This window comes from Haliotis cracherodii, unplaced genomic scaffold (genome assembly GCF_022045235.1).
Source record: "Haliotis cracherodii isolate W230 unplaced genomic scaffold, xgHalCrac1.p SCAF_14, whole genome shotgun sequence".
NCBI classification, from domain to species: domain Eukaryota; kingdom Metazoa; phylum Mollusca; class Gastropoda; order Lepetellida; family Haliotidae; genus Haliotis; species Haliotis cracherodii.
In genome coordinates, this window is record NW_027266269.1 from 25,449,400 (window position 1) to 25,593,578 (window position 144,179).

The 144,179-nt window shown below is 41.0% G+C and overlaps 8 protein-coding genes across 8 annotated transcripts in view; all 8 read left to right on the plus strand.

The window, feature by feature from the left end:
• Positions 1–46,448: 46,448 nt before the first annotated feature.
• On the plus strand, positions 46,449–62,243 carry LOC139460648 (carbohydrate sulfotransferase 15-like). Its single transcript, XM_071242118.1, has 8 exons — positions 46,449–46,497; positions 56,616–57,047; positions 59,318–59,522; positions 59,886–59,999; positions 60,418–60,574; positions 60,933–61,077; positions 61,575–61,716; positions 62,046–62,243. Exons 1-8 carry the CDS (start codon positions 46,480–46,482, stop codon positions 62,207–62,209), a joined length of 1,377 nt encoding a protein of 458 aa, XP_071098219.1. The 5' UTR covers positions 46,449–46,479; the 3' UTR covers positions 62,210–62,243.
• A 4,340-nt stretch (positions 62,244–66,583) lies between these two features.
• On the plus strand, positions 66,584–94,051 carry LOC139461144 (uncharacterized). The gene is made up of 15 exons (XM_071242690.1): positions 66,584–66,739; positions 72,235–72,351; positions 75,646–75,792; positions 76,593–76,644; positions 78,189–78,341; positions 82,722–83,015; positions 83,786–84,049; positions 85,631–85,912; positions 87,778–87,899; positions 88,453–88,594; positions 89,997–90,266; positions 90,809–90,875; positions 92,064–92,130; positions 92,971–93,104; positions 93,957–94,051. The coding sequence occupies exons 1-15, from the start codon at positions 66,584–66,586 to the stop codon at positions 94,012–94,014; spliced, it is 2,325 nt and encodes a 774-aa protein (XP_071098791.1). The 3' UTR covers positions 94,015–94,051.
• Positions 94,052–98,716: 4,665 nt separating this feature from the next.
• Positions 98,717–110,677, plus strand: LOC139460649 (trypsin-1-like). Its single transcript, XM_071242119.1, has 9 exons — positions 98,717–98,918; positions 100,631–100,774; positions 101,292–101,339; positions 102,033–102,124; positions 103,836–103,924; positions 104,800–104,914; positions 106,438–106,579; positions 108,878–109,020; positions 110,494–110,677. The coding sequence occupies exons 1-9, from the start codon at positions 98,849–98,851 to the stop codon at positions 110,647–110,649; spliced, it is 999 nt and encodes a 332-aa protein (XP_071098220.1). The 5' UTR covers positions 98,717–98,848; the 3' UTR covers positions 110,650–110,677.
• Positions 110,678–111,186: 509 nt separating this feature from the next.
• Positions 111,187–120,343, plus strand: LOC139460327 (mast cell tryptase-like). Its single transcript, XM_071241818.1, has 8 exons — positions 111,187–111,265; positions 112,628–112,837; positions 113,431–113,685; positions 114,507–114,589; positions 116,811–116,899; positions 117,935–118,197; positions 119,135–119,274; positions 120,158–120,343. The coding sequence occupies exons 1-8, from the start codon at positions 111,187–111,189 to the stop codon at positions 120,320–120,322; spliced, it is 1,284 nt and encodes a 427-aa protein (XP_071097919.1). The 3' UTR covers positions 120,323–120,343.
• A 2,486-nt stretch (positions 120,344–122,829) lies between these two features.
• Positions 122,830–132,741, plus strand: LOC139460650 (transmembrane protease serine 3-like). Its single transcript, XM_071242121.1, has 7 exons — positions 122,830–122,893; positions 123,774–123,941; positions 126,092–126,165; positions 127,916–128,004; positions 129,955–130,217; positions 131,218–131,357; positions 132,580–132,741. The coding sequence occupies exons 1-7, from the start codon at positions 122,830–122,832 to the stop codon at positions 132,739–132,741; spliced, it is 960 nt and encodes a 319-aa protein (XP_071098222.1).
• A 4,891-nt stretch (positions 132,742–137,632) lies between these two features.
• LOC139460328 (pre-mRNA cleavage complex 2 protein Pcf11-like) lies at positions 137,633–137,992 on the plus strand. Its single transcript, XM_071241820.1, has one exon. It carries the CDS (start codon positions 137,633–137,635, stop codon positions 137,990–137,992), a length of 360 nt encoding a protein of 119 aa, XP_071097921.1.
• A 168-nt stretch (positions 137,993–138,160) lies between these two features.
• Positions 138,161–138,520, plus strand: LOC139460329 (pre-mRNA cleavage complex 2 protein Pcf11-like). The gene has a single exon (XM_071241821.1). The coding sequence runs from the start codon at positions 138,161–138,163 to the stop codon at positions 138,518–138,520; it is 360 nt and encodes a 119-aa protein (XP_071097922.1).
• A 4,978-nt stretch (positions 138,521–143,498) lies between these two features.
• Positions 143,499–144,179, plus strand: part of LOC139461145 (chymotrypsinogen A-like) — a 9,211-nt gene continuing 8,530 nt past the window's right edge. The window contains exon 1 of the mRNA XM_071242691.1: positions 143,499–143,614. Within this exon, the coding sequence (XP_071098792.1) occupies positions 143,551–143,614 (64 nt within the window). The 5' untranslated portion in view covers positions 143,499–143,550. The remainder of the gene's footprint in view (positions 143,615–144,179) is intronic.

Below are 144,179 nucleotides of genomic sequence, written 5' to 3' on the forward strand. Positions count from 1 at the left end.
ACTTCCGGGTCGCCGACACAACCAAGGCCCTACCTTTAACATCGAATATGTATCCCTCGCAAAAATTGCCATAGGCTCTTTTTAAGACTTTTCCGGGGACTTTTGCAATTTGTTTTACCCAATTTTCATCAAAACCGGGTCCTATGACCGGGACAGAGTTTAAATTTTTGGTCCACACAGTCTTCGCGCTGAAATTGGTGGAAGCCATTTCGATACTGTTTCCTTGACACAGAAGCACTCAATGCTCCCCAAGCCTCGTTTTCGATCCAAGATGGCGAAAGTGTGAAAAAGGTTGATAGAAAGTGTTTTTCATGTTATGCGTATGCTTCCATATATTCAGATGTACCACCTGTGTAATGCATTATGAAGCCGTGAACAGAGGTGCCAAGTATTACCATATTCGACGTAATAAGCGCCCAGGGCGCTCTCTAAATTAGAAATACGTCTTATTAGAATATTATTTTGGGGAAAAAAACAGAGTTGAAAGATAAATTTCGTGGTTTATGCTGACAGTCTGAATTATCTATATACGACAGATATATTTTTTTTCAGAATTTAATAGCCCATACTTAAGGGTGCATATAACACACGAGTGCGTATTATACACGAATAAATAGGTCTTGTGTACATTGATCAATCGGAAGGGGTGCTAATTGGGATTGTTCACTAGCCACTGTATTAACAAATATCACCATGGGCGCTTATTAGAGCGGGGCGCTTATTACGTCGAATACGGTCCGTGCATTCACACACGGAAGCAATATGATTCTTGTGTGTATGCCTTTTCCTCTGAAAAATGTTACACTAAAGTAAAATGACGGCGGTCCGTAAATTAATCGTGTCTGGACCAGACAATCCAGTCATTGACACCATGAGCATCGATCCAACCAAGTCACAACCAAGTCTGCGAGCCTGACCACCCGATCCCGTTAATCGCCTCTTACGACAAGCATAGTCGCCTTTTTTTAGCATGGGTGGCTGAAGGCCTATTATACCACAGATCTCCAGGAGTCCAATTGTCATATAATAACACTGTTTAAAAAATCTGGCTGTTGTTTTGTATCAGGTATTATTATATGATTTGTCCAATCATACATTTTACGTTTCCTACCAGATCGAATGATTGGAACCACACATTCCAGCAGAGAGCTATTTTATTTTATTTTATTATATACGTGTATTGTTAATTGTAGTAGATACTTACATCACTGTATCTCAGAAAAAAGAACTGATAACATCCAAACACGAAATTAGTAGTATTGTTACATATCGTTTACTGTATACTCCTGCTTGAATTAATCAGGGGAGGCATGATATAACAAGACACATCTCTGTTCCCATTACCTTCTTGAAATAGGGTGAGATATAGTTCAATTTGGTTTGCATAAGTTCTGAAAGTTGTCCTCAGTAATAGGTAATAATGCGGTTCAGTTCAGCAATCGGGAAGATCAACCCACGTTTGATATCACGATACAGCAATTTGATACACCTTGACTCTCCCTATGGAGGGGCTACGTTGATCAACGAAAAGGCCTTGATAATGACAGTGATATAATTAAATGACAACGTCCCAGAATCATTCTACCTATTTATAGTAAACATGCTGCTGACGACCCTCTTACGACCCCCTGTCCTCCCAGCAACTCTACAGAAAATCGGCAATGCTCTTACTGAAGAGGAGCAGTCATCCCGACACTTATTGGGACCATGAGACGACGCGTACGGTGCCAGGCTATGTTCGGATAACGTGGATCGCACACGCGCAACTGAAAGCGTTTTGTTTAATACTGAATTTGTTTTCATTATTTTCTTACGTTTCAGTTTTGGTCAGATACTCTTAGTTTGACTGGAATTATTGGTCACATGTTGTTCGGGCAAATGACATCAGATCTTTTTTCATTATACGTAATATTGTCTTTGGCAATTTGAACAGATATATAATGAAGCAATTTGACGTGTTGATCTTTAACAAACTTTGAGTAGTTAATATAAATTGTTAATATTGTGATCTGTTTAAATTAATTGCATTTGTGTTTATAATAAATAATTGTTTGTATCGTGATTTGTTTAAATTAATTGTATTTTTGTTTTATGCATTTTATGTATTTGCACTATTTCTGAATAACTCGGTTAAACCATAAAATTATATGCATTCACAGTTCTTCGCATTCACAGCTAATCCATCGATTTGGTGCTCGATGTCCCAACAGCAGAATCCGTCGAATTATGAGTTCAACTTTCCCGGAACTATCTGATCTTCAAACTTGACGTCCCCGGTCCATAACTGGAGTTTACTTTTTTCCCGTTGGTATATATTTGTCTAAGGCATGTCAAAACTATTACCAAAATCAAACTGTGCGTTGGGCCTGCACAAAGTAAAAGTTTGGTCATAGATGTGACAAAGCCCGGTCTCAGCTCCTGACCAACCTTTGCTATTCCGACATAATCACGATGCTTGATTTTTCACAATTTCAGAAAGAAACCAAGTTCAATTATGTCAAAATAATTGATTTTTAAAATTTTGCACACCATTAGCCCACACGACAAACTTAAAGAAATACTTTATTCCTTGATCCATGGGCCATTTGTCACTGAGCGTGGTGAACATAGATATAGTGACACCTCTGTTCTGACCAATTTGTCGACAAAATATAAGCTAATGTTGCCTGAAGTTTACATAGAAAGCAACATCGGATAGATTTTCAAGAGAAAAAAAATTGCAGAACATCTGAAATCTGTACTACTCACCCTAATCTTTCTCGACATTATCATACTTCCAGGTTCCCCTATTCTGATGGTTTTGATTCACCCAATGAAGTAAGAGGACGGGACTATACAGGCTTCTGCTTCGTGTGAAGTTCAAGCAGCTGGAAACTTGGCTGTAGGTAGCTGCAACAGATTTCGTCTATTGATTTGTTTTCGTGAAATACGAACATCAGTTTGCAGGTGTCGTGACTGGTCAATATTGTCTTCTATTTACAAATTTTATAATTTTTTATTTTTTACGTTTCCATGGCAACAAGATGGACTGAGGTTCTGTGAGGGTAGGGTTCGTTTCCGGAGCATAACTCATAAACCATTCATTATCTTTTCATGAAACTTTGCAGGTCTGTCAGGTACATGCTGAACTGGTGCCTTTTGCTATTTAAATTTTTTAGACATTTTTATTTTTTACGCTTCCATGGCAACAAGATGGACTTAGGTTCTGTGAGTGTAGGGTTCGTTTCCGGAGCATAACTCATAAACCGTTCAATATCTTTTCATGAAACTTTGCAAGTTGTCAGTTTGTGCCTCAATAATGGTTGAGGGTAACTTTCGTTTAATGACTTCATTATCAAATCCATCATCCCTACTTCTGCATTGATTATGACAGAGATGAATGTGCGATAAGATGGCATACCTCTCTATGAAACCTTTTACAGTTTTCAGCATATGTTGATATGAAGACTTTTGTGCTGTAGAGTTTTAACATTCACATTTAATATGTTATAAAATGTGTGTGGCAGCCTACTTCCTCGCAGTGAGTGCCGGTAACATGACTTGTAATGTTTTTTTCTTTCTCCCACCCTAATGAATTCAGTAACTGGTTTTGTCAGTTTATACTTCCATCATGTTTTTTTGTGGAGAAGGTTTCATTATTTTTCTTGAACTTCATAGAAATAGTGTTTTGCAGCATTTTATTTTTATTTCATCAGGATATTTTGCATTTACATCAAGTAGATGCTCCCCTGCTGCCTTTTACACCATACAAAATTTTGAATATGTTCAAATGTATGTGCCTGTGTGATCAAATTTCACTATTGTTGACATAATATACACTTCATTTTCTTTGCAGGAGACATGGCCACGTAAGAAGCAAACTTGTCTTTTTTTCACAATTTCCATGACAACAAGTTCCACCTCGGTTAAAAAAAGGTTAGGGTTTGTGTATATTTAATTATGTCTTAAATTCTGCAACAGGGGTTAGTGGCAAACTCTTGTTCATTGTTGTATCTCAGTTATTATGTATTCTTTAGCCCAATCATCTTGTGTGTATACAGGTATATACATTATTTTAATAGTATTTGATATTTTCATGTAAATTTGTATGTACGACCTATGAGACTGGACTTTGCTACTTTTACCTATGTTACTATCATGATTGTTACGTGTCAATTCCCAAATTGAAACAATATGTCAACCCAGAAATCTGTACCTAAAGTGAAAGTCAATTCTTATATTTTTCGTATGTTACTATTTGATACATTGAAGGATGTTGCGCTAGACTTCATGTGACTTCATGTTTTCTGTGAGTGAGTGAGTGAGTGAGTGAGTGAGTGAGTGAGTGAACATTGTTTTACGCCGATTTTAGCAGTATTCAAGTAATATATCGGCGGGAGACACCAGAAATTAACTTCACACACAGTACCCATGTGGGTAATCGAACCGGATCTTTGGCTTCACAAGCGAACACTTTAACCACTAGGCTACCCCTCTGCCCGATCGGTTAAAACTACCCCAGTAAGTCAGTCACAATGACAGTACAAGTTAGTCCTCTGCCTCCAGATTAAGAAATGCCAAATGGGAACCTGTCAGATAATCTGAGTGGTTCTACCACTAATTATACCTGCAATAAATTCATTAACTGAGCATCAAGCGAATGACGACAAATACACAGGTGTAGGGTTATACCAGGATACATTGATGACAACAAGGGAGTAGCCATTGTATTATTCATGCAATCCAAAATCCGAAAAAGGCTTTCACTGCAGGGATAAAACCATCAAGGTTATTTCCACATAACGACATCTGTTGAGCCTCCATCATTCTTTTTGTAGATTTGTTAAGGTTGAAGAATTAATTAATATGCGCCCTTTGTAATATAAGAATCTTCATTGAGCACATGTAATGTAGACTAGCAGGCAGTGTTAGACAGCCTGGAAGAAGCCAGAGATGAGAGCCCCTATGATGCTTATTGTTTGCATTTTTGCTTTGAATGAAATGTGAAACTACCCCTGAATTTACGAAAGAGAGGAATGTAGGGAAATCCCAATTTGAACAAAATCACAGTTTTCTAGGCCTACAAAATCGTATATCCCCACGTGGAGATAAGAATCCAAGTTGGCCTATTGGCCTATCAATAACATGTTTAGGTGTGTCTGCAAACATAACGTCTGTCTTACATGGTCTATGAAAACATCATGCAATATTTGCCTGCTTTAAGTCTGTAGAATTAAATAATAAATATTCACATTTCTAACTCAGAACAAGATAACTAGGGCATGATGGGTAACTCGGGCACTCGGGTGGGTGGGTCATGAGTAGGACCCGGGTACCCACAGTACTAGATCTACCCAGACCTTTGTTTAGTGACGCGATATTTTATTTAATGACAATAACAATCCAATTCCATGGTTACACAACAAGTCCCTAAATGGTCACATATCTTTCAGTCTATGCATACATTCCTTCTGATTTTATGTGTTTGAGTAAATATTAAATAACACGTCCCATTTTAATTCTGGAAACCCAATAGTTCAGAAACTCTACGGTCTTTGCCCAGTCTCGGTCAAAGTTATTTACAAAATTAAACATGCTGTTTTCATTGGAACACACTAAGGAAGAAAAAATGAAAACAAAATTGTTCAGAAACCCAGTCTTTACACTATGTGTGGCCCATGGGCGAAAATATTTTCCTTTGCTCAAAACTCATGTTTTTGTTTCGCAAATACATACAGGTGTTCTTACAAGTTTCATGACACATAATTTAACTCATTTTAACCTAATTCAACGATTTTATAGAGATATTGAAATATTTCGCCGATGGGCGAGAAAATATTCCTTTGCTCAAAACTCATGTTTTTGTTTCCCAAATACATACATGTGTTCTTACAAGTTTCATGACATATAATTTAACTCATTTTAACCTAATTCAACGATTTTATAGCGATATTGAAATATTTCGCCCATGGGCGAGAATATTTCCCTTTGCTCAAAACTCATGTTTTTGTTTCGCAAATACATACAGGTGTTCTGTGATTAATTCTGTTTTTTCAATACATCTTAGACTGGTGAGTCGTCTGCTAGCCCAGCTAGAGTTCGAGAGTAACCAGCCTGCTCATATTTAGCATTGTTGGAAAGTGTGTCGTCTACTACCCCAGCTAGAGCTATCTGGTAACAATCAATCACAAACCGTCGATCACCCACTGGCCCATAGCCCCGACAGTTGAATGTCCTCCTATGTTTCACCAACTAAACTACCAGCGGGGGTACAGGAGCATATGTCCAATGTCATAAAATACAGAACAATACATCAAGATGGCAGTTTCCATGTAAAGATTAAGTATTTCTATGGTACTTAAAGTTATGTACAATAAATCTTGCTAACTGTTTTTAATCTGTAATCTTTTGGGAAGATAACAGTAGAACATTCTGGAAATGGCAGAGTCCGAGTAAACCTGACGTATTTTACGTGTTACACTAAATATGACAGGGACGTGAATTACATCATTAACAGATAAAATATTCTACACACTGATACAATGAAAAACAGGCGTATATTCCACGAAGTCATCTATATCCCCCGCCCATTTTAACGCCCCGTCCCAAACCAGGTAACTGACCCAACATTTCTCTTAGCCCATGTCAAAATAGCTGCAATTGAAATTCTAAAATATGAGATACACCAGCAGTTGACTTCCCTTGATGTTCCGTTACACACTAACATGTATTGAAACCATGCGGTGAACAATTGTATAACTGAATGTAGTTTGTTTGTTGTTTTACGCTGCACTCGTGAATGTTACAGCTATATTCGAGTATTGCCAAAGACACATCAGTGTTTAGGATTTACGTCGTCGGAATACGATGAACGCTATACAACGCTAATATTCCCACTTAAAAGCAGTGTTGGTTTAAGGCTTAATCAGCTATGACTTCCCCGTTGCTCAACATGGCCTACTCCGGGAGAGCTCATGGATTAGTGATCACACAGATTAGGCAATCTGGGCTCACCAGTAATTAGACAATGTGGGTATTAATTGGTTTAGGAAATAAGACGATCTGGGTATACTCTGTGTAACGGTTTAGGGGGTGGATATTGGGGTACAGCTCTGGTAGCGAATTGTGGATCACTCCCAATACCACCAACCCCTTAATCTGGGGAAATTATTCAATCGAAATCAAGGTTTGAAGTGGGGTGAAATGTATGTTATGTAATATGCACGCCCGGTACAGCGAAGCAAGGGAGGAACGATCCGCTGAGTTAAAAAAACACCCATCAAAGGATTAACCGAGTAAAGTGTTTACATGTGTAGGTTTACCAAATCAGGAGGAATACACCCATATCTGTGCATGATGTGCCAAAGTAAAAACAACATATTTTGTTCAAAGGATTAGTCGATAATACGTTGATTGATTGCAAATTGTTATCTGACTCAAGAACTTCAGCTCACCAATTACACTTAACACCTATGTTCAACAACTGAAACACATTTAAGTGATCAGTTAACACGAGTTATGGTATCCAGAAGTCAATATACATTTGATTTTTTGTTTGTTTGTTGTTTGACGCTTCACTCAGCAATATTCCAGCTATATGACTACGGTCTGCGAATAATCGAGTCTGGACCAGACAATCCAGTGATTGATATCATGAGTATCGATCCACCCAATTGGCATACGATGACATGCATCAACCCAAGTCAGCGAGCCTGACCACCCGATCCCGTTAGTCACCTCTTACGACAAGCAAAGTCGCCTTTTACGGCAAGCATGGGTTACTGAAGACCTATTCTACCCTGGATCTTACTCAATAACGACTCAGATTATATGATCAGAAAGACAGATAAGATGGAAATTCTCTCATCAAGTTGGACTTAAGTAAAAGACAGATTTTTCTTTCGAATTTGTCGGGGTTTGGGGGATTTGTCATCTTCTGACAACTCTTGTTTATTAATGTAGCAAGAGGCATGGGACTTCAGCTGTTCAGTATTTTCCCAAACTTGAAGTAATATCAATCACCCGGAAGTTGTCATAACTTTGATATTAAGGTTGCTATAGGACATAGGACTTTCTGTTTCAAAGTTGTACGACGTTCAGCATGCATTTTCCAAGCCAGAAGTACGTCATTAAACTGGAAGTGCTTATATCTGTGCTTTTATTGGGTATAACTGGAGGCAGAGGACTAACTTGTACTGTCATTGTGACTGACTTACTGGGGTAGTTTTAACCGATCGGGCAGAGGGGTAGTCTAGTGGTTAAAGTGTTCGCTTGTGAAGCCAAAGATTTGGTTCGATTCCCCACATGGGTACAATGTGTGAAGTCCATTTCTGGTGTCCCCCGCCGAGATATTGCTTGAATATTGCTAAAATCGGCGTAAAACAATGCTCACTCACTCACTCACTCACAGAAAACATGAAGTTACATGAAGTCTAGCGCAACATCCCTCAAGGTATCAAATAGTGACATACTAAAAATATAAGAACTGACTTTCACTTTAGGTACAGATTTCTGGGTTGACATATTGTTTCAATTTGGGAATTGACACGTAACAATCAAGATAGTAACATAGGTAAAAGTAGCAAAGTCCAGTCTCATAGGTCGTACATACAAATTTACATGAAAATATCAAATACTATTAAAATAATGTATATACCTGTATACACACAAGATGATTGGGCTAAAGAATACATAATAACTGAGATACAACAATGAACAAGAGTTTGCCACTAACCCCTGTTGCAGAATTTAAGACATAATTAAATATACACAAACCCTAACCTTTTTTTAACCGAGGTGGAACTTGTTGTCATGGAAATTGTGAAAAAAAGGAAAAGTTTGCTTCTTACGTGGCCATGTCTCCTGCCCAGCAAATGAAGTGTTTGTATGTCAACAATAGTGAAATTTGATCATACAAACACATACATTTGAACATATTCAAAATTTTGTATGGTGTAAAAGGCAGCAGGGGAACATCTACTTGATGTAAATGCAAAATATCCTGATGAAACAAAATAAAATGCTGCAAAACACTATTTCTATGAAGTTCAAGAAAAATAATGAAACCTTCTCCACAAAAAACATGATGGAAGTATAAACTGACAAAACCAGTTACTACATTTACTACTGAACTCATTAGGGTGGGAGAGAGAAAAAACCATTACAAGTCATGTTACCGGCACTCACTGCGAGGAAGTAGGCTGCCACACACATTTTATAACATATTATAAATGTGAATGTTAAAACTCTACAGCACAAAAGTCTTCATATCAACATATGCTGAAAACTGTAAAAGGTTTCATAGAGAGGTATGCCATCTTATCGCACACTCATCTCTGTCATAATCAATGCAGAAGTAGGGATGATGGATTTGATAATGAAGTCATTATACGAAAGTTACCCTCAACCATTATTGAGGCACAAACTGACAACTTGCAAAGTTTCATGAAAAGATATTGAACGGTTTATGAGTTATGCTCCGGAAACGAACCCTACCCTCACAGAACCTAAGTCCATCTTGTTGCCATGGAAGCGTAAAAAATAAAAATGTCTAAAAAAATTAAATAGCAAAAGGCACCAGTTCAGCATGTACCTGACAGACCTGCAAAGTTTCATGAAAAGATAATGAATGGTTTATGAGTTATGCTCCGGAAACGAACCCTACCCTCACAGAACCTAAGTCTATCTTGTTGCCATGGAAACGTAAAAAATAAAAAATTATAAAATTTGTAAATAGAAGACAATATTGACCCCTGTCGTTAACCAGTCACGACACCTGCAAACTGATGTTCGTATTTCACGAGAACAAATCAATAGACGAAATCTGTTGCAGCTACCTACAGCCAAGTTTCCAGCTGCTTGAACTTCACACGAAGCAGAACCCTGCATAGTCCCGTCCTCTTACTTTATTGGGTGAATCAAAAGCAGATGTTGAACTCATAATTCGACGGATTCTGCTGTTGGGACAACGAGCACCAAATCGATGGATTAGGTTTGAATGCGAAGAACTGTGAATGCATATAATTTTATGGTATAACCGAGTTATTCAGAAATAGTGCAAATACATAAAATGCATAAAACAAAATACAATTAATTTAAACAAATCACGATACAAACAATTATTTATTATAGAAACAAATACAATTAATTTAAACAGATCACAATATTAACAATTTATGTTAACTACTCAAAGTTTGTTAAAGATCAACACGTCAAATTGCTTCATTATATATCTGTTGAAATTGCCAAAGACAATATTACGTATAATGAAAAAAGATCTGATGTCATTTGCCCGAACAACATGTGACCAATAATTCCAGTCAAACTAAGAGTATCTGACCAAAACTGAAACGTAAGAAAATAATGAAAACAAATTCAGTATTAAACAAAACGCTTTCAGTTGCGCGTGTGCGATCCACGTTATCCGAACATAGCCTAGCACCGTACGCGTCGTCTCATGCTCCCAAAAAGTGTCGGGATGACTGTCTTCTTCAGTAAGAGCATTGCCGATTTTCTGTAGAGTTGCTGGGAGGACAGGGGGTCGTAAGAGGGTCGTCAGCAGCATGTTTACTATAAATAGGTAGAATGATTCTGGGACGTTGTCATTTAATTATATCACTGTCATTATCAAGGCCTTTTCGTTGATCAACGTAGCCCCTCCATTGAGAGAATCAAGGTGTATCAAATTGCTGTATCGTGGTATCAAACGTGGGTTGATCTTCCCGATTGCTGAACTGAACCTCATTATTACCTATTACTGAGGACAACTTTCAGAACTTATGGAAACCAAATTGAACTATATCTCACCCTATTTCAAGAAGGTAATGGGAACAGAGATGTGTCTTGTTATATCATGCCTCCCCTGATTAATTCAAGCAGGAGTATACAGTAAACGATATGTAACAATACTACTAATTTCGTGTTTGGATGTTATCAGTTCTTTGTTCTGAGATACAGTGATGTAAGTTTCTACTACAATTAACAATACACGTATATAATAAAATAAAATAAAATATCTCTCTGCTGGAATGTGTGGTTCCAATCATTCGATCTGGTAGGAATCGTAAAATGTATGATTGGACAAATCATAAAATAATACCTGATACAAAACAACAGCCAGATTTTTTAAACAGTGTTATTAAATGACAATTGGACCCCTGAAGATCTGTGGTATAATAGGCTTTCAGCCACCCATGCTTAAAAGGCGACTATGCTTGTCGTAAGAGGCGATTAACGGGATCGGGTGGTCAGGCTCGCAGACTTGGTTGTGACTTGGTTGGATCGATACTCATGATGTCAATGACTGGATTGTCTGGTCCAGACATGATTAATTTACGGACCGCCGTCATTTTGCTGAATGCGGCGTTAAACAATAAACAAACATAACAATTGAAAATTCTAATTATCCGATAAATTAGAGAAGGTGACTACATGGACGTAATCCCTATTAATCAAAGCCGTCAATAAACTGAAAATCATATCTGTCGGAGACACTTCAAGTAACGTTAAGTTTCCAAGTTTTATTCATTACTATATTTTCTACAATTCAAAATACTTTAGTGTAACATTTTTCAGAGGAAAGGGCATACACACAAGAATTATATTGCTTCCGTGTGTGAATGCACGTAATACTTGGCACTTCAGTTCACGGCTTCATAATGCATTACACAGGTGGTACATCTGAATATATGGAAGCATACGCATAACATGAAAAACACTTTCTATTCACCCTTTTCACACTTTTCGCCATCTTGGATCGAAAACGAGGCTTGGAGAGCATTGAGTGCTTCTGTGTCAAGGAAACAGTATCGAAATGGCTTCCAAAACTTTAAACTGTGTCCCGGTCATAGGAGGCGGTTTTGTTGAAAATTGGGTAAAACAAATTGCAAAAGTCCCCGGAAAAGTCTTAAAAAGAGCCTATGGCAATTTTTGCAAGGGATACATATTCGATGTTGAAGGTAGGGCCTTGGTTGTGTCGGCGACCCGGAAGTGATTTTCCCATTAAATATAATCTTATCAAAGTTCTCCAAAAACACACAATTCGCGGTTTTCATAATACATGTGACACCTAGTATTGTTGATTGGATAATCATTACATCACAATGTTTAGTAAACAATAAACAACACTTTAATTTGGCTGTGATGTTGTTTCGATTTGTTTACTTATTGATATAAGTCTAAATAAGAACAGCTTTTAGTAATTACTATCGTGTTTGAAATGAATAATCGGATTTTGTTCATTGTTTACATTCCACCAGAAGTAGAAATATTTTCCAAAACAAAAAAAACCGTGGTGAATAGCTTTGTACTGTAGTAGCAATGAAAAATCATTAAAAAATATTGGGTGTTGTTTTGAAAATTAAATGAGTAATAACAATATGTGTAAAATTGAAATTTAAAAGATAAAAAATATATGTTGCTGGGTTGATCTACCATATTTTATGGTCTCTGGCAGAAATAATACTTTCTTATGTTATGTGCATGCACCTATCTAAACATAAATTCCTACTCACATTTGTTGTAACCTCAAACAAAACGTGTTGAACTTGTGAAAAAGTCCCTTCATCATCAAATGCCTAAGAACCAGCAGCAAGTCACCTTAAGTAATGATTCGTTTCTCAGGTTTCCATCAATTTTGTTTTTCACTGTACAGAGTGTACCATTCATGTTCAGTGTTAAACATTACCAGGGAGCTCAGATAATGTTCTATTACCCTCCACATTTGAGTAATATGTGCGACCAATAAACGTTCACATAAATCCAAATAAGTATATGTGTAATAACTCAACATTTTATGGTAACATGAGTCAAATTGAAAGTAAAGATATACAGACAAATTAAATACGACAAAGAATGATATAAATTGTATAAAAGGGTATATTTTATAAACCTGTTGCAAATCAATTATATACCTTGATATTATCATGATTATAACAGGCAGGATATTCGATTACTTTTATGATTATAGTATCTTCTCAAACTGATGGATCAGTTTGCAGAGCTCGAAGCTTAAAGTCAATAAAAAAGAATGAAACCCCTTATCACAGGAAGGTGAATAAAACCAAAAGGAAAATGTGTTTTTGTTCTCAATAAATTGTTTCTTATTTTCTGGTTAAGAGACATTTAAAACAATTGTGGCTTGGAAAATTCTATACCGTGGCCAAGAAAAAAGTACTTTTTGATGGAAAGATAATTAAAATTCTCATTTATTGAAAACCCACACCTTTGAATCAATCAATTTAGTGAAGAAACCCTTAATATGCTCAAGGCTTAGAAAAGGAAATTGGGTGCCCTGCATAATTATTTTCAAGTCATGGTTATAATTGGACAAGGCCAATTAATCATCATAAGAAAAAAGTGCTATTACACTGAGTTGACATTACCACATACACAAATAATAAAAATAAACTACCAATGATATTTTTCAGATCTGGATCAATACAACCAAGTCTCATTGAGCAGACTTCATGTAATTGTGAATCTGGCAAGGGCAAATGTAATCACTTGATTGGTTTACTGTATTTGTTACAACACTATCAATCCCTTGACTTAAAAAGAGTGCCACCTGCATTGTCAAAAACATTGCTGCAAAAGACATGGCGTGTTCCACAAAGAAGTAAAGGCCTTTTCGCCCAAAAGGTAGACCAAATCACTGTTCAACAAATATAATCACCTGCCAGTGGATCTGTTTCATCTTAGTCATCGGCTGTCTCTACTACATCAGATGCCTTTACTCCATCTGCTGGCGCTACTAACACTTCCTTTGCTTCTCTTACACTTACTCACTCATCATCTTCCAATGCGAAAACTGTCCCTTTAAAATAGAGACGCCATGATGGTTTGAGGTCTATTCTATACAATCCCTTGCCCAAAGACATCAACCATAATAAATTTTCTTCCACTCTAAAAATATTTGTGGACAAAATCCTAAGGCTAATCAGTTCTCATCAATCATTCCGAATATGAATGATATAGTTTGTACCATCTGCTTTTGGTTAAGTTTCCAAAGGTTCAACCATTTCACTTCAACAACCTCCTATATCAAAACATAAACAAAGGTCATATCAAAACCTATTCATACCTCATATCTTCAAGTAACTTTAAATTTGTGCATACCAGACAAGATAATTTTTTGAACATTTGTGTGACTCTCCACTGAAATCCAAAAGACAAAGTGAGGCTATGAAGTATGGCATGGAGAATGAGGACTATGAGGCGTATTCAAGGCTGCAGAAGCTTAATGCTCATGCTTGTGGAATTGTCATTAACCATACATGTCCATATCTGGCCACTTCACCAGACAGGTGGGTATATGACCCGTCTGAGAGTGACTCTTGGGGTTTGCTAGAAATCAAATGTTCCACTGCACAATCCATATCAAATATCAACTACCTTAAGTTAACATCTCAAGGTACATACAAGTTCAAAGAAACATTCCAGTATCAACAAGTAATGGGTCAAATGTTACTCACTGGGTCAAGGTTGGTCGATTTCTTTGTTTGGTGCAAAGATGATTACCACTTGGAGAGAATATATATTTGAATGAGGAATTTTGCAATGAAATGAAAACCAGGTTGGATCTTATTTACTTCAACTATTTCATAAATTACATCCTTGGTAAAATGTAAACAATATTGTCCGTCTATAAGACTGCAAGGGGCAAGTTGACTGATGTAATGAATGGAAAGTAATTTGACATGTAGCTTGTGCAGCTGGAAACCAGACAGGTGAGGTGAGGTGAAATGGGGTTTAACGTTGATTATTGCACTTATATAGCGACGTGCATGCACGTGTGTGTGTTTGTGTGGCTGCTTGTACTAGTAGGGACTGATGCCGATTTATAGTGCTAGCTCACTGAGATACCATGCCGCAGTTTAACATGAATACCCCACTCAGACACAGTATAATGACTCCGAGCCGACCAGTCCTTTTTTTAGCCCCTTAGGGCCAGATAGTGTAACAACAAGTCCCATCTTTAAACGTCTTTTGGTATGACGCGGTCGGGGATCGAACCCTGGACCTTCCGCTTTCCGGGCGGACGCTCTACCACTACACCACGGAGGCGGTCGGAAACCAGACAGATTCCAGTGGCATAAATACTGACACATATCAACCCGTAAATGTCTTTTTTATGGGTAATTAAGTTTTACATTAGTAATCGGGTTCTGATGTGATTCATACATCAGCCAAGTGACATTGTGATTGATGTGTTTCATGAAGAATGAATTTCGTTACTTCTCTGACATTAGATATTGACGATTAATGTGTTATACATGTAACCATGGTAAGATATGTACATACATATTCATGAATGATCCCACTGTTATGGTATTGACATACCTCAGTTTTGAACTGTTTCGGCATGAATGCATTAGCAATACCAGGAAATAAAGATGTTTCCACTCTCCCATTACCATGCCATTCAACTATGACACAAGAACTTGCAAAACTGATTGCATAACATACCATAGTGAAGTAATTTAGCAGTAAACAATAATCACATTTCTGTTTAATGATTATTTATCTATTTAGCTGTTCAAATAATGGTCCAAAGTCACAAGACTGTCGGTACAGAGGCATTAAGCACTTTAAGGATTTCTGTGGTTTCTATTATTCAAATTCCTTCCACACTGACACCGCATCAAGGTAAATTGTGTACCGATTACATAACCTTTACTGACAGAAACCATTATACAATGGTCAACATCAGGAATGCGGAGAAAAACACGATTCATTCTTCTTAACCTTTTGTGTCAATGTGCCTAATATATGCACAATTAACGAAAATATGTAATACATGTGTCTACAAAAGAATATATACAGACTAGGTATTTGCCCACACGCGTCGTGTGGCAGATTGTAATTGAACGGGAGCAGGTATTGTGGACTCACCTGTAAATTAGGCCGACTCTCGAATTTAGATACCACTTTCTCTTAGGCGAGTGACATTGTGTATTCAAGAGTAAATTGACCAAATTATAGGAAGAAGAGATTTTTACTGAAGGTATTAATCAATCCCCATATACAGAGAGACAGTTACAATGAATTACGATTACTAATATCATGTACGTGTATGCGTGAACAAATTTAAAAAATCGTGAAATAATTAAAAAACTATATACACTATCTACTCTTAAGGATCTCACTTACAGACATTATACACCGTACTCGTAGGAATATGGGAATTATCATAAGAAGGCTGTTATTTTCTTCTGAAATCGTTCCCAATTTCAAATCAAAAGTGGCAAAGCATTTAAAAGTTAATATCACATCACCAATTTTCGAGCATCCCCGGACCAAAATAATGCCGATGTAGATGATATATACCTTCAATGCAAAGTACTACCTTAGAAAACTCAAACCCCAGTGTACTTGTTGGAGTTTGTTATCATGTGTGTGACAACATCTCCAGGACAATGAACATGGATGGAAATGGAATGTTCATATGAGGGAGGTGATGAAAACCGCATCACAAAAGAGTGTAATAACTAGGTGTATATCATGTATACACAATACGTAAATACAAAACGTCAGAACAATTAAACCTGGTAATTTATTACCATAAACTGACAATATTTACACACACATTTAACTGTAGTCATCATAGTTATTTTCGCATGAGAGTTGTACACACTATACATGTACATTGTTCTGCCACACTGCCTCATCTACAACACTGAACTGATCATTCTGAACATAATACAGTAAACTACGGTTATAGCGAACACGCTTATAACGAACTGACGGATATAACGAACTAAAATTAGTAGTCCCTTTGAGTTCGTTATAACCGTACTTTACCGACTATTTGCTGTAGTTATGCTGTATATATGCTTATAACGAACTACGGTTATAACGAGCTAAAATTAGTAGTCCCTTTGAGTTCGTTGTAACCGTACTTTACTGTATGTATTTACACCGGTTATTAAATAATCCAGCAATATATTGACATGATACGTATACGTGTAAAAGCAGCAGATTACAGGGTTCACATTGCACTCATATGGGGCATCAAACCGAATTTTAGCGTTACAAAATAACGATTCAACTACCACCCCACAATTCAGAAGAGCTGCTTAACATCAGGAGAGAAAAATAAAGGTGCACTGACGAAAATCGATGTACATACAGTAAACTAAAAAAGGGATCACTACTTTTATATTTATATATCCAGCACATATGCAACACATGGCCGGGACTATAAAATAAGTTCTTTACAAGGTAAGTTCTTTATAAGCGTGTTCGTTATAAACGTAGTTTACTATAACACATCAATTACAAACTAATACAAGATAATTAGCTGTCTAAATGACCGTCTGTCTGATTATAATACCTTGTACAGCACGTGTAAAACGTGTTTGAATGTGCACGTTCTACTGTTATATCACAATGACACTGAACATATGATCCATATGATATAGTGGCTTTTTATTAACATAAGATGGGAACGTGTCTAATGCATATGCGTACTAGTATATAATAATCAATGTTGTAGAAGTACATGTAATGCACTTAATATTGTTGTCAACATTAACTGTGTGGCCACAATAATCAGGACGCACCACCATACATGTACACTCTTCAAAAAAGAAATGCATAGGTGTTTTGAGAATTCCAAATAGATTTTGTTTCCCCAGCAATCGTCATAAAGACAATTTTTATGTTTGATTCCCGTTAATCATATCATGTTTGTTGTGCATTGCGCGCAAACACCCCAAAATGTTGTTTTTTAAACGTTTATCAGCAAAAATGCAAAGGATGCACGGAAATTGCTTTCAGAAAACCTTTTTCTGCACAATGCATGTCAGAGTGTTGGAAACAAGAGAAGAGACACTGACTATAAAAGACCGTACAAAATTCATCAGTTCATTATGAATTTTCTGACGTGAACGGAGATCGAAAAATGCCAAGATTAACAAACACGTCCCATTTTAATTCTGGAAACCCAAAAGTCCAGAAACTCTACGGTCTTTGCCCAGTCTCGGTTAACGGTATTTACAAAATTAAACATGCCGTTTTCATGGGAACATACCAAGGAAGAAAAAATGAAAAAACAATTGTTCAAAAACCCAATATTTACACTATGTCGCCCATGTTCCTTTACTCAAAACTCATGTTTTTGTTTCGCAAATACATTAAATGTAATTATTCAAGTATCATGACACAAAATTTAACTCATTTTAACTTAATTCAACTATTTTATAGCAATATTGAAATATTTCGCCCATGGGCGAGAATATGTTTCTTTACTCAAAACTCATGTTTTTGTTTCGCAAATACATGCGGGTGTTCTTACCATTTTCATGGCACATAATGTAACTCAATTTTACTTAATTCAGCTATTTTATAGCGTTATTGAAATATATTTAGCCCATGGGCGAGAAAAGGTTTGGCCCATGGGCAGGCCCACTGACCGGTGGCGAACTGACCAGTGGGAATTTTGTTTCAATGCGATTGAGGAAAACGTGAGTGAATATTGTGACAAAATCGACTTTAAACCGCACAGATGTATCTTCAAATGTGTTATATCTACATATTAGTATTATATCTACCTATTTACCACTTTATAATGCCATTTGAAGATACATCTGTGTGTTTAAAGTAGATTTTGACAGCCCGGTCCAAGTCGGACCAAACACAAGCCAAACACATCTGATCGAGACTATGTTGAGAATGTAGAGGGGAAAGGGCTTCACTTTGAGCCCCTTTTTTTCTTTAAATACGATGTACCGTGACATTATAAAGTGGTATATAGGTAGATATAATACTTAGCTATAGATGTGAATCCATTTGATGATACATCTGTGAGGTTTAAGTTGATTTTGACATTTTGTATTAAGAAAATACAGTAAAAGTGCTTGACTTTAACGGCTCAGATTTCTTTAAATGCGACACACTGGGACATTATAAAGTGGTGTATAGGTAGATTTAATACTAATCTATAGATGTAAACACATTTGAAGATACATCTGTGTGTTTAAAGTTGATTTTGACAGCCCGGGCCAAGTCGGACCCAACACAAGCCAAACACTTCTGATAGAGACTATGTTGAGAATGTAGAGGGAAAAGGGCTTCACTTTGAGCCCCTTGTTTTCTTTAAATATCGCGATCTGAGACACTATAACGTGGTATTTAGGTAGATATAATACTAATCTATAGATGTGAATCCATTTGATGATACATCTGTGAGGTTTAAGTTGATTTTGACAGCCCGGGCCAAGTCGGACCGAACACTTGTGTGACTGTTGAGAGTATCTACTTTAACTGACTGACTGATATAAAAGATTTAACGTGCGCTTTCCGACTGTAGCGTATTTCGCACACGGGCCTGGCCAGACCATTTAGTGTATTCCGAAAAGGGTGAAAGTGGTTTGTGCAGTCCAAGAGGGGGCTTTTAGGGGTTACTTAATTATATTGAATTTTTGGAATTTTTAAATTTGGAATAAATGCCGAGGTGGGTGGAGGAGGTAACTAAGGGAGCCGGGTGAGGTGGGTGTTTGTATGTTTATTGGATTTTGGATTTGTAGATTAATTAGTTTTTAGATGCGCTTAATTAGGTCTGTTTTGATTAGGAATACGCCTAGGGCCTTGAAGTTTTCTAGTTTATTTTGAGGGTTTGTATTTCATCTAGAGTAGGAACCTTATTTAGATTGAGGGTGGTTTGTAGTGTGGTTCTGTGTGTTTTGTAGTGGGTGCAGTGGATGAGTGCGTGTTCTGTGGTTTCGGGTTGTTTGCAGTGGGGGCAGTTGCCTGTGGTGTGCCTTTTAAGTTTTTTTAGGTGGTTATTTAGGTTAGTGTGTCCTGTTTGGAGTTTTGTAATTGATCTGTCAATTTTTTTGAGGGGTGTAGGATTTTAGGTTTGGCTAGTGGTTTTCTGAGCACTTTTTTGATTTGGCTATTTGTGTTTTGATATTGATTATGCCATTTTTTGGTTATTTTTTGTTTGCCGTAAATTCCTACGTGGGCGGGGATCCACAAGAAGGTTATTTGTTTGCCTGCTTTTGTTAGGTCGTTGGAGCTTTTAAGTATTTGGTTTATTAATTTAGGTCGTTTTTTGGTATTTTTGTTTTGGAGGGCTTGTAGTCCACTAAGGGAGTCGGTGAGAATTAGGATTTTATTGTTGTTTTTAGATTGTTGGTTATGCAGGGCTGAGGCCATGCCCATAAGTTCGGCCATGAATATAGATTGGTTGTTAGGGAGTCGGTAAGATTGTGTGGATATAACTGGTTGTGTTGCATGGACTCCGAAGCCTGTGTGGTTGGAGATCGGGTCTGAAGATCCGTCAGTGTATATGTGACACCAATTTGGCCAATTTTCGTGTATGTAGGCGAGTGTGGTGGTTTTAGCTATGTTTGGGTCGGTTTGTTTATTTATTTGGTTTGCTAGCGTTGTGTCTATTTTGGGTATTTTTAGTATAGGGGTGAAGATATTTGATTTTTTGCAGTTTTGTTTAAGATTTTGAGTTTGGTGTTTAACCAACGTGTCTGCTTTAAATACGACGAACAGTGACATTATAAAGTGGTATTTATTGAGATATAGTACGTTCCTATAAATATAAACGCTATGCCGACAGATGGAAATTTGTATCACGATAGCTAGAAGTATTTGATACGTTTTAAATCTTATTTCGGTTAACGATTGCTCTTTTACATGTTACCTAGATCAGCGACGCTTACACACAGCTCCACTTTCTGGTTTTCAAGCGATTTACTCCGAATTACTGGGATTGCCTAAAAGTCGGGCCAAGAAAAGTCGGGCCAGCGGGTAATACTAAAAATGGATTGCAGAATAATAAAACGAAACGCGCATATGTAGGCAGATCTCAAATGTCCTCAAACGTATAGTTTTGCTCATTTAATTGAGTTTGAATAAAAATGAACCTTCAACAATGTAATAAACTGATGATTATGACTACATACCGCGAGTCTCGTAGAAAAGTCAGTGTCTTGACTGCGTGTATTCTTTGATTAGAATGCTTTTCACCGACCTTGGCGTGTAGGGATGTGATGTCCTGGGCAGGAAACGACAGTGTTTTGACTACTCTTCTTTCATTAATCAACGTGTTGAGCATCCCTAATTAACCTTTACTAATTTGTGTTAAACCAACACAGGATCTTTTCTGGAAGTGGATATTCGCGAATGTCAAAGGACTGACACGACACGTGTTAATAACTGTCCAAGCACTTCTAAAGTTCCTAAAATTCTTTATATCTAAAGATTAGTATTATATCTAATTATATACCACTTTATTGTCTCAAATTTCAGTAGTTAAAGAAAACACAGAGCTCAAAGTGAAGCCTTTTACACTCTACATTCTCAACATAGTCTCTATCAGAAGGGTTTGGCTTGTGTTGGGTCCGACTTGGCCCGGGCTGTCAAAATGCACTTTAAACACACAAATGTATCATCAAATGTCTTTAAATCTATAGACTAGCACTATACCTACCTATATACAACTTTATTGTGTCTCAGTTCGCTGTATTTAAAGAAAACAAGGTGCTCAAAGTGAAGCCCTTTTCCCTCTACATTCCCAACATTGTCTCTATAAAAAGTGTTTGGCTTGTGTTCGGTCCGACTTCGCCCGGGCTGTCAAAATCAACTTTAAACATATAGAAGTAAAATCAAATGTGTTTACATCTATCGATCAGTGTTATATCTACCTATATACCACTTTATAATGTATCAGTACATCGTCTTTAAAGAAAACAAGGTGCTCAAAGTGAAGCCCTTTTCCCTCTACATCCTAGACATAGTCTCTATCAGAAGTGTTTGGCTTGTCAAATTCTTCTATAAACACAAAAATCTATCTTCAAATGTGTTTACGTCTATAGATTGATATTAAATCTACCTATATACCACTTAATAATGTCACAGTACATCGTATTAAAAGAAAACAAGGGGCTCAAAGTGAAGCATTTTTACTGTATTTTCTTAAGAAAATCCCTGTTAGAAGTGTTCGGTCCGATTTGGCCCGGGCTGTCAAAATCAACTTAAACCTCACAGATGTATCATCAAATGGATTCACATCTATAGATTACTATTATATCTACCTAAATACCACTTTATAGTTTCTCAGATGGCTGTACTTAAAGAAAACAAGGTGCTCAAAGTGAAGCCCTTTTCCCTCTACATTCTCAACATAGTCTCCATCAAAAGTGTTTGGCTTGTGCTCGGTCCGACTTGGCCCGGGCTGTCAAAATCAACTTAAACCTCACAGATGGATAATCAAATGTGTTTACATTTATAGATTAGTGTTATATCTACCTATACACTACTTTATAATGTCACAGATCGCAGTATTTATAGAAAACAAGGTGCTCAAAGAGAAGCCCTTTCCCCTCTACATTCTCAACATAGTCTCTATCAAAAGTGTTTGGCTTGTGGTGGGTCCGACTTGGTCCGGGCTGTCAAAATCAACTTTAAACACATAGATGTATCATCAAATGTGTTTACATCTAGAAATTAGCATTTTATCTACCTATATACCACTTTATAATGTAACAGTTCATCGTATTTAAAGAAAACTGGTCCGTTAAAGTAAAACACTTTTCCTGTATTTTCTTAAGAAAATCTCTGTCTGAAGTGTTGGGTCCGACTTGGCCCGGGCTGTCAAAATCAACTTAAACCTCACAGATGTATATTCAAATGTATTCACATCTATAAACGAGTTTAATATCTACCTATATACCTCTTTATAGTGTCTCAGTACCTGTGAAGATCAGGGTTAGAACAGATCTTCAGCAACCAATGCTTGTATTAAAAGGTGACTACGGTTGTCGTTAGAGGCGACTAACGGGATCGGGTTGGTTGTCAGGCTCGCTGACTTGGTTGATTGGATGCATGTCATCTTATTCCAGTTGTGTGGATTGATGCTCGTGATGTCAATCACTGGAATGTCAGGGCCAGACTTGATTATTTGCATGACCTCCGTCATATAGCTGGCATATTGCTTAGTGTGGCGTTAAACAAAAAAACAAACAAACAAAACATATAAATTTAACCGCTTATTTCAAATTCGAGATAAAAATACAGAGCGCCATCTCGAACTCCCAATCTGACTTTACAATAGAACTGTGTACCATGATATCGAAGTTTGAATTTGCCACCGTGACAGCTTTAAGAAATCTTAATTCGAATTTTACTTAACTGTAGACAATTCTCCTCGATACAGGTTGAGGAATCCGTAATGAAGTCAAAGAAAGTGATCATTTGCAACATTGTCAAACTTAGTTTCATCCACAGAAACCGCGGACCTTTTTCGCAAAACTAAAATTCAACTCAATCCTTCACTTGTTTTTCTGTCACAATGTTTATTGATTATTAGCTGCGAAATACATTTCAATAAGTCATCGATATACATTTCAATTAGCCACACCTTACACCTGTTGTATTCTGAATTGATCGTCTATGCAATCGTATTTCTATGGATCTGTAATACACAGTCTGTTACTCAGTTTTATTTCGCTTATTGACTTTCTACATAGGTGAACAGGGACATTTATTTTACATGCAAACAACATGTTATTCAGGAAAATAAAATTACATGATAGGGGTTTGTGAACACACAAATAATTATTTATTCAAACACCTCTTCCTTTAAAAAACATATATATTAACACACACAGATGGTTTTTACAAACAATAGTTAATTTTATGCTTCCAAACAAACCACACGCAAGCTATTGTTGAATTTTAAAATATAGCCAAGGTAAATGTATCCACAATCATATTTAATCACAAATATCGTTCTGTTCTATATAAATGTAACAAGTGAACTAACCATTTCAGTGGATCTCAACATGGACAAGACTGTTGGAGATGTTCAATGAGCGAATGTTTATTTAATGAAGTAAAAACGTAGATTCTTTCTTTTGGTAAATACATGTAGCTGTACATCTTATAGATGTTCCAAGAGAAAATGACATAATATCTGCCTATATACCACTTTATAGTGTCTCAGATCGCTGTATGTAAAGAAAACTTGGTGCTCAAAGTGAAGCCCTTTTCCCTCTACATTGATGATACATCTGTGTGTTTAAAGTTGATTTTGACAGCCCGGGCCAAGTCGGACCCACCACAAGCCAAACACTTTTGATAGAGACTATGTTGAGAATGTAGAGGGGAAAGGGCTTCACTTTGAGCACCTTGTTTTCTTTAAATACGATGTACTGTGACATTATAAAGTGTTTTATAGGTAAATACAACACTAAGCTACATATATTAACACATTTGATGATACACCTGTGTCTATAATTGATTTTGACAGCCCGGGCCAAGTCGGACCGAGCACAAGCCAAACACTTCTGATAGAGACTATGTTGAGAATGTAGAGGGAAAAGGGCTTTACTTTGAGCACCTTGTTTTCTTTAAAAACCGCGATCTGAGACACTATAAAGATATATTTAGGTAGATATAATACTAATCTATAGGTGGGAATCCATTTCATGTTACATCTGTGAGGTTTAAGTTGATTTTGACAGCCCGGGCCAAGTCGGACCGAACACTTGTGAGACTGTTGATAGTATGGGGAGAAGAGGTCTACTTTAACCAACGTGTCGGCTTTATACACGATGAACAGTGACATTATTAAGTGGTATTTACATAGATATAGTACTATCCTATAAATATAAACGTCCGACAGATGGAAATTTGTATCGCGATAGCTAGAAGTATTTGATACGTTTCAAATCTTATTTCGTTTAACGATTGCTCTTTTACATGTTACCTAGATCAGCGACGCTTACACACAGCTCCTCTTTCTGGATTGCAAACGATTTACTCCGAAATACCTAATTATGTTTCACGTTTTTGGTTGGTGAATGTTCATTAATGTCATGTGTGTATGTTGCATCAACAATATGTAGGTATGATCGCCGATAATGAAGTAATTAGCCAATAACACTTTGGCCCGTCTTGGCCCGGCCCGGCGCGGCCCGACTTTTAGGCAATGCCGAATTACTTATTTATGGTGCACGTTTTTGTTTGGTGATTGTTCATTCATGTCATGTGTTTATATTGCATCAATTATATGAAGATATGATCGCCGATAATGAAGTAAGTAGCCAATAACACTTTGGCCCGTCTTGGCACGGCCCGACGTTTAGGCAATGCCCTGTACATGTATATTATTTGTGGATACATGAATTACATATTTTCGTTGATATGTGGATATATTAAGCACAAAGACACAAAAAGTTTATGAAAGATGAATTGGTGCCTTGATATATATATTCAACGAGAACGAATCTTGTATTTTCTCCGCGATCCTGATGTATATCATCGTTTAATGGGTCATTCATTAAAAGTGTGTTGTGAGGCGATATTAAAGGAGCCGCTCAATTTACACAGTGTCGTCCAGTGAACTACCACCCTACCCTGTCAGTAACAGTTATGTAATCGGTACACAACTATATTTGTGCGATGTCAGTGTGGAAGGAGTTTGAATTACGTCCGCCACTGGCCACAGAAATCCTCAAAGTAGAGTAACAATCAACAAGGCCAATGCCGTACTAATAACCTAGTGACTCACGTAACAACGGCTGTCAATCTGTCTGCTACAGCTACCATACCATCTTCCCTGTCACAACTGGCGTATTAACGGCTTATTCAAAATGTTAATTGTAGAAACGTCGTTACCAGACTAAGGTACGTCGTATTCAGTCCTCAACTGGATGTTACCTTCCTTATATAATCTAACAGCCCTGTTTGTGAAAATATGTACTAGACATAAGATTTAAAGACTAATGAAATCAATTGTAAGACCGCATAGACCATCAAACCGAATAAAATATGTCTTGGTATCATCTCTTGTGTATTAGATGATGGTAATGACCTGAAATGTCATAACGTTAGATTAAGAAGGCGAAACACTGTGTTTTACAATACTTGGAAACATGGGCAATAAGATGTAGCAGCATAAACATGCATGGAAAAGGGAAAATGGTGCAAACAAGTTGAAAAGGATTTTAATACAAAATTATTGAACTAAATAACTTGCCTGAACAGAAGGGGTACCCAAACTTGTTTGACAGTTATTCGTGTGTTGTAGACAGTCGAATGGGACTCATGTGTGTACGTAGGGTAAGCATATCTATTGCCAGTTTTAGTACTCATACACTTTCTCTTTTTGTGTTTTGTTTGTTTGTTAGTTGTATAACGCCTCACTTAGCAATATTTCAGCTGTATGACGGCGGTCTGTAAATAATCAAGTCTGGACCAGACAATCCAGTGATTGACATCATGTGCATCGATCCACGAAATTGGGAGACGATGACATGCATCAACCAAGTCAGCGAGCCTGACCACCCGATCCCGGTAGTCGCTCTTACGACAAGCGCTGCCGCCCTTTTACGCCAAGAATGGGTTGTTGAAGATCTTCACGGGTCCATTGACGCAGGGATTTGTGTAAAGTCATTCAGACAGCATACAATGCCAACTCAAAAATTATACTCAGTGTCTCCGCAAAGTAATATAGTACGGTACTTAGGGTACATGTGAGATTATACTCAGGTTAAGGAGATGTTTAATCCATATAACGTGTTATCATTCTACCTAACAATGTATTTGATGAAATGAATGCAAAACAAACTCAACGGCTAAAAGGTTTAATTGAAAAAAACCACCCCTGGTCTTGCCTAATAAAACAACTGCAACCCGACAGAGATTAAACGCAACTTACAAACACAATCATAATCTGGTTAAACTGTATCACTCAACAAGTTGGAGCCGCTTACTCTGCCGACAGTATGACAGTATTGGGCAGCTCGGTAATTAGGAGGTAAAACCAGGCAGGTACACTGGTCACACTTGACTGGTCTGACTGATGATTAGGTCGTGTGTCAATTGGGAGTGAACCATAGCAAGTAATATCTGCGAAACTGCTCCTTTTATGGGACCGATTAGTTTTATGACCATGGGCCTCGGCACAAGCGTGGTGTTGGAAGACAAGTTATACAGACAGACAGACAGACAGACAGACAGACAGACAGACAGATAATTTATTTAAGTCTCACCTCACAAGTACAGGGTAAAAATATGCTATACAAAATACAATAAAAAGTGAGCCACCCTCTAAGGGTTACGAGAGACTATATATGAACTACAACTGCACAAAACATAAAACTATATACACATGAAAGGTTATCACTACAGAACTAAGAACATGGAGAATATACAATTGAAATGTCATAAAATATACACAAAATAAAACCTTTACCGATTACTGTATAAAACTTGTTTCCGCTTCTGTATTAAAAGTTTGCAGGTTTTGGCGGAATAAAAAACAACATCCGGGTGGGCTAAGATGAAACTAACTTTCTGTACATCTGTAAAATCATTAAAAGTACAACATTCATAGAGGGTAGAATGTATATCATTATAAAGGGGACAGTGTAATAAAACATGGATTTCATCCTCAACTTCATCCTTACAGTAAAAACACGTTCTCTCCTCCACCGGTGTATTTGTGTATCGCCCAGTCTCTATGTTTATTGGGGCTACTCCACTTCTGAATGTGGCTAAGGCACTTCTATTTCTCCTGGAAATCGAGTTCAAAATATATGTTTCAACACAAATACCACTCTTAAAATGTCTGTACAGTCTCAACTTGTTTCCTCCCACACTTCTCCTGTTGTGAATTCTCTGTACATCAGTTTGCCAACTGGCTCTAAAACTCTCCTGGATTTTGGCACATATTTCAGATGTGATAAAACAGGTGTGGAAATTGTTGCTAAGAGAGATAAAATGTTCTAGGTTCATACTCCTCAACTTATCATGTACTCGTTTGTTCCAGTTTCGCTTGCGACCTTCTGCTTGGGTGTTGCTCCAGATAAAAACTTTAGATAAGGACCGTTCAGTGTGTATGGAACATAAACGTTTATACAACTTTGTAACGCTTTTCCATTGTCTCACACATGGTGGAGTCCATCCCATATCACCAACCAGAGCTGCATTTGGCGCGTATTTGTTGAGTCCCATATAGAACCGCATGGCTCGATTATGTAAGGCATTGACAGCTGGCACGTTGTACTGACCCCAGATTGCAGCTCCATACTCAACTATAGACCAGACCATAGAGTCGTAGAGTTTAGTGTACGTCTGGTATCTCATTCCTCCCATCACTTTGTACTTAGATATGAGGAGTCCAAGTGCTCGGCTTGCTGAACTTGCTGCCACCTTGCCCATCCGTCTATAGTCTAAAAATTCAGTTAGAAAGAGTCCAAGATAGGTGTAACTGTCTGATACTTCCAGCTCAATATCCCCACATAGAAAAGTAGCTTCTGTCTTAGGAGTTGCAGGATTCCGGAAGTGGATAACCTTGGATTTGGCTTGATTCACGGTCATCTTGTTCTCTAAACACCACGAGTTTAAACAGTCCAACATCAAGTTCAGGTTGTTCTCATTCTCGGCTAGAAGGACGACGTCATCTGCGTAGGCAAGAACATTTACATATTCTTCATTGATTTGGACACCAAGTGAAAGCTGATTGATACGGGTGATGAAGTCGTTGATGAAAATGTTAAAAAGGAGGGGTGATAGCAAACAACCTTGACGAAGCCCACATTTCACTTCAAACCACTCCGTACAAACTCCATTCAATCTAACACAGCTGCGTACAGAGTCATACAAAGATACAATAGCATGAAACATATTGCCTTCAACTTTGCTCTGTATCAATTTTCCCCATAAAATAGCTCTATCGACACAGTCATATGCTTTTCTAAAATCCACAAAAGCTACCAAAGTTTGTTTCTTCATACTCTTTCTGGATTCAATCAGTGAGGTTAAAGCGTATATGTGTTCCGTTGTGGACCTTTTCTTCCTGAAACCATTTTGTTGGTCTGCCAGCAAGTTACGCGTCTCCACGTGGTCAGTTAGTCTGGTGTTGAGGATGTTGCAGTAGAGTTTATAGCAGGCACTTGTCAGAGTTATACCTCGATATGATAGCGGGTCTCTGGGATAAGCTGTCGATGTCTTAGGAATTGGATTGATAATGCCTTTCCCCCACTCTGTTGGAATCCTCCCTGAGCTAAAACACATGTTAAAAAGTGTATATAACAATTGCATGCTAGCTGCATTTTTAAGGACCCCTGTTGGAATATCATCAAAGCCACACGCTTTCCCTGTCTTTGCTTGAACTAGAGCACTGTGAACTTCCTCCACGGATATCTCCGCGTTAAGTCCAGATGCATGGGTGGAGTTCGATGTTGATAGGTCACCGATGACGTCATGATGACGTACGTCACTCGTGTCACTTACATTACTGTTCAACAGTGTCGAGAATGCCTTACACCATGTATCCATAACAGTGGGTTGATGACTTGTGATAGTACCATCTTCCAGTAATACCTCCATAGGGATTACCTTCTTTCTCTCGTTCCCAATACCTATATTTCCAATCTTTTTCCAGAAGTCAGCTCTACCAGAATCACAGAGTGACTCCAACTCGTCCAGAGTATCACGAATATGTTGTCGCTTCCGTAGCTTTACGGTTTTATCAAACAGTTCTCTTTTTTCCACATACACAGTCTTTAGGCGTCTTCTATCTTTACCCGTACTTTTACACCAAGCTTTCTCAGATTTACACATGTCATTCCACTTTGTAGTTAGGTCGTCGTTCCACCAAGCTTTCTTCACTTTCCGTTTCTTGTTTCCATTCCGTATACTTGAAAAAACACGTCTGGAAGGAAGCTTTTCATTCATTTCTTTTTTCACCTTTTTGACGAAATTGTTAAAACCACTATCAATATCACGCTGTTGATTCTCCGACGTTTCCAAAGACAAAATGGTAGCTTGTATACCTCTAAGGCATTCTTCAGACGAAAGGAAGTTTTCAGGGACACACGAGACATCATGTTTAACTACGTCCCCTGCCTCTACATAAGTCTGACCAGTGTCCGTCATGTCTGTGTGAGCTGTGTCTTCATGAAACACAACCTCCCATGTCAGAAAGGAATGATCTAACTTCGCAGCTGCCTCAGCGTCCACCACTCCCGTCAAACCTGCACTGTCAACTACGGCGTTTGGACGGTGTACACTGAACTGCTTAATATTTCCAACATTCTCATAACAGCATATACAGTAGTCAACAACAGAAACACCCCGAGGAGAAACATACGTAAAATCATTTTTTTGTGGTATCACCACGCCCATTAACAATACACATATTTGAACTGACAAGAAAGTCAATAAAAAATCTACCATGATTATTGAAAACATTGTCTAAAACAGCTCGATCGGGTAGAAAGTCAACTCCTTCAATGAAATCTAGTTCGCTGCCACATCTACTGTTGAAATCACCACATATATACACGATGTTTTCATTCTGATATTTATAAATTAGGGTTAAGAGGTTATCGTAAAAGTCAGCTGCGTCTACGTGTCTAGATGAGTGTTCAGGTGGCAAGTAACATTCTTCAGACGAAAGGAAGTTTTCAGGGACACACGAGACATCATGTTTAACTACGTCCCCTGCCTCTACATAAGTCTGACCAGTGTCCGTCATGTCTGTGTGAGCTGTGTCTTCATGAAACACAACCTCCCATGTCAGAAAGGAATGATCTAACTTCGCAGCTGCCTCAGCGTCCACCACTCCCGTCAAACCTGCACTGTCAACTACGGCGTTTGGACGGTGTACACTGAACTGCTTAATATTTCCAACATTCACATAACAGCATATACAGTAGTCAACAACAGAAACACCCCGAGGAGAAACATACGTAAAATCATTTTTTGTGGTATCACCACGCCCATTAACAATACACATATTTGAACTGACAAGAAAGTCAATAAAAAATCTACCATGATTATTGAAAACATTGTCTAAAACAGCTCGATCGGGTAGAAAGTCAACTCCTTCAATGAAATCTAGTTCGCTGCCACATCTACTGTTGAAATCACCACATATATACACGATGTTTTCATTCTGATATTTATAAATTAGGGTTAAGAGGTTATCGTAAAAGTCAGCTGCGTCTACGTGTCTAGATGAGTGTTCAGGTGGCAAGTAACACACACACATTGTGGAAACACAGTTTCTAATATACTTATGTACCAATTGTATCCAAAGTATCCCTTCATAGGAATTGTCAAGAATATGCACAGCATATTTATTGAGAATGTCAGTCTTTATGAGGAAGCCGACTCCTCCGGACCCTCTCTTTGCATTCTTATGAATATTAGTTCGGTTTTGACCAAACCATGAAAAGCCGTCAATATTCAAACTGTATACATGTACATCCGATATGGTGACTGTTTTTCGCTATTCATATTCTAAATACATTCATAATACCACAACATTTTAGTTCTCCTTGAAACTTTACAATCACTTCAATATGTACAATAGATTAAACGAGAACAAATGATATATTGCAGATTATTAAATCATTGTCTCTATTATCAGCCGCTACGTTTGTACCGTTTGCATTTTACAAAGAAATATTTTGTCTGTCCTTTTGCAGATTTAGCCTTAGGATGTGCTCATTCGAAGTAGGAACGAAAATAATTGCTTATCATGATCCATGAGTATATATGATACAGTTAAAAGTTACTTGTACTCTGTAGACGTATTCACTTTAAAGTCGTATACGACCTTCGCGAGCGAGTTGAATGATCCAGGTTAATTGGAACGAAGTCTAGAAAGGGTTATAAAGTTTTGTATTTGGTAATGTGTAGGTTTGTTAAATATGATTTTTTGTAATTCCTTTTATTTCAATATGTAAAAACATAATTATGCGCTTAAAAACAGAGCTGACTTGATGGGAGATATGGCGTTAGCCACCTGAGATTGTCTGTTGGACACGGTTTAACCTTACTGTGTCCTCACCCTGGATGTTGGTACCGTTGTTATAAGGGATTAGGAGCTACGGCTCATTGCATTTTTGGTTACAGTCTGTATCACTAAAGTGGACATGTGCAGGTGAACTCTGTTCAATTAGTATAAGAAATGCCCAAAAATGTGAACTCCAGACAATAATAACCTGAGAGTAAATCCACGTGTGTCTACCTTTCCCCTCGTTCACCTTTGAAATCCTTGATTATTATATCACGCCAGAGTTCTGAAATTCAGTGACAATGTTGCTGAACGGTAGAATCTGATGGACGTATTGTGCAGAACCTGTTTGACACTGTGGGTTCCAGGATCACTAACACTCTGAGCTGAAAAAAAATTGGTCCTAACCGCCCCAACATCTACAAGTTTGTAAGCTTGTAGACATCATTAAGAAGAAAATAACAGTCCCATGCTGAGACCTTTCTCAAAGTTCAGGCCGGTGGCAGGCTCCCAACAAAGAGAAGAACATATCGCAACACCGACACAAGCGTGCTCAGTCAAACAAAGAACTTACGACCGGAAGAAAAAAACTTCAGTTGAGTATGCCGATGCTATATCTCAACCGTGTTGGCCTGAAAATTTAAACATGCTAATTAAATCTATAATCGAAATTTGTTTTTTTAATAGAAACCGTATCTTAGTTTGTTCTTGCACTGTATCATATCGTGTATTTCATTTGTAAATGTGTAATGTGTATATGTATAAATGACTACACTTATACCGCATATTCTGCAACAAACTATAATTAATCACCTTATTATTGTCTCTCCATTTACCATGACCGACTGCACTAATACCCATCTAACAGTGGACATCGATTTCAGTATACATGTAGGCTTTTTGTTCAAAAAGGAATATGCAGGAAATTATATGTAACAATTAACTGTGTACTAATTACATGTTTGAATGTTATCAGATTTGCGTTCTGAGATACAGTGATGTAAGCATCTTCTACAATTAACAATACATGTATATAATAAAATACAAAACTCTATGCCAGAATTTTTTGTGGAAATCAATCGATCAAGTAAAAATGACTGTGTGACAAGACGAATCAACTATTTATACCCGATAAAAGAAACTGCCTTATTTTAGGAACAGTGCTATAACAGGACATTTGAAATTTTTAACAAGCAGATACATTAGAGACAGTGACTAGACTACATGTACGTAATCCGTATCAATCAAAGGTGTAAAAAAATGAAAATCATATCTGTCGGAGATCTACCAAATTACCAAGTTTTATCATTACTATATTTATTACAATACAAATACTTTAGTGATACATTTTTCAGAGGAGAGGGCAAACAAACAAGTATATTGCTTCCATGTGTGAATGCAGGTTGTACTTGTCATCTCAGTTCTCAGCTTCATACCGGTTGTATATCTGAATTTGTATATGGAACCATGCGTACAGCATGACAATTACTTGCTAGTCGTCAGTCTACAACACACATAACACGGTCAAACAATTTTGGGCACCGCTTTTGCAAGTTATTTAGTACAATAATGTTTTATTAAAATCTATTTCAATTTGTTTTCACCATTTTCCCTATTGGCAGTCGCTGTTACGTGCGTCACTAGGTAATTAGTACAGCATTGACCTTGCTGATTGTTACTATACTTTGAGGATTTCTGTGGCCAGTGGCGGACGTAATTCAAACTCCTTCCACACTGACATCGCATCAAATATATTTGTGTACCGATTCCATAACTCTTATGGACAGGGTAGGGTGGTAGTTCACCGGACGACACTGTGTATGTTGGGCGGATCCTTTGATATCTCCTCCAAACATACGTTTATTGAATGACCCCATTAAACGATGATACACATCAAGGCACTAATTCATCTTTCATAAACATTTGTTTGTCTTTGTGCTTAATATATCCACATATCAACGAACATTTGTAAAACATGTATCCACAAAAAATAAACATTTTCAGGCTAGGTGTTTGCCCACAGCAACACCTGCATAACTGTTTATTCACGCGTGGTGTGGTAGATCGTAATTGACCGACAGCAGGTATTGTAGAATCACTTGTAAACAACGCCGACACTGTAATTAGAAACAACGTCCTAATGAGAATATGAGAATCATCATAAGAAGGCTTTTTTTTCTGAACTGTTATCATTTTCATACTCAAAGTGACAATGCAGTTAAAAGGTGCTTTAGTGTCACAATATTCACTCACGTTTTCCTCAATCGCATTGAAACATAATTCCCACTGGTCAGTTCGACACCGCATGTAATTAAATAATTATTTCGAGATTTCGTTAGAATGTAAGATATTCAGCCAAATGTTATGCAATAAAAGACGAATAGTTTTTTTCATTAAAATACGCGCACGCGTACCTGTACATACCTAGTGTCACGTAATTGCCCAGTGTGATGTATCAACGGGGCATAAAATGATAAATGAAATAGAAACTAACTAAACTTTAATGTTGTGGAAAATAACTCCAATGAATTGGAGTACAAGCACATGGATTCGTATGATAAACTGTCAAAACGTTTTGAGAGGTAAGGCCGGGTTCATTAAAGATCGCTACAAAATGTAAAACAGGTGAAATTTGTAGAACTTCTATAAAGGAAACATCCGATCAAATGCCCTTTTTAAATAGTAATGTAATGATATAATATAAAGTATATTTAACACGATACAATTTACTTTGCACGCGGTTAGTTGATGCTTTAAAGGGACTGACGAAAACATGGGCGAAATATTTTAATAACGCCGTAAAATAGTTGAATCATGTGTCATGCTTGTAGACACACCTTTATGTATTTGCGAAACTAAAACTGTTGAGCAAAGGTAAATATTCTCGCCCATGGGACAATCTTTCTCGTCCAGAGCGAAATATTTCAATAACGCCGTAAAATAGTTGAATTAAGTTAAAATTTGTTAAATTGTGTGACATGAAACTTCTAAGAACACCTTTATGTATATGCGACACTCAAACATGAGTTTTGAGCAAAGGGAAATATTCTCGCCCATGGGCCAAACCTTTTCTCGCCCATGGGCTAAATATTTCAATAACGCTATGAAATAGCTGAATTAAGTAAAATTTAGTTACATTATGTGCCATGAAATGGTAAGAACACCCGCATGTATTTGCGAAACAAAAACATAAGTTTTGAGTAAAGGAAAATATTCTCGCCCATGGGCCAAACCTTTTTCTCGCCAATGGGCGAAATATTTCAATATCGCTATAAAATCGTTGAATTAAGTTAAAATGAGTTTAATTTTGTTACATTTTGTGTCATGATACTTGAATAAATACATCTAATGTATAATTTGCGAAACAAAAACATGAGTTTTGAGTAAAGGAACATGTTCTCGCCCGTGGGCCAAACCTTTTTCTCGCCCATGGGCGAAATATTTCAATATCGCTTTAAAATAGTTGAATTAAGTTAAAATGAGTTATATTTTGTGTCATGATACTTGAATGAATACATTTAATGTATTTGCGAAACAAAAACATGAGTTTTAAGTAAAAGAAAACATTCTCGCCCATGGGCCTGCCCCTGGGCCAAACTTCGCCAATGGGCAGGCCCATGGGCGACATAGTGTAAATATTATGATTTTAAACCTTTTTTTTTTCATTTTTTCTTCCTTGGTATGTTCCCATGAAAACAGCATGTTTAATTTTGTAAATAACTTTGAGCGATACTGGGCAAAGACCGTAGAGTTTCTGGACTTTTGGATTTCCAGAATTAAAATGGGACGTGTTAACTGCAGCTGACCAAAATATCGCCATTGGATGTTTGGAAGCAGGGGAGTCCCAGTCTGCCGTTGCAAGACACTTCAACGTTCACCAAAGCACCATATCTCGACTATGGGATCGATATACCCGCACTAATTCGACTCAAGATCATCCCAGAAGTGGAAGACCATGAGTGACCACCCCTGTTCAGGATCGGTACATCCGGTTGCATCACCCTCAGAATCGATTTGCTACAGCAACGGACAATGCAGGACAAGTGTCTGGTATGCGAAGAATTTCAGATCAAACCATCAGAAATCGTCTGAGAGAAGTGGGAATTCGAGCGGGACGACCAAAAGTTGGACCCGTCTTGCGACGTCTACACCGTCAATGACGTGTCCGGTGGTGCAACAGAGAACAGGCATGGGGTCTCAGGAACTGGCGACGCGTTTTGTTCAGCGATGAGTCACGTTTTCGTCTTCAACGACGGGATGAAAGACAACGTGTATACCGACGTTGACATGATCGTTTTGCGCTGAACGGCGTTCGACAGGTGGACCGATTTGGTGGAGGGAGTGTTATGGTGTGGGGAGCCATATCCTACACGGGTAGATCACAGTTAGTGGTTGTCCAGGGCAATCTTACAGCAAACCGATACATAGACCAAATTCTGCGTCCTCACCTCATCCCAACTTTGGACCGCCAGAGGGAGCTGTTCCAACGAGACAACGCTCGGCCCCACACAGCACGTGCAACAGTTAATTTCCTTGTTAATGAGAACATCAATGTCCTTCCATGGCCGTCCAAATCGCCTGATCTCAACCCGATTGAACATTTGTGGGACGCACTTGATCGACGCGTCCGTCAACGTCACCAGCGTCCCCACACACTGGCACAACTCGCCAACGCCTTGCAGGAGGAATGGCGAAGAATTCCCCACGAAAAAATCCGGCGACTTGTGCAATCTGTGCCAAGGAGGTGTCGACCAGTGACGGCTGCAAGAGGTGGTATGACCAGGTACTGACCATGACGCCCCCTTGTGGCTACACATGTGCAATGACTGAACTGATTTAATGCTGACAATGACGACAATGCTTGTGTCGATCACTGTGTCTAATTTCATTTGATTGTGTTCACGCATATTATGTGTAGATACTTTTACATCCGCGTAGTAAATATCCTTATTTTCTAACTATGCGTTTCTTTTTTTTTTGAAGAGTGTACATGGTATGGGTCTTTTGCCCAAGTACGTGTACATATATCAACTGTGATATAGCCACTGTCAAAGTGGTATTCATCAAACCACCACATAAGTATATGCTAGTACATAAATATATATATGTAGATTTGTACAAGACGAGACAGGATGCAAGTGGATCATAAATCGAATATTCATGTCAATAGACCTTAATGTTCGATGCTTAAGTGTGAGCAAACACATTGATGATTGCGGAAACGGGAAATTTAGTATTTTTCCGTTTTATAAATTGTATACCAATAACAAGCAGCAGAGACTGGAAAAAGAACAAATGTTTATCCAATGGATGAAAACCAAATTGAACTCTAGTATTAATACATTTGTCATTTCAATCATAAATGTTACACTGCTACTTTACAAATGCTGTATATTTTAATTCAAATGTCTCCCTACATTTGTTAAAATACTTGGTGTCGTCGCTGGGTTATGTAAATACATTCTGACGTCGCAGTTGTAATTCATGACGTCATCATAAGTACGACGTCATTCATATGTCATTGTCAGTTACACTTAAGAGCTGTCATGAGACAGTGAAAGTACTATGTCTGAAACTGATGTAAAGAAGATGTTGGACAAACGTGGACTTAATTATTTTATTATATACTCAACAACAAAAGTTCCAGTGACACCAATATTTTAGTGTATTTTTCAAACAATTTAAGTTTGGTTTTCCATATTGTAGTACATGTATGGAATCAAGTCACAAAAACGCAACTGCTACAGACAAGCATGCATTCCATGCAAAAGTTGACTTTTATTCAAGCCCCATGCATTTCACTACCCAAGAATGGATATAAAAACATGTGCGTTAACGGGATTCCATATGCATTGTTTAGCATCGTGCTGACAACAACCACTCAGAAAAACAACAAAATTACGCAATTATTCAACATTACGAAATGCCACGCCTGTCCGAAAATGAGCGTCTGCGAGCCATTGGTATGCTTAAAGCAGGATCGAGTCAACGAATATCTTCACATCGCCGCCTCAGATTTGTGCAGGGATTGTCGCCAGAAGACCCGCCAGACGTTCCATTTTGACAGGAAACCACCGTCAAGCACGTCTACAGTGGGGCAGACAGCGTCTAGGCTAGACGGCCATGCAGTGGGGACAAGTTCTATTCACTGACGAGTCTCGTTTTCACCTCAGCCCCAGCAATGGACGGATTCGAGTGTACCGACGTCGAGGTGAACGTTACGTCAATCATTGTGTCATGGAAGAAGATCGGTTCGGGGGCGGCAGCGTTATGGTATGTGGCGGGATTAAGCAAGACAGAGGACCCATTTGATAGTGGTAAAGGGAAATCTCAATGGACAGCGCTACCGCGACGAGATCATCGGCCCTGTTGTTCTACCGTTATTGCGTAGGCCCAGGCATTACCTTTCAACATGACAACGCCCGGCCTCATATTGCTCGACTTGTTCAGGATTCTCTTCAACAAAACAACGTGAATGTCATCCCCTAGCCGGCTCGCTCCCCTGATCTCTCACCAATCGAGCACATGTGGGATGAGATGGATCGGCGCCTTCGACGTCAACCATGTGTCCCACAGACACTCCAGGAACTTCGAAACATGCTCCAGCAGATATGGACAGATATGCCACAGGACATTGTGCGACGCCTGGTCAATTCCATGAGACGAAGATGTTTTGCTTGCATCGCAACCAGACGTGGACACACACGCTATGTACTGAACAACAAAAGTTCCTGTGACATTGAATAAGATTTAATGCAAAGTTATGTTTTTCACCATATATATATATATATATATATCAAACCCCTCCGTATTAAATCTTATTCATTATGCATTAAATCTTTTTCAATGTCACAGGAACTTTTGTTATATATACTTTTCATATATATATTATTTGTGTAAGAATCACTTGATCATGTTCACTTGTTTCTTTTCTAATCTGTTCTAGCTGCTTGTCAGATACTGGTAGGTTGCTTGTTACCATATGCACACATGTCTGAATATCTTCATCAAGAGATTGTTTGATTAAGATTCTACGAAATGTTTTTCACTTTGAAGTTTCTTCTAAACAGATAGAAGTTAACGTTTCACAATCAAATAGTATGACAAGCATCTCCTATTCTATTTGGGCATAATATCTCTGCGAATTGCCTTAGAGGCAAAAGCTTCTGTTCATTCATCTTGGAATCGGACCACACCAGAATCATTTTTCTGTGCACCTGGCTTCTTTGGGTGAACATACTGTAACATTGGCCCTGGTGACTTAGTGATCTAAGTGATTCTAGCCCCAGATTCTTCAGAAAGACTTTGAGAAAGCCGTCGTTAATGCAGCATTAGCCGTGTTTGATCACATTCAGATACGTGGCTCTGTGGAGGAGAGTTCAACACCTTGGACTTGTCTTTCGTTACAAGGATGATGCCGACTTTCGGAAGCTATCTGAGAGAGCTAAGGCTCTTCCTCTTGTGCCCCTTCATCAGGTCGACAATGTCTGGTTGGACGTGGACGCTATTGCTGATGCACCAGGTGATGATGCCGCCATCAAGTTCAATGGACTATGTCACAACAACATGGGTGGAGGAGCAGCACTGGTCAGCACAATTTTGGAACCAATTTACCAATGATGGACATCGGACTAATAACCACTTAGAAGGCTGACACTTTAAGCTTAACTCTCTTACAACATGCCACCCAAATGTGTACGACTCTGTGAAACTGATCAAGAGAGAACCGTCTGTGACAGAGGTGAAGTTGGCACAGCAAATTGGACATCAGCGTGAGCCATGAAGGAAAAGAAAGTATATCACCATTGACCAACGGTTAAGAAGGGCTAAAGACAGTTTGAATGCTGGTACCATTTCAATCATGGACTATGTTGACCTGGTTGCTCACAATCTTGGTGAATGGAACTAACTGGTGTGCATCTGGAACTCACATTAATCAATCAGGGACATTGAGAGACACATAGTTGTTAATAGAGGCTACTTGTTATGATATGTTGTTGATTAAAATATGTATGATTATCTCTGGCTGTCTTGTCATCCCTTCATTCAGTAAAATGGACTGATCCAACTACCCACATTACCTAATTACATTATTAATTATAAAACTCATCCAGGCATGGCCAACCCACATCACCTAATTGTATTTTGGTACCTTGTGGGGAGAAATTAGGTGATCTGGGAGGACACCAGGTATGCAATATACAGGTACACGTGCGCGTATTTTAATGGAAAAAACCCTATTCGTCTTTCATTGCATAACGTCTGGCTGAATATCTCACATTCTAATGAAATCTCGAAATAATTATTTAATTATATGCGGTGTCGAACTGACCAATTGGAATTATGTTAAATGCGATTGAGGAAAACTTTAGTGAATATTATGTCCCGAAGGCAACTTTTAAACGCTTTGCCACTTTTGGTATGAAAATGGGAACAGTTCAGAAAAAACACATCTTTAAAGCTTCTTATAATAATTCTCATAATCTCATTAGTACGTTGTATCTAATTACAGTGTCGGCCTTATTTACAGGTGATTCTACAATACCTGCTCTCGCTCATTTACAATATACAACACCACGCGTGAATAAAAAGTTATGCAGGTGATGCTGTGGGCAAATACCCAGTCTGTATATATATTTTTGTTGATACATGTATTTCATATTTTCGTTAATATATGGATATATTAAGCACAAACACACAACAAGTTTATGAAAGATATATTCAACGAGATGTGTATCATCGTTTAATGGGTCATTCAATAAAAGTATGTTTGGAGGCGATATCAAAGGCGCCGCCCAATATACACAGTGTCGTCCGGTGAACTACCACCCCACCCCGTCAGTAAGAGTTATGGAATCGGTACACAAACATCTTTGATGCGGTGTCAGTGTGGAAGGAGTTTGAATTACGTCCGCCACTGGCCACAGAAATCCTCAAAGTGTAGTAACAATCAACAAGGCCAATGCCGTACTAATTACCTAGTGACTCACGTAACAACGGCTATCAATCAGTCTGCTACAGCTACCATACCATCATCCCTGTCACAACTGGCATATTAACGGCTTATTCAAAATATTAATTTAAAAAAGTTCGTTAACAGATAAACGCATGCCGTTTACGGTCCTTATTTGATAAAAAACAGTAACAGCACGTCAACTGGAAAATCAACTGGATGTTACATTCCTAATATCAGCTAAAGGCCCTGTTTGTGAAAATATGCACTAGATCTAGACATAAGATTTAAAGACTATTGTTACATAAAAGTAGGTATGTTCTCTGATCTGATTGGTTAAAAAGTGTTGTCGAATGAGCATAACATCGCTGAATTTTGGGGGTCTCATCACCGTGTATGTATACATTAATTAATGGAACTATTTATGAAATCATCAACATGGAAGAACAGTTGGAAATTTACCCTGACTTCCACAGCGGAGATTTCGATGAAATATTGAGTGATTGGGACGACGAGACATTTTCTGAGATAATTCAAGAATTTGAAGTTAAATCATAAACGATGTAATTTTCTTGGGCTTGGCCAAAGGGAAAAGAAAAGAAAATCATTTTTTAACAGAGTAAAAACATTTATTGCAACTCTATAATAGTTATGACTTTCATACACCCACCTAATTTTGTTATTATTATTACTCACAACAGCTGTTGAAGCTGAAAACCGTTCTGAGATGGCCCCTGAACTAGGAAATACAGCCAGCGTTTCCGTAGAGCCCAAAGTTCAAGCGTCCAGTGACCGCTTCGCGTCCCATGATGCAAATGCAGTACAGGACATAGTGGATGGGAACCTCTCCAAATCTACTGGACGTAATACCTCCTGGGGAGTTAAAATATTTCAACGTAAGCCATTAAAACATAAAAGAATACATAAACACATACCTAAAATTCCTACGCAGATTCGATCAACATCAGCGAGAGTTACCTCCCTTACACCATTGCCATGATAGCAATGTAAAGCGTGACCAATGTGTCATCGCAAAAATTGGCAATACTATAACGATATTGACTAAAATCTTAACGTAAATTATATATTTCGTTTTGTAAGATTTGAGATATGGTATGCTAAATGGATATACGGAAATTTCATTTAAACACGACGCCGTTTAACAAATTACTCCCACTTACTGTCACATTTGTACCCTGAACAAGGCAATCTTTTTCCCTTCCAGAATGGCTTGGTTTCCCAGGTTTTGAACCCAAGTTCGAAGAGCTTCCTGCTTCTCAACTGAATGAGAGACTGAGGTTCTTTTATGCCGAAGTCAGAAATGCTGAGGGAGATCTTTACTCTAAATCGAGTTTTGTTGGGTTGCGTGCTGCCATACACAGGCACATGAGGGGACCGTCATTTGAGCGCAGCATAAACATTATCCAAGACCGGGAATTTCAAACTGCAAACAATGTTTTTCTGTCCATGATAAAAAAACTCAAGCGCCATGGCCATGACCAGACAACACATCATGCTGCTATCCCCGAGAATGATTTAAAAAGAATTCGTGAAAGTTTGGATACGGAAACTCCTTCCGGCTTGCTTCGTAAAGTGTGGTTCGACCTTACACTCGGTTTCTCTCGTCTTGGTAAAGAAAATCTTCCTTTCGTGTATCCATCGATGAACAGGGGTTTCAGTTCATTGAAATGACACACTCCGAAGTCACAAAAAATCACAGGGGGGACTTCAAAGACTCAAATGGGCCCAACAAACGCATTTATGCAACATCGGACCAATTCTGTCCTGTACTTTCATTAAAAAAATACATGTCTCTCCTCAATCCCAACAATGGTGCTTTTTACCAGGCTCCCAAGAGACGAGTCCACGTCGACGACACCGAATGATACACCACGAGGCCAGTTGGTATAAATGTCATTGGCAACATGATGAAAGAAATTTCTACCAACGCTGGCCTCTAAGTGTATACAAACCATTGTCTTCGGGCAACTACCGTCACTTTGCTGTCAAACGCAGGCATTGAAAATCGCGAGATTTGCAAAATAACCGGCCACAAAACCGATGAATCGTTGAAGTCGTATTCCATTGACTCGAGCTTGGCTCAAAAACGACATTATTCGAACATTCTTCAGGGACAGCAGCACCTCGCTAACGAACGTAATTTGGTACCTGTCCAAGATACAAATATCCTGCCACTGTCCACTACTCCCGTGAACAACTTCCAGGTTAATTCTTCTGCTAATTCCCATGGCCTCTTTCACATATGTAATTCCACTGTGACAGTAAACAACTTTTTCCATCCCAGCTAAGCTGCATACCTAAAATCTTGCACATGTTTGACCTCTCTTGTCACTACCTCAGCGAGTTGACACTTTCTTGTATAGGGGCCAAACACTAGTACGGCTTTTCTAATTTTGATTATTTGTATTTTATAGATACGCATCACTACAAATTACAAGTAAGATGAGAAACTGTGATAAAGAATAGAATTTGTGATATTTCCTGTTGTTTGTTTAATTTCTGAGAAATGGGCTTGAACATGTGACCACCCCTTTCGTAAAATGGACCATCATTATTGGAGTACCTCGAAACCGTTGATCGGTTTCGCGGCACCCCATATCATGCATCCTTTCGAAGGAGAGCACGAGGAGACGTATTGCTAACGACAGTTTTGTTGAGTCATGCGCTGAGTAAATTAGTCCCTCCTAAATATCGATTTAATTAACGTTCATGTTACAATGTCGATAAATATTTCGTTTTGTAAGATTTACGGCGTCGTGTTCAAATGAAATTTCCGTACATCCATTCAGCATAACATCACGCAAATCTTACAAAACGAAATATTTATCTCCTAAATAAAATCAATTTTAAGACCCCATAGACCATTAAACCGAATAACATATGTCTTGGTATCATCTTTTGTGTATTAGATGATTGTAATGACCTGAAATGTTATAACGTTAGGAAGGAGAAACATTCAAGTGTTTTATGATACTTGGGAACATGAGCATAAGATGTAGCAACATAAACATGCATGGAATGGAATAGGGAAAATGGTGAAAACAAATTGAAATAGATGTTAATAAAACACTACTGTACTAAACAACTTGCAAAAAGCGGTGCCGTATTTTGTGTGTTTTAGACTGACGACTAGCAACTATATATTAGAAAAAAACAACATAAAAAAACCTAATAAAATATACCTGTACCATAATTTATGAATTTGTTACAACAGACCATTCATCCAGGTGGTCGAGAATATCATAGAAAACCCCATGTTGACCAATAGGTCGCAGACGTCAAATTCGCAATGTTTTTATTTTTTCAATACTATCATTATATTATTATTAAAATACTGTCCTGTGCAAACCTTCCATCCAAATAACCACTTTGGGATGGTTTTTATGGGAAAATAACATAGTTTAGTGATTAGGCGACAGAAATATATCCTTTTGGTGACACGTGTTGCCTTAAGGTTGTGAATATGCCGCCCTAACGTCGCAAATGTACACTAGTATATACTCAGCATGATTCCACGGTATAACAAAATCTCGTAACGAAATCGACATCCGGTCCGTAAACTGTCGTGCAGATTTCGATCGATTGCAGGATTTGTAAGCATGTGTATCGCCAACTAGGCGTCTACAGATAATTTAATTCCAAATCTTTTTCAAGTTTGTTATCAATGTGCTCACGTGACGTGATGCACTCCGTTTTATCACATTATAGATCTTGATTACCGATCAGATCGTCTTGATTGGGCGCCGTCATTTTGTTTGAAGTAAATGCAAGTGATATGAGGAGGAATCCGATTTATCTATAAGAGGTACATTAAAGGGACATAACTCGTTATGGCCATGGCGCTACGATTGAGCCCAGAAATTCCAACCTTGTTCGGCAAGGGTGGAAACTGGCCTTTAATAAACCCTTGCCTCGGGAAGATGTTCTATATGATGAATGCCGCCATTTTCCCCGAAAATTCGCATGGCTAAGGATGGGTCATACTTCCTTTAAGTTTTGATCTTTATTTACTATGATCTTAGCCTTATGGGGCTTTGCGAAAGCGGTTGACGCCCTAAGTGTAGTGTTAAAGTTACGATCACCTTAGCCTAAGAGGGCTGTGCAAGCGGGCCCAGGCTGTCAAATTGTGCCTTATGCTACTTATGGGTGTTTAGAATTTATATTTTTTTCTATTTCTATGGCAACAAGTTTTATTTGACTCTGTTCATATTGATATGTACATGACATAGAAATACAGAGTTCGAAATCCCAATGCCATGGTATCGTTTTGATAATTCAATAACGACTCATGTTTACGGACAGACAGAATAGAAATTATCTCATCAAGTTGGACTTCAGATGAATTGTTCTTTCGAATTTGTCGGGGTTTGGTGGATTCGTCATCTTCTTACGACTTTTGTTTATCAATGTAGCAAGAGGCATGGGACTTCAGCTGTTCAGTATTTTCCCAAACATGAAGTAATATCAATCACCTGTAAGTTGTCATAACTTTAATATTAAGGTTGCTATAAGCATAGGACTTTCTTTTTCAAGGTTGTACGACGTTCAGCATGCAGTTTCCAAGCCAGAAGTACGTCATTAAACTGGAAGTGCTTATATCTGTGCTTTTATATAATTATAGGGTATAGCTGGAGGCAGAGGACTAACTTGTACTGTCATTTTGACTGACTTACTGGGGTAGTTTTTAACCAATCGGGGCAGAGGGGTAGCCAAGTGGTTAAAGTGTTCGCTTGTGAAGCCAAAGATCCGGTTCGATTCCCCACATGGGTACAATGTGTGAAGTATGGTGTCCCCCGTCGAGCTATTGCTTGAATATTGCTAAAAATCGGTGTAAAACAATGCTCACTCACTCACTCACTCACTCACTCACTCACAGAAAACATGAGGTCACATGAAGTCTAGCGCCTCATCCCTTTGGTATCAAATAGTGATATACAAGAAATATAAGAATTGACTTTCACTTTAGGTACAGATTTCTGGGTTGACATATTTTTTCAATTTGGGAATCGACACGTAACACATTGTATAAAATCATGATAGTAACATAGGTAAATGTAGCAAAGACCAGTCTCATAAGTCTTACGAGACACAAATGTACATGAAAATATCAAATACTATTAAAATAATGTATATTCTTGTATACACACAAGGTGATTGGACTAGAGAATACATAATAATTGAGATACATCGATTCGAACCCACAACTAACACGGAGCACGGGTGGCCCAGTCGTCTAAGGCGCCGCGATTCGCTGAGCAGAGTTGCGTCCCTTGGGCACGCCAGAAACCTATGATTGTGGGTTCAAATCCCGGTTCGCCCCGAATATGTTTCTAGGTTTGTCAGCACCATACCCGTACTCGTGGGTTTCACCGAAGTGGTAAACGTCTGAGACATGCATCACTTCGGGCTTTCCTTCCACATTAAGCTGACACGCCGCGATATAACTGGAATACAGTTAAAAGCGGCGTTAAACCCAACTAACTCACTCACAACTAACACTTTCTGACAACTACAGTTTGATACACCTGTTCCGTTAAACGACCATGGCGAGAAGACAATATTGACTCCTATCGTAAATGAACCCAACGTTATCTTAGTCACGACACCTGCAAACTGATGTAGACGACATCTGTTGTTGCTGCATACAGGTCGCCAGCTGTTTAAATGTATTGAACATTGCATTCTTATGCAGAAACATGCATATTCGCGTCTTGGGTGAATCAGAAGCATCAGAATAGGTGAACCTGGATGTATTATAATGCCGATGAAGAATTGGGTGAGTAATACTGTTGCCTATGTTCAGCAAAATCTTTCTCTTGAAGATCTGTCCGATATTGCTTTCTATGTAAAGCGTGTTTGAATGTACACGTTCTACTGTTATATCACAATGACACTGAACATATGATCCATATGATATAGTGTGTATTAACATAAGATGGGAACGTGTCTAATATAACTACAGTAGACTACGGTTAAAACGAACACGCTTATAACGAACTGACGGATATAACGAACTTACTTTTTGGTCCGGACTATTTTAGTAGTTATGCTGTATATATGCTTATAACGAACTACGGTTATAACGAACTAAACTTAGTAGTCCCTTTGAGTTCGTTATAACCGTAGTTTACTATAGTATATATAATCAATGTTGTAGAAGTACATGTAATGCACTTAATAGTGTTGTCAACGTTAACTGTGTGGCCACAATAATCAGGACGCACCACCATACATGTACACTCTTCAAAAAAAGAAACAAAAAGTATGGGTTTTTTGCCCAATACGCGTACAGATATCAACTGTGATACAGCAACTGTCAAAGTGGTATTCATCAAACCACCACATAAGTATATGCTAGTACATACATGTATATATGTAGATTTGTACAAGACAAGGGACAGGATGCAAGTGGATCACAAATCAAATATTCATGTCAATAGACCTTAATGTTCGATGCTTAAGTGTGAGCAAACACAGTGATGATGGAGGAAACGGGAAATTTAGCATTTTGCCGTTTTATAGATTGTATACCAATAACAAGCAGCAGAGACTGGAAAAAGAACAAATGTTTATCCAATTGATGAAACACAAACTCTAGAATGTAGCAATACATATGTACATATTACACTGCTACTTTACAAATACTGTCTATATTAATTCAAACGTCTCCCCACAATTGTTAAAATACTTGGTGTCGTCGCTGGATTGTGTACATACATTATTGCGTCACAAGTATGACGTCATTCATATGTCATTGTCAGTTCCACTCAAGAAACTGATATCAAGAAGATTATGGACTAACGTGGACTATACTATTTTAGTATATATATATAAAGCACAGTAAAGTTCTAAGGGACATGAAACAGAAACATATAACTTCATGTCCGTTATTCAGTTATGGTCTGATGAGACTCGTACGTGGAACGAGTTGAAAGGGCTAGCCTATTAAAACTGTGTTCAATCTTACTCCACTAATTTAATTATTACTATATTGTGCCTGAGAGTTAGAATATATATATATATATATATATATATATATATATATATATATATATATATATGATTTGTGTAAGAATCACTTGATAATGTGCACTTGTTTCTTTTCTAATCTGTAATAAACTGACGTCCAAAAGAAACTTTACCAACTGAAAATATAAATTTCAGACAAAGTATAAATTTTTTTTCGATGAAGTCTATCTAAAACACATAACCTAAATACAACAATAGTGTATGCAGAAAATGGTAATCGTTTGTTACATGTTTGCGAGATAACACGCGATAAAGTGAAAAACACGTGCACCACGGACAACTGCAAATGCACGTGCTGGTAAGGGTATAAAACGATTGCAACGGCGAGTCAGACATCCACAGTGATAAAAAACAAAAGAAATGCCACGACTCACAGTCGAACAACGTGAACGAGCCTTGGGTATGGTACAGATGGGAGCCACCCACGCCCATATTGCACGAACCTTCGGTTGCTCCCGTTTTGCCATTACCAACTTGATGCAACGTTACAGACTGACAGGGCGGACCGCTGACAGGCCAAGAACAGGCAGACTCAGGGTGACCACCCCCCATGATGATCGGTACTTGCGTACCTTGCACCTCCGAAATCGCTTCCTGACAGTGACGTCATCGGCGACAAATGCCTTAGGTCACAGGGTTAGTCGACAGACAGTGGCCAGGAGACTCAGGGCTCATGGAATCAGGGCTTTTAGACCATACAGAGAACAGCTATTGACAGCGCAACATCGTCGTCTGCGATTGAGATGGGCCCGGACTGTACGACGTTGGCAACGACGTGACTGGCAGAGGGTTGTCTTCACTGACGAAAGTCGATTCTGTATGTTTAGGGCTGATGGAAGACAACATGTTTACTGCCGAAGGGAAGAACGAACGGCGGCGTGTTGCGTGCAGGAGGTCGTACCATATGGTGGAGGGAGTGTTATGGTGTGGGGAGGGATCTGTGGGCAGGAGAGGACACCGCTGGTCATCGTTGACGGAAACTTGACAGCTCAGCAGTACATGGATAAAATTCTTCCTCCAGTTGTCCTACCATTTCTCCAACAGCAGCCACGTGGTGTCATTTATCAGTATGACAACGCTAGAGCCCATACAGCCAGAATTGTCACTAACTTCCTCTCAGCCAACAACGTCAACGTCCTGCCTTGGCCTGCACGCTCACCCAACATGTCCCCCATAGAACACCTCTGGGACTTGATGGATCGTCGTGTTCGACAACGACCACACTCTCCAGCCAACCGGCAAGAACTGATCTTGGCCCTCCAAGAAGAATGGCGTCAAATCCCATGTGACCTCATCAGACGACTGACTTTTTCTGTGCGTCGAAGAGTTTTTACGTGCATTGAGGCATTTGGTGGCCAATGACTTGTTATTGAACGTGAGCGATTGTGTATGTACTCCGCCTATTGTCCATGATCCATAAAGCTCGAGTTTTGTACCACACCCAACTTCAATACACTTTACTTCATGCATGTATGTGTTGTTGTTTTTGAGCAAGAGTGATTTCAAACTCTGCTAAAGTTTCTTTTGGGCGTCAGTTTAGTTTCTTGTCAGATACTTGTAGGTTGCTTTTCGCCATATGTACATATGACTGAATATCTTCATCAAGAGATAGGTCATCCTTGTTTGATAAAGATTCTACGAAATGAACATTCTTCCCAGGTGTGAACTCTACATCTGCATCATGGATCTGAAATCTTATTCCTATGTGCTGTAGTCTCAGCGGAATAGAATGTAATATTTTCTTGAATCCAACTTCTAGCGGTTTATGATCAGTCCTGACTTTGAAGTTTCTTCTAAAGAGATAGGGGCGGTCGGGTAGCCTAGTGGTAAAAAGCGTTCACTTGTCACGCCGAAGACCCGAGTTCGATTCCCGACATTGGTACAATGTGTGAAGCCCATTTTCTGGTGTCCCCCGCCGTGATATTGCTGGAATATTGCTAAAAGCGGCGTAAAATCAAACTCACTCACTCACTCACTCACTCTAAACAGATAGAAGTTAATGTATCACATTCAAATAGTATGACAAACATCCCCTTTTCTATCTGGGCATAATATCTCTGCAAATTGACTAGAATCAAAAGCGTCTGTTCATTCGTCTTGGAATAGGACCTCACCCAAGATAATTTTTCTATGCATCTGGCTTCTCTGACTTCTTTGGGTCAACATACTGTAACAAAAGGGAGGTGAGGGGTAGCTTGGACTTTGGGTTCAGTTTAAATAGCGGGGCAGGGTAATAATTTGTACAGTCAGCCAGAATCAGTATGTTCATTTAAGGCGTGGACTGACATTGTGGGAGATTTCTTCTCTGGTTGGCGTAAGTTTTTACGTTTATTTGTTTCATGTAGAATTGTATTTTCAAATATAATTATATACATATCTTGATTGTAATAACGATAAGCCACTGTAAAAACAACATATGATTAAAATATAAACAGTTCCACTAAGTAAAATGTAAATCAGAGTATTGATGCATTGTTGTATGTATTGAAAGGTATTGACATATACCTAAGTTACTGTAGTTGCTCATATTATATTGTAGTATCCCGGAACAGGTCGGTTATCCTTATAATACAAGTACGTAGGAGGAAAGAAGTGCCCACGATAGTACGTAGGAGGAAAAACGAACCACCAACATTACGTAAGGAGAGAAGTTCTCCGACACTGCATAAGGAGAGGAGTATCTCCGTTGCGGTCCATGCCATAGGATGAACAAAGCCGTGGCATCCAAGTAACACAGGCACCATCAACTGCGTGGGGAAAACAGACAGACAGACAGACAGGTTGTTTATTTGAGTCTCACCTCACAGAAATAATTACATAAATATATATAAAAGGACATAAAAGTGAGCCACCCGTTAAGAGTTACGAGAGACTTAAAATGTATCACAGTATGTACAGCATAAACATATTGGTGTAAAAGGGGTATGAAAATATACTACCCGTAACTAGCCATATAAAATATTTTTTCTTCGTTGGAGAATTAAAAAGCAGGTTTTGGCTGTAACATATACATAATATTTAAAAAGTACAATAAGTTTATCCGTATTGCATAACTCTAGAAAGTTGGGGGTAGCTAAAACTCACCTTTTCGTATAAACTTTCACGCAAATCATCGTACACAGGGCAATCAAGTAATACATGACATTCATCTTCAATACTTTCCTTACACTGAAAACACACTATTTCATTCACGTTCATATTCGTATATCTGCCTGTTTCCAACTTCAGAGGAGCAGTACCTGATCTAAATTTGGAGAAGGCAGAGCGGTAAGAACGAGGCATATACATACTTACATAACTTTCACATCCATACCCATCTTTAAACATTCTATACGTACGTAATTTGTTACCACCCGTTCTTCCGCCAGGCTTGCATAACCGTTCATTCCAATCAGACACATACTTTCCCATGCATATATCTTGCACACGTACAACTACACTTTTCACGCTTACATTCTCAGAAATATTCAGACCCCATTCGTTCAGCTTTGCCCTCACACGAAAATTCCAGTTTTTCACACGTCCACTAGCATAACGTTCAGACCACATAAAAACATCCTTATTTAATCTAAGGAACATTTTAGTAAAACGACAATATTGTCTAACAATACACATCCACTGTCTAACTATCGGAGGAATCCATGCCATATCTCCATTAACAGCAACATTTCGGGCGTATTTACCCAACCCTAAGAAAAATCTCAATGAACGATGGTGAAAGGCATTTACAGAAGAAATGTCTCGATGACCCCAGATAGATGCCCCTTAACTCAAGACTGGCCAAACCATCGTATCATACAATTTGGAATAAGTAGTGGATTGCATACCTCAAATTGCCTTATATTAACATATAAGAAGACCTAATGCTCTGTCAGCCGATTTAGCTGCTGCTTTTGCCATAGCATTGTAGTCAAGATGTTCCGTGAGCAGTAGGCCTAGATAATTATAACAATCATCAATGTCTAAAACAGAGTTACCAATATTAAAAAAAGCTGCTCTTGGAACATTTACTTTTCTAAAGTGTACAATCTTGGACTTGTCATTATTAATAAGGATACTATTATCAACACACCATGTATTCATAACATGTAATAGACGATTCAAATCATCTGCCGATTTTGCAAGTAAAATAAGATCATCAGCACATGCTAAGGCTGCAATAGTAATATCATCAACACAAATACCAATACCAGTTTCATTTAGCTTGTAAAGCAAATCATTAATAAAATAGTTAAACAGAATTGGCGAAAGTAAACATCCTTGTTTTAAACCACGATTAACATTAAACCAGGGTGTAAGCATACCATTTATACGTACACTGCATTTCACATTATCATATAAAAAATGAAGTGCTAGAAACTTTTTCCCTTTCACACCAATGTTACATAATTTCTCCCACAGCACACCTCTGTTAATGCTATCATACGCTTTATGAAAGTCAATAAAAGCAGAAAAAGTGTTTTTTTTAATACATTTTCTAGTTTCAATAAAAGAACAAACAGAGTAAATATGATCCGTAGTTGATCTACGTTTCCGGAACCCATTTTGTGCATCATTTAGAGCTCCTGTGCTTTCAGCCCAAGATTGCAGACGGTTATTTAAAATATTACAATATAATTTGTACATACAATTGGTGAGGGTCAAACCTCTATATGATAAAGGATCCGCAGGATCTAAAGTAGAACACTTTGGTATGGGGTTAATTATGCCCTTTAACCACTATGCAGGGATTCCCCCTGTGCTAAAACATATATTAAAGATATTGTGCATCGCCTGGGTGTAAAGATCACCACTCTCTATTGCGAGGATATATCCTCTTGTGACCTGAACAGTGACATTAGAAATTCTTGAGTTTATGTACATAACTGATGAGAAAGTGATAGCAGAGAGGATTTTTTGTTGTTGTATATATGTACATCCATGATGTTATTAATGTGTATTAGTTGTGTTATTATAGAACATTTGTATTATTGTTGTGTTAGTATTGTTAGAAGTAGACTATAAGTATTAGTATAGCAGTATCTTGATATTTGTATTGTTAGTAGTAAGATATAAGTATTAGTATAGCAGTATCTTGATATTTGTATTGTTAGAAGTAGACTATAAGTATTAGTATAGCAGTATCTTGATATTTGTATTGTTAGTAGTAAGATATAAGTATTAGTATAGCAGTATCTTGATATTTGTATTGTAAGTAGTAAGATATAAGTATTAGTATAGCAGTATCTTGATATTTGTATTGTTAGTAGTAAGATATAAGTATTAGTATAGCAGTATCTTGATATTTGTATTGTTAGTAGTAAGATATAAGTATCAGTATAGCAGTATCTGGATATTTGTATTGTTAGTAGTAAGATATAAGTATTAGTATAGCAGTATCTTGATATTTGTATTGTTAGTAGTAAGATATAAGTATTAGTATAGCAGTATCTGGATATTTGTATTGTTAGTAGTAAGATATAAGTATTAGTATAGCAGTATCTGGATATTTGTATTGTTAGTAGTAAGATATAAGTATTAGTATAGCAGTATCTTGATATTTGTATTGTTAGTAGTGAGATATAAGTATTAGTATAGCAGTATCTGGATATTTGTATTGTTAGTAGTAAGATATAAGTATTAGTATAGCAGTATCTGGATATTTGTATTGTTAGTAGTAAGATATAAGTATTAGTATAGCAGTATCTTGATATTTGTATTGTTAGTAGTAAGATATAAGTATTAGTATAGCAGTATCTTGATATTTGTATTGTTAGTAGTAAGATATAAGTATTAGTATAGCAGTATCTTGATATTTGTATTGTTAGAAGTAGACTATAAGTATTAGTATAGCAGTATCTTGATATTTGTATTGTTAGTAGTAAGGTATAAGTATTAGTATAGCAGTATCTTGATATTTGTATTGTTAGAAGTAGACTATAAGTATTAGTATAGCAGTATCTTGATATTTGTATTGTTAGAAGTAAGATATAAGTATTAGTATAGCAGTATCTTGATATTTGTATTGTTAGTAGTAAGATATAAGTATTAGTATAGCAGTATCTTGATATTTGTATTGTTAGTAGTAAGATATAAGTATCAGTATAGCAGTATCTGGATATTTGTATTGTTAGTAGTAAGATATAAGTATCAGTATAGCAGTATCTTGATATTTGTATTGTTAGTAGTAAGATATAAGTACCAGTATAGCAGTATCTTGATATTTGTATTGTTAGTAGTAAGATATAAGTATAAGTATAGCAGTATCTTGATATTTGTATCGTTAGTAGTAAGATATAAGTATTAGTATAGCAGTATCTTGATATTTGTATTGTTAGTAGTAAGATATAAGTACCAGTATAGCAGTATCTGGATATTTGTATTGTTAGTAGTAAGATATAAGTATTAGAAGTAGATATTAGTATTGTTATTATTAGGACTTTCGTATTAGAAGTAGATATTAGTATTGTTATTATTAGGACATTCGTATTAGAAGTAGATATTAGTATTGTTATTATTAGGACATTCGTATTAGAAGTAGATATTAGTATTGTTATTATTAGGACATTCGTATTAGAAGTAGATATTAGTATTGTTATTATTAGGACTTTCGTATTAGAAGTAGATATTAGTATTGTTATTATTAGGACATTCGTATTAAAAGTAGATATTAGTATTGTTATTATTAGGACATTCGTATTAGAAGTAGATATTAGTATTGTTATTATTAGGACATTCGTATTAGAAGTAGATATTAGTATTGTTATTATTAGGACATTCGTATTAGAAGTAGATATTAGTATTGTTATTATTAGGACATTCGTATTAGAAGTAGATATTAGTATTGTTATTATTAGGACATTCGTATTAGAAGTAGATATTAGTATTGTTATTATTAGGACATTCGTATTAGAAGTAGATATTAGTATTGTTATTATTAGGACATTCGTATTAGTAGTAGATATAAGTATTGTTATTATTAGGACATTAGTATTAGAAGTAGATATTAGTATTGTTATTATTAGGACATTAGTATTAGTAGTAGATATTAGTATTGTTATTATTAGGACATTCGTATTAGTAGTAGATATTAGTATGTTAGTGGTAGGACATTCGTATTAGTAGTAGATATTAGTATTGTTATTATTAGGACATTCGTATTAGAAGTAGATATTAGTATTGTTATTATTAGGACATTCGTATTAGAAGTAGATATTAGTATTGTTATTATTAGGACATTCGTATTAGTAGTAGATATTAGTATTGTTATTATTAGGACATTCGTATTAGAAGTAGATATTAGTATTGTTATTATTAGGACATTCGTATTAGAAGTAGATATTAGTATTGTTATTATTAGGACATTCGTATAAGAAGTAGATATTAGTATTGTTATTATTAGGACATTCGTATTAGTAGTAGATATTAGTATTGTTATTATTAGGACATTCGTATTAGAAGTAGATATTAGTATTGTTATTATTAGGACATTCGTATTAGAAGTAGATATTAGTATTGTTATTATTAGGACATTCGTATTAGAAGTAGATATTAGTATTGTTATTATTAGGACATTCGTATTAGTAGTAGATATTAGTATTGTTATTATTAGGACATTCGTATTAGAAGTAGATATTAGTATTGTTATTATTAGGACATTCGTATTAGAAGTAGATATTAGTATTGTTATTATTAGGACATTCGTATAAGAAGTAGATATTAGTATTGTTATTATTAGGACATTCGTATTAGTAGTAGATATTAGTATTGTTATTATTAGGACATTCGTATTAGAAGTAGATATTAGTATTGTTATTATTAGGACATTCGTATTAGTAGTAGATATTAGTATTGTTATTATTAGGACATTCGTATTAGAAGTAGATATTAGTATTGTTATTATTAGGACATTAGTATTAGAAGTAGGAGAGGATAAGTTACGCTAGTTTAGTTAGTTGTGTTAGTTATTTTGGAATTAGTTTGCATTTAAGTATTGTTATTGGGGTTTAAAGTTAACTTAAGGGAGGGAATAAAAACTTATTTATTAAAACTTGTGGTTGATTCAATACGGGACAGGTCGTACCATGCGTTTAATGTGCATCAAACTTGCATCAGGTTAATGTCGCAGTTGTAAAAAGATGTTGATCATCCGTACTATCTTATCATCAGTTTCATAGGGCTGAAATATTGCCGATGTGACGTTAAATATAAATATATCATGAGTTTCATAGGGCTGAAATATTGCCGATGTGACGTTAAATATACATATATCATGAGTTTCATATGGCTGAAATATTGCCGATGTGACGTTAAATATACATATATCATGAGTTTCATAGGGCTGAAATATTGCCGATGTGACGTTAAATATACATATATCATGAGTTTCATAGGGCTGAAATATTGCCGATGTGACGTTAAATATACATATATCATGAGTTTCATATGGCTGAAATATTGCCGATGTGACGTTAAATATACATATATCATGAGTTTCATAGGGCTGAAATATTGCCGATGTGACGTTAAATATAAATATATCATGAGTTTCATAGTGCTGAAATATTGCCGATGTGACGTTAAATATGAATATATCATTAGTTTCATATGGCTGAAATATTGCCGATGTGACGTTAAATATACATATATCATGAGTTTCATAGGGCTGAATATTGCCGATGTGACGTTAAATATAAATATATCATTAGTTTCATATGGCTGAAATATTGCCGATGTGACGTTAAATATACATATATCTTGAGTTTCATATGGCTGAAATATTGCCGATGTGACGTTAAATATGAATATATTATTAGTTTCAACTCTAACTTCTTATTGATTCTCGGTTTTTTTTCAAAATCATAAGCAATGTTTCTCTACTTTCAGAATAGGAGAAAGTGCACTATTGCAGTCTTCATATTGGTAACTGCGTTCTTTCTAACCGGACGGTACTCTGACATGTACAACTTCAACTTCCTTTCTGCAACGTGGGATCACACGGATACAGAGGGTCGTGCAATCAGTCAGACAGATACAGAGGACCGTGCAATCAGTCAGACAGATACAAAGGGCCGTGCAATCAGTCAGACAGATAAAGATGGCCGTGCAATCAGTCAGACAGATACAGAGGGCCGTGCAATCAGTCAGACAGATACAGAGGGCCGTGCAATCAGTCAGACAGATACAGAGGGCCGTGCAATCAGTCAGACAGATACAGATGGCAGTGCAATCAATCTGGCCTGTCCCTGGAACGGGAGTTCACCGCCACTTGGCGATACGACAAAGAAGAAATATGAAATACATGATTTATTCAGAGTTGTAGGTTCATATAATATTTATCTTTAGAAAATGTTTTCCGAAGGGTCTATTTTCTGATATTCTCCACAAATAGAATATTCAGTGAAATACAACATGTCTTTAAGTGGCTTTTAGAAGTTGGTATGATGACCAAGGGAGATAGTTCTATGGATATGCAACTTCTTTATTACAATGAATGTGACGTTACAGCGTAGATATTAACACCGTCATCAAGCAAGGCATGTGCAGAACTGTTAAGTAGGAAGGTTATATACATGTGGATAGTTGATGTTTGTACAAGGATGAATGATGATATGTTGATGTTTACGGATAAGGCTGAAGTATGAGGCGTGATGTTGTTCATATTGGAATAAATAGGATTAACAGGGCATGATAGCAAAAACAATACAGTGATTTGTGTGTATAAGTTGATTCGAGGGCAGTATGAGATGAGATGGATTAAGATACATATCTATACAGACAATGAAAATGAGATTAAGACTGTTTAGTGATGAGCTCATAGAGGCCGTTGGGGTGTGATAACCTTGATCTCTGTTGATGGCTGGTTGGCGTCCTTTGATGAGGATGGCCCATGACCTCGAGGAGTTTCGTTATCTTGAAGTTGGTATGGCTTTCGATGAGTACCTTGATGTTGTGCCAATGAATTTTGTGGTCAGAGATGGCGGATATAGAGTCTTTACTGAGGATTGATGTTCCTATTTTTTTTATTCGGAGAGGCCTTGATGTTTCCCAAATAAGATTTATGATAATAACATATAATGTGGTAAACTTCAACGGTGGGATCATCTGGTGTTGTTGAAGGTCTGCCTTTGTCTTTGAGAATGTTCTGGGTGTTTTTCGTCCTTTCTGGACACTACATCAATGTTGGCTTGGTGTTTAAGTAGTCAGCTGATTTGAGGGCTTGCTGTGTCTATGTTGGGCAGGCTGGTGACAAGGAGCTGTCTGGTGGTGTGGGTCTTGTCTCTAGTGTTGCGGGTGGTGTTGATGGTCTGGTCTACTGGTCTGGCAGGATAGTTGTTGACGATTTTGAAGGTGATGCAGTTCGGCTTCAAGGTGTTCTGATGTGGAGCAGGTGTTCGTGGCTCGTCGGTCTTAGGTTGCTATCATACTTCACTTGACTTGTGTGGGATGGTTTGATGAGTGGTGAATGCACTGGTCAGTATGGGATGGTCTGCGATACACGCTTGTCTGGAGATTGTGACTGGTTGTCAGTTTCTTCTTCCGCGGTGAACTGCATGTCTGAAAGTTGGTGAGTTTTCCAAGACTCATGTAAATTCCAAAGTGTGCACCATGGCAATCTGAAAGCTTTGTTTGAAAAGGAATCATTAATCATGTGCAGCTGACACAGCAAGAAATCTAGGTGATATATGCTGGAAGCTATAAACATCTACATACATCATATTGTTGTTTGCATGAACGTACACTGTAATATGGAGGAAGCTATAAACAATAACTTTAATAAAAACTCAGGAACAAAGGTTCTTGTGACATGATATAAAACAAGAACCTGATCAATGTAGACGCACACATCTGAAAGGATTCATAATTTCAAACAGACAATAGGCAAGTAAAACAAGTTTACACATTTAACGACAATTGCCTATCACAGAAATGACGTTATGATAAAAAAAAGATTGCAAGAACAGAATTGTCAACTCACACGTCAGTAGTGTGTCCCCGTCTCGCTTGGATGCATGCACTGCATCTCCCCCGCATTGAACAGATCAAACAGCTGACACAGAATTGTGGGATGGCATCCCATATCTCCATCAGCCTGTCTCTCAGTTCCTGTAATGTAGTCGGAGCGCGTGGCAAACGTCGGAGATGGCAATGGGATCACAAATTTTCAAATTTTCGTATCCGGTTTGAACACCAGAAAGGTTTTTCTTGTATGTAACCGACTGGAAAGGGGTTGTTGCTGATATTATTTTGCTGTTTGCACGAATGTGTGCAACAGTATGCTGGACGCACTAAATATCTATCTGCATACTCTAGTTTCCTGTTTGCATGGACGTATACCATAATATTCTAGAAACTATAAAAATACATTTTGTTGTTGTTTGCATGAATGTTTGCTGCAGTATGCTAGACGCTATATACATCCATATACATAAATTATGTAGCTGTTTTTATGGATGTAAACGTAGGCGCTATAACTTATACTACCAAATCATATGCTTACAAAGTCTTATATGGGTTGTTGAGCAATTTCTGTCTTCTAACAAATGGTTGGTCCCTTAAGTTCGAAAATGTTTCTCTTTTTGTTTCAGAAGATACCTGATTTCCTGCCAAACTATAAGAATCCATGTTGGAGGAAATCCAGCAGCACCAATTTGGTATGTCTACCGTACTTTCATCTTATCGGGTTTCCCAAGTGTGGAACGACCTTCACCTTCAGTACCATGATTGGTCATCCGGAGGTGGCCAAGGGTAAGTGGAAGGAACCTCACTGGATTTCAAGACACCGATTTGAAGGTAAGTGTTGTTATTTTTTATATACCCTATAAATTTTTAATTTTGTATCAGCGATTTAAGCTGAGAGTACATATAGGTAAACGAGTGAACAATAAGAAACATGTTATAATGCACGATGTTCTGTCCTTGTTGCCCTACTAACCTGTTTTACAAGCATATATATACTGTCAGTCGGGAAATGGAAAAAATTCCAACCTTCATTTCGAAAAGTCAGTATGATGCAAACCAGCATGCACTAGTCTCCGTATACCGCACGTTATCCCATCAGCAACTGGAAGGACAGTTTGGAACGATGGACAGAATGTTACACTATGAATATCCCATTTTTCGTACCAGACTTTACATAATATTCTTTATTTTCAGACAGCTCACATTTGCAAAGTTACTTGGACATCTTCTCACCAGCTGCAAGACGGATAGAGAGCAATGTATCTACTGATTCCCATGCAGGCAAAAAGTTCCACCCCATCATAACAGGTATAGACCTTCACAAAGTAATTTTAACATTAATTACAATATTTTGCCAGGGTGGTCTACTCTCCTTGAATATGCTGATATGGACCGATATCATACCCCAACAGCAGGAATCTGAAGCTAGATTTCGATCCAATTGAGCATCCAAGGTAACAAGATTGCACCTATTCCGCCAAGCTCATCAGGGAAAATGGGCTGCCATTCCAAAAGGTACCCGCAGGCTTAATATCTGTGCAATGACAGGAGGTGTCCTGCAGTTATTTCTCCATTCGGCAAAGGCTTCTAAATTCTTCATTGACGTTTGCTGAACTCTGTTTCCAAGCCGGGTACTTAAGCCTTCTGGCCATCACTGATCAGTTATCTTGAAAAAATGGTGCATTTATGTTTTTGGAGAGTATAAATTGATTGAACTTGCTTCAAGGTGATGGTTCGGCCTCAACTGCTTGGCATAATCCCAACTGGCGTAACCTTCCCGGGAACTACAACTGTACAGAGCCTCGCGTCCTCACCCCGCACTATATCCACCATCTCAACCCCTCCACTAAAATTATCATCGTCGTCAGAAACCCAACAGACAGGTCAGGTTCTTATCTCTAGTAAATTGAACGATGTTCCCATCTTTTATACCTTACCTACGAAGTCCCAGTTACAGTAATTGATGTTACAAGAATGGATTGTGACGCATGCCATATTGACGTGTTTTGCTTTATAAGACATTTAAACCACTAAATGCATAAACTCAGCATATGTACCTTTGATAAAATCGTTTCGCATAATATTCAAATGATATTGCCATCGTCGCAATGGCAGTAGAATAATATATTTCAGCTATTTCAATGAAAAAATAGAATGGACTATTTGATAAGACAATAAATTGATTCCCGTGTTTAACATTTGCGTCAACTGTTCATAGCTATTTCCAAATACTCACTTTAGGATCATATCTGGGTACAACTACTTTACACCTGGTCACATAACAGCAGAGAGCTTCCATCAGAAAATGGTCGATGAGTTGAGAACGTTTGAAGATTGTTGTTCAAAGTACTCCTTGAGGACCTGTGCATACAACGACAACATTAGGGTAGGGTGTATTTTGATGTAGCCTTATATTTTAAGTATGTTTCATTTTATAAGTATATCCGAAAAAACAGTTTCTTTTGACACCCTTCTTCCAAGTGTTGTGTTCATAAATCCTGACCATGATATGTTTAGATAACATATACTTTTGTAGTGTTTAGTCACCATTATACAGAAGAAAGGAGGTTATTCAGTATGCCCATTTGAGCATATTCTTGAGCGCAACATTTGTGTTGTCACGCGAGAATCTTCTGGTGCCTTGATGCAGTATGCCCCCTTTGAACAGTGTCTTGTGCATTACATTTGTGTTGTCACATAGGGATCTTTAAGAGGTCTTGTCCAATGCGACCCTTTGATAAGATTCTTGTGTCAAGTAATTTTGAAACACGTACATTCACTTAATTGCATTGACCACCTCTAATATGTTCCATATTTAAGATATATATTAATAATGACGTTGACTTACATTTGTCACATATATCTTCTTCATATCATTGTCAGCTGCCGATCGGCCTATACCACGTGTTCATCAGCGACTGGATGAAAGTTTTCCCTGAAGACCAGATCCTGCTCGTCAGATTGGAAGACATGCACGAGGATCCTTACACAATGTTTTCAAAAATATTTCAGTTTCTCGGCCTACGTAAGACACAGTTGGTATAATATTGTTGATTGAAACACACCCAAAGAAAGAAAAATACCTTGCAACAATATAATTTTTGTGGCAGGCAAGTTATATTTTTTCAATACTCTGGAACAATATTATTATAATTATTATTGAAGTTTCGGGAACAGTTTATTTGTTTTGATACAGTCCCCACACCCCACACCCCACACCCCACACCCAGAATATGAAATGGTGGGTGCCTTATAAGTATTGGTATTTATATTTGTGCTGTCAACGAAGTACTGCAGTCACGAATTGTTTATATGGTATGCGTAAATGTGTCTTGAACATGTTATTTTCTTCAGGTCATCTCTCAAGATCCGACCTACAAGAAATCCTCAAAAAGAGCAAGATGAATGACAAAGAAAAGAAGTTTCAGGCAAAGAACGAGACACGTCGTCTTCTTGGTGACTTTTATAGACCCCACAACATACAGCTTTCAAAATTCAAGATCCCCATCTATATTTAAATACACACGACAACTTGTACCTTGATTAGCTTTAGTGGTGGAACATTAAATTTATATTTATACAGGTAATATTATGTTATAAATTTACAGCTGTTGTGTAGTAAATACAACAGGCAAAAACCCTTTCCATATTCATAAGAAATATCTGCTAAAAGCAGAGTTGAATTTACGATCCCAACGAATACCGTGAGCATGTATTCTTGAATCACAATCAAGTCGTGTTCATTTCAGTGTTTTGTCACAATTATTTGAAGATACACCTTTTGCATTCATCTCAAGACCCACGGAATTATTAAGATGCTACGTTTGAAAAGGGGTGATTTGGATAACTGTTGCTAAATTGATTTAATTTATGCAGTAAGAATAGCATATAATAAAATATGTCAAATGGCTGTCTGCGAAATTCTTAAACCAAACCCCAATTCCGCGCATACAGATGGACCTTTTTCTATACAATCACATTTCTCATAAAGCCAATTTTCTGGTCCATAAAGTAAAATTGACAATATCATTGTATATAAAATTTGAAAGTATAACTTACAGGGCAGATGTTCATATCTTAACTGATGCATGGTTTTGGCAGAATGTTTCCTCAATCTGACTGACTGATATAGAAGATTTAACGTGCGCTTTCCGACTGCAGCGTATTTCGCACACGGGCCTGGCCGGACCATTTAGTGTATTCCGAGAAGGGTGAAAGTGGTGTGTGCAACCCAAGAGGGGGCTTTTAGGGGTTGCTTATATTGATTTTTTGAAATTTTTAAATTTGGAATAAATGCCTAGGTGGGTGGAGGAGGGAACTCAGGGAGCCGGGTGAGGTGGGTGTTTGTATGTTTATTGGATTTTGGATTGGTAGATTAATTAGTTTTTAGATGCGCTTAATTAGGTCTGATTTGCAATACGCCTAGGCCTTGAAGTTTTCTAGTTTATTTTGAGGGTTTAGTATTTCATCTAGAGTAGGAACCTTATTTAGATTGAGAGTGGTTTGTATTGTGGTTCTGTGTGTTTGGTAGTGGGTGCAGTGGATGAGTGCGTGTTCTGTGGTTTCGGGTTGTTTGCAGTGGGGGCAGTTGCCTGTGGTGTGTCTTTTAAGTTGTTTTAGGTGGTTATTTAGGTTCGTGTGTCCTGTTTGGAGTTTTGTAATTAATCTGTCAATTTTTTTAGAGGGGTGTAGGATTTTAGGTTTGGCTAGTGGTTTTCTGAGCACTTTTTTGATTTGGCTATTTGAGTTTTGATATTGATTATGCCATTTTTTGGTTATTTTTTGTTTGTTTACACTTTTAATTTCTGATTTTGAGATTGGTAGGTTTAGGCACTTTTCTCAGTTAAGATAGTAGCCTTATATGTGGCATCATTTCTTATGTCACTGATACCAAGCGCCTTGATCAAACAATTAATGTGGTGATGCTTACGTACAATGGTTCTGATGTTATTTGAGGCCTTGTCAGTGAGAACAACTACAAACATCTCATGTAGGTCAGTCAGACTTTGGATGACATCTGGGTGGGAAAGAGTGGGTTCTGTTTCCTCTTCTTTATTTGGTGCATTCTACCAATAATAACATCACGTACTGAGTGAGTGAGTGATCGAGTTGGGTTTAACGCCGCTTTTAACAGTATTCCAGTTACATCACGGCGTGTCAGCTTAATGTGGGAGGAAAGCCCGAAGTGATGCAGGTTTCAGACGTTTACCACTTCGGTGAAACCAACGAGAACGGGTATGGTGCTGACAAACCTAGAAACATAATCGGGGCGAACCGGGATTTGAACCCCCAATCATAGGTTTCTGGCGTGCCAAAGGGACGCAACTCTGCACAGCGAATCGCGGCGCCTTAGACGTCTGGATCACCCGTGCCCCCCGATGCATGAGGCGGGGGTGAATCTGTTATTGGTCGAAGAACAGGTTCCATGGGCAGGAAATGACGCTGAGTGATTCAGGCGAACAGTTGGACACATACGGAACTGTTTTACGACTGATGCTGACAGTGACGCAACCGGCACATGCAAAGACTTCTCGTGCCTTGTAAACTCTTGTAAACCACATATGCGTTACATTTGTTATAAGGTTGTTTGAATGTCCAGTACGCTTTGTGGATCAAGTAACACACAAGATTGATTTGTAATCACAACAAAGTAGTTGTAGTCTAGTTAAGTTGGAATGTATTATACACATACAGTAAAGTACGTTTATAACGAACACGCTTATAACGAACTGACGGATATAACGAACTGATTTTTTTGTCCCGACTATTTGCTATAGTTACGCTGTATATATGCTCATAACGAACTACGGTTATAACAAACTAAAGTTAGTGGTCCCTTCGAGTTCGTTATAACCATAGTTTACGGTATTTTTTATGCAAATTGTGTGTGTGGCAAGTGCTACCGTTAGGACAGGATATGCTTACCCTTTTCGAGAACACCTGGTGTCATCACTGATATTGCGTGATCCATTCATATAATTTCCAACGATATTTGTCTTTAAAGACCAATGGAATCCGTTTCATAGGATCAACGACCCTGGCGTTGGCATTTTAGATTATATCAAACTAACCAAGTTCTGAGGGTTAGTGTTAGTTGCACACAGCATGCACCGCGCAACACACATCAATTTTCAGTGTGCGAAGTGTCCCTGAGATTTTAGGTAGGACCTGCATTTTCAACAGTTCTGTTTTATTAACTTATTTTCATGAAAATGCTACAGCTTTACAGAATCAATACAATAGATCGATTCTGATAAATATCAGCTTCTCGAAGTGCCAATAAACCATTTGTTTCACTTTCTTCTTCACTTAAGCTGACACGCCGTGATATAACTGGACTAATGTTGAAAGCGGCGTTAAACCCAACTCACTCACTCATTCACTCTTCCTGGTTTAACAAAATAATACCGACCCCAAGCTGTCTGCTCTCTAAATACTGATTCCAGTCTAAATAAATTATGTCAATGATGTGATGGCCATGACGAAGATTGAATAATTATTAATGTATATTACTTGTAATTTTTACAAGTTATGACTGTCTGTAAACAATTATAAAGCAAGAGATATTTCCTAAATAATCCCCTTTTCTATTTTGATGGTTATATGACAGTGCACGAATTATGTCATAATTATCCTATAATTAGTTTTGCAGGTATATGCCAGTATATTATTGCCAACCTTATTTTCACTTATTCTATGTTTTGAAATTCGTTTTGGTAAGAAATCTAGCAGAGGATCATATGTCATTTAAAGAGGACTTCCAGTGCCACTGTCAAAGCATATCAGTGGCCAATTCATGTTATTATAACGTGTTATGTATCAGGTAAATTCCAATTGCCTCCTGACATTTGTAATTGACCTCTTTGAATTGTCAATCGTAATTCCTATTCGATGTTGCTTGTTGTTACTCTTCCTTTTCACAGGCAGAAATGACGTACCTTAGCCATAACAGGTCGTAATCGTTTATCTTGTGATGTTGGAAGGCAATTAGCGAATCAATTTGGCGTAATTAAATTACCTCCTTAGATGGTTCGCCTTGCTCTTTGTTTCAGTGATTTTACGTTGCGAAAATAGATCCCTCAAGGACGCAACGGGACTTAAAATGTCTCGAAATTTGATTTGGCCAGAAAAAGACATGTGACCATAAACATAAACAAATTGCTATCTAAATAACTGTCAATTTTTTCAGATAATGATCTATCTATCTTTCCATCCATCCATCTACCATCCATCCATCCATCCATCCATCCATCCACCTAAAACTACCATTATAGACACAGGCAATAATTATATTGCCCCGACACCGGTCCATGCACAGTCAACCTTAATACTCAGAGGGATCTACCTACGAGACACCATTATGTTATCCATACGAAAGTATGGTTATACCAACATGAATAAAAAGCTATTTATTCATTGAAGAAGTGTTTGACTCCTAGTGACTTCCAGACCGTCAAGGTTTATACGAAGTTCGATTCCGGGCCGCTGCAATATAAATAATAGGCTTGGAGACAAAAAGCAAATTCTCTACCAAACAATTAAGCCAATTAAACAACATTTATTTATATTTCATGTACATTTTGTTCTGTGTGACCTATATGATCTAAAGGATTTTAATTAGATCCTCCGTCTTGTGATGCACTGCTTGGTTTGAGGAGTGGGTGCATGGGTGCAAAGCCGTCTTGAACAATATGGCAATCATCACACCATGTCAGCATTATGTGAAAAACGTGAGGTTAACAAGAACAAGAGGTTAATCCAACAAGTATAGGTATGGTCTTGACATAACAAGGATCACATTCTGAGTGAACCTGAGATCCGAGCCCTTGTCTGGAACTGAAGAAGGTGGGCGTATGTTCTTTGATAAGATAAGAAAATGTGCCACTCTACGAATGTCGATTATGTCCACAATGAAGGAGACATCGTCGCACAAGGCGACAGCATGTTTGTACATTGTCGTTGGTCTCCACCTTGTTGCGTTTGTGACGGTAACGATTCTCCAAGCAGGGAGGATACAGAATCTTGAAAATCAATTAACAATTAAGACGGTAAGTGGACACCAAGACATAAAATAATCAATCTTTACTATTAGTTTCAACGTCGTCTGTCACTGTTCCAAATCTGCGACTGTTTTTTTTATTCACCAAGTTTCCTAATTGTCTGGTACCATAACTACAAATTTGAATTAATATATAACATGACTGATACCGGCTAGTTATGAATATTTAGCATGGCCCAACGATTCCATGGTGGGCTTTGAGAACTGATAGCCTCATTGTTCACATTTCCCACAGCGTTATCAGACCTACTACTGGCAACGAACTCGAGAACGTAACCTGCTTAGAATAGGTGTGTTCTATTACACTGCCCGCCGTCATATAGCTGGAATATTGCTGAGTGCGGCGTTAAACAACAAACCAACCAACCATTACACTGCCCGCCGTCATATAGCTGGAATATTGCTGAGTGCGGCTTTAAACAACAAACCAACCAACCATTACACTGACGCCGTCATATAGCTGGAATATTGCTGAGTGCGGCGTTAAACAACAAACCAACCAACCATTACACTGACGCCGTCATATAGCTGGAATATTGCTGAGTGCGGCGTTAAACAACAAACCAACCAACCATTACACTGACACCGTCATATAGCTGGAATATTGCTGAGTGCGGCGTTAAACAACCAACCAAACAACCATAACACTGCCCGCCGTCATATAGCTGGAATATTGCTGAGTGCGGCGTTAAACAACCAACCAACCAACCATTACACTGTGTAGGAAGGTTTTGTGTTGATTTATATTGTGCAAATTGGTACGTGAGTTAACGACTTTAAATGTATAGCATAAACTTGGTAAAATTTTAACTTTTTGACCACAATAAGCTTCCAAATACACCTCACCTTACTCTCATTGTTTTGTTTTGGAATGAAGATCAAACTACACCTCATCATAACCCGGTTGTTTTGTTTTGGAATGAAGATCAAACTACATCTCATCATAACCCAATTGTTGAGATTTGAAATGAAGATCAAACTACACCTTATCATAACCCGGTTGTTTTGTTTTGGAATGAAGATCAAACTACATCTTATCATAACCTGGTTGTTTTGTTTTGGAATGAAGATCAAACTACACCTTATCATAACCCGGTTGTTTTGTTTTGGAATGAAGATCAAACTACATCTTATCATAACCTGGTTGTTTTGCTTTGGAATGAAGATCAAACTACACCTCATCATAACCCGATTGTTGAGACTTGAAATGAAGATCAAACTACACCTAATCATAACCCGGTTGTTTTGTTTTGAAATGAAGATCAAACTACACCTTATCATAACTCGATTGCTTAGATTTGAAATAAGATCAAACTCCACCTCATCATCACTCGATTGCTTAGATTTGAAATGAAGATCAAACTACACCTCTTCATAACCCGGTTGTTTTGTTGTGGAATGAAGATCAAACTACATCTTATCATAACCCGATTGCTTAGATTTGAAATGAAGATCCAACTACACCTCATCATAACCCGGTTGTTTTGTTTTGGAATGAAGATCAAACTACACCTCTTCATAACCCGATTGTTGAGATTTGAAATGAAGATCAAACTACATCTCATCATAACCCGGTTGTTGAGATTTGAAATGAAGATCAAACTACACCTCATCATAACCCGATTGTTGAGATTTGAAATGAAGATCAAACTACACCTTATCATAACCCGATTGCTTAAATTTGAAATGAAGATCAAACTCCACCTTATCATAACCCGATTGCTTAGATTTGAAATGAAGATCAAACTCCACCTAATCATAACCCGATTGCTTAAATTTGAAATGAAGATCAAACTACACCTCTTCATAACCCGTATGTTGAGACTTGAAATGAAGATCAAACTACACCTTATCATAACCCGATTTCTTAGATTTGATTGAAGATCCAACTACACCTCTTCATAACCCGATTCGTTTAGATTTGAAATGAAGTTTAAACTACACCTCTTCATAACCCGATTCGTTTAGATTTGAAATGAAGATCCAACTACACCTCTTCATAACCCGATTGTTTAGATTTGAAATGAAGATCAAACTACACCTTATCATAACCCGATTGCTTAGATTTGAAATGAAGATCAAACTATATCTTATCATAACCCGATTGCTTAGATTTGAAATGAAGATCAAACTACACCTCATCATAACCCGATTGTTGAGATTTGAAATGAAGATCAAACTACACCTCATCATAACCCGATTGTTGAGATTTGAAATGAAGATCAAACTGGACCTCACCTTAACCCGACTTTTTTTTATTTGAAATGACGATCAAACTACACCTCTTCATAACCCGATTCGTTTAGATTTGAAATGAAGATCCAACTACACCTCTTCATAACCCGATTGTTTAGATTTGAAATGAAGATCAAACTACACCTTATCATAACCCGATTGCTTAGATTTGAAATGAATATCAAACTACATCTTATCATAACCCGATTGCTTAGATTTGAAATGAAGATCAAACTACACCTCATCATAACCCGATTGTTGAGATTTGAAATGAAGATCAAACTACACCTCATCATAACCCGATTGTTGAGATTTGAAATGAAGATCAAACTGGACCTCACCTTAACCCGACTTTTTTTTATTTGAAATGACGATCAAACTACACCTCTTCATAACCCGATTGTTGAGATTTGAAATGACGATCAAACTACATCTCATCATAACCCGGTTGTTGAGATTTGAAATGACGATCAAACTACACCTCATCATAACCCGATTGTTGAGATTTGAAATGAAGATCAAACTCCACCTTATCATAACCCGATTGCTTAGATTTGAAATGAAGATCAAACTCCACCTAATCATAACCCGATTGCTTAAATTTGAAATGAAGATCAAACTACACCTCTTCATAACCCGTATGTTGAGACTTGAAATGAAGATCAAACTACACCTTATCATAACCCGATTTCTTAGATTTGATTGAAGATCCAACTACACCTCTTCATAACCCGATTCGTTTAGATTTGAAATGAAGATCAAACTACACCTCTTCATAACCCGATTCGTTTAGATTTGAAATGAAGATCCAACTACACCTCTTCATAACCCGATTGTTTAGATTTGAAATGAAGATCAAACTACACCTTATCATAACCCGATTGCTTAGATTTGAAATGAAGATCAAACTACATCTTATCATAACCCGATTGCTTAGATTTGAAATGAAGATCAAACTACACCTCATCATAACCCGATTGTTGAGATTTGAAATGAAGATCAAACTCCACCTCATCATAACCCGATTGTTGAGATTTGAAATGAAGATCAAACTGGACCTCACCTTAACCCGACTTTTTTTATTTGAAATGACGATCAAACTACACTGCTACACAAACCCATTGTTTAGTTTTGGAATGACGATCAAACTCCATCTCAGTCACCGTGGTAAAAATATAAAACATTGAAGTATGAGTATTTATTATTCAATGCTGATATTCTTCGAAAGGACAGGAGACGAGCACAGTATGTTATTTTCATGTTGTAAGGAGAGAAACATTTCGATCGACTTGGTGTTTTGAATTTGTGACCGCATTCAAATAACTAAAGCCAAAAACCACCTTTCCATATCCAGTAGAAATCTCTGCATAAAACAGAGTCCACTATACAGTTCCGACTATATTATGAGCATGTGTTTATAAATCATTGTCAAACAGTAACGATAAAGCAATATAAACGTGATGATGATTTCATCAAGATAGTGTGCATCTGAATATATGTGTAGGTTGCAAATGTGTAAGTCGAATAAAAAGTGCTTGTATCTGCAAAGTTATGAATCTATAATATTTAATTCTTTCGTGTAAACAAAACTGTGCATAACAACAAACAAATCAAGTGACATAAAGCAGTTCTTTGAAATTTTCGGACGATACCATAGGCATGTGTTCATGAATCACTATCAAATAGTGATAAAGGTGCGCGTATCCTCCTGCCCCACTGGTACAAACACATGCAAAGACAAATCCAATGTTCAACCAAAACAACATGGGAACTTGTTGCACAAGTCAAACATTGCAACGGACCCCCTTTTTATTACTGACCCGTGAAGAGATCAACCGTTTAATAAACATACAGCTGTATTACTCATTGTGTAATACCAAAACGCGTGCTTGTGTACTCTCGGAACACGTTTCACGAACAAATATTGAAAGCTCTCAACATCCCTTGGCTTATTCAAAGACATTGCGTGTGGAGTTGATAGATCACTGAGAGGAGCTTATGCACACTCGATGACCCCAGCAACCTTGTTGCTAGGCTGACGTCACATGGCATTGTTTCGCCGATGGGTCTTGCAACAAAATTCCACAAAGTACGTCATCGGGTATTGTGACGTTATTGTAAAGTTTGAGGTACAAGGCCCGTTCCACAAGGCGATCGTATTGTAGCGCAACGACAGTCGTTAGTCTAAGTTAAAGTATGTGAGCTGCGATAGTCTTAGCCCTACGATAATTTTGTGAATTCTAAAGGTGGACCGTTGTATGGTATTAAATTCATACCTTCCAACTTTTGACGTGTTTGAAGTATTATTCTGATAAATTCAATTGGACTATGCCGTGGATCGTGTAGGTGTCAGCTAGCCTATTCATACTCAACAGTATAATTCTAAAAACATTGTAAATGGCAAGTAATAAATAAAATACTAAACTCGCTCCCGTGTAAAACCAATTTTATGAAACTCGTGAATAGTTGTGGTATCTGACTCGCTTTCGCTCGTCAGATACCAGAACTATTCACTCGTTTCATAAAATTGGTATTACACGGGAGCTCGTTTAGTATTCTATATTTATAACAGATGCGTCAAATTTGGAAACGTCCTCCACAAACAATCGGAAACTTCACTGAGGCCTAGGATATTATAACCTTGATCAAAACGAATATAAGGAAGAGTCGTATGACGCTCTTTGAAATCGTCGTAGAAAGAGCATGCAAACATGACCACCCGAGGGCTATTTCCCGACAAACATGCGATACTGGACATCTGACCCGGTATCTCTGCACGATGAACATGTACTGAAAACAAATAATGATAAGAACAAAGTGAGTGAGTGAGTGAGTTGGGTTTAACGCCGCTTTTAACAGTATTCCAAGTATATCACGGCGTGTCAGCTTAATCTGGGAGGAAAGCCCGAAGTGATGCAGGTCATAGACGTTTAACACTTTGGTGAAATCCACGAGCACGGGCATGGTGCTGACAAACCTAGAAACATAATTGGGGCGAACCGGGATTCGAACCCATAATCAAAGACCAAGGGGCTCAACACTGCACAGCGAATCGCGGCGCCTTAAGCGACTGGACCACCCGTGCCCCCGATAACAATAAAGACTATTTTGGTGGATCTGTTTTGGAAGTGAAAAATGAGCATACCATTTCATACCAATATTCCCAATAATATTCATCATTCCTATCTAATTTTGTTCAGTAAAGAAAGAAAACGTTTAGCTGATGTGCGATAGATTTGAATTTTCTAGGTTGCTGAAGATGTGTTGCTGGAAGTTCGCGACCCTAGGGCCAGGCGGAGTGGTCATGACAGTAACGATCTCAGGGAAACCCGAGACCCTTCCCAACAGGGGCACCCTGGGGATCAGGTAATCCTAGCACATGTTAATATGCTTTACCCACCAGTGAATGGTAGGATGAGATCGTAATTTGGCAGTAGGAGCGTTTCATACAACAGCTGTACCGTATTCGACGTAATAAGCGCCCAGGTCCCTCTTAAAATTAGAAAGAGGGGGCTCTTATTAGAGTATAAGTTTTGTGAGAATAAATAGAGTTGAAAGATCGTAAATTTCGTGGTTTATGCTGACAGCCTGAAATGATACAGAAGAAAGGTCTGTGCGTATTATACACGACACATTATATTTTCCAGAATTTAATTGCCCATAATTAAGGGTGCATATAACATGCGGGTGCGTATTATACACGATTAAATAAGTCTTGTAAACAATGATCAATGTGAAGGGGTGCTCATTGGGATTGTTCACTAGCCAATATATAAGCAAATATCGCCGTGGGCGTGTATTAGGGCAGGGCGCTAATTACGTCGAATACGGTATATGAAAATTGACTGCACATATGTTTGTCAGCAGGAGGAGATCCAGCTTGGATTGCGAGACATGTAGGCTATTCTATTTAATGAACATACGCCATCAGTGAGGGAAGACCACTGCACAATCTTTACCTTAATCATTTACATGTTCTCTCAGCATTCATCCAGGGAAAGCACGGGTTGAGAAACAAGGATATATACAAATTGGAAACAAGTGTAGAGATACAGGTGAAGGGACATAAGTGTGGGGGAAACACAGGTAGAGATACAGGTGAAGGGACATAAGTGTGGTGGAGACACAGGTAGAGATACAGGTGAAGGGACATAAGTGTGGTGGAAACACAGGTAGAGATACAGGTGAAGGGACATAAGTGTGGGGAAAATACAGGTAGAGATACAGGTGAAGGGACATAAGTGTGGTGGAAACACAGGTAGAGATACAGGTGTAGGACATAAGTGTGGTGGAAACACAGGTAGAGATACAGGTGAAGGGACATACGTGTGGGGGAAACACAGGTAGAGATACAGGTGAAGGGACATAAGTGTGGGGGAAACACAGGTAGAGATCCAGGTGAAGGGACATAAGTGTGGTGGAAACACAGGTAGAGATACAGGTGAAGGGACATAAGTGTGGGGGAAACACAGGTAGAGATACAGGTGAAGGGACATAAGTGTGGGGGAAACACAGGTAGAGATACAGGTGAAGGGACATAAGTGTGGGAGAAACACAGGTAGAGATACAGGTGAAGGGACATAAGTGTGGTGGAAACACAGGTAGAGATACAGGTGAAGGGACATAAGTGTGGGGGAAACACAGGTAGAGATACAGGTGAAGGGACATAAGTGTGGTGGAGACACAGGTAGAGATACAGGTGAAGGGACATAAGTGTGGTGGAGACACAGGTAGAGATACAGGTGAAGGGACATCAGTGTTGTGGAAACACAGGTAGAGATACAGGTGAAGGGACATAAGTGTGGTGGAAACACAGGTAGAGATACAGGTGAAGGGACATAAGTGTGGGGGAAACACAGGTAGAGATACGGGTGAAGGGACATTAGTGGGGGGGGAAACACAGGTAGAGATACAGGTGAAGAGGCATAAGTGTGGGGGAAACACAGGTAGAGATACAGGTGAAGGGGCATAAGTGTGGGGGAAACACAGGTAGAGATCCAGGTGAAGGGGCATAAGTGTGGGGGAAACACAGGTAGAGATACAGGTGAAGGGGCATAAGTGTGGGGGAGACACAGGTAGAGATACAGGTGAAAGGACATAAGTGTGGGGGAAACACAGGTAGAGATACAGGTGAAGGGACATAAGTGTGGGGGAAACACAGGTAGAGATACAGGTGAAGGGGCATAAGTGTGGGGGAAACACAGGTAGAGATACAGGTGAAGGGACATAAGTGTGGGGGAAACACAGGTACAGATACAGGTGAAGGGGCATAAGTGTGGGGGAAACACAGGTAGAGATACAGGTGAAGGGACATAAGTGTGGTGGAAACACAGGTAGAGATACAGGTGAAGGGACGTAAGTGTGGGGGAAACACAGGTAGAGATACAGGTGAAGGGACATAAGTGTGGTGGAAACACAGGTAGAGATCCAGGTGAAGGGACATAAGTGTGGTGGAAACACAGGTAGAGATACAGGTGAAGGGACATAAGTGTGGGGGAGACACAGGTAGAGATACAGGTGTAGGACATAAGTGTGGGGGGAGACACAGGTAGAGATACAGGTGAAGGGACATAACTGTGGTGGAAACACAGGTAGAGATACAGGTGAAGGGACATAAGTGTGGGGGAAACACAGGTAGAGATACAGGTGAAGGGACATAAGTGTGGGGGAAACACAGGTAGAGATACAGGTGAAGGGGCATAAGTGTGGGGGAAACACAGGTAGAGATACAGGTGAAGGGACATAAGTGTGGTGGAAACACAGGTAGAGATACAGGTGAAGGGACATCAGTGTGGGGGAAACACAGGTAGAGATACAGGTGTAGGACATAAGTGTGGGGGAAACACAGGTAGAGATACAGGTGAAGGGACATAGGTGTGGTGGAAACACAGATGGAGATACAAGTGAAGGGACATACATGCAGGGGTTCAAACTAGGGACAAACGCGTCGGGTTGATTCAAAGAACATGTTTCCTGATAATAGCAATTTTGCTCCACAAAGTGTGGAGGGATGCCGCCTGAAAAAAAAAGTTGATTGTGTCTGTATATCAAGATATGAAAGACCATATGAAATATTTACTTAAACCCTTGCTGTCACCATAGTTAGAAGTTGCTAAGATATATATCACACTGTCCTTTAATGTGCAATTATATTAGGTATGTATATCATGCTGTCCTTTAATGTGCAATAATATCAGATATGTATATCACACTGTCCTTTAATGTGCAACAATAAACGGATAAGCACATTGTACTGATAAGCACAATCTCCCACTCATCAGTGGGGGCACAGGTGACCCAGTCGTCTAAGGCGCCACGATTCGCTGTGCAGAGTTGCGCCCTATGATTGTGGGTTCGAATCCCGGTTCGCCCCGATTATGTTTCTAGGTTTTTCAGCACCATACCCGTTCTCGTGGGTTTCACCGTAGTGGTAAACATCTGAGACCTGCATCACTTCGGGCTTTCCTCCCACATTAAGCTGACACACCGCGATATAACTGGAATATTGTTAAAAGCGGCGTTAAACCCAACTCACTCACTCCGCTCATCAGTGATGTACAACACACCGTCATTACGTCTGACATGTGCGTGTTTTCAATCCGTGAATTGTTCGTTCTTTGGGGTTGATTAATTTAACATATTTGCTGTCCATTCTTTCAGATCTCAACTAATCTTGTGAAACAGGAAGTGATTGCTGTTCTGCGAGATCTCGCGAGATTGATGGGAGACCATGAAAACTCCCGACAGACTCGACTGACAGTGGAATCTGACCTCGGTGACCTTTTCAAAGATTTGACAGAAGCAGAGGTCAGTCAGTATTCACTGCATGTATTCACCCAGAACATGCTCATATATGGCTTATTGATCAAGAGCTCAGATGCTGGTTCCCTCTGGTTGTGTTTTAGAATTCTCAGCACAATACCCGTTTTTGTTCTTTCACAAAAGGACCGCCTCCGTAATCTAGTGGTAAAGCATCCGCCCGGAGAGCGGAACGTCCGGGGTTAGATCCCCGGCTTCGTCATACCAAAAGACGTTAAAAGATGGTACTTGTTGTTACCCTGTCTGGCGCTGGGCATTTAGGGGCTAAAACAAGGACTGGTCGGTTCGGAGTCAGTACACTCTGTCCTAGTGGGGTATTCATGTTAAACTGCGGCATGGTATCTCAGTGAGCTAGCACTATAAATCGGCATCAGTCCGGACTAGTACAAGCAGCGACACACACGCACATACATACACACACACACACACACACGTGCATGTGCGTCGCTATATAAGTGCAATAAGCTTGGACGCGGCGTTAAACCCTATATCACATCACATCACCTCACCTCTAAAACTTCACTAAAACAAGGACTGGCTGGCGCGGAGTCAGTATACTGTGTCTGAATGGTGTACACACGTTCATTTGCGGCATGGTATCTCAGTGGGCTAGTATTAAACAGGCATTAGTCCATACTCGTACACACACACACACACACACACACACACACACACACACACACACACGTACGTGTATGCACGTCGCTTGCAAACAAATCTTGAACGCCATTTCACCTCACCATAACCCATCGTAAATGTTACTTGAATATGAACATTTCCTGTTTCAGTTGCACCAATTTGAAAATTACTGCTCAAACACCAGCAAGATTTGTTTACCAGGTAGGTTGTCACAGGACACAGCACTGGACAATGAACCGTCATTCACAAACTTACCGAACTGTCCTAAATGTCCTTACTTCAAAACATGCAGAACATTTGCATTTGTTTGTAGAGACTTACAACAAGCATGCACATCGGATAAAACAACATTTGCCAAAACAAACATTCATTCAATCCGCATTGTTTGTTGTTTAACGCCGCACTCAGCAATATTCAAGCTATTTGAGGGCGGTATGTAAATAATCGAGTCTGAACCAGACAATCCAGGGATTCATATCATGAGCATCGATCCACGCAAATGGGCCGGCCATGTCATCGACCAAGGCAGCGAACAAGACCACCCGATCACGTCAGTCGCCTCTTACGACAAGCATAGTCGCCTTTTACAGCAAGCATAGTCGCCTTTTACAGCAAGCATAGTCGCCTTTTACAGCAAGCATGGGTTGCTGAAGGCCTCTTCTTCCCCGGATCTTCGCGGGTCCAAAAACAAATCAAAGCAACCCAAACATTATTGTACAGAAAGCATCTTCTTCTCGTGAAACCAAAATACCCAAAGGTACAATGCTACCACATTCACACACTCGAATCTTTATTTTCATAATAATTCGATTTTGTACTGAAGCAAATATGGCAAATTTTGGACTCTGCCCTGATTTTATACAGTGAGTGAAAGACTGAGGATGGTTTTACGCCGCTTTTAGCAATATTCCAGCAATATCACGACGGGAGACACAAGGAATGGGCTTCACACATTGTACCCTTGTCGAGAATCGAACTCGGGTCTTCGGCGTGACGAGCGAACGCTTTAACCACTAGGCTACCCGACTGCCCCTGATTTTATACATATGTATAATTTTAAGAATCAGGACAGAGGTGAAAATGTCTTTCTATGTCAACATTGAAAGGTTAAAATGAGACATATTTTGTATTACAACGTTATCGTATCGTTATCTATCGACATGATCTTATGCAACCAACCATGTCGGATTAACGGGACTTGAATGTACTTGATTATGTTCTTAGTCAAGCAAAACAAATAAATTAAGGAGCCAAAGAACCATTCCTCTCAGTTGATCATATCATATGTTTGATTTTCATTTGAAAATATCTTAGGGTAGTGAAAAAATATTCCAAAATATTTTTTAAATAATTTGATTTAAAACTTTTAAAATTTACTAAAGAGATCGCATAATACACGACTGTTGATGGACATCTTATCTTTGAAACTATATAAATGTGCTTTCCTAAGCACACATTTACAACACTTCAAACATGGTAGGGCTCATGTGGTTACAAATTCTTTTCAGATTTCTATTGGATATGGAAAGGGCTTTGTGGCTTTATTAGCCCCATTGAACCAAATTGTGTTTACACAAAATTACCCTGCTAAAGATTTTTTTACAAACTGTTGCAGGAATGAGTGATGGTTAAATAAAGATAATCTAATTTAATGAAAGTTCTTTCAATTTTCAATTACATTGAAAAAACTCGGTTTACATTTTTGGCCCATGTGTTTATATCCCTATTCTGTGTGTGTGGTGTAGGTCCCAAGGGGGATCAAGGCTCCGCCGGGATGAAAGGAGACGCAGGAGCCGTGGGTGCGAAGGGCGATGAGGGCGTGAAGGGAGAGCCAGGAATGCCGTCTCCCCCTGGTCCAAAAGGAGAGCCGGGGTATACAGGTTCTCCAGGGCCTAAAGGTTGGTTGCAGAGTGAACGAGTCTCTCCGGTTTAAGGCTTATTTGAACAATATTTCAGTCCAATCAAGGTTGGATCGTTTATCCGGACCCCCATTATCAGTAAACCTTATCAGTCAGGATACCCAGATTACGGAAAACCTGTTAGTACGGACCTCCTTAATCCGAAAACCCTATTAATCTGGACCTCCTTAATCCGGAAATACTGTTAGTCCGGACCCCCATAATCCGGAAACCCTTTTAGTACGGACATCCTTAATCCGGAAACCCTGTTATTCCGGACTTCCTTAATCCGGAAAAAATGTTAGTCGGGACTCACATAATACGTAAATTCTTTTAGTCGGGACCCCAATAATCAGCAAACCCTTTTAGTCGGGACCCCCATAATCCGGAAACCCTGATAGTCCGGACCTTCTTAATCCGTAAATCGCGTTAGTCCTGATCTCTATAATCCGGAAACCTTGTCTCGACCAGCGTAATACAGAAGTCTCGGTTATTCCGGAGCTCCATGATCTGGAAATCCCGTCAGTCCGCTCCCGCCTTCCTGACGATCTTATTGAACATTTAATATCAAACCTGTATCGTACATAAAGGGGATTAAACGAATATAAAGACACATTTACACCACAGACGTCAAATGGAAGACATGACATTAAGAGCATTTGATATTTGTTTCAAAGTGATATGCTAAATGCAATAAAAGAGATCGTGGGTCGTTTAGATTTAGCTTTCGAAATGATGGTAAAACAGAACAGCGAGAGTTTAAAAAGTGAGATGGAGCGTCTAAAGTTTCCAAAGGGATGTTACTTTTAATCTTACCTGACATGCACATTATTTGAACTCAATTGCTGAATGACGTTTTGGTATTACAGTAATCTACGGTTATAACGAACACGCTTATAACGAACTGACAGATATAACGAACTTACTTTTTGTTCCCGACTACTTGCTGTAGTCATGCTGTATATCTACTTATAACGAACTACGGTTATAACGAACTTAAACTAGTAGTCCCTTTGAGTTCGTTATAACCGTAGTTTACTGTATACATAAGCGGTATACAACTGAACACAAATGTAATTTGGCGTCATGGCAACAGACATTTTGCCGATCACAAGCTCCTTTTAGCGTAACGGTGTCGCATAATGTGTATCAATGTCGACTTTCGATGAACGTGGTGTACAAAGTCAAAATATGAACTATGACCACAACTACAAATATCTCTGTTGTTTTCGAGGCCACCCAGTACAGTAAACTACGGTTATAACGAACTAAAAGGGACCACACATTTTAGTTCGTTATAACCGTAGTTCGTCATAAACATATATACAGCATATATACAGCAAATGGCCGGGGCCAAAAACAGTTCGTTATATCCGCCAGTTCGTTATAAGCGTGTTCGTTATAAACGTAGTTTACTGTACATTAAACCATATGTCCCGACAGTGGAGTCTTCTCTTATTGCCTACAGTGTTATCAAAACAACTTCATGGTTCAGGGGACACAATGTCAAAACCTTAATCCCTACACCGTAATGAACTTGTCCATGTAAAATCCAAGATTTGATCTCCAAATAATCATATCACACACACACACACACACACACACACACACACACACACACACACACACACACACACACACACACACACATATATATATATATATATATATATATCGTTGATAATGAAAAACACTTTGACATTTGCAAAATACTTACAATGGAAATATGCAATCCAACCCTTATACTACTTGTATCTTGATATTTGATACTGTTAAATATTAGACAATGTCAGTTCCAAGTTAGTCCCGTCATAGCAGTCACCCAGCTACATCAAGGAACTGGAGCGGGCTCACCAAACCGATCTGTAGATGTTCCTTGAGACTGACGATACGTTGTTCCAGTTCACGGTACATCTTCTGTCGTGGTGGGGGTCGGGCGCCATGGGGGCACTGGGCCAGCTTGTTTCGTTTTGTTTCCTCCACTCGTTGAAGGGTCTTGATCAAGGCAAAGGTGTTGAGATGCGCACTTTGGACAGTTAAGGTTAAGGTGAACATGCCATCCTTCCAGGTGGTTGTTAGTGCGCGGTCCGGTGTTGTCATGGTGATTTCATATGCCAGGAAGGAATAGTGCTGCATCATCCACCCAATTTGTCACTACATAATCATTGAAGGGGATGGCTTGGGGAAGATTTGGCGTTTCATCCATGGCATTGGCCCAGGTGTCTTGTATTAAACCCAGCAGCAGCAAGGGTAAAGTGGCGGCATGTCTCACCCAACGGTTCACTTCTGGATGCCTGTTCTCTGGGCCTTCTTCCATATGGCCTTGGTATAGTGGAAGAAGTATTCACGTACATCAGTGTTAGGAAACATCTCTTGGACAACATTGATGGAGTTTGGAGAACTGCCTGGAGTAGTTCGGGATTGAGGGCAAGTCCAGTACTGGTCACGATTGCTTCCTTCATTATCCGGAATCGACGCACATATGTTGCCTCTCTGTTGTCAGGAAGTACAGAAAAAAGTTGTGTCATCGTGGAACCCACAGGCCTTGAATGACATAAAGCTGATCACAGAGTGGTGGGTAAGATTAAAATGTCCCATCCATGTATATCTGATCGAGCTGCTGAAGGAGTCGATGTTGGTCATCTGAGGGAAAGCAAAGAATACGGCCATCACTTCCATCGCTGACACAGAGAAAGCTCTTGTCTGTATTAACTGTCCAACCTCTGCAAGGGAACCCGGCAGGACTGGGATGTTCTTCTTTCGTCTCCTATACAAGCCAGGGCGCAGGGTCTCATATGACTGCAGAAGAGCAGCATCTTCACGGTCCAATTTTGATATCTCTGCATCATATATGCCCGAACTTGTAAGGTGAATGACTGTGCGGAGACAAATGCACTAACACTCAGGACAGCAAGGATTGACACTTCCTGTTGATGCATGTAAGTCATCTGTTGTTCAGTATATAACTGAAGTTATCAAGTAAGACCTGTCTCCCTCTACGCTGTGACTCCAACTACATAACCGTTCATGTTGTTGTTATGACTTTAAGTGCTTAAGATGTCACCTTCTGCCTTAGAAATTTCGGCTGACCTGTCTCTTCTCTTTGTGTGTAGGGTACACATATCTATTGCGAGTTTTGGTATTCATAGAAATTTTATTTTTGTATTGATATGATTTCTGTTTTTTGTATTTTGTATTGTATGATTTGTATTTTTATCTTTGGCTGTTCTGTTATATACTTTCGAGCTGTTGTCCATCTCTCAGAAATAGAGTTATTTTGGCCTTCGCTGTAGCATCTCACCTCTGTTTGTGGGTTCGAATCCCGGTTCGCCCCTGTTATGTTTCTAGGTTTGTTAGCACCATACCCGTGCTCGTGGGTTTCACCGAAGTGGTAAACGTCTGAGACCTGCATCGCTTCGGGCTTTCCACCCACATTAAGCTGACACGCCGTGATATAACTGTAATACTGTTAAAAGCGGCGTTAAACCCAACTCACTCACTCACTAATCTCCTTCTAATTCTTTCTAATGGAGTTCCTCTTATTCTTGTTCTATCTTTTCCATAACTGGCTTACACACTAGCTGCTCAGGAGGTTTAGACAACAATAGCTTGACTATGAACAAAATTATTTATTTTCAAGAGATTAATAACTTGAAATGAAAACACACAGAGTTCCCCTTTGATCTACTGGGTGTTGAAAGGAAATATATAAACAATATGTTTCAAAGCAATCACAGGTTTTATCAACATATAGCAAAGTAACAATAACATACAAAATACTTTGGACTAGTCCACAATTAATTTAAGGGTTGCATTTTTCACAGTGTAGGCAAAGTGCACTAGTAACCAGCTTTACTATAAGCAAAAGGCACTGTAGGCGAAATACACTGAAGGCGAATAGAGATGGAAACCTCACAGTAACTATGACTCATTCATTCATCCGGAAATGTATTACTCAGGACGACCGCCTCCGTGGTCTAATGGTAGAGCGTCCACCCGGAGAGCGGAAGGTCCGGGGCTCGATCCCCGGCCGCGTCATACCAAAAGATGTTAAAAGATGATACTTGTTGTTACCCTGTCTGGCGCTCGGCATTAAGGGACTAAAACAAGGACTGGTCGGCTCGGAGTCAGTATACTGTGTCTGAGTGGGGTATTCATGTTCACTGCAGCATGGTATCTCAGTGGGCTAGCACTATAAATCGGCATCAGTCCGGACTAGTACAAGCAGCCACACAAACACACACCCGTACATGCACGTCGCTATATAAGTGCAATAATCTTAGAGGCGACGTTAAACCCCATTTCACCTCACCTACTCAGGACGATTTCACAGGGAATGATGCCGTTCATATATGCGAGGTTTCGTTGTGTTTCCAACAGGTGAACAAGGCAAAGATGGCCAGCCCGGACGTAAAGGCGATGTCGGGAGTAAGGGAAATATGGGCTTGACAGGGCTCCCTGGTTTAAAGGGGGAGCCCGGGCCCTATGGGCCAGCGGGCCCCACGGGTCCTAAAGGCGAAGCTGGAGCTAGAGGGGATCCGGGTATTGCTGGTGTGAAGGGAGATCCTGGTGCCCCTGGGGCTAAAGGCGACACAGGAGACAGAGGGCTCCAGGGGAGCCAGGGACCCATGAGTCTTCCTTCCTCATCCTCCTCGGCATGTTGCATGAATCTGAGTAAGTTCTTCGCATTGCTAGTTAGTACCGCTCAGGCCAGTCTGATTGTACATCTAAGTGGTTTAAAGAACGGGAGTGTGATCATATTCAAAGTCATGTTTTAATGGGGTTGTAATATTACTCACCTTATCCCTTACTCAAGCGATCACACACTCGTGGACACACTAACACGCTCACACAACCATTTACCCGCACCTGACTAACGGGATCGGGTGGTTAGGCTCCCTGACTTGGTTGATGCATGTCATCAATCCAAATTGCGCAGATTGATTGCTTATGATATTAATCAATGGATTGTCTCGTCCAGACTTGATTATTTACAGACCGCTGTCCTATAGCTTGAATATTGCTGCGTGCGGCGTTAAGCAACAAACAAACAAACAAACAAATACATGTATTCACACAATCACAAACACAATTGCAAAATCAGACACAAACATTCCCATACAGTCACACACTCAAACAAGTGAAGACACTAGCTACTAAGCTCACACAATTACAAACGTCCATACTCTTGAACACAATGTTCATATAATCACACTCCCATACACCCACACAGACAGTCACACACAGTCACATACAACTACACACTAGCACGCACGCACGCACGCACGCACGCACGCAAGCACGCACACGCACGCACACACGCACGCACGCACGCACACACACACACTCACTCACACACACACTCACACACACACACACACACACAGACACACACTGGTTGTCCCTTGTGACTGCACTGATTAAAGTCCCCCCTTTAATTTCAGCCGAGCCTGCATTCCACGCACCGAGTGGCTCCATTACGGTCACCGAGGGATCTCCGGTTGTGCTCGCCTGTGATCCCATTGGCTACCCTCCACCCCACGTGACATGGACGCCTGACGTTTCCACACTTGACTCTTCCCGATTCTCATTGAAGGGGTACGATCTCAGCATCAGAAATGTGACAGTGGGCGACCACGGGGCATACACCTGCACGTCCTCTAACGTGTTTGGGACGAAACAGAAGGTGATCCTGCTTCAGGTCTTGAGTGAGTAAAATGTAGATCGGTCTTGCATTGGTTAAGAAACTGGTCCTTCAACTGGACGTGGTTCGGGGGTCTACTGTCGAAGATGTGTGGCATCACCTGGGCAGAGTGTGGTTCTGGGGTTCGTTCTCGACACTCTGTGACCTCACCTGGGCAGAGTGTGGTTTCGGTGGTTAATTCTCGACACTCCTTGATCTCACCTGGGCGGAGTGTAGTTCTGGGGTTTGTTCTCGCCTCTCTGTGACCTCACCTGGGCAGTGTGGTTCTGGGGTTTGTTCTCGACACTCTGTGACCTCACCTGGGCAGAGTGTCGTTCTGGGGTTAGTTCTCGATACTCATCGACTCACCTGGGCAGAGTGTGGTTCTGGGGTTTGTTCTCGCCTCTCTGTGACCTCACCTGGGCAGAGTGTGGTTCTGGGGTTAGTTCTCGACGCTCGGTGACCTCACCTGGGCAGTTTGGTTCCGGGGTTTGTTCTCGACACTCTGTGACTCACCTGGGCAGAGAGTGGTTCTGGGGTTTGTCCTCGCCACTCTGTGACTCACCTGGGCATAGTGTGGTTCTGGTGTTTGTTCTCGCCACTCTGTGACCTCACCTGGGCAGTGTGGTTCTGGGGTTTGTTATCGCCACTCTGTGACCCGTCCTGGGCAGTGTGGTTCTGGGGTTTGTTCTCGACACTCTGTGACCTCACCTGGGCGGAGTATGGTTCTGGTATTTGTTCTCGCCACTCTGTGACCTCACCTGGGCGGAGTGTAGTTCTGGGATCTACTGTCGAATACATCTACCTGACTAAGTGTATGTAATAGTCCTCGTCGTTCCATAAAGATTTAACAGCAATGTTGATCTAAAAAGGTTCAATCGTGCTCGTTGATCAATGAGGATTCGAAAATGCTTGTGAAACCATAGAGGTCAAAAGGTTTATCAAAACTACCTAGGTTTTGTTTTAGTGTTTGTGTGTTGTTAAACGCCACACTCAGCAAAATTTTAGCTGTATGACGGCGGTCTGTAAACAAGAGAGTCTGGACCAGACATTCCAGTTATCATGAGCATCGATCCACGCAATTGGGATCGATGACATGCATCAACCAAGTCAGCGAGCCTGACCACCCGATCCCGTGAGTCTCCTCTTACGACGTGCATGGGTTGCTGAACACCTATTCCCTGCCCGGATCTTCACGGGTCAGTCATCTGTATGACGTAGATAAATATAAAACGTCAATGCAAGAGATGACCAGTCTTGATTATCCACCGAAACAGATCCATGTTGGCGTAAAGGGCAAAATAGATGTGAAAATGATATGAATGGATAACTGAAACTCAGTGTTCGCGAAAAGACAGCTTTTAAATTAATTAAGTGTAGGGCAGGTCTCAAGCACATGATGTAGCAAAGCATTTCTTCTCATTTTCAGGGGGCTGTCGGGTAGCCTAGCGGTTAAAGCGTTCGCTCGTCACGCCGAAGACCCGGGTTTGATTCCCGACATGGGTACAATGTGTGAAGCCCATTTCCGGTGTCCCCCGCCGTGATATTGCTGGAATATTGCTAAAAGCGGCGAAAACCATACTCACTCACTCACTCTCATTTTCAGGACATATAAAAGTGACCAGTGTACATGTGAACCACACTGTGACCGAAGGTGAACCAGTAATGCTGGAATGCAAGTTTGACAGCGAGAAGCCCCTGTCTATTACCTGGTATCACGTCAACGTGGATGGGTCCAGACAACGGGTCTCTTCCGGTATCAGCCCCACGACGGGCGGGTCACAGCTGTACCTACCCATCTCCCGTTACCAGGACAACGGGCGCTACGTCTGTGAAGCTAACAATGGTCCCGAGACAGTGGATGTCAGTACCTACCTCAGTGTTGAATGTAAGTCTCACGTGGAGTGAAAGTTCGGAGACGCAATAGCTTTTAATGTTGAATGTAATTCTCACGTGGATTGAAAGTTCGGAGACGCAATTGCTTTTAGTGTTGAATGTAAGTCTCACGTGGAATGAAAGTTCGGAGACGCAATTGCTTTTAGTGTTGAATGTAAGTCTCACGTGGAGTGAAAGTTCGGAGACGCAATTGCTTTTAGTGTTGAATCTAAGTCTTTCTTGGAGTGAAAGTTCGGAGACGCAATCGCTTTTAATGTTGAATGTAAGTCTCACGTGGAATGAAAGTTCGGAGACGCAATTTCTTTTAGTGCTGAATGTAAGTCTCACGTGGAGTGAAAGTTCGGAGACGCAATTGCTTTTAGTGTTGAATGTAAGTCTTTCTTGGAGTGAAAGTTCGGAGACGCAATAGCTTTTAATGTTGAATGTAAGTCTCACGTGGAATGAAAGTTCGGAGACGCAATTGCTTTTAGTGCTGAATGTAAGTCTCACGTGGAGTGAAAGTTCGGAGACGCAATTGCTTTTAGTGTTGAATGAAAGTCTTTCTTGGAGTGAAAGTTCGGAGACGCAATATTGCTTTTAGTGTTGAATGAAAGTCTTTCTTGGAGTGAAAGTTCGGAGACGCAATATTGCTTTTAGTGTTGAATGAAAGTCTTTCTTGGAGTGAAAGTTCGGAGACGCAATTGCTTTAAGTGTTGAATGTAAGTCTCACGTGGAGTGAAAGTTCGGAGACGCAATTGCTTTTAGTGTTGAATGTAAGTCTCACGTGGAGTGAAAGTTCGGAGACGCAATTGCTTTTAGTGTTCAATGTAAGTCTTACGTGGAGTGAAAGTTCGGAGACGCAATTGCTTTAAGTGTTGAATGTAAGTCTCACGTGGAGTGAAAGTTCGGAGACGCAATTGCTTTTAGTGTTGAATCTAAGTCTTTCTTGGAGTGAAAGTTCGGAGACGCAATTGCTTTTAGTGTTCGATGTAAGTCTTTCTTGGAGTGAAAGTTCGGAGACGCAATATTGCTTTTAGTGTTGAATGAAAGTCTTTCTTGGAGTGAAAGTTCGGAGACGCAATATTGCTTTTAGTGTTCAATGTAAGTTATGCGTAGTCAAAGTCAAGAGACACCAGAGCTTTCATGCCCAAACAATCCCCATCCAATAACTACGGTGGCCCATAAGGGACATGGAGTCTGTTTTTCAATATAATATTTCCACTGCGGTGAAAAGTATTTCCACCGTGGTGATAATATTTCCGCTTCACATTTCAGCGACTCAATAGCTACTTGAAAATACATTTTCCATGTTTTCGGTTGTTGTTATACTTGATTTATCACATATTTGTATGACAAATTGTGTTAATTTCCAAAAGGTTACGATAAAAGTAAGTGACATATCAAAATATTGAAAAACAGACTCCATGCCCCTTAAGGGCACCGTAAATGGCCATTTCTTGTTTGTTTCATATTTTGGCCACGGTCAAACATATGCATGGGTGTATACTTTCTTTTGGCCGTCAGTTTAGTTTACTTTTTTATTGTAACAATTTGTCTATATAAGTATTACGTAGACGTAGACAGATGATAGATGTTATTTGTGTCTTTGGTGTATTTTAACATCACAAGAGAAATTAGGCCTTGTCACGTTAGGGTGTGAACACAGTTTGGCGCCGTATGTGCTGTGATGTTGCGACAGACATGACTTATTCCAGTCTCACCTCAGAATACAATACAAGTACCAGCAGTCTTCACACAAATATGGTGTAAACATTCTCCGATCCCCGAGATTGTCTGCTGTCACCAGGCTTTATGTGTCAATATGTTGCCGGACTGTATGTCAGGAGACCCACTCACACCACACCACGTTAATTCCAGCTCGGCCCCACATCACCAGCTTGTCCGGGGACGGGCTTGTCACAGCTACTGCAGGACAGACAATCCGACTGTGGTGTAACGCCACCAGCTTCCCCCCAGGCACCGTCACGTGGACAAGCACGGTAGGTAATCGTAGGTCTGTTTTGTTTGTTGGTTATAGATTCGCCCTTTTCTTCTTGAACATATGGAATATTTTTGTCAAAACAAGGAAAGGTCAAGCGTGAAAGGAGATCTTTTCGCCCAGTGTGTTAAATGTATGCATTTCATCCCAACCTGTACCTGCTTGTTTTATCAGCCTCCCATCTGTTCAGACAGAAGGACGGGTCTCTTTCTGTTGCCAACATTGATAAAACCAACGAAGGACGCTACAGCTGCCCAGCCCAGAATCCACATGGCTACGATATAGAATATGAAAGGAGATCTTTTCGATCAGTGTGTTAACGACTGTTAATTTCAGCCCAACCTGTATCTGTTTCTATCAGGCTGCCAATTCCCATCTGTTTAGCCATAGTGACGGGTCTCTTTCTTTTGCCAACATTGATAAAACGGACGAAGGACGCTACAGATGCCAAGCCCAGAATCCACATGGCTACGATATAGAGTATGAAAGGAGATCTTTTCGCCGAGTGTGTTAATGTTAATTTCAGCCCAACCTGTATCTGTTTGTTTTATCAGGCTGCAAACTCCCATCTGTTCACCCATAGTGACGGGTCTCTTTTCGTTGCCAACATTGATAAAACGAACGAAGGACGTTACAGATGCCAAGCCCAGAATTCCCATGGCTACGATATAGCGTATATTACCCTGAAGGTACAAGGTGGGTGTTGTTTTTTCCTTATGACTATGTTATAAATCTTCGAAACGAAATACTCTTTGTTACATTTCCAATTAGCTTGAACGATCATGCATTCAAGTCATGGGCATCAATTAATGAAACTGTGGAGAAATGGGGCTTAACGTTGCGTTCGTGCGAGCAAGAGAGTGTTTGTGTACGTGAGTGCGTGTGCGCTTGCGTTCCAGACAGTGAAACAACAATTACGCACTAGGTTTGTCACGGGTTTTCATAGCCATGTATGTTTGTTTGTCTGTTTGTTTGTTGTTTAACGCCGCACTCGGTAATATTCAAGCTATATGACGGCAGTCTGTAAATAATCGAGTCTGGACCAGACAGCCCAGTGATAAATATCGTGAATATTATATCGAAGCACGCAATTGGGATCGATGACATGCATCAACCAAGTCACCGAGCCTGTCCACCCGATCCCTTTAGTCGCCCCTTACGACAAGCATAGTCGCCTATTACGGGAAGCATGAGTTGCTGAACACCTATTCTACCCCGGATCTTCACGGGTCACATAGCCGTGAATGACCTGTCTTACAACAGAAGCTGCACGTGCCCATGTATTCATTTTCACGTGCATAGTTGTTAAAACAAATGACACGTGACAGTTAATTCTTCTGTACCATGTGTGATAAAGTTCCTAACCTGGCCTAGATACAACCACGTCTACTCTTTTCCTCAAAAAGCAATCAGATTGTGTGGGTTTTTTTCAAAATAAATGAGATGTTAAGTCCCTCACTTGATATATAAAATAATTAATTATTGGTTGATATACACCTGGCAGAGAAGAATTATAGATTATATTACAGATCCCAGACGCAAGCAGTGTTGTATGGAAAGTTAGGATGCTGATGACAGTTTGATATTAATGAATATTTAAAATTTGATTTTTATGTTTCAATTAAGCAGCATTCAGTAGATCTACAGGTGAGGTGAGGTGAAGTGAAATTGGGTTTAACGTCGCGTCCAAGATACTTGCACTTATACAGCGACGTGCATGCACGTGTGTGTGTGTCTGCTTGTACTAGTCCGGACTGATGCCGATTTATAGTGCTAGCTCACTGAGATACCATGCCGCAGTTTAACATGAATACCCCACTCAGACACAGTATACTGACTCCGAACCGACCAGTCCTTGTTTTAGCCCCTTAATGCCGATCGCCAGACAGGGTAACAACAAGTACCATCTTTTAACGTCTTTTGGTATGACGCAGCCAGGGATCGAACCTTCCGCTCTCCGGGCGAACGCTCTACCACTAGATCACGGAGGCGGTCCGTAGATCTACAGGTCCATGTAGCTACGAGCATATTCTTATCAGAAAATACCATTGTCCATGGATTGACCAATATTGGTAGTATAATTATTATCCTTTGTCAGACCCACCAAAAGCCAGCCTTGCACCTAGTGTCACCCCTGCGAAGGGGGTCATCTTCTTTGACTGTACGGTGACGGGCGATCCACCGCTTCAGGTGACGTGGACAAAGGATGGCCAGCCCCTTGATATCAGCAACAAGGGCAAATACGTACAGATCCCCGGATCAGGGGGCAGCCACAAGCTCCTCATCAACCAGATCGCCCCCACCGACTATGGAATGTATTCATGTACCGCCACAGACAGTTTGGCATCGGCAACGAGCAGTGCATATGGTAAGGCGTTATTCCACTAAGTGTGGATCAACCATTTGATATTCTGAGTGTGAGTGAGTGAGTTTGGTTTTACGTAGCTTTTAGCAATATTCAACCAATATCACGGCGGGGAACACCAGAAATGGGCTTCACACATTGTACCCATGTCGGGATTCGAACACGGGTCTTCGGCGTGACGAGCGAACGCTTTAACCACTTGGCTACCCGGCCGCCCCTTTGATAATTTGAGAGGGCAAGGGGTTGGGGGTAGGGTGTGTTTGCTGGGATTCTTTTAAAAATAATAATTTGTTTCAGAAAACTCTTTATTATATTTGTCCTAAGTTTTAGCAAATGCATGATACCATAGTCTTGAAATTTATTATATAGTTCTGTGTCTTGATTTTTCAACATATTTTCTTAAGTTTTCCTCACTGTACCTTGAAATTTCACAATGTCATCGTGAGGTTTCCGTAGTTGTGGAATCGAACACGTGTTTTTAAACACTAATTATAAAGCACCCGCCAACTTCTCGTTACCTGCTATTTATTGTTGTCTTTACACAGCGTACAATGACCAGGGACCAGGAACCTGTAACACGACCTTCTCACAGTGCACGTTTGAATATTGTGGGTAAGTACCTTTGATATTGTAGTTTATATTCAAATACAGCATATGTTCAGTGAAACAATATTTGCATCCTTCAAATGTTAGGTATACATACATACATACATACACACACACACACACACACACACACACACACACACACACACACGCACGCACGCACGCACGCACACACACACACACACACATGTACATACATACATACCGAACACTGCTTTTTTTTAATCAAACGAAATTCCATTCAATCTAGTACGATGAAAAGTATTCTCCACTTGAAAATATCTTTCGAAAAGAAGTCCTTTCGAAAATTTGGGATTAACAACTATTCCACATAGACCATTCTAAATGAGAGTTTCTATGCTAAGAGTGATTCTTCTTCCAGCGACAGGTATTTTAATTAACGCGTGTAGTGGGATGTGCAGGTGTTTGTGTTGCCCAAGTACGAGGGGTGGACACGAACAAAAAATGTAGTTCACCCCGTTATGGAATTTATCATTACATGTATACAAGTAAAAAATAGTTATTTCTGTGAAATATTTGTACTTATGCGTCTATTAGATCTACCGTGTAACCGCCATCGGTCTCGCTGCAGGGTAGTTCGAATCGTGAACACTTGTGGCATGACAAGCATCTGACGTCAGTAAATAAATTATGACGTCTTCATGTCTGTACATTCCAGTCAGACAAATGGTATGGATTTTCACATGCTTATGATATAGACGGACTCGCACAATGGACTTTTTTGGTTATGGAAAGGAACTTGACGCTGAGTATCCAGTCAAACAATTAACTTCCTTAACGAGTGATGATAAAGTCTTCTCCATGACAGATGCAAAGTTCCATCAGCTTCGTGGTCACGGGTGGCCCAGTCATGTAAGGCAACGCAATTCGCTGTGCAGAGTTGCGTCCCTTGGGCACGCTAGAAACCTATGATTGTTGGTTCGAATCCCGGTTCGCCCCGATTATGTTTCTAGGTTTGTCAGCACGGTACCCGTGCTCGTGGGTTTCACGTCACGTTTCAAGTGGTAAACGTCTGAGACCTGCATCACTTCGGGCTTTCCTCCCACATTAAGCTGACACGCCGCGATATAACTGGAATACTCTTCAAAGCGAGGTTAAACCCAACTCACTCATTCACTCCATTAGCTTCAGTTGGCACAATATTTGCACTTGGTACAATGACTCTCATTTCAGACTTCACTGCCCCGCCACCTGTCTTGCGGATCCAACACCGGTGTATGGAAGCACAACATATGCATCGGTTTGTTTATAAACCAAACAACTTGTTTAGGTCTCTGCCGTGGCTGTCCACCATCTACCGCGTTCGTCGGGGGACCCGTGAAGATCCGGGGTAGAATAGGTCTTCAGCAACCCATACTTGCCGTAAAAGGCGACTATGCTTGTCGTCAAAGGCGACTAACGGGTGCAGATGGTCAGGCTCGCGGACTTGGTTGATGCTTGTCATCGATCCCAATTGCGTGGACCGATGCTCATGATATTAATCGCTGGATTGTCTGGTCCAGACTCTATTATTTACAGACCGCCTTCACATAGCTGGAATTTTGCTGATTGCGGCGTTAGACACCAAACAAACAAAACCAAATAATGTCATTATGGCACGATAAAGAAGTTATTGCCCTCGAGCATTTCCATGTCGTACTTATCATATATACAAATATATACAAATAAAATACAAAAACCAAAGGCTCTCATTATATATAATTGACCCGTGAAGATCCGGGGATGGTCTTCAGCAACCCATGAATGCCATAAAAGGCGACTATGCATGTCGTAAGAGGCGACTAAGGGGATCGTGTGGTCAGGCTCGCTGACTTGGTTGATGCATGTCATCGTATCCGAATTGCGTGGATCGATGCTCATGATGTCAATCACTGGATTGTCTGGTCCAGACTCGATTATTTACAGAGCTGTTATATAGCAGTAAAAAATGCTGAGTGCGGCGTTAAACAACAAACAAACAAACAAACAAACATAATATAAAATTAATTGTATTCTTAATATATGAACTTCATGATAAGAATACACATTTGGCTAATAATCTCCATATACAGTAACAAAAAAGTATTTTTATGTTTGCTAGTCCTCCTCCGTGTGCCGGTCCGCCATACACGATGGTCTGTTGTCTGAGCATGCGCCAGGGACGGTGGTGTGGCAGAATGTTGGTCAACAGGGTCAGTTCACAGCTTCCACTTCGCACGGGGTGACGTCACTCGCGTGAGTATATGGAAACTACAACTGCCTTCCCAATACACAGGGCGGTCGGTAGCCCAGTGGTTAAAGCGTTCGCTCTTCACGCCGAAGCCCGGGTTCGAAACCCGACATGGGTACAATATGTGAAGCCCATTTCTGGTGTCCTTCGCCGTGATATTGCTGGAATATTGCTAAAAGCGGCGTTAAACCAAACTCACTTGCTCACCGCAATACACAGCGTTTCTTATATACCCAGGTCCCAAGGGCCGTCTCGTGAGTTATTTTGACAAATATTCATCAGGTGTTTGAGCAGGATTACTGGGGTACAGCATTCAGTATGTGAAGGACATTTCGAAATTTGACAAAAGTTTTGTTCAATTCGACACATTTGACACATTTGACTACCATATGATCACGTGTTCAGGTGATCAATTGACTTGCGTTTGCATGTGTTTATGATGAACCCAACATGATGATGTGTGTTTGTACGTACCCCTCCGACCCCGCCCTCAAAGATATGTCACCTCATAACAATAGGTGTTTGTACCCCCCCCCCCCAACTCATGGATATGCCCCGACCCGTGAAGATCCGTGGTCTTCAGCAACCCATGCTTGCCGTAAAAGGAGACTGTCCTTGTCGTAAGAGGCGACTAACGGGATCGGGTGGTTAGGCTCGCTGACTTTGTTGAAGCATGTCATCGTATCCCAATTCCGTGGATCGATGCTCATGTTGTCAATGACTGGCTTGTTTGGTCCAGACTTGATTTTTTACAGACCGCCGTCATATAGCTGGAATATTGCGGAGTGCGGCGTTAAATAGCAAACAAACGAACAAAAGATATGTCCGCCCATGACAATGTGTGTTTGTTCTTCCAGACTAGGGAACCCTGCTTTAGGTGCCAAGCCACTGGTCCTGGACAAGAAGAATCTGTGATGTAGCGGACATGTACCTTTGTCAAATAAACCATAACATCATGTGTATGCTTATTCTACTTTGTATTTTATACACTATAATTGTACATATAGTTATTTAAAAGTAATTGACTAAGGCTGAGAAAGAAGTATTTTTCTCTTGTATTAGATTCCGCGCTGATATGGCTGTCAAATCGTATGTTTCATTCAGACATGTTTACGAGGGCGGATCAAAAGTTCTAAGCCTAACAAACAAAATCAACAATGGTGAAAGTATTTTCAATTTTATTTTTCAACATAATCTCCCTACTTTTGAATACACTTCTCATATCGATATTGAAGCTTTTCAATTCCAGTCAGGAAGAAGTTTTCTGTAGCCACCCTGAAAAACCCATTCATGGCGGCTTTGAGGTAATCGTTATCGTCATCGAGCTTTCCACAAAGGTGTTCTTTCAGTTTAGAAAATAGTTGGAATTCACTTGGTGCCATATTTGGCCAATGGAGGGTGGGGATGCTCTTCGAACCCACATTGTCGCACAGCAGCCTTTGCATGTCGAGAGGTGTGAGAAGAGGCATTGTCATGAAGTAGTAGAACTCCGGCTGTCAATATTCCTCGCCGCTTTTCTTTGACAGAATCAATCAGGCGATGAAGAAGCAAATCAGCATAGTAGGCACCGTTAATTGTCTTTTGACCTCCTAATATAAGTAATTAACAAGAATCACACCCTTAGCATCCTAGAGGACAGTGGCCATAATTTTACTAATCTCTTTTTAAAATCCTCCTGAATTAGCTAAATTAACTTATATTTTCACTGGCAATGTCAGTTCTTTTTTCCTTAGGAATTTCCTAAGAATTTAGATACTTTGGCACCCAACGAGCAGATATCTTATACATCTGTATATGTTCATGAATAATAGTTTCAATGAATCCATGGCTAAAAGCTGTGTCTTCCTCGGGTTCAGCAATTGTAATACGTCTATCTGACTGTCGATGTCATTGATTGAATCTTCATTGATGGAAGTTGAGGGACGTCATATATACAAGTGTCATCAACAAGAGTGAGTGAGTGAGTGAGTGAGTTGGGTTTACCGCCGCTTTTAACACTATTCCAGCTATATCACGGCGTGTCAGCTTAATGTGATGCAGGTCTCGGAAACCCACGAGCACGGGTATGATGCTGACAAACCTAGAAACATAATCGGGGCGAACCGGGATTCGAACCAACAATCATAGGTTTCTGGCGTGCCCAAGGGACGCAACTCTGCACAACGAATAGCGGCGCCTCAGACGACTGGGCCCCCCGTGCCCCCTCATCAACAAGAGAGCTCAAAGCCGATAGAATTCCAGTTATATCACTGCGTGTCAGCTTCATGTTGGAGGGAGACCCGACGTTTACCACTGTTGTGAAAGCAACGTGCAGGGGTATAGTGCTGACTCATCTTTAACCATAATCAGGGCGAACCAATATGCGAAGCCATAAGTTCCTTGCGCGCCTAAGGGACGCAAATCTGCTCAGCGACAATACTACTGCTGCCCCCGTGCCCTCCCCGTCGAAACTCCTTGATAGAACTCATGACTCACTTCAATCTGACTGATCAGAATTCTGTTTTCACAAATGAGATTGAATCCGTTGATTTCTTATTCTTGGTGACCGCCTCCGTGGTCTAGTGGTAGAGCGTCCGCCCGGAGAGCGGAAGGTCGGGGTGGCGTCATACCAAAGGACGATAAAAGATGGCACTTGTTGTTACCCTGTCTGGCGCTCGTCATTAAGGGGCTAAAACAAGAACTGGTCGGCTCGGAGTCAGTATACTGTGTCTGAGTGTGGTATTCATGTTAAACTGCGGCATGGTATCTCAGTGAGCTAGCACTATAAATCGGCATCAGTCCGGACTAGTACAAGCAGCCACACAAACACACACACGTACATGCACGTCGCTATAAAAGTGCAATAATCTTGGACGCGACGTTAAACCCCATTTCACCTCACCTCACCTTATTCTTGGTGATGTACTTACGATGTAACATACAAACGGCGTTTAAACCAATTCATTCGGCGTTGCATCAGCGTTTTTTTAGTATTTTTTCACGTCTCGCTGTCGCTTCGCCTGAACCGGCGTTTTTACGAAGATGTACTGTAGGTGAAATAAGGCTAGGGCTCATGAAACTAGTACATACAGTAAAGTACGGTTATAGCGAACACGCTTATAACGAACTGACGGATATAACGAACTTACTTTTTTGGTCCCGACTCTTTGCTGTAATTATGGTGTATATATGCTTATAACGAACTACGGTTATAACGAACTAAAATTAGTAGTCCCTTTGAGTTCGTTATAACCGTAGTTTACTGTACATACATTAAAGGGATGTAAATTGCTATTCATGATTTTTTAAAGTTTTTAGTTTTATAGTTTTCAAGGCGGCAAGTCGGACTTGTATGTACGTAAGGCGTCTAAATGACTAGACGCCATTCGACAAAGAGGGTGGTTGGGTGGCCTTGTGGTCAAAGCGTTCACGTGTAAGAACGAAGGCCCGGGGATTCGCTTCCGCACATGGATACAATGTGTGAAACCAATTTCCGGTGTCCCCCGCGGTGGTATTGCTGGAATATTACTGCAAGCAGCGTAACTCACTCACTCACTCACTCACTCACTCACTCACTCACAATGCCTCCAATCTTACCAATAATTAGAATTATTTAATTTCCAACTGTTTTTTAAGTCCCATTGTTCGACAAATTATGTTTTTTATATCAACACACCGCAGCAAATATACGTTCCCAGATTTCATAGTCTTAAGGAATGCATGCAGCCTAGTGCAACCTAATACAATCTTTTGAGAAAATATTTGGACAGAACGTTTTTCTACTCTTTGACTTTGGAGTTGTCAATCCGTCACTTATATAACGACGTGCATGTGTGTGTTTGTGTTTGGATGTATGTGCGATTTTTTAATGCTAGCCCACTGAAATACAATACCGGAAATTAACATGAATACGTACTCACACAGTATATCTGACTCCGAGCCGACCAGTCCTTGCTTTAGCCTTTAAATGCCGAGCACCAGGCAGGGTAACAACAAATCCTAGCTTTAATCGTCTTTTGGTATGACGCGGCCGAACAACAGCATTACTCCGGTCTAGCACAAGCCCACACGCACGTACGCAAGCAAGAACGCACGCACGCACAAACAGAACGCAGACGCACGCATACACAGATATGCATGCATATTTTTTAACGCGACGTAAAACGACATTTTACCTCACCTCACCTCACCTCACCTCACCTCACCTCACCTCGCCTCGCTTCGCCTCACCCCACCTCCAACTCAACTCAACTCAACTCAACTCAACTCAACTCAACTCAACTCAACTCAACTCAACTCAACTCAACTCCACCCCACCCCAACCCACCCCACCTCACCTCACCTCACCTCACCTCGCCTCGCCTCGCCTCACCCCACGTCCTATGATATGACCCATTTGGAGAAAAATACCAACATTTGAGAAGATATAAACATAAACAAGACGTGAAACGTATTCCCAGGTGTATATAATCAAAATTAGTTTAAAACGATCGAGTAGTTACAAATTGACAAGTCACTGCTGACCTTTGTTAGAGCCAGTGACCCCTGGTCAGGTGTTGCCTCTCAGGGAGTGTTCTACCTATATCTTACATGTAGAGTGACAAGATAAGCGGCAAACATTATACACACATTGCAATGCCTTAAAATGTATCAAAGCAAAAACACAACATTTATGAATAGGAACGTCTGGAAACTTTCTCAGTGTAGATTCGTGGATACAAATATATGTTCCGTTAATCCAATATAGTTATATCTTGAGCCACTACTGTGCTGCGTTTGATTTTATAGTGCTAGCCCACTGAGATACCATGCCACAGTTAAACATGAATACCCACTCACAAAGTATACTGACTCCGAGCCGACAAGTTCTTGCTTTAGCCCCTAAATGCCGAGAACCAGGCAGGGTAACAACAAGTCCTAAATTGCATCGTCTTTTGGTATGACGCGGCCGAACATCTAACCCCCGACCTTCCGCTCTCTGGGCGGACGCTCTACCACTAGACCACGGAGGCGGTTCTTGTACCACTGGCCCATTTCTGGTATCTGTACACCTTGAGACACTACTGTGCTGCGTTTGACACCTTGGTCAAGTGAGACCACGGAGGCGGTCCTTGTACCAGTGGCCCATTTCTGGTATCTGTTCATCTTGAGACACTACTGTGCTGCGTTTGACACCTTGGTTAAGTGAGACCACGGAGGAGGTCCTTGTACCAGTGGCCCATTTCTGGTATCTGTTCATCTTGAGACACTACTGTGCTGCGTTTGACACCTTGGTCAAGTGAGACCACGGAGGCGGTCCTTGTACCAGTGGCCCATTTCTGGTATCTGTACACCTTGAGACACTACTGTGCTGCGTTTGACACCTTGGTCAAAGAGGACGGTTTGTAGGATTTCCACAGCCTGAGTCCATGTTGAAGGTATGTCACAGCTTTTTGAAGGAACGTAGACAAGGTGCTCATTTGTCTTGACCGAGCAAGGGAATAAAAAGGGTCGAATTTGCAACAGCGGACCCTGGTAGGATCAAGAGAAGCAGTACTCCTTAGCATTGCAATGTAGCAACTCGTCCACCCAATAATGTTTTAATCAGTTTATATATGAAAGAATGACATGAAAACCTCAGTCCGTAATCTTCTACTGGTTCATTGAATTCTGGTTTAATGCAGTAATCTTATATATTACTCTGAGTGTATTCAAAGACTAAGCGGTGAAAGGTGCTTATCTCTATATTGCGAATCACGAAGTGGATGAGATCAAACACGTAGCTAACAGTATGGCAGCCCTTCTTCTTTATATTGCGGCCATATTGTTCAGCGTTGGTGTGATCGGGAGACAACTTGCAGGTTAGTCTGTTTCAGTTCCGGTGTTAGTGTGATCGAGAGAAGATTTGCAATTAGCTTGCTAATGGTCTGGTGTTTGTATGATCAAAGGTAGATTTCTGTCCTGGTGTTTATGTGATCGGGGAGAACACTTGCAGGTTAGCCTGTTTCTGTCCTGGTGTTTGTGTGATCGGGGGGAACACTTGCAGATTAGCCTGTTTCTGTCCTGGTGTTTCTGTGATCGGGGGAACACTTGCAGGTTAACCTGTTTCTGTCCTGGTGTTTATGTGATCGGGGGGAACACTTGCAGGTTAACCTGTTTCTGTCCTGGTGTTAATGTGATCGGGGAGAACACTTGCAGGTTAGCCTGTTTCTGTCCTGGTGTTTGTGTGATCGGGGGAACACTTGCAGGTTAGCCTGTTTCTGTCCTGGTGTTTATGTGATCGGGGGGAACACTTGCTGGTTAGCCTGTTTCTGTCCTGGTGTTAATGTGATCGGGGAGAACACTTGCAGATTAGCCTGTTTGTGTCCTGGTGTTAGTGTGATCGGGGAGAACACTTGCAGGTTAGCCTGTTTCTGTCCTGGTGTTTATGTGATCGGGGGGAACACTTGCTGGTTAGCCTGTTTCTGTCCTGGTGTTTGTGTGATCGGGGGAAACACTCGCAGGTTAGCCTGTTTCTGTCCTGGTGTTTATGTGATCGGGGGAAACACTTGCAGGTTAGCCTGTTTCTGTCTTGGTGTTTGTGTGATCGGGGAGAACACTTGGAAGTTAGCCTGTTTCTGTCACGGTGTTTGTGTGATCGGGGGAAACACTTGGAAGTTAGCCTGTTTCTGTCTTGGTGTTTGTGTGATCGGGGAGAACACTTGCAGGTTAGCCTGTTTCTGTCCTGGTGTTTATGTGATCGGGGGGAACACTTGCAGGTTAACCTGTTTCTGTCATGGTGTTTATGTGATCGGGGGGAGCACTTGCTGGTTAGCCTGTTTCTGTCCTGGTGTTTATGTGATCGGGGGAAACACTTGCAGGTTAGCCTGTTTCTGTCCTAGTGTTAGTGTGATCGGGGGAAACACTTGCACGTTAGCCTGTTTCTGTCCTGGTGTTTATACGTTAATGATAAAGCTACGCACAAATTTAGACAAAAGGTTACTGTGGGTCAGTGTTCTTGTTAGCCGTAGAAAGCAATATTCAGGCTGCACCAAGTAGGAATACAGGTAATCGATTCGGACTGGACAATTAGTGGTAGGTACTATTAATGACACATGTTATTGGGACACGAGGACACAAACTCATCAATATTACACATTATAACCTCTGTCTTCATTAAAGAGAGGGGGCAGGGGTGGCCCAGTCGTCTAAGGCGCCGCTATTCGCTGTGCAGAGCTGTGTCCCTTGGGCAGGCCAAAAACCTATGGTTGTGGGTTCGAATCCCGGTTCGCCCCGATTATGTTTCTAGGTTTGCCAGCACCATACCCGTGCTCGTGGGTTTCACCGAAGTGGTAAACGTCTAAGACCTGCATCACTTCGGGCTTTCCTCCAAAATTAAGCTGACACGCCACGATATAACTGGAATACTGTTAAAAGCGGCGCTAAACCCAACTCACTCACTCACTCACTCACTCACTCATTAAAGACGGTTCTTGGGGTATTTGGGACCTTGTCTACCCAGGAATCGTCTCAAGGGTTTAGTTTACTTTTATGATAATGAAGCAGAAATATTCATAACTATACCTGATTCTAGATGAGTGTCGACAACACGGTGGAACCTGCTCTTCTCATCACAGTGGTTGCCATCATATATTTCGGTCCGCCGACTGCCATCATCAACACGGCCACGCCCACCTGTGTTGTGTTGGACAACACCCCTTGACACAGCCTACAATAGGTGACCCCTTGCACTATCTTATGCAGTATCATTAGACCTGCATGTGTTATATCCCATTTTGAGGGGTCACAGGTGGCCCAGTCGTCTAAGGCGCCGCGATTCTCGGCTGTGCAGAGTTGCGTCCCTTGGCCACGCCAGAAACCTATGGTTTTTGGTTCGAATCCCGGTTCGTCCTGATTATGTTTCTAGGTTTGTCAGCACCATACCCGTGCTCGTGGGTTTCACCGAACTGGTTCACGTCTGAGACCTGCATCACTTCGGGCTTTCCTCCCACATTAAGCTGATATAACTGGAATACTGTTAAAAGCGGCGTTAAACCCAACTCACTCACTCATGATCACTCACTCACTCAATTCAAACCTACATAAACAATTTTACCACAGGAACAGACAGATGCTTGCAAAGACAAAATCCACAGAATGAAGTGTCAGGGTATACCACGATCTCTTATTTACAACATATTCTTCGCTTGTGAAGGACTTCGTATGTCATTTATCGCACTGTTTTTTCTCGACAGATGTAGCAACTGCTATTCGAACACAATCCATCCAGTATAGCAATCCAAGTAAGTCATACATACATATTCATGTCATTTATTCCCTATTTTGGCTTGTATTCATGCGTGAAATATGAATGGGTCGGGGTAAAATAGTGATAATCCACACAAACCTACTTTTGAGATAATTGATTTTCAAAGTTTGATAATTTATAAAAATATTAGTCTTCACTTAGACCTGAGATTTCTCTCAAAACATCCTCTTCAGAAAGCATGCGTTCGGCCATGATTTTCTGGCTTGTCACGGTCTTGCCAAGATGGCACTACATACATGTGACTTATCACAAATATGGAGATAATGCAATTCTGCACCTAACCAGCAAAGGGGAGATAACTCACGTTTCTTTTGTTATACTGGACCTTGCAACCCACAAAACATAATTATCTAGAAAAAACTTGATGCATGGGTTATCAATATCTTACCCCGACCTGTTCATATAATATCTTGAGGGCGGTCGGGTAGCCTAGTGGTTAAAGCGTTAGCTCGTCACGCCGAAGACCCGGGTTCGATTCCGGACATGGGTACAATGTGTGAAGCCCATTTCTTGTGTCCCCGCCGTGATATTGCTGGAATACTGCTAAAAGCGGCGTAAAACCACACTCACTCACTCATATAATATCTTGAAGTAAATAAGATTGTGTATGTTGTTGCATCTTTGAACGCCTTCACACCGAGTGTCTCATCAGAGTTATTTCCCCTAGCACAATGCGGAACCAGAGTGCTTGGTGGGCACATCATCGGCAGGAGAATCGTCGGGGGGTCGCGGTCTGTACCCGGGGAATGGCCCTGGCAGGTGGGTGGAGTAGCAACCTTGGGGGGCACGGGTGGCCCAGTCGTCAAAGGCGACGCGATTCACTGTGAAAAGTTGCGTCCCTTGGACACGCCAGAAACCTATGATTGTGGGTTCGAGTCCCGGTTCGCCCCGATAATGTTTTCAGGTTTGTCGGCGCCATACCCGTGCTCGTGGGTTTCACCGAAGTGGTAAACGTCTGAGACCTGCATCACTTTGGGCTTTCCTCCAAAATTAAGCTGACACGCCGCGACATAACTGGAATACTGTTAAAAGCGGCGTTAAACCCAACTCACTCACTCACTCATCAACCTTGTGTGTTTGTATCCTCAGCTGTGTCAGAGGAGTAGATGTTGAATTTAAAGACTACCCTGGCTCAGTAGTGATATCGGCGTTATGCTACTGTATATAGTTCTCATTGTTTCACGTTACAGTATATAGTTGGTGTGTAATGTCGGAAGACATACGCTATGCAGAGTTGCGTCCCTTAGGTGTACCAGTATCCAGTGGTCATTGGTTACGATTGCAGATTCGCCATTACTCTGATGTATGGATGTTCCGTGTGTGTTAAAAACTAATCTTATATCTTTTGTGTGTGTGTGTGTGTGTGTGTGTGTCTGTGTGTATGTGTGTTTGTATTTGAGTGTGTGTGTATGTGTGAGTGTGCGCATGTGTCTGTATGTGTGTGTGTGTGTGTGTGTGAGAGTGCGTGTGTGCGCGTGCGCGTAAGCGTGTGCGTGTGTACGTGTTTGTGTGTGAGTATGTGTGTGAGTGTGTGTGTGTGTGTGAGTGCGTGTGTGCGCGTGCGCGTAAGCGTGTGCGTGTGTACGTGTTTGTGTGTGAGTGAGTGTGTGTACGTGTGTATGTGTGTGTACGTGTATGTGTGTGGGTGTGAGTGTGAGTGTGTGTGTGTACGTGTATATGTCTGTCTGTGTGTGTGTGCGCGTGTGTTCGTGTGTGTATTCGTGTGTGTGTGTACGTGTGTGTGTGTGTGTGTGTATGTGTGTTTGTATTTGAGTGTGTGTGTATGTGGTAGTGTGCGCATGTGTCTGTACGTGTGTGTGTGAGTGTGTGTGTGTGTGTGAGAGAGAGAGTGCGTGTGTGCGCGTAAGCGTAAGCGTGTGTACGTGTAGGTGTGTGAGTGAGTGTGTGTACGTGTATGTGTGTGGGTGTGGGTTTGAGTGTGAGTGTGTGTGTGTACGTGTATATGTCTGTCTGTGTGTGTCTGTGTGTGTGCGCGCGTGTGTTCGTGTGTGTATTCGTGTGTGTATGTGTGTGTGTACGTGTGTGTGTGTTCGTGTGTGTGTACGTGTGAATGCGAGTGTGTGTATGTGTGTGCTGTTTAAAGCCGCAATAAACAATATTCCAGCAACATGGCGACCTGTAACCTAGTAAATAACGGCTTGTGGACTAGATATTCAGGTGCTGACATCATGAGCAATGACCCACATCGCGGTGCCACGTTGACACGTCAGCGACCCTGACCACCCGCTCCATAAAGTCGCCTGTTGCAACCAGCAAGGGTGGGTAGTGACCAACTCTGCCGCGAAATCCCCAATTTAGTCGCATCTTGTGACTAGCAGTGGAATGTTGGTTCCACATGGGTCCTCCACAAGAGCCGACAACCTGAGACAGAAGTGAATATTTACAAAGTGGGTTTTCAAAATCACATGCTAACGCTATCCACACCAATATGTCCTTCCTTTCTTCGCAGGCTTATATAACGTATAACGACAAATATGTGTGTTCGGGAGCAATCATCGCGAATACGTGGCTCCTCACCGCTGCCCACTGCATGCAACAGTACGTCTTCAATTACAGTAAACTACGGTTAAAACGAACTCAAAGGGACTGCTATTTTTAGTTCGTTATAACCGTAGTTCGTTATAAGCATATATACAGCATATATACAGCAATGGCCGGGACCAAAAAATAAATTCGTTATATCCGTCAATTCGTTATAAGCGTGTTCGTTATAACCGTAGTTTACTGTAACATTATTTCTAAGAAAACCTTAAATATTTGTCTCAGATAGGCATTTAGAAGTTGGGAGTACATGAATACATGACACATATTTTTATAGCGATATTATATTATAATCCTATCCCATCGGCTTCGTCATTATATAGTTATCCTTGTACTTTCATCCCGCCTTGTCTTGTGTGAACATCATGATATGTATATAGTACTCTATGCACTTACTTTGCATTCATCTGATGAAGGAGCAAGAAGTAGCTTTGGACTTGAACCACAAATTACAAACGGTATCCAAACACAACTAGAGGTATGATACCTGCATCAAATACATCACCATCGAATAGCCATTATTGTATTCTTCATTTTTTACCACCACCGTGTATCATAGTCGTGTTTTTTTTACTTTAATTTTGCAGTGTTTTAGCGACTGTTTTCAGCTTAGAAACGTTTTGAAACCGTTTGTAATATTTTGGGGCAAGTTAAATTTTTCAAGTGGCAGTTAACTTCTTTTATTTGAGTTGGAAATAGAGTTCTTTGATAAAAAATAAATAAACATAAACATATTGCTCGGATTAAAAGTAAAACAAATTCCATATGTATGGCAACGTATTACCAATATTCAAAGCAAATTATATTCATTTTTGTAATTATTTATTCAGAACGTATGTTATATTGATTGTGTTTCCGCCATGTGTTGCCAGTGCTGACAATGCGGGAGGCTACATGGTGAGGGCCGGAGAGTACAACACAGAGGCCTATGACGGGACAGAGCAATACTACAGCATTCATAGCATCTTACTCCATCCAGAGTTTAATGTTGGTAATATATGTAGATATACAGCGAGACATCGTGAACTCGAATACCAGTATCTCCATATATCATGTAAGGCGAACAATATCGCCGCATTTTTCCAAGGCAAGGGAGATAACTGACTGTAAAAGTCCTGTTTCCACCCTTGCCCTTGGAATCTCTAGGCGCAACCGAAGCGCCACCAGTGGCTATTACGAGTAATTTTCCTGCTATGTCCCTACTATTGGCCAATCAGATGCCACCTCTCATATCACTTGTATTTGCTTCAAACAAAATGGCGACGCCCTGTCAAGACGATCTGATCAATAATCAAAATCTGTATTGCGATAAAAAAGGTTTTGCTTCGCGAAGTGAATCAAATCTTGGAGCATCTTGATTATAAAACATAAAAAGATTTGGAAAATATCTGTTAACGCCGATTTGCAAACCCTGCAATCGACCGAAATCTGCACGACAGTGTACGAACCAGATGTCGATTTCGTTACGCGATTTCGATTGGACTATGCATAGACTCGTTGGTCCAGCCCAAAGTATAACTTCATAATTCCAACCTAGTTCGGCAAAGGTGGTATCTGGACTTTTAAAGTCAGTGAACTCCCTTGCCTCAGGAAGATGTATCGCCCAAACAGAAGCGGGTTCGACACCCTGGTTTTACATCAACATAGCACTATGACGATGAGTGGCGATGAGTGGCGAATGGTTCACTGTGTTAAGTCATATACGGAAAATATCCTGAAGTGACATTTAGACGCTGTAGTAGGAATGAAAACAGGTTTATTTTGATTTTGTATTTTCGTTAAATCATAACCAAATACAACAAATGTTATATTTTGGATAACACTTTCTCAGTAAAGTACAGATTCACGTACTTTTTCTCACCAAATACAGGGGGCACGGATGGCCCAGTCGTCTAAGGCGCCGCGATTCGCTGTGCAGAGTTGCGTCCCTTGGGCTAGCCAGAAACCTATGATTGTGGGTTCGAATCACGGTTCGCCCCGATTATGTTTCTAGGTTTGTCAGCACCATACCCGTGCTCGTGGGTTTCACCGAAGCAGTAAACGCCTGAGACCTGCATCACTTGGGGCTTTCCTCCCACATTAAGCTGACACGCTGTGATGTAACTGGAATACTGTTAAAAGCGGCGTTAAACCCAACTCACTCACTCACTCACCAAATACACAATAAAACGTACCAATCGATGAATGTATTGACTTATCCTCTTGCAAGCTTCAAGAATAAGGAAAAGTATCCAGTGGAACAGATGGGAATTACTCGTTTGATTATGTCTGTATCTAATTTAAACAAGATACAGTTTGATATGTTTCTACTTCCGAAAGTTCTGAATATAAAGCACTTCAAGTTTAAACCTATATACATGTACTTCACGCAGAAAACAATATAGACCCAGGTTTGAAACTAACCATAGGTCTTTGATAGAGTAGAAAACATAATGTTTATTTCAAATTACATGAGTACCACGCGATGTGAATGTTGCACAAGATTAACATTACACACCTTAACGTTGCAGAAGATAAGTGGCCAAAATGACATAGCTTTGATACGCATCAACAGCCAGTTTGCCTTCAACAACAACGTCAGGCCGATTTGTCTCCCCAAATCAGCCAACTCGGGCACCGACTGTGTTGTGTCTGGATGGGGAGAGACTCATGGTGAGGAAAGTTATCCTATCATATCCTATCATGTCATATCATATCCTATCCTGTCCTATCATATCCTATCATATCATATATCATATCATATCATATATCCTATCCTATCATATCATATCATATCATATATTATATCCTATCCTATCCTATCCTATCCTATCCTATCCTATCCTATCCTATCCTATCCTATCCTATCCTATCCTATCCTATCCTATCCTATCCTATCCTATCCTATCCTATCTCGTATCATATAATATCATATCATATCATATCATATCCAGCTACTAGTATCTGCTCAAATGCGGTTTTATTTGTCCCCGACCAGTGGATCCGTTTGCATTCCAGTTATCATTCTCAACTCCCTTGGGAGTATACAGCCCAAGCTGTCTACGGGCGCTGTACATATAGCAGGGCTTTTACATCCATCTCACATATCGGTCACCCATTCCTTGCTGGGAGAACAGAGGCACATTTGAACTATGTCACTTGCCCCGGGTTGACACCACACGTTTTGACACATGTGTTTCGGATGTGTGTACGTGTTCGTGTTTCCATCATCTGGTCATCTACCATCGGACGAGTTGTTTTTTTTGAGTGCACACGGTGTATGTACTTTACACAATGGATAGTGACAACTCTGTAAAGAACTGTAAACATTGTTGGTCCCAAGGCTGAATAACAACCCGGTAACTAGCGGGATACGATCTCAGCCCCTGGCGCTTGCTAGCCTGGCGCTTTTTACTTATCCTGTGTGTCAAACGTCTTGCGTGTCACTGCAAGAAAACCTTCCCACACACCATGCCTAGTTCAAGCAGTTACCTTTCGATAAATCAAGGGGGCACCGGTGAACTTGTCATCTAAGGCGCCGCGATTCGCTGTGCAGAGTTGCGTCCACTGGGCACGCCAGAAACCTATGGTTGTGGGTTCGAATACCGTGACGTGTGTCTAATATAAATGTTCCTGGGTCCAGGGTTACCAGGACATCGGTTACCTGAAGTAAGGCTATGTGTCTGTATTTTGTGAGACGTGTGTCTAATAGAAATGTTCCTGTGTCCATGGTTACCAGGACAACGGTTACCTGAAGTAAGACTATGTGTCTGTATTGTGTGAGACGTGTGTCTAATAGAAATGTTCCTGTGTCCATGGTTACCAGGACATCGGTTACCTGAAGTAAGATTATGTGTCTGTATTGTGTGAGACTTGTGTCTAATAGAAATGTTCCTGTGTCCACGGTTACCAGGACAACGTTACCTGAAGTAAGACTATGTGTCTGTATTGTGTGAGACGTGTGTCTAATAGAATGTTCCTGTGTCCATGGTTACCAGGATATCGATTACCTGAAGTAAGATTATGTGTCTGTATTGTGTGAGACCTGTGTCTAATAGAAATGTTCCTGTGTCCAAGGTTACCAGGACATCGATTACCTGAAGTAAGATTATGTGTCTGTATTGTGTGAGACTTGTGTCTAATAGAAATGTTCCTGTGTCCAAGATTACCAGGACATAGGTTACCTGAAGTAAGATTATGTGTCTGGTTTGTGTGAGACGTGTGTCTAATAGAAATGTTCCTGTGTCCATGGTTACCAGGACATCGGTTACCTGAAGTAAGATTATGTGTCTGGTTTGTGTGAGACGTGTGTCTTATAGAAATGTTCCTTTGTCCATGGTTACCAGGACATCGGTTACCTGAAGTAAGATTATGTGTCTGGTTTGTGTGAGACGCGTGTCTAATTAAAATGTTCCTGTGTCCATGGTTACCAGGACATCGGTTACCTGACGCAAGCGCATGTGTCTGTATTGTGTGAGACGCGTGTCTAATAGAAATATTCCTGTGTCCATGGTTACCAGGACACCGGTAACCTGAAGTACACTTTCGTGTCTGTATTATATGAGACGTGTGTCTAACACTGATGTTCGACCCTTGAAGATTCAGGGGTAGAATAGGTCTTCAGCAACCCTATCTTGCCGTAAAAGGCGACTATGCTTGTCGTAAAAGGCGACTAACGGGATCGGGTGGTCAGGCTCGCTGACTTGGTTGATGCATGTCATCGATCCCAATTGTGTGGATCGATGCTCATGATGTTAATCACTAGATTGTCTGGTCCAGACTCGATTACTTTACAGACCGCCGTCATATAGCAGGAATATTGCTGAGGGCGGCGTTAAACAACAAACAAACAAAACAAAAAACAGTGATGTTCCTGTGTCCAAGGTCATTAGGACATAGGTTACCTGAAGCAAGCTTATATGTCTCTATTGTGTGAGACTAGTGTCTAATAGAAATGTTCCTTTTGTCAAGGTCACAAGGACACCGGTTATCTGAAGCAAGCTGGTGTGTCCATTGTACCGTTGGCTAAATGTAGGACGGACTACGCCGGCGTTGACTACACCATCTTCGACAACAACATGTGTGCTGGTGGAGGGGGAAACGACGCTTGCGAGGTACAGTTTATATTGCTATGAATGCTGTCACAGAGTCGGGAAGATTCTGGACCAGCAGTGGGTAGTACTATGAGCAACGCCGACACCCAATCAGCCGGGATATATATTGTTACTGCCCCAACCTGGTCAGTCGCCTGTAGTGAGTGGTCAGTCGCCTGTAGTGAGTGAGTGAGTGAGGGAGGGAGGGAGGCAGGGAGGAAGGCAGGGAGTGAGCGAGCGAGCGAGCGAGCGATTGAGCGCTCAAAGTAATGAATAACTTCATATCAGCCGGGATATACATTGTTACTGCCCCAACCTGGTCAGTCGCCTGTAGTGAGTGAGTGAGGGGGTGAGGGAGGGAGGCAGGGAGGAAGGCAGGGAGCGAGCGAGCGATTGAGCGCTCAAAGTAATGAATAACTTCATATCAGCCGGGATATACATTGTTACTGCCCCAACCTGGTCAGTCGCCTGTAGTGAGGGGTCAGTCGCCTGTAGTGAGTGAGTGAGGGGGTGAGGGAGGGAGGCAGGGAGGAAGGCAGGGAGTGAGCGAGCGAGCGAGCGAGCGAGCGATTGAGCGCTCAGAGTAATGAATAACTTCATATCAGCCGGGATTTACATTGTTACTGCCCCTACCTGGTCAGTCGCCTGTAGTGAGTGGTCAGTCGCCTGTAGTGAGTGAGTGAGTGAGGGAGGGAGGGAGGGAGGGAGCGCTCTGAGTAATGAATAACTTTAAAGATTGTGTGAGTTTAAGGTTAACGTCACATCGGGGCGGTCGGGTAGCCTAGTGGTTAAAGCGTTCGCTCGTCACGCCGAAGACCCGGGTTCGATTCCCGACATGGTACAATGTGTGAAGCCCATTTCTGGTGTCCCCCGCCGTGATATTGCTGGAATATTGCTAAAAGCGGCGTAAAACCAAACTCACTCACTCACTAACGTCACATCGATATTGTTTTCTGCCTAAGAACATGACTGTGCCTTGACAGTGTAGGATATGCTTACTTCATGAAAACACATTAACTCGAATGGCTTATTTCAATCAGCTGTCTAACGTGTGGGAACCCACATAAGGAACTCTAGAAGGGACATTGTCGTGTTTTCTCGATGTAATGAGATGCCCCCATGTAATTTGGGAGGGGGTGTGGGGAGTTGAAGATGTCTACGCCATTGACCCGATATGATATAGACAATCTATTATTCTGGAAGGGTCATTATCGACGTTATGGCCTTATATAATATGATTTGTTTGTTTGTTTGTTTCTTTGTTTCTTTGTTTTTTGTTTGTTTGTTTGTTTGTTTGTTTAACGCCCTACTCAGCAATATTCCAGCTATATGACGTGGCTGTAAACAATCGAGTCTGGCCCAAACAATCCAGTGATTGATATTGTGAGCAACGATAACGGGGAACGGTTTAACTTAACTAATACAAGATGTGTATGTGAGTTCAGTGCAAATACGGACCTACGAATGATTAACTTCCATATGGCTTTTCATCAGGGCGATTCTGGAGGCCCCCTCGCTTGCGTGGAACAGGGGGTGTGGCACCTGACAGGTGTGGTGTCGTGGGGGAAGCAGTGTGGGGACAGCAGGTTCCCGGGGGTCTACACCAGGGTTTCCAGCTACACACAGTGGATATACAACATCATCAGCTGATCCAGGGACTGTACGATATAATTTTGTTTACAACAAATCCTAATTTAGATCACATATAGAAACAATAAAACTGTGGTTTATATATGATTTTCTTTATTTGTTCATACGTTTGTGGAAAGAGTTCGAATCCCAGATGTCAATAAAGAAAGGGAGGTGCTTGATGAGATCGTTCTCTCCAAGTAAATTCCGATGTCAAATAACGACGTTATCTTGACGGAAAAACGACGGTTTGAAAGCGTCCAAAAAACGTCGTTTTTCTGTCCAAGGACCATACACGAAAACAACCCGACGTTTTCATGTTTGCAGTGTGACGTTTTATATTTACCGTATTTATTCAGTAGAAATTTGGAAGAAATCGGTGAACAAAACAGCGTTATCATATATCGAGTGGCTGAACTCTGTGTGGAAAGGTCAGTTTTGTAACATCAGAGTTGTGAACGCCGGCCACTGCCCACCTGTCTCGGGCCGTGCTGTATCTCACCCAGGGGGGGTTTATACCCGCACACAGCCTGCGATCTCCTCAATCCAGGTAGCTCAATGAAGGTGGACAGTCAAGTAACGATGGAGCGTCTCACAATTTTGGTGGCCGTTGTGTCTTTGGCCTCAGGATTCAATGGTAAATGCCTTTTGTAGTTTTAATATTTTGAGAGCTTTGGAGATGCTCGCATATTTTGTTCTGTTAATTTTTATTTTTTTTTATTCAAAAGAATGTTTTATCAAAGTCTAAAAGTTGTGATGTATTTAAATTTAGAGAAAGGAGGGAACATCATAGAACCCACTCTAAACTATCGGCTCCTGAAAAAGAATCGCCTCGCCCCTGCAGTTTCGCGTTTGATCTGCTTACACGCCTTTACAACTTATGACAATTACATGGATAAAACAACACAATATTTGTTTACTTAAATGTCAGATTACGGCATATCAAAATGAGTAATTAATACTTTTAAACACGCGTTTTTAATCCGGGATAAATGCAGGGTTATTAATCATGCCTTTAAAAGGGTATTATGGTGATGTATGTTTTTTGAATACAAACTTATGCCGAAGTATTGGAGTGTAATTTAACGGTCCTGTGCAGGATGGTAAGTTTAAGCCTATCAGAGACATTTCCCACGGTGTTGTGTGGCATCCAGAACCTGCTGATGGTCGCCCTAGTCACATTCATAACCCCGCCGTCAGACGTCCGAAGACGATTTGACGGTGGTCCCATCTAAGTCTTGGCATTTGTGTATCATGTAAGAAATTCTGAGCAAGGGTATGTTGGTCAAGAGTGAGTGAGTGAGTATGGTTTTACGCCTCTTTTAGCAATATTCCAGCAATATCACGGCGGGGGACACCAGAAATGGGCTTCACACATTGTACCCATGTCGGGAATCGAACCCGGGTCTTCGGCGTGACGAGCTAACGCTTTCACCACTAGGCTACCCGACGGCCCATGTCGGTCAAGAGAACCTGCCAGTTATATATCACATCCCCAGAACAGCATGTGCAATGTCTTTACCGTCAAAGATTCCCAGGAATTGTGTCTTTCGGTCCATTTAATGTTTCTAGATCTCAACATGTTCATTGAAGATTCTGCTCCCGTGACCATGCCGACAGTAATAATACAATATAATCACTCCACATCTATTTGTTCATAGGTATTTATCTTCTATGTTTGATTGTTTGGTCGTTTTTTATTTAACGCCGCACTCAGCAATATTGCAGCTATATGACGGCGGTCTGTACATAATCGAGCCTGGACCAGACAATCCAGTGATTGACATCATGAGCATCGATCAACCCAATTGGGATACGATGACATGCATCAACCAAGTCAGTGAACCTGACCACCCGATCCCGATCGTCGCCTCTAACGACAAGCATAGTCGCCTTTTACGGCAAGCATGGGTTGCTCTATTTTCTATGCATGTCAGTGTACATAGAGTTGTAGTCTGTGTCTAACCTACGTCCATACATTGATACTTCTGCCTGCCAGACTGCCGACTGGACTTTGGTGGCATATGTGTTCGGTACACGGAGACCTGCCCGGGGGGATACACTCACTCCTACACCCCTCGCTGTGGGTTCATGACGTACTGCTGCTACCCACGACACCACTTCAGCGGGGGTCACCACGCACCTACCACGCCCTCCCCCATCAACCAGCGGCCGCCCGGCACTTCGGTAACTAAACCCCATCAGACAGGTAAATGTCATTACTTAGTGTAAGCCATAAAAACACATTGTTTGCTTTATCCATACCCCTATTTTCATAAGCGACCCGTGAAGATCCAGGTTAGAATAGGTCTTCAGCCACCCATGCTTGCCGTAAAAGGCGACTATGCTTGTCGTAAGAGGCGACGAAGGGAATCGGGTGGTCAGGCTCGCTGACTTGGTTGATGCATGTCATCGTATCCCAATGGCGTGGATCGATGCTCATGATATCAATCACTAGATTGTCTGGTCCAGACTCGATTATTTACAGACCGCCGTCATACAGCTGGAATATTGCTGAGTGCGGCGTTAAACAACAAACAAACAAACAAACAAACAACTATATCATTTCTTTTAAGTGTTTAGTTTTATGACGCATGTGACTACATTAAATGGTGAAGATATGTGTGACGAGGATGTGTTCGCACGTGGTCCTGCATACAGGTCACAGGTGAGGTGAAGATAAGCAACGGTGGTCGTGGGGAGTAGTTGGATGGGTGACCCCTTTCGAGTCTGGACCAGAGTCTTGACCAGACAATCCAGTGATTGATATCATGAGCATGGTTTCACTGAAATCTCTTGCAGATTGTGAAACCATTTACAAGGGGTACTGTGTCAACTACACAGAGCCGTGTCGAAGTGGTGACGCGCTTTCATTCAGCCACTGCGGTTTTCTTAAACTCTGCTGCCATCCTGATTTATATCATCCGGGCACTGGAGGATCGATTCTAGGACCCGGATCAGGCAGCCATGTAACCGGACCAAACCATCATACTACAAACAGCCAACCTATACTCCCAGCACTACCAACCAACTCATCTGGCGCCAGTGTAGATTCACGTAAGCGTTATATTTTTATTGGATTTTAATATCACATCATGGACATCATGAGCATCGATCTACGCAATTGGGATACGATGACATGCATCAACCAAGTCAGCGAGCCAGACCACCCGATCCCGTTATTCGCCTCTTACGACAAGCACAGTTGCATTTTTCGGCAAGCATTGGTTGCTGAAGACATATTGTAACCCGGATCTTCACAGGTACAGAATGAATTTCTTTGGGCTGTATTGGATTTTGTTTTTAACTGCTGTATGTTTTGTACCCGGGATGGTCCGTAAAAAATGAATTCTTTTTGAGATTTTGTAAGGCTAAGTTTTGGAATATAAGGATTTAAGTGTGTTCACAGGATGCCCTTTGTTGACAGCATACCCTATGTTCACAGCATACCCTATGTTCACAGCATACCCTGTGTTCATAGCATAGCCTATGTTCACAGCAAACCCTATGTTCGCAGCATGCCCTATGTTCCCAGCATGCCCTATGTTGATAGCATGCCCTGTGTTGATAGCATACCCTGTGTTGATAGCATACCCTATGTTTACGGCACACCCTGTGTTCACAGCATGCCCTATGTTCACAGCATAGCCTATGTTCACAGCATGCCCTATGTTCATAGCATACCATATGTTTACGGCATACCCTATATTGACAGCATAACCTATGTTCACAGCATGCACTGTGTTCACAGCATGTCCTATGTTCATAGCATACCCTATGTTCACAGCATACAAAATGTTCAGGACATACCCTATATTCACAGCGTATCAATATGTTCCGGGCATACCCTATGTTCACAGCATACCCTATGTTTACAGGCACCTGTGGCGTCACATTAGTGGGTCACAATCACAGGATTGTGGGAGGAGGTCCTGCTGAACCCCACGAGTACCCCTGGCAGGTACGTACAATGAGTGGACACACGGCAGACAGGTAACAGTTAACGCTCTGGGCGAGTGGACACACGGCAAACAGGTAACAGTTAACGCTCTGGGCGAGTCGACACACGTGTAACTGGGCCAGGCAAACAGGTAACAGTTAACGATCTGGGCGAGTGGACACACGTGTATCTGGGCCAGGCAAACAGGTAACAGTTAACGCTCTGGGCGAGTCGACACACGTGTAACTGGGCCAGGCAAACAGGTAACAGTTAACGATCTGGGCGAGTCGACACACGTGTATCTGGGCCAGGCAAACAGGTAACAGTTAACGATCTGGGCGAGTGGACACACGTGTATCTGGGCCAGGCAAACAGGTAACAGTTAACGATCTGGGCGAGTGGACACACGTGTAACTGGGCCAGGCAAACAGGTAACAGTTAACGATCTGGGCGAGTGGACACACGTGTAACTGGGCCAGGCAAACAGGTAACAGTTAACGCGAGTGGACACACGTGTAACTGGGCCAGGCAAACAGGTAACAGTTAACGATCTGGGCGAGTGGACACACGTGTAACTGGGCCAGGCAAACAGGTAACAGTTAACGCTCTGGGCGAGTGGACACACGTGTATCTGGGCCAGGCAAACAGGCAACAGTTAACGATCTGGGCGAGTCGACACACGTGTATCTGGGCCAGGCAAAAAGGTAACAGTTAACGATCTGGGCGAGTCGACACACGTGTATCTGGGCCAGGCAAACAGGTAACAGTTAACGATCTGGGCGAGTGGACACACGTGTAACTGGGCCAGGCAAACAGGTAACAGTTAACGATCTGGGCGATTGGACACACGTGTAACTGGGCCAGGCAAACAGGTAACAGTTAACGATCTTGGCGAGTCGACACACGTGTATCTGGGCCAGGCAAACAGGTAACAGTTAACGATCTGGGCGAGTGGACACACGTGTAACTGGGCCAGGCAAACAGGTAACAGTTAACGCTCTGGGCGAGTGGACACACGTGTATCTGGGCCAGGCAAACAGGTAACAGTTAACGATCTGGGCGATTGGACACACGTGTAACTGGGCCAGGCAAAAAGGTAACAGTTAACGCTCTGGGCGAGTCGACACACGTGTATCTGGGCCAGGCAAACAGGTAACAGTTAACGATCTGGGCGAGTCGACACACGTGTATCTGGGCCAGGCAAACAGGTAACAGTTAACGCTCTGGGCGAGTGGACACACGTGTATCTGGGCCAGGCAAACAGGTAACAGTTAACGATCTGGGCGAGTGGACACACGTGTATCTGGGCCAGGCAAACAGGTAACAGTTAACGATCTGGGCGAGTGGACACACGTGTATCTGGGCCAGGCAAACAGGTAACAGTTAACGATCTGGGCGAGTGGACACACGTGTATCTGGGCCAGGCAAACAGGTAACAGTTAACGATCTGGGCGAGTGGACACACGTGTATCTGGGCCAGGCAAACAGGTAACAGTTAATGCGAGTCGACACACGTGTATCTGGGCCAGGCAAACAGGTAACAGTTAACGATCTGGGCGAGTGGACACACGTGTATCTGGGCCAGGCAAACAGGTAACAGTTAACGCTCTGGGCGAGTCGACACACGTGTATCTGGGCCAGGCAAACAGGTAACAGTTAACGATCTGGGCGAGTGGACATACGTGTATCTGGGCCAGGCAAACAGGTAACAGTTAACGATCTGGGCGATTGGACACACGTGTATCTGGGCCAGGCAAACAGGTAACAGTTAACGATCTGGGCGAGTCGACACACGTGTATCTGGGCCAGGCAAACAAGTAACAGTTAACGATCTGGGCGATTGGACACACGTGTATCTGGGCCAGGCAAACAGGTAACAGTTAACGCGAGTGGACACACGTGTATCTGGGCCAGGCAAACAGGTAACAGTTAACGCTCTGGGCTAGTGGACACACGTGTATCTGGGCCAGGCAAACCATATCAAACCATCCTTCAGACCAGAGCATCCAATGGGAGTGAGTGAATGTTGTTAACCGCCGCACTATTCCAGCAATATTACAGCGGGTGTAAATGGTCGAATCTGGACGAGACAAAGCATTAGACGGCATTACGAGGATGGTATTTAGTCCACTCGTATGACAATCGTGGGTTACTGGTGACCTGTTCTAACCCCGACATCCCACGGGGTGTCGGATAAAAATGATGGAACTGTGTATGAATGACTCCCCCCTTTTTCCTCCAGGTGTCGCTACGGTACAAGGGTCAGCATCTGTGTGGAGGGACCCTCATCCAGGACCAGTGGGTACTGACTGCGGCCCATTGCTTCCAGCAGTAAGTCACTCGAACCAGGGACAGTGTATGCAGTCTTCGTTACTTAAACATTGCTGGGGCATAAGTGGCCCAGTTGTCTAAGACGCCGCGATTCGCTGTGCAGAGTTGCGTCCCTTGGGCACGCCAGAAACCTATGATTGTGGGTTCGAATCCCGGTTCGCCCAGATTGTTTCTAGGTTTGTCAGCATCATACTCGTGGGTTTCACCGATGTGGTAAACATCTGAGACCTGCATCACTTCGGGCTTTCCTCCCACATTAAGCTGACACGCCGTGATATAACTGGAATACTGTTAAAAGCGGCCTTAAACCCAATTCACTCACTAACTCAACTTCCAACATTATCTTAACTAAAATAAAGTTACTATCAAAATACAAATGCGTTTTTATTAAGGGTCATATATATTTATCACAAAGCTGAACTCAATCAAACAGCAGGAGCATCAAATAGTATGTGTACGGTACAGCTAAGTAAGGACCTGTGTGTAATGTCAAGAATGATTTAAATCATGATGGTGTGTATTTTTGAAGAAATAAATATTTCCAAATCAGACAGGTCTCAAAGCGCTATTATTATCTTGTCACTGGATCAGTGTGCTTTCATTCATTCATTCAACAACGATTCTCAGCTCCCTGGGGAGCATACACCCAAAGCCGCCTCTCAGGTGCAAGAAGGTTAACAACCACATTGCCATCTCATCCTACCGGGTACCCATTCACTGCTAGGGGAACGGTCACATTTCGAACAAAGTCCATTGTTAATATCTTCCATGTTTGTTTACGCCGAAGACCCGGGTTCGAATCCCGACATGGGTACAATGTGTTAAGCCCATTTCTGGTGTCCCCCGCCGTGATATTGCTGGAATATTGCTAAAAGCGGCGTAAAACCATACTCACTCACTCTACGTTTGTTTCTTTCAGGTTTACAAGGGGTCCCTCTTACTTTCTCACATCCTCAATGTATGCAACGTATCGTCCCACGTTGTTGTTGGAATATTGCTAACATCGGCGTAAAACCTCACTCATTCGCTTTGTAGAACCTACGGCAACTACTGGACAGTCGGCATCGGCCTTCACGACATCTACAACGTCCAGGTCAGCCAAGTGATCGACGCAGCCCGTGTGTTCACACACTCCGGATACAGCTCCAGCACCAACTCCAACGACGTCGCCATGGTCAAGCTGGCCAAGAGGGTGGACACAAAACACAAAGACACCAGGGCGGCTTGTTTACCTGACAGAGACGAGACCTTTGATGGGTTGGTGTGTACAGTCACAGGATGGGGAGCGGCATATTCGGGTAAACATCGAGTGTTTCCTTTGTATAGTTGAGTGAGTGAGTGAACATGGTTTTACGCCGCTTTTAGCAATATTCCAGCAATATCACCGCGGGGGACACCAGAAATGGGCTTCACATATTGTACCCACGTTGGGAATCGAACCCGGGTCTTCGGCGTGACGAGCGAACGCTTTAACCACTAGGCTACCCGACCGCCCCCATTGTATAGTTGAACAAATTGCATTCCCACCCCTACTGGCAATCCAGCTATGAACGCTTCGTACGGGTTTTGTAGATGAAGCAGGGAGTACTCTCCCTGGTTGCTGAAGATTTGTAAATAACCGGGTCTGGTCAATCCAGTGATTGACATCATAAGCATCGATCCACGCAAATCTATATATTCATGTAAAACAATCTGACAAAACAAAGCGTACTGAAGGGCTTTCACTTGCCCGGATTGCTCAGATTCCAGAATACGCGCTTTCGTTTACAAACAAGAGAAAAGTACGGTCAATTGATATGCTAATTTGATTGACGCATAGTCATCACTACCCCGGGGCACGGTTGCCCAGCCGTCTAAGGCGCCGCGATTCGTTTGTGCAGAGTTGCGTCCCTTGGGCACGCCAGAAACCTATGATTGTGGGTTCGCATCCCGGTTCGCCCTGATTATATTTCTAGGTTTTGTCAGCACCATACCCGTCCTCGTGGCTTTCAGCGAAGTTGTATACGTCTTAGACCTGCATCACTTCGGGTTTTCCTCCCACATTAAGCTGACACGCCGTGATATAACTGGAATACTGTTAAAAGCAGCGTTAAACCAAACTCACTCACCCACTCATCACTGTGGTCTGGCCAGATGATTTGTATGGGTTTTCACAATACGGCATCTAGCCAATTAGATTCTTTAACAAGTAATGATAGGTATCAATTTGAATCCCACCATCCTTCCGTGTTCCAGAGGGTCACATCCAGCGTTACCTGCAGGAGGTGGACGTGCCCATCATGAACAACAAGCTCTGCTCCTACTACATGGGAAGCCACATCCACACCTCCAACATTTGTGCCGGATACTCACAGGGCGGCAAAGACGCGTGTCAGGTAAGTCCTGGTTCACAATCGTGATACAACATTAATGTCTGCCAGGTACTCGCGGGGCGGCAAAGACGCGTGTCAGGTAAGTCCTAGTTCACAATCGTGACACTACATTGATGTCTACAAGATACTCGCGGGACGGCAAAGACGCGTGTCAGGTGAGTCCTGGCCCACAATCATGACACTACATTGATGTCTACAAGATACTTGCGGGACGGCAAAGACGCGTGTCAGGTAAGTCCTAGTTCACAATCATGACACTACATTGATGTCTACAAGATACTCGCGGGGCGGCAAAGACGCGTGTCAGGTAAGTCCTAGTTCACAATCATGACACTACATTGATGTCTACAAGATACTCGCGGGACGGCAAAGACGCGTGTCAGGTAAGTCCTAGTTCACAATCATGACACTACATTGATATTTACAAGATACTCGCGGGACGGCAAAGACGCGTGTCAGGTGAGTCCTGGTTCACAATCATGACACTACATTGATGTCCTCAAGATACTCGCGGGACGGCAAAGACGCGTGTCAGGTGAGTCCTGGTTCACAATCATGACACTACATTGATGTCTACAAGATACTCGCGGGGCGGGAAAGACGCGTGTCAGGTGAGTCCTGGCCCACAATCATGACACTACATTGATATTTACAAGATACTCGCGGGACGGCAAAGACGCGTGTCAGGTGAGTCCACGTTCACAGTCATGACACTACATTGATGTCTGCCAGATACTCGTTGGGCGCCAAAGACGCGTGTCAGGTCATTGATGCCGAGGACTGAACAATATAGGAGCTTTATTGTATAGGAGCAGTGATGGCATATGCATCTAAAAAAAGGGTGTCCTGTCCACGGATCTCTGACATATCACTGGTCTTGTTCCAGGGAGATTCTGGCGGCCCCCTAGTGTGCCGGAGGGGTGGAGTGTGGAAGATAGCGGGCGTCGTGTCCTGGGGCATCGGGTGTGGCCAGAAGAACGCCCCCGGAGTATACACCCGTGTCTCCTCCTTCCTTGACTGGATCGAAGATATCATACAGAAATATGATTAGGTCCTACTGCTGATTGAACAATAATTGATGTGGTGTTTGTATTAAAGGTATTAAATTCTTAAGTTTTGTTGAGTTATTTGTTTAAATACCACAGAAATACCAAGACAAAAATACCTCATGAAGATGTTTACAAGCCGATAAAAGCTAACAGTAATTGAAAGAATCGAAGGTGTGTTTTACCTTTCACATTTTCGTGGCATGGACGGTCCCTTGGTCTGAGGTACCGCAATTCACCGTGCAGATATTAAGGTGTTCTATGACAGTGGGTTCGAGGTGAGGTGAGGTGAGGTGAAATGGGGTTTAACGTCGCGTCCAAGATTATTGCACTTATATAACGACGTCCATGTACGTGTGTGTGTGTGTGGCTGCTTGTACTAGTCCGGATGCCGATTTATAGTGCTAGCCCACTGAGATACCATGCCGCAGTTTAACATGAATACCCCACTCAGACACAGTATACTGACTCTGAGCCGACCAGTCCTTGTTTTTGCCCCTTAATGCCGAGCGCCAGACAGGGTAACAACAAGTACCATCTTTTAACGTCTTTTGGTATGACGCGGCCGGGGATCGAACCTCAGACCTTCTGCTCTCCGGGCGGACGCTCCACTACTAGACCACAGAGGCGGTCCGCTGGTCGTAAGAGGCAACTTGAAGGGTCTCGGGTCAGGCTCGGTGACTTGGTTATATCCGTACCCCCATACCGTACGTTGCTCACAATATCTAACCGTGAGGTTAAAAACTGATTCTACTTATCAGTTTTATTGATATAAACGATCTCGACTCTACATGTATTCTTTGTCTTGTTAAGTTACACCAATCCAAAACGGAACACTCTTTTAGTGCAATTACTCTTAACATTTATATTTTGAAAAAGAAAATTGAAATCAAGAGCTATTTTGGTGACTGTGCACAAAACTTTACTTGATTCGCTTTTTGACGAACAGCACGAAATCTTGACGTATTTAAAAATAATTATGTATATTTGACGTCATTCAGAGATTAAAAGGTGAAGTCATGACATCTCTGACACGATCAGGCCAAGTGTAAAATGTAAGTTCTTTATTTGTTTTGTACTTCCTTTATAAATTAATAGTTAAATTAGACCCGTGAAGATTCCGGGGTAGAATAGGTCTTCAGCAACCCATGCTTGCCGTAAAAGGTGACTATGCTTGTCGTAAAAGACAACTAACGGGATCGGGTGGTCAGGCTCGCTGACTTGGTTAATGCATGTCATCAATCCGAATTGAGTAGATCGACGCTCATGATATTAATCACTGGATTGGCTGGTCCAGGCTTGCTTATTTACAGACCGCCTTCATACAGCTGGAATATTGCTGATTTCGGCGTTAAACAACAAACCAACCAAACCAACAATAGTTAACTTAATGATTTTTTGTATCATCCTCGCATATACATACATCGTTTCTATGGTAGAAGTAAAAATAATTTTCACTCTTCAGTTTTAACGTCCTGCTACACTGTATATTCTATTATATATTATATTTACTTCTTGATTCAAAACCTCAACCTTCCAATACTCATCCCTGTCATAGCTTTTAACTAGTCCATCATGTTTACCAGCAGTTTTAATGCAGTACATATCCAAAATTTGCTACCCCATCAACGCACATGCCAATTAAGTACAATAACAGCAATATTTTGAGACCACCCCCAACTCGGTGACATTTGCACCTGGGAGAATGCACGGGGTGTGTAAGGTCGTCACCTCGGGACAGGTGTCAGTTGATTACCTCAGGTTACAGTCAATTTCATACATGCATGACAACGCAAGAATATTGTCTAAGTTTATCATCATTTTACCTGTAAACGTACATTTTAAGTGTAATCACAATGTCAGTTAGGACAGACTAGATACGTTCAATTCGCGTTATTTTGATATATGCTCTTTTTATAGTCCTTAACTAAATGAAGCAAGAAAGTTATTTTCTAACATTTCCGAGCTTTTTGTACAAGCTTTTGTTTGTTGTTTAACGCCGCACTCAACAATATTCCAGCTATACGAAGGCGGTCTGTTCATAATCGAGTCTGGACCAGACAATCCGGTGATTGACATCATGCGCATCGATCTACGCAATTGGGATACGATGACATGCGTCAACCAAGTCAGCGAGCCCGACCACCCGATCCCGTTAGACGCCTCTTACGACAAGCATGGTCTCCTTTGGTACAAAGAGTGAGTAAGTGAGTGAGCAATATCACGGCGGGGGACACTAGAAATGGGCTTCACACATTGTACCCATTTTGGGAATCGAACCCGGACGTGACGAGCTAACGCTTTAACCACTAGGCTACCCGACCGCCCCTTTGGTACAAAGAGCCACACACACACAGATAATCAGTGATAGGGGTTCGTATAGGAGAGGTTTTACGGTAGATGAGTTATCTTACACTTGCTTATCGCCGACCTGTTGGATCCAGTGTCAGGTATTCCATACACTCGCTTGTCTTGTCTTATCTTGCCCAATGTTCAGTTTGCCGAGTTCATTATGTCGACTTTAAAAATCTTCCTCAGTGCTTGCCTGGTCCACATGTCCCTTGGCCAAACTACAGGTGACGTATTTGCGTATACTGTTAGTGCAAGTCATGGAAGTTGGAAGAGATAGTCATCAAAGCCAAGACCCACCATTCTTGGGTTCAAATCCTAGATAAGCTGTGAGGACCGTAAACATGTTCCTCGGTGCCACCAATGTGGCTAACGTTCACGGTTCCCGTTTCGTTAATGGGTCTTATAGGTGAGGTGAAATAAGGTTAAACGTCGCGTCCAAGATTATTGCACTTATATAGCGACGTGCATGTGTCTGGCTGCTTGAACTAGTCCGGACTGATGCCGATTTATAGTGCTAGCTCACTGAGATACCATGCCGCAGTTTAACATGAATACCACACTCAGACACAGTATACTGACTCCGAGCCGACCAGTCCTTGTTTTAGCCCCTTAATGCCGAGCGCAAGACAGGGTAACAACAAGTACGATCTTTGGTCGTCTTTTGGTATGACGCGGTCGGGGATCGAACCCCGGACCTTCCGCTCTCCGGGCGGACGCTCTTCCATTAGACCACGGAGGCGGTTAATGGGTCTTATAACTTCATTTAGCTGACACTTTCTATGAAACATTGTTCACAACGTTCAACCATACTGAGATAGCGTCTAATCCATCTTCTTTGGGGCTTTTGGGTAGCCGAGTGGTTAAAGCGTTCGCTCGTCAAGCCCGGGTTCGATTCCCCACATGGATACAACGTGTGAAGCCTATTTCTGGTCTCTCCTGCTGTGTCATATCAACAGTGTTAAATTAACTCACTCGCTCACTCTTCTGGGTCACATAAAATTCTAACTGAAAAATATAAATACATGTGTTACATGTCATTATGAAATTATTTAAAATCTAGCAGTAGTCTCCATTTCTGTATAACCCCTGATCCGGTTGTTTCAGAATGTGAGTCTCAATATGGCGGCCACTGCCGTGGTCTGTTCGGGGCGTCGTGTAACCCCGGGGAACTCCAGACTCTTAGTCACTGCGGTTTCCTCAACTTCTGTTGTTACCCGGACCCCAGCACTGCGCATGTCACACATGCACCCGGACATGTCTCGCACGGGAATGGTAAGGAGCTAATTTTACATCCGGGTACTCTGGGTCGACGGTCGGAGACACAGAGTATTGAAGATTGCGGACTCCGTAGATTTGCAAAAACATATCCGGTGTTTTTGAAGAGTGAGTGAGTTGTGTTTAACGCCGCTTTTAACAGTATTCCAGTTATATCACCGCTTGTCAGCTTGATGTGGGAGGAAATCCCGAAGTGATGCAGGTCTCAGACGTTTACCACTTCGGTGAAACCCACGAGCACGGGTATGGTGCTGACAAACATAGAAATATCATCGGGACGAACCGGGATTCAAACCCACAATCATCATCGCGAATTACCACGCCTTCGACGGCTGGGCCACCCGTACCTCCTGTTGTTTTAAGATGTCCATGCAAATTATTATCCGTCATTCTTCCACAATCAATATGATATGGAATAAGCAAATGCCAGTGAGACCTCGCCACAACCAAATGTAAACATTGGATATCCACACGGACTAGTAGAAAGGTTATATAGTAAACGCCTTCTGAAGATTTTCAATTTGTTTTTTAACAAAAAAAATGTCACAAAAAGTTACACCTACTGTACTTAACCTAATAGAGAAGTATTAGTATATAAAAATCTGACGCCTGATTTCAAGATTATATTTCAAACAACATTGGTTAAGTTACGCAAACCTAGTGGCACTGTTCTTCTTTTGAAGATATCTCTTATCAGCTTAAAAACGTATAACGACTGTTTTTTATATTGCTGCACGCATGCCGTAATCCACTGATCGCCTCAGTCGGCCAAACTCGGCCCTTTCAGTAACCACAAATGAAGAAATTAAGTTTGTTAGTTTGTTTATTTGTAATTGTTTAACGCCGCAGTCAGCAATATTCCAACTATATGACGGCGGTCTGTAAATAATCGAGTCTGGAACAGACAATCTAGTGATTGATATCATGAGCATCGATCCACTCAATTGGGATTCGATGACATGCATCAACCAAGTCAGCGAGCTTGACCACCCGATCCCGTTAGTCGCCTCTTACGACAAGCATAGTCGCCTTTTACGAATTTGGGAAATGAAGCACCTTGTCCCTTCGCCTAAACACGCTTTTTCGCAGAACGTGTACCATATCATTATGTTAAAGTGTTTCCAATGAATAAGGTGCACACTTGACTTGTCTTTGCATGTGTTTTTTTTACACCGGCGGGGCAGGATTCGCTCACCTTTTCGCGAACACATGGTTCCATCAGTAATAGATAGTAATTCATAAGCACATACTTGAGATATAGTCGAAATCGTGGATCGGACTCTGCTTTTAGAAGAGATGTAGTAAAAGATTGTGTCACTTTTATTGCAGCCCATTTAGCCCGGTAACCATGGAAACCACCATGTGACATCCACAATCACCGTGTACATGTAGTGGCTGTTCATATGTATACATTGGGGACTGACGGGATTTCACTGGTTTGTCAATAATGATGTATACTTGAAACGCATCGGCTAAATTCAATGACGTGAATCGTGAACCGCCATCTTGGATTCACTGTCTTGAGACCGCCTCCATGGTCTAATGGTAGAGCGTACGACCGGACAGCGGACGGTCGGAGGTTCGAACCCCGGCCGCGTCATACCAAAAGATAGTAGGTGTTGTGACCCTGCCTGGCGCTCGGATTTAAGTGCAATGAAATTGAACGCGACGTTACACCTCACCTCTGTGATCGGCCCTGATCGCCGAACCAGGGTACCCGGATGCAAGTTGTGCTTAGTGACATATAGAGTGAGTGAGTTGGGTTTAACGCCGCTTTTAACAGTATTCCAGTTATATCACGACAAAAATACCCCCCCCCCCCCCTCCTTCGGTGCCACAGCCAAGAGTGAGTAACTGTTTCAGGTGATGGGACTACAACACATCGTCGTTCAGCGCATCCAACATTTTCACAAGGGCAAATAGTACTTTTTCCTAGATTTATCGGAAAACATTTCTTTTTAATCCCATCCCTGTCACCCATAGCCTCTGCAAACCATCTTGTCATTGAAGAAGATTGTTTTTTCACTCGAGTGATATTTTCAGATAAATGTAGTATTTCAGCACTGCATCTGTGAAAACAGCCATTTCCCTGATTTGACAAACAACCCATCACTATGACGCTGATTAATTCTACTCTCTTCGTGCAGGCCAGTGTGGTGGGTCCAACCCAGCTAGGATTGTCGGCGGCACCCTGGCCGTAGCGGGGGAGTTTCCCTGGCAGGTATGTCTACGTGGTCATAGTGAGTGAGTGAGTGAGTGAGTGAGTGAGTGAGTGAGTGAGTTATTGAGTGAGTGAGTGAGTGAGTGAGTGAGTGGGTGGGTGAGTGAGTGAGTGAGTGAGTGAGTGAGTGAGTGAGTGAGTGAGTGAATGGGTGGGTGGGTGGGTGAGTGAGTGAGTGAGTGAGTGAGTGGGTGGGTGGGTGTATGAGTGAGTGAGTGAGTGAGTGAGTGGGTGAGTGAGTGAGTGAGTGGGTGAGTGAGTGAGTGAGTGAGTGAGTGAGTGAGTGGGTGAGTGAGTGAGTGGGTGAATGGGTGGGTGGGTGCGTGAGTGAGTGAGTGAGTGAGTGGGTGAGTGAGTGAGTGAGTGAGTGAGTGAGTGAGTGAGTGAGTGAGTGGGTGGGTGAGTGAGTGAGTGGGTGAGTGAGTGAGTGAGTGAGTGAGTGAGTGAGTGGGTGAGTGAGTGAGTGAGTGAGTGAGTGGGTGAGTGAGTGGGTGGGTGGGTGGGTGGGTGGGTGAGTGAGTGAGTGAGTGAGTGAGTGAGTGAGTGAGTGAGTGGGTAAGTGAGTGAGTGAGTGAGTGAGTGAGTGAGTGAGTGAGTGGGTGAGTGAGTGAGTGAGTGAGTGAGTGAGTGAGTGAGTGAGTGGGTGGGTGGGTTGGTGAGTGAGTGAGTAAGTAAGTGGGTGAGTGAGTGAGTGAGTGAGTGAGTGAGTGAGTGAGTGAGTGGGTGAGTGGGTGGGTGGGTGAGTGAGTGAGTGAGTGAGTGAGTGAGTGGGTGAGTGAGTGAGTGAGTGAGTGAGTGAGTGAGTGGATTGGTGGGTGGGTGGGATGGTGAGTGAGTGAGTGAGTGAGTGAGTGAGTGAGTGAGTGTGTGAGTGAATGAGTGAGCGACTTGTAAGATTTGTTTTGTTTTTTGTTTTTTTACAGTTAAACTCAGCAATATTCCAGCTATATGACGGTGGTTAGTAAATAATCCGGGTCTGGACCAGACAATCCAGTGATTGACATCATGAGCATCGATCTACGCAATTTTGATACGATGACATGCATCAACCAAGTCAGCGAGTCTGACCACCCGATCCCGTTAGTCGCCTCTTACGACAAGCATGGGTTGCTGAAGACCTATTCTAACCCGGATCTTCACAGGTGTATATATGTTACATGGTATTACATGCTGCAATTGTTAGGGACATTATCTTGAACAAAAGGGAAATAATTGAAATACCTTGTTTTCGAATATTTATAACCTCTTACGTCAGGCATGGGTTGCTGAAGTCCTATTGTCTACTCGGGTCTCCTTCTATGTCCACGTGGCTATAGGACCCGTAAAGATCCGGGGTGGAACCCGTGCTTGCCGTAAAAGGCGACTATGCTTGCCGTAAAAGGCGACTGTGCTTGACGTAAAAGGCGACTATGCTTGACGTAAAAGGCGACTATGCTTGACGTAAAAGGCGACTATGCTTGACATAAAAGGCGACTATGCTTGTCGTAAGAGGCGACTAGGGATCGGGTGGTCAGACTCGCTGACTTGGTTGATGCATGTCATCGTATCAAAATTGCGTAGATCGATGCTCATGATGTCAATCACTGGATTGTCTGGTCCAGACCCGGATTATTTACTAACCACCGTCATATAGCTGGCATATTGCTGAGCTCGGCGTTAAACAAACAAACAAACAAACAGTATGTGATATGACATGGTGATAAGTTCGACTTCGGATGGAATAACAGTTGATGTTATTTGTTGTACACAGGTATCGATGCGTTACCATGGAGACCACTTGTGTGGGGGTACCCTGATAGACAACCAGTGGGTCGTCACGGCAGCACATTGTTTTGAAGAGTAAGTTTGGATTTCAAATGGCTTAGCACTTTGACAACTGAATCTCAATAATTTAAACAAAATAGAGATTGTTTTGGGGAGGTCGTGAGTGGAATTACCTCAGAAATTTAGGGGTAGATTAAGGCCCAGGAAGACATGCTCTTATGAAAAAGGAGCAACTGGCACTTGGTGAAATATTTTAATAAACAAAATAAAACCATACCATATTTCCAAAGTTTGGTTATTTGTAACCAAGTTCAGGTGAGTTGGGGTTAACGCAGCTATTAGCACGATGCCTGCTATATCGGCGGTAGACAATAGAAAGGGGTGTATCTCACTCACCCACCCACCCACTCACTCACCCACTCACTCACTCACTCACTCACTCACTCACTCACTCACTCACTCAAACACCCACCCACCCACTCACTCACTCACTCACTCACTCAACCACCCACCCACCCACCCACCCACCCACCCACTCACTCACTCACTCACTCACTCACTCAAACACCCACCCTACCACTCACTCACTCACTCACCCACTTACTCACGCATACACTCATTCAATCACTGGAAGAGCTTCAGATTACTTGTAATAAATACTGCCGTGGATGGAATTTTATTATCTCTGTAGTGGCAAATACCCGAGTACATAAAATCATATGTTGCACGTGTGTCATAAACCCTATAAAGATTTTCATTGGTCAGGTAAACGCCCTTGACCTCTGAGACCTCATCGGAATGCGGAACTACTTTTGTCATTCATAAATGTGCACTTCGAAATTCTACCGAACATAACGATCTCGTTAGAACGAGATGATCTTTTCCTTTCAAATGCAATTATAATCTAGGACAACATGGCTGCTTCTATACCCATTAACAGCCTCGTTAAAATTGATGGCTAGTTAAAAGGAAGAGCTATTAACATCATTCAGACACTGAATAGATTTGATGTTTTTTGTGGTATAAACTGATGAGGGTATCCGACTCGTTCCAAGATGCAGGCTACAGTTGGTTGGTTGGTTGTTTTACGCCGCACTCAGCAATATTCCAGCTATATGACGGCGGTCTGTAAATAATCGAGTCTGGACCAGACAATCCACTGATTGATATCATGAGCATCGATCCACGCAGTTGGGATCGATGATATGCATCAACCAAGTCAGCGAGCCTGACCACCCGATCCCGTTAGTCGCCTCTTCCGACAAACATAGTCACCTTTTACGGCAAGCATGGGTTGCTGAAGACCTATTCTACCCCGGATCTTCACGGGTCCAATTACAATGGGAGGCATAAGGTTGTCTTAATAGCAATCTCATTAAAATCAAATCTTAGTTCTGGCTATCGCTTAACAAAGATCTGAGGACATCCCATTACGGGTCACGTCAGAACGAAATTTCATCCGACCAATCAGAGCGACGCTTACCAGATCATGAAAGTGACAGTCGGAATGTGTTTTCTAATCATGCAACCTCGAAAACGTCAATACGGGGTTTTCCGAACGAATGATTCGTCAAAATTATCGTCTATCACTCTCTTCAGTGGGATAAACATTTGAACGGAGGAGGCGTTGCACAGTATGTGGGAAGAATTGCTATACAATCACAACCATATATTAGACATTCCGGAATGTTCGTTTGTTCAGTTTTCAAAATTTTAATCGAGAACTGTGTCAACATATTTTTCAAGCGTAATCTGAAATGGAAGTCGCCAGGTTGAAATGAGTGCCGTACAGCTCGAGAAAGCTGCTTTCTAATTGGCTGATGTCGTCTTCTAGTTGGTCATTTCAGTGGTCGGTCAAAGTTCGCGAAAGGTCGTTCTGACGTGACCCGTAATGGGATGTCCTCAGATCTTTGTTAAGCGGCAGCAAGAACTCAGATCTGATTTTAATGAGATTGTCCTAATAGAGACGAATAATGATTACTTAGTCGGAGGCTTCCGTGACCACTGACCTCTGATCTGTTACAGCACCTACAGGAGCGGCTGGACGATGGTTGTCGGAGCTGTTGACAGTAACCATGTCCAGAGCAGTCACATATATAAAGTCTCCCACATCTTGTCCCACGCCGACTACGACTCCAAGACGAACGCTCACGACATTGCGATGGCGAAACTTTCTAAGCCTGTGGATCTCTCTGCTCGATTTGTGGGATCGGCTTGTTTGCCGTCGAAGGGGGAGAACTTTGACAACGTTGTATGTACCGTGACTGGATGGGGGGCAACGAAGTTCGGTACGTCGTTAACAATTATAAAAGAATGTAAAAATACATCTATTACTCAACCATTTTCTGCGGGATAAAAAAACAACTTTGAATAATGCCAAATCAGTTGAAGCCAACTAATCGTTTACACTTAATTCCCTAATATGAACAGCTGCAGTGCATGAGTCACGTGACGCGTTGGAGATGACACACAAAACATTATCCTCCAAGTCTCCTGGTCAATGGGACCAATTCCGTTAGAAAAGCCTGATGGTGCCACTTTGGGAGCATATATCATTTTATTTCTTTGAATTCTCGTTATTTTCATTATTTGTTTATTTTTTCGAAATTTCGAGTTTCTTCCCGTTACCTCGGTGATATTTTCGCAATTTCGATTATTTTCTCGTTATTTCAATTCTATTTTAAAAATTCGAAATTTAGATCATCTTTTTCTCGTTACTTCGAGTAATTTCATGTTATTTCAAGTATATTTAAACAAATCGAAATTTCGAAAACAATAATGGAAGTACCGGAGAAAAAATAAATAATCGAGTCTGGACCAGACAATCCAGTAATTGATATCATGAGCATCGATCTACGCAATTGGAATACGATGACATGCATCAACCAAGTCAGCGAGCCTGACCACCTGTTCCCGTTGGTCGCCTCTTACGACAAGCATAGTCACCTAGTTACTACAAGCATGGGTTGCTGAAGACCTATTCTACATGTACCCCGATCTTCAGGGGTCTCCACGCAATTGGAATACGATGACATGCATCAATCAAGTCAGCGAGCCTGACTATCTGATCCCGTTAGTCGCCTCTCACGACAAGCATGGGTTGCAGAAGACCTATTCTACCCCGGATCTTAACAGGTTTGTGGTGCCAATCGCATGTATTCTTTTTGTAATCTTTCTTTGCCTGTTATATTCGACGTATGGTATGCGCGTAAGTGGTGCTTAATTTCGGCCATATTGTCTTCACAAGCTATTCAGTTTGTAGATTATATTAACGTTGTTTTGTAATAGATGGACAAGGTACTCGAATGCTGGAGAAGGTAAACGTCCCGGTCATCACCAACAGTATGTGTAGCTACTACCTCGGCAACGTCATCTTCGACCACAACATCTGCGCTGGGCTGACAGCAGGAGGGAAGGATGCTTGTCAGGTGATCACTAGTTACCGAGTTCATGTCACGCAGCTTTTAACATGTTTTAGTTAAAGCGTGGGTGAGTGAGTTTGGTTTTACGCTGCGTTTAGCAATATTCCAGCAATATCACGGCGGGGGACACCAGAAATGGGCTTCACACATTAACCCATGTCGGGAATCGAACCCGGATCTTCGGCGTGACGAGAGAACGCTTTAACCATTAGGCTACCCGACTGCCGCCTTTAGGTAAAGCACAGCTTGTCCGTTTAATGTGGGAGGAAAGGTCAAAGTCTTGAATGTTTACCAATTTGACCAAACATAACTGTAGATTGTGTATATTCTGAATGTGTCGTCACATAAGCCCGAAAGGTATGATGTCACGCCACTCATGACGCTCTCTGGCTGATAATGCTGTTAATTGTATTATGCTTCAAACCAAGCTTGCCGTAAAAGGCGAGGTGAGTTGAAATTGGGTTTAACGTCGCGTCCAAGATTATTGCACTTATATAGCGATATAGCGTTATTGCACTAACGCCGAGCCGACCAGTCCTTGTTTAATGCCGAGCGCCAGACAGGATAACAACGAGTACTGTCTTTTGGTATGACGCTGCCGGGGATCGAACCCCGGACCTTCGGCTCTCCGGGCGGACGCTCTACCTCTAGACCACGGAGGCGGTCTGTCGTAAGAGGCGACTAACGGGATCGGGTGGTCAGACTCGCTGACTTGGTTGATACATGTCCTCGTATCTCAATTACCTGGAACGATGCTCATGATGTCAATCACTGGATTATCTGGTCCAGACACGATTATTTACAGACCGCCGTCATATAGCTGGAATATTGCTGAGTGCGGCGTAAAACAACAAACAAACAGAACTAAAATTTGTGGTCCCTTTTTTCATGTAAATGTATGTTACTATTAAAAACAACGTTTTGCAAAAGATATTAACAATCAAAACCTTCTGATTACAATATGAATGACAAATTGAATTTGGAAAACGCGCGACACCTCCTTCCAACTCTCACGGGGGCGGTCGGGTAGCCTAGTGGTTAAAGCGTTCGCTCGTCGCGCCGAAGACCCGGGTTCGATTCCCGACATGGGTACAATATGTGAAGCCCATTTCTGGTGTTCCCCGCCGTGATATTGCTGGAATATTGCTAAAAGCGGCGTAAAACCATACTCACTCACTCACTCCAACTCTCACGGAGGGACTTTTTCACGTATAACCTCTCATTTCAGGGAGACTCCGGCGGCCCCCTGGTGTGTAAAACTGGTAGTGTGTGGAAACTGGCGGGTATTGTTTCCTGGGGGTACGGATGTGGGGACAAAGCGACACCCGGTGTCTACACGCGAGTGTCCTCATTTCTAAGCTGGATTGAAGGTGTCAAGGCTAAATACTAACATCAATGCAACATTTGTACGCTTTCCGTTTTTATACAATGTCTTTGTGATTAAAGTGTCACCTAGACTGACCTTGTAATTAGGTGATACATATGCTGTGAGAGCTAGGTTACCTGAAACGTTAACTGAATTAATTGAATCGCACAACGCGAGATTTTCAAATATTAATTTTAGCTTTTTTCTTTTCTTTTTTTTATTTTGTGATTCGTTGAATATTCCAGATATATGACGGCGGTCTGAAAAAAATCGAGTCTGGGCTCACCAGACAATCCAGTGATTAGCATACTTTTTCCTTCGTAACTGAATAGTCTTGCGGTTACACATCTACAATGTCTTCTCGATTAATTTGCGTCAGTGTACAATATGCACTGATAAGTTGCTTCGGACTGACTTTAAAAATGCCACCCATCAAAGCAGCCGAAATAGCAGAATTTATATGATGCTCATTAACACTTAGACTGAGAGTGCTCTACAAGGAAGAACCAGAAGTTGCCGGTCCTCAGGCGCCACGCTGTAATAGTAAGCGTATCCTGCCCCACCGGAGGCACCCGTCACAAACACATGCAAAGGCAAATAAAGCGACAAAACCCTTTCCATATCCAATAGAAATCTTTGCATGTCGAATGTACAATTCCGACTATATCATGAGCGTGTGTTTATGAATCACTATCAAATAGTTAATATGATACCTGGTGTTCGCGAAAAGGTGAGCGTATCGTCCCACCGGTCGCACCATCACAAACACATGCAAAGGCAAGTCACTTGTTCATCCGAAAGAATATGGGAACATATGGTACAAGTCAAAATAGGTAATTGCATCGGACATCATTTTTGTCTCTGATGTGTCAAATGTGGAAATGTCCTCCACATGTCCACCATGAACCTGTCTGAAAGCTTTACTGAGGCCTTGAATGCTGTAACCTGGATCAAACAAGTTCTAGTCACACGGAAACGGCACAAGCTATAACAAAGAATAGCACGTACATTACTCATGTCACCGATGCGTCAATCCCAGAAATACCCTTCAATTGTCTGCTATAAAACGCTTTAAAACCCTGATCAAACAACGTTTGAGCAACGGTCGTAAGGCGCTTTTATGCAAGGATAATTCTCTATTTTACCTCAAAAGTTGTGAAATGTAGACACAAAAGGTTGTAGCTGTTGGAATATTGCTCGACATAAACGTAATGTTGCCTATTGGAAAGTTGACGTGACCCCTCTTGTCATACAGTCTTGTGGTAAATTAGTTTTAACTCTGAATCTTCATGCATGTCTAGATATGACACAAATGAGGCGCTTTTACTCGACTCTTTCATTTCTCTGTCAGGTGCGTAAATCATTGGAGGGAAATGGCTACTTGATCATTATTGAACGATAAGAAAATTCGATATACCCGAAGCGAAAGTAAAACGTCTTGGCGAAATTCCTTTGTTTTGATGGTGCTAATTAAAGATTACAGTTACTCTGCATGGGTGGAATTGAAATTGTCACAGTCAATGTCGCGTGTTTCCCCCCTTAACGCCATGACACACACTCACACGACGTCTTGCAGAGTTCGTTTAACGTCGGAGTACGTCATACGATAGTCGGCGCCATTCTTCCATGTATTAAGACCTGTCTGCTTGAAGGAGGTTTGAGCTGTGTCCTATTCAGGTGTGTTTATAGAGCTGTTCATTTGGCGACAGGGGACACGGGTGGCCCAGTCGTCTAAGGCGCCGCCATTTCGCTGTCCCTTGGGCACGCCAGACACCTATGATTGTGGGTTCGAATCCCGGTTCGCCCGATTTATGTTTCTAGGTTTGTCAGCACCATACCCGTGCTCGTGAGTTTCACCGAAGTGGTAAACGTCTGAGACCTATATCATTACGGGATTTCCTCCCACATTAAGCTGACACGCCGCGATATAACTGGAACACGGCGTTAAACCAAACTCACTCACTCATTTGGCCACATGTCACGTGAGCAAGCTTGTCAAGGCAAGACGTTGACGTTATTGAGCTTCGGAATGTGACGGATGGTACGTGACGTATGTGATATTGTTGAGAGGGAGTGTGAGTGAGTGAGTGTAGTTTAACATCGCTTTTAACAGTATTCCTGTTCAATCACGGCTGTAGGGAGGGACGCACAAATGGACCTCGTCGATGTAACGTTGCGCTGTTAGTTAAACACAGCAAGCCTCTGCCTTATCCTGCCCACAAATTACACCCCAAATCATTACGCTGCCACCTCCAAATGGAACGGTCCCCTGGACACGATAACAAGCGTTAGGTCTTCCCGCCGACCATACTATCTGCACTGACAAGCTGGAACCTGCTGTCATCAGAAAGCATGACTCTGTGGCACTTCCTGATTTACCATCGTTGCACAGTAGTTGACGTCGATGTTGACATGTCATCGTGATCCCAGGGATAAATATAAACGCTCGGGTACCATGGTACTGTGGACACAGTGAAGCGGATGACAACATGAACGAGGGCATTTGATGCCGAAGACGCCAGTCATGACAGGATTCCTCAAATTAAATCAATAAGCAAATAACGATCATTGTAAAGTTTGTTAGTTTCTTTGGTGTTTGATGCCGCACTCAGCAATATTGCATGACGGCTGTCTGTCAACAATCGTGTCTGGGCCAGACAATCCAGTAATTGGCATCATGAGCATCGATCCACGCAATTGGGATACGATGACATCGATCAACCAAATCTTTCGACAAACATGGGTTATTGAAGATCTATTCTAACAGCAACCTATGTCTTGCCGTAAAAGGCGACTCTGCTTGCCGTAAAAGGCGACTATGCTTGTCGTAAGAGGCGACTAACGGGATCAGATTGTCAGGCTCGCTGACTTGGGTGATGCATGTCATCGATCCCAATTGTGTGGAGCGATGCTCATGATATTAATAACTGGATTGTCTGGTCCAGACTGGATTATTTACAGACCGCCGTTATATAGCTGGAATATTGCTGAGTGCGGCGTTAAACAACAAACCAACCATCCAACATCCCTATTCTACCCGGGTCTTCACGGTTCACCACAGGCTTATAGTCCGTCAACCATCATTTTAGCACCCGATTCTTCACAATTATATTCCATTAAACACACAATCCCAGAACGAAATGTTATTATTGAACATTAATCATTGACCTGACTAGAAATACCAGAACTACTGCCGGGCAAAATACCCATGTTTGATGCAGGCTAAAGGAAGTATACACTCATGTTTGGTGGTGGCTTAAGGAAGTAAACACACATGTTTGACGTTGGCTAAAGGAAGTAAACACAGGTGTTTGACGTTGGCTAAAGGAAGTATACACCCATGTTTGATGGTGGCTAAAGGAAGTATACGCCTATGTTTGACTGTGGCTAAAGGAAGTATACGCCTATGTTTGATGGTGGCTAAAGGAAGTAAACACCCATGTTTGACGTTGGCTAAAGGAAGTAAACACAGGTGTTTGACGTTGGCTAAAGGAAGTATACACCCATGTTTGACGGTGGCTAAAGGAAGTAAACACCCATGTTTGACGTTGGCTACAGGAAGTAAACACACGTGTTTGTCGTTGGCTACAGGAAGTATACACCCATGTTTGACGGTGGCTAAAGGAAGTATACGCCTATTTTTGACGGTGGCTAAAGGAAGTATACGCCTATGTTTGACGGTGGCTAAAGGAAGTATACACCCATGTTTGATGGTGGCTAAAGGAAGTATGCACCCATGTTTGACGGTGGCTAAAGGAAGTATACACCCATGTTTGACGGTGGCTAAAGGAAGTATACACCCATGTTTGACGGTGGCTAAAGGAAGTATACACCCATGTTTGACGGTGGCTAAAGGAAGTATACACCCATGTTTGATGGTGGACAAAGGATGTATACACCCATGTTTGACGGTGGCTAAAGGAAGTATACACCCATGTTTGACGGTGGCTAAAGGAAGTATACACCCATGTTTGACGGTGGCTAAAGGAAGTATACACCCATGTTTGATGGTGGACAAAGGATGTATACACCCATGTTTGACGGTGGCTAAAGGAAGTATACACCCATGTTTGATGGTGGACAAAGGATGTATACACCCATGTTTGACGGTGGCTAAAGGAAGTATACACCCATGTTTGACGGTGGCTAAAGGAAGTATACACCCATGTTTGACGGTGGCTAAAGGAAGTATACACCCATGTTTGATGGTGGACAAAGGATGTATACACCCATGTTTGACGGTGGCTAAAGGAAGTATACACCCATGTTTGATGGTGGACAAAGGATGTATACACCCATGTTTGACGGTGGCTAAAGGAAGTATACACCCATGTTTGACGGTGGCTAAAGGAAGTATACACCCATGTTTGACGGTGGCTAAAGGAAGTATACACCCATGTTTGATGGTGGCTAAAGGAAGTATACACCACATGTTTGACGGTGGACAAAGGAAGTATACACCCATGTTTGACGGTGGCTAAAGGAAGTATACACCCATGTTTGATGGTGGACAAAGGATGTATACACCCATGTTTGACGGTGGCTAAAGGAAGTATACACCCATGTTTGATGGTGGCTAAAGGAAGTATACACCCATGTTTGACGGTGGCTAAAGGAAGTATACACCCATGTTTGATGGTGGACAAAGGATGTATACACCCATGTTTGACGGTGGCTAAAGGAAGTATACACCCATGTTTGATGGTGGACAAAGGATGTATACACCACATGTTTGACGGTGGCTAAAGGAAGTATACACCCATGTTTGACGGTGGCTAAAGGAAGTATACACCCATGTTTGACGGTGGCTAAAGGAAGTATACACCCATGTTTGACGGTGGCTAAAGGAAGTATACACCCATGTTTGACGGTGGCTAAAGGAAGTATACACCACATGTTTGACGGTGGACAAAGGATGTATGCACCCATGTTTGACGGTGGACAAAGGATGTATGCACCCATGTTTGACGGTGGACAAAGGATGTATGCACCCATGTTTGACGGTGGACAAAGGATGTATGCACCCATGTTTGACGGTGGACAAAGGATGTATGCACCCATGTTTGACGGTGGACAAAGGATGTATGCACCCATGTTTGACGGTGGACAAAGGATGTATGCACCCATGTTTGACGGTGGACAAAGGATGTATGCACCCATGTTTGACGGTGGACAAAGGAAGTATACACCCATGTTTGACGGTGGACAAAGGATGTATGCACCCATGTTTGACGGTGGACAAAGGAAGTATGCACCCATGTTTGACGGTGGCTAAAGGATGTATGCACCCATGTTTGACGGTGGACAAAGGATGTATGCACCCATGTTTGACGGTGGACAAAGGATGTATGCACCCATGTTTGACGGTGGACAAAGGATGTATGCACCCATGTTTGACGGTGGACAAAGGAAGTATGCACCCATGTTTGATGGTGGCTAAAGGATGTATGCACCCATGTTTGACGGTGGACAAAGGATGTATGCACCCATGTTTGACGGTGGACAAAGGATGTATGCACCCATGTTTGACGGTGGACAAAGGATGTATGCACCCATGTTTGACGGTGGACAAAGGATGTATGCACCCATGTTTGACGGTGGACAAAGGATGTATGCACCCATGTTTGACGGTGGACAAAGGATGTATGCACCCATGTTTGACGGTGGACAAAGGATGTATGCACCCATGTTTGACGGTGGACAAAGGAAGTATACACCCATGTTTGACGGTGGACAAAGGATGTATGCACCCATGTTTGACGGTGGACAAAGGAAGTATACACCCATGTTTGATGGTGGCTAAAGGATGTATGCACCCATGTTTGACGGTGGACAAAGGAAGTATACACCCATGTTTGATGGTGGACAAAGGATGTATGCACCCATGTTTGACGGTGGCTAAAGGAAGTATACACCCATGTTTGACGGTGGCTAAAGGATGTATGCACCCATGTTTGACGGTGGCTAAAGGAAGTATGCACCCATGTTTGATGGTGGACAAAGGAAGTATACACCCATGTTTGACGGTGGCTAAAGGAAGTATACACCCATGTTTGACGGTGGCTAAAGGAAGTATACACCCATGTTTGATGGTGGCTAAAGGATGTATGCACCCATGTTTGACGGTGGCTAAAGGAAGTATACACCCATGTTTGATGGTGGCTAAAGGATGTATGCACCCATGTTTGACGGTGGCTAAAGGAAGTATACACCCATGTTTGATGGTGGCTAAAGGAAGTATGCACCCATGTTTGATGGTGGACAAAGGAAGTATACACCCATGTTTGACGGTGGCTAAAGGATGTATGCATGGCTAAAACAGAAGCAGACAGGAAATGGTTGTTCGATGGTGATACACTTCATACGGGTATCATAGTTGTGTTTTGGACCTTATGTTTGCAGCGTTCCAGCGGCTGATACCAGCCTTGTAACGTTTTGATAACGTTTGTAATTTTTAGGTCAAATCCAACTTTTAAATGTCATCTTTCTTTTGCTCGGCAGTTTATTTTTTCTTACTTCTCTCCATTATCCCGTTCTGAAAGCCATAATGTCATTGTGACGCTCTGACACTAGTTCCGGCACACACACACACACACACACACACACACACACACACACACACACACACACACACACACACACACACACACACACACACACTCACATATTGGTTTTATTATTAATTCAGTTATTTAAGAACGGGCTATATAATGAGTATCGGGGTGTCAAGCTCGGTGACTTTGTTTATTACGTGACATCGCATCCAGGCGGTATGAGGAGTTGTTTTGATGCTATCATCCTCCGGCTAACCTCGCGCATGCTGCATTATTTTCAGGGCGCCGTGATAAGGGTTGAACATTGCTGACTGAAGGGATAAGCAACAAACAAACAAATCTGATTCAAGCAGGTGTGGCTTTTAGCCAGGACTAGGTGATTACAGCGTCATTGATAAGATGGACACCGTTTGCTACGTAGTGTTTTGAAAAGAGGTAGGGCGTTACCTCAGATAAAACATTCTTCAAATAGACCAAGCAGCTGACAGAATGCCTACCAATGTGGTTTATCTTAGTCTGTAAAGCCTAAGTAAGCAATCTGGCACGGTATGGTCATGTTGCATATATCTTGGATATACATTTACACACGATATATCATTCATAGATCTGGGATAAACATTCATACCCGATATATCAATCAGAGATCTGGGATATACATTTATACCCGATATATAAATCAGAGGTCTGGGATATACATGATATATCAATCAGAGCCCTGGAATATACATTTATGCCCGATATATAATTCAGAGGTCTGGGGTATACATTTATACATCATGTTATATCATTCATAGGTCTGGGATATACATTTATGCCAGACATATCAATCAGAGATCTGGGATATATATGATATATCAATCGGAGGTCTGGGATATATATTTTTGCCCGATATATCATTCAGAGGTCTGGGGTATACATTTATACATGATATATCATTCATAGGTCTGGGATAGACATTCATACACAACAGATCATTCAGAGATCTGGGTATAGATTTTCACACGATATATCATTCATAGATCTGGTATATACATTTATACCCTATGTATCAATCAGAGATCTGGGATATACATTTATACCCGATATATGAATCAGAGGTCGGGGATATACCTGATATATCAATCAGAGGTCTGGGATATACATTTATGCCCGATATATCATTCAGAGGTCTGGGGTATACATTCATACATGATATATCATTCATAGGTATGGGATATACATTTACACCCGATATATCATTCAGAGGTCTGGGGTATACATGTATACATGCTATATCATTCATAGGTCTTGGATATACATTTATACCAAATAAATGTTCTGTTCCCACTGTCCGACTCACACATCACTTGGGCGGTCGGGTAGCCTAGTGGTTAAAGCGTTCGCTCGTCACGCCGAAGACCCGGGTTCGATTCCCGACATGATATTGCTGGAATATTGCTTAAAGCGGCATAAAACCATACTCACTCACTCACTCACTCACACATCACTTACCTTCTGGCGTCATATATATTAATGGGCCATTTCCAGGAAAACCTGCAATGTTTAGGTAATGTTTGTGAAGGATAGGAAGAGATTATTCAACACAGAATTGGAAGAATGACATATGATAAAGACGTTATCACGTTGGTGTGTTTTGGGGATGGTAAATGTTCTGTGTAAAGAAGAAACACTGTCTATTTAGCTCGCTGAGGCTCGTTAAATACAATGTTTATTCCTTATACTTGATGTGTACCCTCCCCAAACACGCTCGCGTGACAACCTCAAAATACACGATATATCATTCAGACATCTTGGATATATATATACACGATACACCATTCAAAGACCTGGGATATACACTTATACCCCATACATTATTCAGAAATCTGGGATATACATTTATACATAACAGTTCATTCGGAGATTTGGGATATACATTTATACATAACAGTTCATTCGCAGATTTGGGATATACATTTACACCCTCTACATTATTCAGAAATCTGGGATATACATTTATACATAACAGTTCATTCGGAGATTTGGGATATACATTTACACCCTCTACATTATTCAGAAATCCGGGATATACATTTATACATAACAGTTCATTCGCAGATTTGGGATATACATTAACACCCTATACATTATTCACAAATCCGGGATATACATTTATTCACGAAATATCATTCAGAGATCTGGGATATATATTTATACACGATACACCATTCAAAGACCTGGGATATACACTTACACCCTATACATTATTCAGAAATCGCGGATATACATGTATACACGATATATCATTCAGACATATGAGATATATTTATACACGATACACCATTCAAAGACCTGGGATATACACTTACACCCTATACATTATTCAGAAATCGCGGATATACATGTATACACGATATATCATTCAGACATATGAGATATATTTATACACGATACACCATTCAGAAACCTGGGATATACACTTACACCCTATACATTATTCAGAAATCGCGGATATACATGTATACACGATATATCATTCAGACATATGAGATATATTTATACACGATACACCATTCAGAAACCTGGGATATACACTTACACCCTATACATTATTCAGAAATGGCGGATATACATGTATACACGATATATCATTCAGACATATGAGATATATTTATACACGATACACCATTCAGAAACCTGGGATATACACTTACACCCTATACATTATTCAGAAATCGCGGATATACATGTATACACGATATATCATTCAGACATATGAGATATATTTATACACGATACACCATTCAGAAACCTGGGATATACACTTACACCCTATACATTATTCAGAAATCGCGGATATACATGTATACACGATATATCATTCAGACATATGAGATATATTTATACACGATACACCATTCAGAAACCTGGGATATACACTTACACCCTATACATTATTCAGAGATCTGGGATATACATTTATACATAACAGTTCATTCAGAGACCTGGGATATATAGAGGATTCATCACGAGTGTTTTTTAATATGGGAAATATCAACCGAGTCTTAGTTAATCGGTATTTGCCGAGCCTTTGGCGAGGCAAATACCGATTAACGGGACGAGGTTGATATTTCCCATATTAAAAAACACTCGTGATGAATTCTATTTATCATTTTCACATTTTTGCTTCCCAATTAAGGAATAATTGCATTAAACATTAACATCAGCAACTTGTCGAAATATTACGTATAGATCGTGCGTAGTGATACATGTTTTCAAAAGCCGTGTAAACCAAAATTAACAACCCCTTAACTCCTTTATGGCATATTCCTTCGCTGAGAAAAAAAAGATCATTTTAAACAAAATACTTGAAAAGACTTTTGCAGAATAATTGAAATAATGTCTCCAACATCAAAGGTATCCATGTTGTTTTTAAACACCTACACACGTGCACCGGCGAAAAAAGTCCCACTTCCGGCTATCTAATTTGCATACTTATGTCATTGGGGTATGACATATATGTTTTTATGTCATAAGCTTATGTCATGGATAAATGCTTTAGTTAAATGATAAACATTTATACATAACAGTTCACTCAGAGACCTGGGATATACTTTTATACACGTTTTATTACTCAGAGATCATGGCTTTACATTTATTCACGGAACTACTTTTCAAGTCGCAAATACAAGGGATGTTGAAACGTGTTAGGTAGGGAGAATTTACTGTTTTAAGATGGCAACCCTACAGAGAAGAAACTTTTTGTATATATTTGTAACGTCATATCGTTTTGTTCTCAAAAGACGCAACATAACGTCATATTACTAGTTCCGAGTTTCGTGTAGGCTGTTCCATTTATTTCCCTTTTTAAGAACTTTTCACAAACAAATAGCATAAGATGGCCTTCAGAAAAGAAACTGTAGCCTTTTCAGATAAATTTAGCAATTTGTAACTTAATAAAGTTTTGTTTTCAAAAGACGCAATATAACGTCATCTTGCTAGAACAGACCAGCCAACTTTAAGAATCTCGTGCACATCGGTATCATATTACACTGAAACTTTCAACTCGGAAGGTTAGTACATCGCGTTGGGCACTGACACAGAGAGATAATGGGGGCAGTATGTAATACTATTTGTTTTTACAATATAAATAGAAAAGAAGTTATCAAAGATAACCAAGTGGCCAAAGTGACATTGTTTTTCATGCGTATGTCACATGACTTATCTTTATTCAAGATAGCTCCTCTACTTGCCCGGTGCTAGGTGCCGCCTCAGCAGTGTTGTTGGTCGTCCTGCTACAATGTTGTCTTCCCTAGGCCTGCTGGTACTCGCCTGTCTCATACAGGGCAGTCTCCAACAAACAGGTAAGACCCTACAATCCCCAACTGATGTGGTGTTTATATTACTAAGCGTGTGAGTGAGTGAGTATGGTTTCGCCCGCTTATAGCGATATTCCAGCAATTTATGACGGCGGGAGGACACCAGAAATGGGCTTCAAACATAGTACCTATGTGTGGAATCGAACCCGGACCACAGGTCTTTTGCTCATGTTGCAGGTAAAGCATTATTGGACATACCATTTGTTCAATTTCCATCTCCCTAGGGAGCATACAACCAAAGCTATCTGTAAGGTTCCAGAAGGTTCTTTATTTTATTGCTATCTCATACTACCGGGTACCCGTTCGCCGGGAAAGCCTGCTTAATGTGTTTATAAACCTCCTAATAACGTCACCTCCAGTTACTTGAATATCTGCCTGAACGTTGTTTTTTTCTTTAAATTATGGGTAGGCGTCACCTTGTGGTTAAAGCGTCCGCTTGTCACGCCAAGGATCCGGACTCTTTTCCCAACATTGGTACAATGTGTAAGCCCCTATCTCACATTAACGAATCTGAACACGAATGAACACGATTTAACGTTTTTCCTCAAAT

Coding starts and splice junctions, on each gene's coding strand:
- LOC139460648 (XM_071242118.1), top strand. Junction 59,523..59,885: donor TTCAAGACACCGATTTGAAG/GTAAGTGTTGTT, acceptor CTTTATTTTCAG/ACAGCTCACATTTGCAAAGT. Junction 61,717..62,045: donor ATTTCAGTTTCTCGGCCTAC/GTAAGACACAGT, acceptor TATTTTCTTCAG/GTCATCTCTCAAGATCCGAC.
- LOC139461144 (XM_071242690.1), top strand. CDS start 66,584: ATGTCGATTATGTCCACAATGAAGGAGACATCGTCGCACAAGGCGACA. Junction 66,740..72,234: donor ATCAATTAACAATTAAGACG/GTAAGTGGACAC, acceptor TGAATTTTCTAG/GTTGCTGAAGATGTGTTGCT. Junction 85,913..87,777: donor TACCTACCTCAGTGTTGAAT/GTAAGTCTCACG, acceptor CGTTAATTCCAG/CTCGGCCCCACATCACCAGC.
- LOC139460649 (XM_071242119.1), top strand. CDS start 98,849: ATGGCAGCCCTTCTTCTTTATATTGCGGCCATATTGTTCAGCGTTGGT. Junction 102,125..103,835: donor CCGGGGAATGGCCCTGGCAG/GTGGGTGGAGTA, acceptor CTTTCTTCGCAG/GCTTATATAACGTATAACGA. Junction 109,021..110,493: donor GGGGAAACGACGCTTGCGAG/GTACAGTTTATA, acceptor GCTTTTCATCAG/GGCGATTCTGGAGGCCCCCT.
- LOC139460327 (XM_071241818.1), top strand. CDS start 111,187: ATGAAGGTGGACAGTCAAGTAACGATGGAGCGTCTCACAATTTTGGTG. Junction 111,266..112,627: donor TTTGGCCTCAGGATTCAATG/GTAAATGCCTTT, acceptor TCTGCCTGCCAG/ACTGCCGACTGGACTTTGGT. Junction 114,590..116,810: donor CCCACGAGTACCCCTGGCAG/GTACGTACAATG, acceptor TTTTTCCTCCAG/GTGTCGCTACGGTACAAGGG.
- LOC139460650 (XM_071242121.1), top strand. CDS start 122,830: ATGTCGACTTTAAAAATCTTCCTCAGTGCTTGCCTGGTCCACATGTCC. Junction 126,166..127,915: donor CGGGGGAGTTTCCCTGGCAG/GTATGTCTACGT, acceptor TGTTGTACACAG/GTATCGATGCGTTACCATGG. Junction 128,005..129,954: donor GCAGCACATTGTTTTGAAGA/GTAAGTTTGGAT, acceptor GATCTGTTACAG/CACCTACAGGAGCGGCTGGA.
- LOC139460328 (XM_071241820.1), top strand. CDS start 137,633: ATGTATGCACCCATGTTTGACGGTGGACAAAGGATGTATGCACCCATG.
- LOC139460329 (XM_071241821.1), top strand. CDS start 138,161: ATGTATGCACCCATGTTTGACGGTGGACAAAGGATGTATGCACCCATG.